Here is a 143,577-nt window from a genome sequence, read left to right on the forward strand (position 1 = left end):
AAATAAGTGAAATACTGATCGTCGAATTCCTTGAGAAAGTCAGACCATGTCAAAGGAGTAGTGGAACGGGACTTCACCGAATTTCATCAGGTACGAGCCCTCTTCTCTAGCAATCTTGTAGCCACCAATAGCTTCATATCATCATCCAACCTCATATTAGAGAGTGTCTCTTAAACTTGATTAACCTAGTCTTTGGCCACGGTGGCATCCAACTCACTCATGAAAGAAACACAACCCAATTGTCTAGCCTCCTTCAACTTCTTAGAAATGGATACATCATGTACTGATGGAACTGAAAGAGTAACTGGAGGCACTATAGGTGGAGCCTGACCAGTCTGAGCTTGACCAGCCATTACGGTAAAGAAAGCTGCCAATGCCTGTGCTGCCTCAGTAGGCATGGCGGGAATACCAGTAGGTGACGGAGGATGTGGAGGATGTAGAGGAGTCTCGATCTGCTCAGCAGCAGGTGCTGCCCGAATGGTAGACGCAGTCGATTCTTCCCCTACTGCATCCAGCTGACGACGTTGACAACGACTTTTTCCCCTCCCAACCGATCTAGTGAGATGTGGGCGTCTGTGTCGATGAGGCATAATAATCTATAAGAGAAAACGAGCAAGTTTAGGGAACCTTAGGCTCTATATGCAAATGTATGCATTCTATTCAACCAACCTAACTTAATCTAGGGTCACTCTGATATTGTAAATTTTTTTTTAAACCACTTTAAAACTAAAAACTCTTATTTTTAAAACCAAAAGCTCTGATACTAATCGAATTGTCATGACCTGGTACCCCCCTCGAGCCCGTGACAACCGCCGAGGTACCCCGATAGACACTTATTTTCGAAAATGCCAATTGGGACCCCGCAAGGCTTAATATCAATATCTCATTTCCCTCGTGAGTAACCGTTGCCGAAAATCATGTTTTAGAAGATTTTAAGCTGTTTCCAACTCAAAACAAATAAAATAATAATTTCCATCTCACAGGAGTATTTTAGTTATTTTTTTCTAAAAATTTCGAAACCGGCTAAAATGTAATATACGAGTACAAAACATATAATTCATAATCAAAAGTGAGTTTTAAAGTCTAAAATCTTCATTTAAAACGAAATTTCGATTATTTGGATCTAATAAGAAAATAAAAGAAATGTTAAGTAAAATATTCTATTTTCTTATAAAATAATATTTTTAGAGTTATACGCAAATAATTTTTGTAGCGTAAAAGTTAAATAAATTCATACATACTGTAATACAGTAAGCCAAAGTATTTAATTTAATTTACAATAATAAATGGGCCCCCGAATAAACAACAGTAAATAGGACTATAAACCTATAGTTTGAAGAATGCAAACCTAACGGTAGTCCTCGATGAGATCAGCTATTTACAGTCTAATCTGAGCCTGAAATGGAGGGAAAGAATGGTGGTGAGATTATAAAATCCCAGTGAGTAAACAAACATCATTCAAAAGATCTAAAGTCCGAGTAAAAGAAGACTATTAAAACATTTCATCCAAATAAGTTTTTCATAACATAAGTATTCATTTCATTTAAATAGTCAACATGGCTTATGAGTATTTTAAAAAAAACTTAGCTTCTGCCAAAATCATTCTCGAGAATACCTTGGCCGAGGCATCTTACCGAGTCCTCTAAGATTGTAAAAATTTCGTATACACGAAAACATACTTTTAGTTTGAAAAACACAGCTGTTCCTTGGCGTTAGCGGAGTTCATCGCACAAGGTGGTTCGGCGTGACGTGGACTCTAACCATACCTCAGGAGATACCCTACGCGCCTCTCCGACCGAGGTACATATTTATATCTGGATTTTGTGCCCCTCTAATAGGCTGGTCCACAGAATCCGCCCACTACAGCAAGCTAAACCCACCATATAATAAAATTTTAACAGTATAACAAAGCTAATATAATACTACCCAGCCTGCAAGGGTAAAATAAAATAATTCATACAATTCATAAAACACAGCCCAACCAGTCATGCCAACACAATAACAATATAACATAAGCCATCAATTTCCAATCATAAATTTACAACATACCGGTGGTCTCCAATTACTCTATTTTCAAAATCGTTATTTCGTTTCAAGACAATTTATAAAGTCTTTTCATTTAAACACATTTTGTATACAAAACATAAAAATTTACCATTTGAACTCATTTTCATAAAATTCACCAAAACTGAATAAAAACATACTTTAAATAATTAAAATGAGGGTAAGGTTACTCACAATGTCTAGAGTGGGGATTTTCGAAATACTCAGACTACTGGTCCTTGGGTACAATTCCCTTGCCTTTATCGGAGGACTCACCACCTTGACACAATACAAAATCGAGAAATTCACCACATTGGTATTAAATTGAAATTAAACTAATTTAGACTACTAATGCATGATATGGAATGTAAAATGTCCGATTAATCGCTTAAATGTAATATTCGACCTAAGTCACACTATACTCGGTCTAATCGGCTAAAATCTCCAATATAATTCCAAATCAATTCTTTTCACTTTTTACACTCCAATTATACCTAAATTACCTCAGTGACTGTGAATGAGATTCAATTTATCAGTCTTAGGTCAATAATCACACATGTCTATACATTGAGAAAAATTCAAATTTTCACACCAAAATTTCCCATTTAATTTCTAGCCTCACCAAACATCAAATATCACCAAAATATCATGAAATATCATCAATTTCAGCCTCAATATTCTCCCTAGAAAATTCGGCCTCTTATGGGTAATGGGAGAAAATGAATTTTTTTCTTGTTGTTTTGTTTCTAAATATGCTAAACTAACTAAAAACACTAACATAACTTAGAATCAAATCAATCCAACTTCATTCTCTCTCCATACCCATTTGGTCAGCCATGAATTCATCATGAAAACATAAAATTTAATCATGAAAAATAAGGAGAAATGCATGGGAAAGGTAGATCACAAGTTAAAATCAAGAAATTTTACCTTTGATTGCTTAATTCCTTGAAATCCCACACTTTTTCTTCAATTTTCCCACCTAGGTTTTGTGTTTTTCCTTTCCTCTCTTTGTTCTTACTATGGCCGGCCACATGAAGAGAAAATGGGATAAATATGGGCTGATTTTTATAGAAAATAATAAAATATCCTTACTTGACACATGTCACATGCTTATTAGTCCATTTTTTTTTTTATACTTTAATAATTATGCTTCCATTCTCCACCACATGATTAGTCAAAGGTCAAAATGAGGATAAGGGAAGACCATGTGCTGGACAAGTGTCCTGGTGGTGAAAAATTACGATTTTGCCCCTATGGTGGTAAAATTACCATTTTACCCCTATGCTCCGAAAAATACCAGGATTATAATTTTTCACTTTCAACCTCAAATTATACTCCAATAAGTCAAATATGATCAAAATCTTTCAAAAAAACTCCCATTTTGTCCTCAAGTGGCAAAATTACCATTTTACCCCTAGATAGCGAAATTTCCAATTTGACTCCAATTCGATCCTCGAACTCCAAATCACCATTTTAAGTCATTCTGAGACTTTAAAATTCTCAATTTCACCTTAAATTCTCTATTTGACCTAGTTCGAAGCTTAGTTCAACTTAGTTATACTATTAAGTACATTATCGGCTTTTAACGATTTTCGGGGCTTTCCTAGCATGCAAACATGCTATCCATCATAGGCATGTCATGACAAGTATTTTATAAGGTCAGGCTTTACAACATATCATTCTATCCATGTGACTCTTATGTGACATGTTGACATGTCATAATGGATAACATGTCATGATTACATCAATGTCATGCTAATGTCATATGGATATAAAATGACAATGGATATTTTGATTAATAACAATTAGTCAACTATTAGTTATAAAGGCTTATTTGACCCAAAATAAAAATATAAAGGTTTAATTGAACATAATAGAAGAATAATGACTTATTTGAATTTTCTTAAATAGTTTAGAAACTTTTTTGAGAATTTTACCAAAAAGTTATTAAATTTTAAGCTAGTATTACAACTGCTAAGTATTTTGTTATTACTTGAATGATACCAAAATTTAGTTATAATCAAATCTAATAATTACATGGAATAATGTTAAATTATTTGTTGATAGACATTCTCATAAGAAATGTAATAATAAATTTTGCTAATCAGAAGTCAATCATTAACACTTGAAACTGTTAATCGTTACAAATGTTTGTTCTGTTTGAGTGGAAACACACTTTCAACTATAAAATCACATGATAAAGTTATTATTTTATTTTCTTTCTACTTCTCAACCGAGTAAGGTTTATTATGCGTTGTCTTTTTCTTTTTTTTTTTATAACACCGTTTTTCATATATAATATATGTAAATTAAATTCATAACTTTGTATTTGATCAAATTCTACCATTTGTTACTATGTTATTAGTTGAATAATACTATAACGACATAATATCTAAAAAAGCCCCTAAACTATTCAGGAAAATTTAAATAAGCCTTCATAAATTTATTACGTTCAATCAAGCCCTTATACTTTTATTTTGAGCCAAATAAGCTTTTATACTTTTATTTTGAATCAAATAAGCTCTTATGACTAATGATTGACTTAGCGAAAATGTCATTTGTCATTTTATATCGCATAGTGCTAATGTGGTATACTAACATATCTAATTGATAATAATATGACATATTGATATATCATAATTGATATTGACATGACATGTTAATTTCGCATGATAACATGACCATATGACATTTTTTACTCTTCACATTAATGCCATGCCCGTGCGATGTGGATACAAAATGACAAGTAGCATTTTAACTAATGACAAGTAGCATTTTAACTAATGACAATTAATAAATCATTAATCATAAGGGCTTATTTGATTCCAAATAGAAGTACAAGGATTTGATTGAATGCAATAAAAGAATAATAGCTTATTTGAATTTTCTTGAATAGTTTATGAATTTATTTAAGCATTATGCATACCAAAATATATTAAGATTCCTTAATAAGATCCTATTGTGTTTTAATTAAATTATTGAAAAAAAAAGGTAAAAGAATGATCACCTGCATTTGTTGACGTTTCAATTTAATTATTTATGAGTGAAATTTGGAACCTGAACACTTTATTAATATATTTAAATGAGAAAAAAATTGTATCTAGTGATTTAATCACAATATGATTTTAAAATCAAGTGATAAAGTTGCTATTTTCTTTCTTTTGTATTTTTTAGCCGAATTAAAGCTCATTACGTGCAATCTTTTCTTTGATTTTTTTTCCAATGCCTACCTCTTTTAATACATAATAAAAATTGATTAAATTTAGAATTAGTATTACAAGTGCTAATCATTTTTTTTGGGTATAGTGCTATTTGTTTTGTTATTATTTGAATGATACCATAATTCGGTTGTTTAATTAGTTGTCGACAACATTGTCACACTAAATTTAGCAATAAATTTCACTATTCAAAACTTAATCATTAATGATTGGAATGTTGGATTCTATTTGAGTGAAAACACACTTTCAACTTTTAACTATAATAACGTACATTTAATACAACAGAAAAACGATAACAATAAAATTATATGATAAAGCTATTATTTACTTTTTCTTCTACTTCTCAATTAAGTAAAGTTCGTTATGTGTCGTTTTTATTTTCTTTTTTGGTAACATCAATTTTAATACATAATACATATAAATTAACTTCATAACTAACTTTGTATTTGATCAATAAAAGAATGATTGTTTTTATTTGTTGACATTTGCGTTTAATATATGAGTGAAATTTAAAATTTGAATATTTTATTAAAATATATAAATGAAGAAAATGATATCGTGTAATTTAATCATAATATGATTTTTAAAGTTACGTGATAAATTTGTTATTTTCTTTTTTTTTATTTACTTTTGAATGGAGTAAAAGCTGATTAAGCGCCGTCTTTTGTTTTCATTTTTTGCAATGTGTACCTCTTTTAATACATAATAAAATTTGTTTAAATTTAGAATTAGTATTACAACAGCTAATAATTAGCTTGGAATAATGTTGAATTAGTTATTGACAGACAATATAGGAAAATTTTAATAATAAATTTTAACATTCAAAACTATAACAGCATTTGAAAAGAAAGTAGTGTTTCCGTAGCACATTTTGTGATATTGCCAGAAAAAACTGATGTCTGTTCACATAGCCAGCAAATTGTGCATTGGATCTTCAAGGCCCCCTTGGAATTTTCCTTTTTCTTTTAACAACTTTCCAGTGTTTTCCTTGAGAGGGAAAAGTGAAAAGATAGACACAACCATTCTTATCTCTTGTCAAAGCTACCATATATAGTTTTCATTTACAGAAGAATCTGCTCTGGTCCTTAATTAGACCTTTAGTTAGGTACACCAACAAAAACTCTCTCCTTATAGTAAGTACATCTCGATTCTGTCATTCATAATTCCGAGATTTTCTGCCTTTTAAGGCTTTTTTTTTTTTGTTTTCATTCCCTTTGCAGAAAATCCGACAGTTTCGTGGGAATTAGAGTACCTTGCACCTCCCTCCCCTCTATATATACATATCCACATTCTACAAGCCCTGCACTGGGTCCCTAATAATTTAACTTTCGAAAATTACTTTCATTTCGTTTTCAAATACTATTGCACAAGCCAAGATGGTGGTCGGCTTTGAGAAGGCAGCTTCCGCTACCAAATCCGTCATGTCATCCGGCAAAAAGACGCCTGCTACTCTCTCCTCGGACTCTGTCATCAACTTTGCTCGGTGAGTGCATCGCCCGCATTTATATCTTTGACAATGGCATGTTTTTTGTTTCCCTTTCCATGGGGTTGTGACTGTTACATTAGTATTCCACTTTATTTAATAATCCTAACACTCCACTCCAATATTGTTTGCATAGTAATCCTATTTTGATGCATTCAAGGAGATATATTTATATACACAGACGTAGATATCGTATATGCTTTAGCTAGCTTTCAGATTATTGCCTGTCAAAGCGATGGAATTTTTTTCATACAGTGGTGATCCTACGATGTACCATTCATACTGGAGCAAGTTGGGAGACAGGTGTACGATGGTGATCCCCGGCAATGATTTGATGAGCTACTTCAGCGACGCGGGGAACTTGTGCTGGTTTTTTATGCCAGAGCTGGATCATGCCGTCAGGAGATTGCACCGTGTGGTTGGGAATGCGGTCGCTGATGATGATCGATTCATCGTGGTGGGAACTGGCTCAACCCAGCTCTTCCAGGCCTTGCTCTATGCTCTCTCTTCTCCTGATGAGCCTGAGCCCATCAGTGTGGTAGCCGCTGCCCCTTTCTACTCGGTAATAAGCCTGTGCTCTGATACAATTGTAACCGTTGATTTTGGTTGACTTCAATATTTGACTCTTTTTTTGCCCTTTTCTTGTCTACTTTTTTTTGCTACTACCCTCAGATTAGTCAAATCAATGTCGACTTCTCTCCTCTTGTATTTGTTAGGCTCTCATCTTTCACTGGGGCTGTTTCAGGGACGGGCCATGGTTTGCGGGTTTTCTAGTTTAATTCTCTGGCAATCGAAACTTTTTCCATTAAAGCAGTTGGTTGCATTTTTAAATGACATTGGGAAACGTTTGCGCATGCAGTTGTCAAGGGAATAGACAAATTACTGGGAAAGAAATGGGACAAAGGGACAAACATGTTTTCTTAAACTCATAGGATTTAGAAACAACTATCGAACATAGGCACGCAGCATTGTTTTGGATCTCAGGGCTAACATGGTAACATGGGCATGTCTAGTTTTAGAAGCATGTAGCGAGTCAACCCCAGATTCTCTACGGCCTGGTTCCATACTTGGTAGACAGAGTCACTTTCGGCATTTTCTGCACCAATTTGATGAGAAAAAATCATTAATGGGCTAGCTTAATCACGAATTAGCAGGCACTAGGATTCATTAGTGACTGTTTGCGGAAGAGTTAGTAACCTAATAAATAATTAGTTGTCCAAGCATAAACAATTCAAACAAAAATTTAAGCAGTTTTTGAGATACAAAGGCAGACATCTAGCATGTTACTCACTTTTTCCAGAGACCATAAAGAACTTTTGCAAATGATCATTAACATGCTCTGCATGCACGTTGTCATGTGTCTGACGTCTCTAATTTCTTCAAAAGATTATCATCCCATCCCACGCAATCATGAAGTTTAACTTAGTGCTGTCAAAACCATATCCTTTTGCTCTTGCTTCGTAACCCCATGTTTACTAAAGTTTACCTTGATTGCAGTCATATCCGGAGGAGACGGAGTTCCTGCGCTCAGGGCTGTACAAATGGGCAGGTGATGCATACTCCTTTGATAAAGATGGACCTTACATAGAGGTGGTCACTTCACCCAACAACCCTGATGGCGCAATTCGAGAAGCTGTGGTGAATCGCGAAGGTGGCAAACTTGTTTATGACCTAGCTTACTACTGGCCTCAATACACGCCCATTACTCATAGGGCTGACTACGATGTTATGCTCTTTACCTTCTCCAAAGCCACGGGACATGCTGGCTCTCGCATTGGGTTAGCATCTCATGCCATGATATGGTCTAGGAAAATAATTCAATCTTTTTCTGCGGAACATATATATATTTTGACTACTTTCTAACCTTTTATTCTGCAGTTGGGCTATTGTTAAGAATAAAGAAGTAGCCACCAAGATGGTTAAGTTCATAGAGCTGAGCAGCATTGGGGTATCCAAAGAATCCCAGCTCCGGGCTGCGAAAATTCTAGGAGTGATCAGCGACGACTGCCAGGATTCTGGGCCTAACAAAGAAGAAACTTTATTTGAATATGGACAGCGCCTCTTGTCTGAAAGATGGGAAAGGCTGCGGGAAGTGGTTGAACGTAATGGAGTTTTCAGTCTGCCCAAGTACCCGCAAGATTATTGCAACTTCAGTGGAAAATACACTGATCCCAGCCCTGGTAATGCACCATAAGATTTAATTGCATCATTTGCATACTAGCTAACTTCATCGATCCTGGGCTCACTATAAAAATTATATTAACATAGTTTGCTTCTTTTTCTCATGCAGCCTTTGCATGGTTGAGGAGCAAGGAAGGCTTGAACTGCGACAATCTCTTGAGAGAGCATAACATAGTCACAAGGGGCGGGACGACTTTTGGTGTTGGATCCAAGTATACTAGGATTAGCATGCTGAGTCCTGATGAGGAGTTTAACCTATTCTTGGAGAGGTTGTCAGCCATCAAAGGGACCGGCAAAGGAAATTGTTATTGATAAAAGGCTGAGGGAGAAATTAAAAAGTCTTTGATGATCGTGGGTGTATATGGTAATGAAACCTTATGGTACATGGAACGCATTTAGACTTTAGTCTTTAGGAATTGAGAATGCTTATTGTGGTAGCTTGAGTGGAAAAAGAGAGAGAGAGAGAGACAGTAATTTATTTGTTTATTTATTTTTTAAAAAGAGTGAGTAATTTATTTACAATCCTCTTATGGTTTCAACGGTTGACGCTATCTATATATGATAGCCAGTTTCAAGTATTTTATGTAGCTTATTTAATGATAAGCAATTCAATATGTTTTTCTTCAGGATACTGTCCTGCAAAATTTATTTGTACTTGATTAGTAGACACATAAGCTTGGAAATTGTCTCGCTTGGGTTAAACATCACGATATAATCGGCAGAAAGTATGTGATGGAAACACTGTGATTTCAAGCATAAAATATTTGAATTGTACCTCAAAGGCAAAGGTGAATCGATCATAACATTCTTCATTCTGCGATTAAAAGTCAACTTATTCTGACGGTTTCCGCAATTTATCCTTTAAGGCAAAGTTAAGGATGCAGTAGCGTAATCTAGGAGAAATCTCACCACTAGACAAATCAAACACAGCTCCAAATTGTTCATGGCAGAGCTGTCTGGAATTTTAAAGGTCATGAGCATGCAATTCAAGCGAGAAAGAGCAAGCCCAGTCAACTATTTTCCCTCCAAGGTCCTGGGAGCAGTCAAAATAAGATTAAATTCAAATTTGTCACTTTATTATGCTATAATATTAAATTTTGTTATCGTATTTCAATTTATTAAATTTTACATTATATTTTTTATTTTGTTGATTTTTTTATTAAAAAAAAAGGAAAATTGAAATATTTCATAGAAGATTCCGCTAATATAATTAACAATTTTCATCAATTTTATTATTTTGTCCGAAACAAAAACGGTGAAATTCAAGTAAGATGAATCTCAATATATATGAACCCAAAGTACAGTGACAAAATTTGACTATATTGTGGAAGCTTTCATGGTGCTTCACCTTGAAATTTTCTTCAGCGGAGGTCATGTTCAATATTTCAACTCCTGACAAATGCAGAAACTGAGATTAGCGTGGAAAAGCTCCAATTTGAATCACAGCCCATCCAATAAGAAATTCTGGAAGCAGTAATGAGAGTTTCCAGCCAGCTTTAGTAACTCACCACCTCAAAATTCTTTTTACCAATGTCGAAGTGCTTCCGTTTTGCGTATAAACGCCTTCTATGAGTTGGATTTAATTTTTAGGGAAAAATGGAAGGGACTAATGTAGGGTTCAGGTAAGTTCAAAAGTATGAGTATTGCCCATTGAGGCAACCCAATTAGGCTATTTTTTAGCCCACTCCAAAGATACTCGTCTTAAACGAACCCAGTGGAAAACACATTCAAACAATAAATCATTGACAAAAAGGAAGAAGAAAGTTCACAGTATTCAATTTGTAATTTAATAAAAAAAAAATAAAGGGTGACGTAAACGTTCTTGGTGATCATAAACTCTTGGACAACTATTAGATAAAACAATTATAATGCACAGACAGTATAACATGAAGCAGAAAAGATTTTTCACCACAAACCACTCTTGCATGCTCTTCACAGGGCTTTGTATATCGACTAGTTTCTGTGTCCTTATGTCCCACTGATTCCAACTCATGAAAACTCAAGGCAATTGCAAATGTGAACATAAAGGAATGGCTATCAAATAAGTCTCAGTTCATACTCGCCAGCCATTGTTATGTACCGTACCCATGGAAGAGCCTGGTAACCACTTTTCTCAATAATCTTCAGATAACGAACCTACAACATCCCAACATCCAAGTTAGGAAAATTACCAAAAGAAAAAAGGTCAAATCAACATGCAAACACTGGAAATTCCAGTAGGTTTAACAGTTCCTATTAGCAGTAAACTCAAACAACAATAATATCATTCTCGGCAATTCCAAAAGCTAAGAGTCATTCATATAGTGCTGCCAAGTGATCATCCTTGACACTTACATTGGATCTCATTGGCAGTTTCCATGGCTACTAGGTAGATGCACTTATATTCATGTAGTTGCATGGTTAGCATGTTTATAATGGATATCTAGCAAGAAGCAAAACCAGCAAGCTGACCAACAGTCTTTTCTCAAAATAATCCTTGAATGAGACAGGAAATGTCTGATCTGCAGTTTATTTATGTTTGATATGCACTGAACATGTTGGTTGCTATCTTCAATCCACTCACCCATCAACAATTCATCACCACCTTGAACACCCCTAAATCTAGACAACTTTAGGGACCACTTTATGGAAAAAGTGCATAACAGATCAACCATAATGATATTTGACAGAGTTTCAGGATAGATAATATGATTGAACAGCCTGTTATATGCTATCTGAAGTATGTTAAATGTTAATATATGACATCTCATTAAAACAGAAGCATCATTGGGTGGCATTCTAAATTCTAATCATAAATATTCATTTCTTGAAAAAATAAACAGTATTAATAATGAGAGTTAAGAAAAGTTTCGTGTTCTCCAAAATTCAGATAGATATTCCAGTTCTTGACTGATGAGAGAGTGAAGAAGAGAGAAGAGAAAGAGTACGAAAAGATTACAGTTTTGTATGCTACTTGACCAAGAGATGAGGAAGAATATAAGATTGACAAAACAGTAAAATTGAGATAAACCAAATAAAGAATCAAGCAATAAATTTTCTGAAGGCACACCTGTATTCCAGAAACAGTAAAATAGGGAATCTCAAACTTCACACGTATAGGAGCTTTTCTCTCTGGAGTCGCCTCTTCATCTGTTATGCTAGGAAGAGTAAACTCTGCCCTCAACATATACTCCTAATATTATGAATTTCAAAATAATAAGTACAATGGCTAGTCAGAGAACTTTTGATAAGTTTGGAGTTAGCAGATGATACCTTGCCACCTGGAAAAGATCTTATTTTCCACATCAAAGCATCACTTTCAGGTGCATATGCTGCAGATCCCATTGATGTCCGCACATTTGGACTGGAAGCATCAGCAGGCACAGGCACCGCAATCTCAACATTTGTTGCAGTACTGTAAAGAACCATTATATCTTCATGAGTGCTTAGTAATCAAACCATAACATAAGCCCACCTAGAGATCTGTGGAATTAAATAACTTAAGAGACTAGTACGTAGGAATAGGGGGAAAAAACCCAGTACCTACGCTCCTTGAACTGACTCCTGGCTTTTACCATAATCTCAACACGGCTTCTTGAATGTTTTTCAACTTGAGCTTCGACCCAGATGAGAGGCTTTACCTGAAAGCAGAAATAATCATCATCACTAATTGTCAGGAAACAAGGAACTGGCAGAAAGTAAGAGGAGGGAGTGAGAATTGAGAAGCAAAAAAGTCAACCTGAGTACTAAGTCTATATGTCATGAGATCAAAGGAGCCATCGGGTGGTATGAAGGATATAGTCCGGTCATTCTCAAATCGGGCAAGACGTACACACCTAGACCAAAGCATTAATGGGAGGGACATTTGCAATGTCAGACTTCAGTAGCTGTTGCACTTAAAGCCAAAAATAAAATAAAATAAAAGTATGAGCAAAACCAGAGTTCAAGCAGAAAAGAGAGATTGGGCTGCATACTGATGAAACTTTATATCCTCCAAATCAATTGCCTTTCCCTTTGTTGCTCGGCCTTGTGCCTCAAGCAATACTCTATCGTTTAGGCCAAGCTTACACTCAGGCATACCACTGAAACAGATAAATTGAATCCAAATATATAAATATAGCTCAGAAAAAGAACTATCCAAAATGAAAGTATACCTTTTATGCCATAAATATCACCACAATACAACTGTTTGGACTATGCACATGAATGTTTGGGCTACCTACTACCCAAATAAAGGATAGACTCGACAAGCATGCATGAACACCGGAATTTTTAGAGCTTTGAGTGTAACATGCATGAATGATATAGCAAACAGAACTTTCAAATAAATGGTGTTGTCAACAAGGAAGCAAAGTAGAGATGGCAAGAAACTGATTCTCACAACCAATTAAGAGTACTTCATTCAGAATTCAGAAAGTTGTATCTTTGAATCCAGGTCTCATATTAATGCTCTACCCCCTTCAATCAGCATCACCTATTTGCATGAATGAAGACCTTTTTTTCTGTTTCATAAAATTCAAATAACACTAACCTTTTATTTACGACTTGGAAATTACAAGGTATTATCACACATTCGCCCTGAAATGCAATATTTGTTGAAATATGGATTTTGCTACATTATACACACTCTTTTATATTGCCAATTTATTAAACATACAATTAATCTATTCACTAAATACTCACCTTCATTCTTAAGTAAAGATAGAGTCCTGAGTTAAACTAAAGCATATTCCCTAAGATGATCACATATTTCCAAACATCAATAGAAAACACACCTCAAATAAGTTCTCATCTTCAACGCCCCAACAACATCTGACCTAATTATTTGTCCATTGCTGTTGACAAGTATGTTCACACTTTCTACCACATCCAAAAACACCTGAGATGAAGAACAAAATCTTCATCAGATAGTTTCTCAAGACATTGATAAATAACTAAAAAGTATTACCATTAAAAAGAAAGCCACCTACTTCATTCTTCTTGTAGTTTATCCCTTCACTCCGCCAAGAGACTGCATTTGTAACAGCCATTGGAGGCCTCTGTGTGACTTCCATCCTATATGCATCGGTCTTGATAAACTCACTAAGTATTTTTGCTTCAGTGTATTGAGGGTAGCCAAAATCCATAATCTCATCAAGTAACTCATACTGGTAAGGACATAAAAAATAGCCAATTATAAACTCTTTTAGCATAAATTACATACCATCAAACAACTGATGCTGGAACCATTAAACCTAAAAGAAAAAGAGTTTGATTTCCACATACCACTACTACGAAGTTATCCCTAAGGGATTCCTCTTCCAACTCCTCAAAATAATGCTTAAAGACCTGCAAGATTAATTCAGATCGAAATAAAGAATCAATATTATATGCCTCATTAATTAAACAGCACATCTAACAAATCAACTCAAATATAAAAAATGATAAAAAGGCATGAAACTACAATTACCAAATCACGCTTACATCAACTACACGGTGCAGGAAGAAGAGAAGACTAGCGGCATTGCAATTCTGCCTCGTCGCGGTCATCAAGTACACGTTGCTGTGCTGTATGAACATGTACGTTACTCCATTATCGTACACCACTGGATCTTGTGACTGCGGATCCCCCTGAGAACCAAATTCAACAATAAGCTAACCACTTTGAGCTCTATCAAATTTAAAGCTAATTCGAAGTATCTATCAATCACCTAATTGAAACTTACTATAATAAAGCAATTAGCAGAAGAATTCAATTAATTCTAAACCGGAAAATAAATATTAAATCGAAACTCTGAGATTATAAAAAGGAACCTCTTTTTCGATGAGTTTGGTGAAGAAGCGTTCAGCTTGAGTGGCGGAGACGTCACCACGGTAGTCGCGCCACACCAGAACGCGGCCCTTTATATCTAGAAGAAATAGGGCCGATGCTGCCCCCGCCATTTCTTCCTTTTTTGTTTTTTCTTTGCTGTTGTCCTACGAATCCCTAATAGTTTTGCAGATCAGATCGGCGTGATTCACGGTTTTCTTAAGATCTGATTGAATCAGAGCCGTGGATTGATGCGAGAGGAAAGATCTAAAGGAAGGAAGTGTAAAGTTGGCCGAGCTTGTTGAAGACGAACCATAATTTGAAAATGTTCATTAACGATCTCCCCAGAGTAATTATTTATCGTTTCTATTGGAGATTTTAAATGGAAGAACGGTGACCCGGTTAGAGAGCTCGATCCTGCAATACCTGCCTTCTTTGCCAAATGCTTAGAATATGTAAAACGGCGCCGCTTTACAGCCTTTACTTCGTTGAAATCTCACGCGCCAATGCTGTTTTTTTTTAATTTATTATTTTTAACTTTTTTACAATTTTCTCCCTTCAATGAGATTTTCCTTTTTTTCTTCAGTTATTTATAATATAGAGGCTATTTTTGTGATTTTGTTCATTTAAAAAATTTGTCAACTGAATTTATAAATATTTTGATGAGATAATTTTAACTGTCCCTTTTACATTTCTTTTATAAATAATAAAAAGTAAAAAAAGATTGAAATTCGAACTTCTTAAAAAAGATTTTCGCAAGCAAAAGGCAAGACACAGGAATCAGAAAACTGGAATGGCCAATTTTCTGGTATGTGGCTCCGGGTATTGGCGCATGGAAATAGACACCACCCCAAAATAATTACATAGTTCTGTCTAAATGTGCTACAATGAAATTTCTTTCCCAGTATCCTTCTTCTAAAAAAAAAAAAAAAAGGCTTTGATGGAACATAGAAATGAACAGCCAGCTATATATTTGTTATTCTATTGTTGGCATGTTTAATGTAAATTGCCCCTTAGTACACACAAGATATTTCTACATTGGACTGCTTTCATCTTCCATTGAATAGCCCACTGAAAACTTGGCTACTCCCTCCGAGTGATGCCTCCCACTCTACCGAGGACATCACGATCTGAGAAAGTGTTACAACAATTTCTCTCATTTCTGGTCTGTTAACTGCCTCATCACTCAAGCACCACTCTGCTAGTTCAGCCATCTGCAGCACAATGAATGAAAATTTTCCAATTTTTAAGTCAGGGAAAACGTTTGGCTGACACAAACAAGACTTTATGATTGTGGAGGAAGTCATACTACCTTGTATACATCCTCCATAGGATAGCTGCCTCTAAGATTTCCATCTATGACTTCTTCTAAAGCTGATTCCGAATCGTCTTCTTCGAAGATCTTATTAACCTGACAACGAGGTTAAAAGTATTTAAGCTTGCTTAGTTACAACCAGAAGTGAATAAACCAAACATGTTACATGTGCGTGTGACACTCAGGCTGGAACAAACCGCACATGATATCATGAATAAAGAGTGCCAACAACGATCTCTGCAATGTACTAACTCCTGGCAGAAAATGTCTCTATTCGAAAATGATTTACGTAGCACAGGAAAAAAATGGATTTATATAAATGTTCAAATGCCATTCATTCTAGCAGAGCAAGCCTAGGTGAACTACTTTTTCAACCTTAATTCCACTGTTATTCCAGCTTAGTTTCTCAAATATGTGGATCAATTTACTTACCACTGTTATTAGTGATTTCATTTTGTTTGGCTCCCTGTTGTCACGAACTAGTGCACGTTGACCTGTTATCAGCTCCGCCAGGACCACCCCAAATGCAAACACATCAGTTTTGGGGGTCACTTGCAGCTCCATCACCGATCTTTTCAGCAAAGTATATCAGAAAAGTCATTCTGGAAACACAATTACTGCGGTGTGCGTGTGGAAAATTTGCAGTGGAGACTTTCTTCCAATAAAATATCCTTGGATTATGATTAAGAAATAAAAACATTACTGGTTAGAGTAACTAGACTTACTCAGGGGGAAGGTAGCCTGGAGTTCCAACCAATCGTGTAGCTATTAGATCTTCTTCATTTGTTCGCTCAACAAGCTTTACTAATCCAAAATCTGCCACCTAATTGAATTGTATTCCAGTTACTGTGGGGAGGATGAAGACTTATATAAACCAGAAAATAGGAATAAGAGTTCAATATTTGATTGAAATTGTATAAACTAATTATTTCAGGAATGCCTCCCTGCCTATGTAACAGATCATCCTGGGGAAGTCAAGAAATATCAAGGGAGGTTAAATTTCATGCCTAGAGAAGATTTACCGAAAAAAGATGATTATTCTTACTGAAGTGATCCATATGAACATCATGCCTATAATAAGAAGTTGGACAAAATGCAAAAGTAAGTAGCAATTATGTGTAACAGAAACTGAATTATTGTTAATACCTTTGCTCGTAGCCCCTCATCGAGTAGAATGTTACTGGTCTTTATATCCCTGTGCACATACCGTGCTTTTGTGTGGTCATGAATGTATTCAATGCCTTTTGCAGCATCAAGTGCAATTTGTGTTCTTGCTGTCCAGGAGAGCGGCTGGTGTCCTTTCAGCAAGGGATCATGGAGATGATCATTGAGCGATCCATTCTGGACATACTCATAAACCAAGTAGAGGTGGTCATCCCCACTAGCAAATCCCAATAGCTCTACCTATAAAACATGGATTTTCCTCGCCGTTAGAAAACAAGATGCTTTTCCCAACCAGAGTTTATTCATGTTTACATGGTTTGTTAACTTACCACATTGATGTGATGGATCCTGCATAAGACCTTGAGTTCAGCAAAGAACTCTTTGGATTTGTTAGATTTCATCTTCTTTATTGCAACCTCCTGACGTGTGAAAAGGCGAGTCGTTTGTTAAAACTTTTTGGCTAAAGCATAGTCAAGGAGAAGAAGGGAAAAATTAGCAAAGAAAAGTCGTACCTGCTCTGCCAGTATTCCAAAATACACACATCCATATCCCCCGGTTCCAATTTTCTTAGTTTCATCAAAATGACTTGTAGCCTCTTCAATCTCCTCCAGACTATATATCACCGGTCTTTCTGATTCAAAAGCTGTTACTTCTGTATATGCAAATGCAATATAGATGAGTTAAAATTTCTTAATTTCTTCCTCTCCTACAATGGATTTATCCAAACAGTATATACTCAGTATTTTTAGCTGTCCGTAGCCATATCTTGCTCCTGACCTTCTATGTTTTCCGTGTAAAGCAACTGATTCTGCAAGGAAAATGCTCTGGCACTCAGGCTTTTGGATGGTTTCGGATCTTCCTCGTTAATTTGTTGTGCTTTTTTCCTCCGTATGAGAATGATCAGCAATGCAATCGTTGAAAGTACCGTAAGTGCTGATAATATGACAATAATAATTGTCCACTTAACTCTTCGCCCTGATAATTAACGGCAAAAACAAGGCAATTATAATTAAATTAGCACAAAACAATGGACATTTTGGATCTGCTCAAAGTTCTAATATTAGAATTGCCTCAAGCTTCACCAAAACAACAGTAGTGGTACACATCGTATAGTCAGAAGAGCTTTTGGCAACATATTATTGGAAAAATATGCTCGGATATACTTATTGAACCAAGTGAAAAATGAATGATCGAGGCAGTTCTCATGAAATTTCATGCAAACTTCTCAGGGTGAAAAATATGGGAAACAGGGATATAAATAAGGTTCTATTGCAGACGCTGAAAGTGCAACTCGTGGTTAAAGTTATCAGTTAGCAAACATCAACATGTCAAACAGAGGTTCCACCAACAATAACCTCTATGCGATTGCTTGGATTTTGCTTTGTGACTATGAAGCTGAAAATGTCAAACAAATGAAATGAAACATGGTGTTGAATTCAGATACTACTTACCTTTCTTGGGAGCTGGAATTCGGTCATTTTCCATAGGCACATATAGCACCGAACCCGCAAATATGACATCCGGGTTTCGAGTAAGATTGCCGTTCAACCTCTGTACATCATTTAGGTTAGCAGACAGCAGAGAAGCAATATCTGCTAATACATCGCCCAGCTGAACTGTATACGTTACTATGGTTTCAGAATGACTTTCTAGGCATCCGCATAACAGATGCATAGATACTTTGTTTCCTGTGATAAAACTCCCTTCTTCTCCTCCAACTTCTAGAGCTTGTCCATTGTAAATACGAGCTGAAACTTCCGCAAACGTGTCGTTTTCTTGCACTGTATAGGATGCGTCGTAGAAGTATCCTGTGGTGCCATTACCGATGTCTTCACAAGAACAAGGGACTGGTATAAGGTAATCCTGGTTGTTACCATGGGAAATGGGGCGGAAGGTAGAGGGGTCAACAGAGTAATAGGAGGCAATTTGCTCTTCCTTCAGACCGGAATTGATGTGATATAACAAGGCATCACATTTCTTGATGTCTTGTGAGCAAGGAAAAGAGTACATAGAGACATTGGCCGCACAAATTCTAGCCAGTAGAATTGCCAATAAAGGGAGGGTAATTAGAAGAGGATGGGAAGCCATGGTTATGAGCATGGAAAAATTTTCCAATGACAGAGAGAAAGATGATGACATGAAAATGGAAGAGCCAGAGACTGATGCTCTTTGTTTCTCTGTCTTTACATGTTTGCTAGCTAATTGGTATAGTTTGACAGTTTCCAGGTGGAATGCCCGCTTTTCTTAACATAAAACAGCTTTAACATTCCTGAAAACGACAAAGCCTCTTTGTAAGCAAAGAATTTTGGATATTGTTAATGGGTTTATCTTTAGTGGATTATCGTCGATGCTTACAACATAATTAGTTCGATAAACACCTCCGGCCATGCATGGTTCATCAAAATTGAAAGGCAGGGAGCAAGCAGAGATCGTAACTCATGCACGTGGCTTAAATTAATATCGCCTACTCAATAGTCAAATACGTAGTGGCATTCGTCCGCTGGGTTGAATCCGAGTTTTAGTTTTAATAAAAAGCCAAAGCACTACATTTGAACCCATAACCTGAGGATTATATTTATATTAGTACTTGCTAAATTATTTATTAGACGTGACCTTTTTTCACTAGAAGCAAAGAGAAACTGAGTTGGAGCACATTGGTTAACTCGCCTTGGTAATAGCATGGTTGGCTGTCAAGGAGCTTTTTTATCCTTAACAACGATTGTCTCCTGGTTTGCAACAGAATATTTTGTTCTGGCGGTGGTGTGTTCCCAGCTGTTCAATCTTTCTATTTATGTGCGTTCATATGAATGAACGATCATCTAACAACTAATCTAGGATGGCTCGAATTTAGGTCATGTACTGTACGGAATTAGCAGAATGTCTTAACTAAAATCCCAGCTGGTGAAGTGAATTTGATGCTCAAACGGGCTTTAAAAAGCTATACTCAAAATTTGGTTGCAGCCTTGTCATGTAACTTGTAAGCTATATCAAGCATAGGAAGAAAAACCCCACCACCAAAATCAAGAGTAATCATTTAACAACTTGGCATAATTAAGCCATGTATATGTAGATTTACATCTTCATTTGCCGGCTAAGACAGAATTTGAAACTCAAAAGAGGCTTTTATTAATCCATACACCATACCATACTCGCAATTACTAGTAGCCTTAACAACTTGTTCTTGGCAACACCACCATGGGTAAAACAAGAGTTACTTAACAACTTGTTCTTGGCATATTCAATTATGTGTTCAGGTTAATTAACTATTCATGCTGCAGGCGAGAAATACCACAATTTGATACTCCAACCATCAAATGCTCTGACAAGTGGCAAGATTTGGACTCTGTTTAAGGTGCTATCTATGTCACAATTTCATTTACTGAAGAATTGCAGTTTCAGTGGAGCTTTCGCTAAGAAATATCCCAGGTAGAATCCATGTGGCATTTCCATTTGACTTTTGGTTTTGGCTTACATTACAACTAATTAGAAGTCAGCAGCCAGGTTGCGCTAACTTACAAAGTTGTTCTAAACTATTCGCTCTTTACAACGGAAAATACAAGGGGTCGAACAAACGGTAGTATCAACAATTCGTCATTTAATAAAAGAAAAAGACAAGCATTTAGGCAAAAAAAAAGATCCTACGACAAGGGCAACTGGAAGAAAACTAATCAGGGAAAGACTGGAAAGCTCATAAAGCCCATGGTTAATGCAAGAGAGGGGATGTTCTAGCTGGAAAAAATCAGGAGGTAATAAACTTCCATAAATCACGAGATGGTCTAGCTTGGACCAACATTTCCATTTTCTGATTTTGTTTGGATCATTTTAAGGAATGCTTTTCAATTGAAAAGTGAAAACTAACAGCCTGCATGTGTAGTACTACATATTATGACAAAGACACCACAAAATATGCAGAGAGATCACAGCATGAAAACAATGTACAAAACCAGATTTTAAAGATAGTGGTATATTTACTTTTGCAGCTGATGTACATTCGCTATACAATCCTATTGTGCAATTACTATTTTATTTTGCAAAAACATACTTGAAAGCTTACAGGGTCGAGACAAATTTACCGTGGGCCATCTCCTGATGTAGTTGATGAACACCACTTCATGACTTGGGGAACCAGAAATAAATGACAAAGTGCTTCAGACACAACCATAAAAGCCACAGGCAACAAGCCAATTACAGCACCATATCAGCTTCAACTTCATTGATGATTTTCTCCACTTTACTCAACATATCTACACAGTTTTAAAAAAGAAAAAAGAATATTCCTTGAAAGTTTAGTAGATGGAATAATAAGATGCATGAAATAATTTTTCCTGGATAAATAGAAATTAAGCATTATGCAAAGATTAGCAACTCTTGTCTCTTTTGATTGCAACAAAATGCTTGTTGTAGTTAAGCAAAGCTTGCTACTGGATAACAAAGGGGTGAATTTGACAACTATAACTCCTTTTAAGAAGTCAACGAGGTTTAATGGTGTAAATTTAAACAAAAAAAAAAGAATATGCAAACTGATTCAAAGAGAGGAATCGAAAATCTTCTTCATTCCAACTCAATTCAGTTAGAAAAATCCAGTTTATATACATAACTGGAAAGTGCAGAAACTAACTCTATAACAGATTATAGGGGCAAAAGTATCTTAAAATTTTGTACACTAACGTGTGACCATTACAGCACAGTAACAACAGTAAAATGACAGTAAATGAATAAGCCTATGGTAAATCAGTAACTAACTTACAAAATAAATTTATCCTTAATACTCCCCTTAATATGAGTGTGGATATTAATTATACTCATCTTGCCTAGTAATGAACTAAATGGCCTTGCTTGTAATGCTTTTGTGAATCTGCTATTTGCAGATTAGTAAGAACATAACGTGGGGCAATGAAACCTTCAAACACTTTCTCCCTAATGAAATGGCAATCCATTTCAATATGCTTGATCCTCTCATGGAAGATGGGATTCTTGCAAAGGTGAAGTGCTGATTGATTGTCACAGTGTAATTCCACTGCACCAGGATGATGAACTTGGAAATCCTAATAGCAACCACATCACTTCAAACCAGGTTGCTTCCATTGCCTGTATTCTGCTTCTATAGAGCTCCTTGCAACCATTTGCTTCTAAGTTTTCCAACTTGCAAGTGAATAACCAATAAAAATCCCATAACTAGTAACTGATATTCTAGTATCAAAACATCCTACCGAATCACTATCACTATAGGATTTCAAAATGAAAACAGCATCATGCCCTGTCCTGGTGCCCCTTTTAGATACTTCAATACTTTAAATGCAACCTGTAAATGAATACTGCCTAACTTGTCCATGTATTGTGATAGCGCATGAACATCATAAGCTATATCTGGTCTTGTAAAAGTCAAATATAGTAATTTTCCAATGAGTTGTCTGTAAACAGTCCCATCCTGCAATAAATCTTCCTAATTTGCCCTTGACAGTTTATGATTGTAGTCAATGGGTGTGGTGACTGATTTAGCACCAAGGAAACCATATTCCTCTAGTAAATCTAGGGTATACTTTCTTTGGCATTTAGTGGACCTAGCAATTTCTAAGCCAAGAAAATATTTGACTTCCCATAGATCTTTCAGCTTACACTTAGACTGCAAATAATTCTTCACATCACTACCGACTTGCACTATGAACTTGCAATTACTATGTCATCAACATAGACTAAAAGAGCAACAAGATCACCATTTTCAATTACCTTTGTGAACAAGGAGTACTCTACCTTTGACTTTGTAAAGCCATAGTCTACTAAGCAGCTTGTGAATTTGGCATTCCATTGCCTAGAGGCCTGTTAAGGCCATTAAAAGACTTATGAAGCCTACATACCAAACGAGTCTCCTGTGGTGAGTACTCCCCCGGAGGCTTGTAACTCTGTGGCAGCTCCATGTAGACTGTTCCATCCAAATCTCCATTTAAAAAAGCATTATTAATGTCTAACTGAGTAAGATGCCAACCATTAATGGCAGCTAAGGCTAGAAACACTCTCATAGTTGTTTGCTAGCCAACTGGACTGAAGGTCTCTTGAAAATCAAAGCCTCCCCTTTGATTGTAACCCTTAGCACTTAACCTTACCTTATACCTTTCCACACTACCATCTGCATGAAGTTTGACTTTGTACACCCATTTGTAGCCAATTGCATGAGAATTAGCAGGTAGGGGCAGCACTGTCCATGTTCCTTTAGCCTCCAATGCATATAGTTCAGATTGCATGGCATCTCTCAACTGAGCATGCTTAACAGCTTGATGATAATGACCAGGTTCGTGAATGTGAGATAGAATGGATGTGAAGGCTTTACGGGAAGGGGATAGCTGTGATGGGGGCAGATATGGTGTGATAGGATTAGTGACATTGCTAGTGTGGGATGGCAAATGATTTTGATAAACATCAAGGTATTTAGGAGGGTTTCTAGGTCTAGTGCTTTTCCTTGGTGAGGGTGACTTGTTGGAATCAACAATATTATCTGAAGTAAGGTTATCTGAAACAGGTACGGACGCAGGGGCAAAATTGGAATCACAATTATCTAATGCAGTTTCAAGTTCTTGAGGGAAAAATTAGAAACAAAAAATGGTAAAATAGGTTCTGAATCATCATTGTTTGTATTTGAGGCACTAGGAGAATTTGAACGACTTCGAGCACGATCAAGTGATGAATTTGAATCAAAATAAAAAGGCAGATTATCATGCATAGCATCACTGTTAACAGCACAGTAGACACTAAGCAATGGTAAACAACTTGAAGGCTCTAGTGTTTGTTTGGAATCCTTAAAAGGAAACAAAAATACATAAAAGATAACATCCCTAGAGATAAAGAAACTATGTGTCTTTAAATCATACAGCTTGTACCCTTTTATGCCTACTCGATAACCAATGAAAATGCATTTTCTTGCTCTTGGATCAAACTTGTTGCCGTTATGTGATAGGGTTGATGCAAAGCATAAGGAACCAAAGACCTTAAAATGAAAGTATGATGGTAACTTGTTAAATAAAGCTCATATGTGGTTTTGTTTTATCAAATTGGTGTGGAATCCTATTAATTATATGTGCAGCAACTAAAACTGAATCTTCCCAAAAATTTAAAGGTAATGCAGAATGAAACAACAATGCCCTGGCCACAATCAGAAAATGCTGATGCTTTCTCCCAACCACCTCATTTTGTCGGGGTGTTCCAACACATGATAATTGATGTATGATTCCCTTTGCAGCAAAGAAATCCAAAAGGTTAAACTCAAGTCCATTATCTGATCTTATATACTTAATGGATGCATTGAACTGAATAAAAACCATGTTATAGAATGTAGGGATGATTTTTATTGCTTCAGACTTATTTTTCATCACAGGTATCAAAGTAAACCTTGTAAAATCATCCACAACAGTTAGAAAATAATGATGACCAGCAGGTATGGGGTAGAACAAGCCCCCAGATGTCAGCATGTAATAATTGAAAAGGGAAAGTTGTATTAGAATGATGCATTGGAAAAGGTAATCTCTTTTGTTTTGCCAAGGGACATGTTTCACAAAGCAAATCACCTGTGCATGAGACATCAAAACATTTTTAATGAAATATGTTATTTTATTGGATGATGTGTGTCCTAACCTAAAATGCCGTAGATCAAAATTCTTAGGCATTGACCTAAACACATTTACAGATGTTTTTAAAGAAAAGAAACAATCTTATTCATGCTCAACTGTCTTAGTTCTTGTTCATCCCCCTTGTTCTGCATGATGTCTAGTCCACTGATGACTTTAGCAGCCCCAATCACTATCCATGAAATGGGTCCTGTATCATGCAATGTGCATCAGTGAATGTCAAATGATGCTTACCAGTCTTAGTAAGTGCACTAGATATCAAATTGTATTTGAAAGATGGGGCACATGACATCTTGCAGTGTGGGTAATACTAGATGAACAGTTCCTATGTGTAAAACAGTGAACTTTGTTTTATTTGTTAATTGAACAAATACATTATGAGAAGATTTATATGAAGAGAAATGATTTAGGGTACAAGCTATATGATCAGTAGCACCAGTATCCAATATCCAGGAATTATAATTGAAATTAAAATCATTTTCATTTTGTGTTTGGCTAACAAGAACATGAATGCAAAGACAATTTTGATTGGAAAAAGTACCTCTGTGATGAATTGATTAGTGGGAGTTTGGTAGGCTGATTGCTTTTTGTGACATGATCATATGCACCAGTTGAAGTATGCTCACTGATAAGAGCTTTAAGCTTCTGAACTTTATCTTTTGAAAGACTAATTTGAGACAAAGAACTTGTAATGTTTTCCAGCAGCTCATTCTGATCAGAATGAGCTGCTGTCATGATGCTGTTGATGAAGAATTCCCTCTTCTTGCAGTAAACTTGCCCTTAGTGAACTTAAAATCTGCCTGGAAGCCAATTAGTCTGTAACATTTTTCCTTCAAATGTCCATTCTTCCCACAGTGTGTGCATACAATATCAGACTTGTTTCTTGGCTTGCCATCACATACAACAGCCATAGCAGATGATTCAATCAAAGGATGAGACTGCAAGTGCAGATTTTTCCAAGACTCTTCTCTAAGAATTAGATTGTAAGCCTCATCCAGTGAAGGAAAATGCTTCATCATGATAATCTGAGACTTCAAGGCAGAGTAGGTTTTGTTCAATCCATTTAAAAACCTAATAACATTATCTTTCTCATACTGATCAGTGAACTTTTGGAAACATTCCTGGTTATATTTCCACATTTGCAATGTGGAAATGGTCTAAATAGTTTAAGTTCTTCCCACAGAGTAATAAGCTCAGTAAAATATTCATCCACTGACCTTGTGCCCTGTGAGATGCTGCAAAGAGAAAACTGAAGGTTACAAATCTTCACATCATCTAGCTGTGAAAACCTCCTCTTTAGTGTGTCCCAAATTTGTGAGGCTGTGTTCTTATAGAACACAGTAGAAGCTATTGGGGGCATGATTGACTCCAATAACCAGGCCACAATTAAATTGTTGCACCTGGTCCAAGCCATGTAAAGGTCATCAGAAACCCAAGGTTCTGGAATTTTACCATCAATGAAGCCTGTTTTATTGCAAATTGAGAGGGCCAAGGTGAAAGATCTGCTCCAAAAAGAATAGTTGCTGGAAGTTAATTTGGGGGTGATAATGACTGAACCATGGTAGTCCGAATGATGTAGGGAAAGATGAGGGTGGATTTTCGATCACTGACAGTGAGGATCGAGATCTTGAAGAGACTGCTGTCAAGATTTTGCTTCGATGGAAAGAAGAGGAAGACTCTGTCGGTTCTGAACTTGATTGCAAAACCTTAAAGCTAGGCTTTGATACCGTGTAAATTTGCAAGAAAAGGAATATGTAAACTTATACAGAGTGAGGAATCGAGAATCTTCCTCATTCCAACTCAATTCAGCAATAAAAATACAGCTTATATACTTAACTCGAAAGTGCAGGAACTAACCAACTCTATAACAGACTCCAGGGGCAAAACTGTCCTAAAAATTTGTACAGTAAACAGCACAGTGACTACAGTAAAATGACAGTAAATAAATAAGCCTATGGTAAATCAGTAACTAACTTAACTTACCAAATAAATTTACCCTTAATAAATGGAGAGTGCAAGTAGATCAATCTCTTCGCCATTTTAAGACCAACCCAAAATGAGAATTGCAACTATGGCAGAGCCCTGCACTCTGTTCTCTAGTGACTACTCTAGTAAAAAGGCTAAAGGCCCTATCAAGGATTCAAACAAAGATTGCAGGCCTTGCAAAATTTAGATGAACTAGAAATAAGTGTTACCTTGGAAGGAAGAATCTTCCATGTACCTCTGCAATGAAACAGAACTATCATTAAATGAACAGTACTGTAGACCATGGTAGAAAAGAATGCAGTTTCAGACATGTTATGGCCAATTCATTCAGTAGTGAGGTACTTTTTGCCTTCTAATTACTGAAAAAATAAGCACAATATTGAGAAATAGTTTGAAAGCAATACCACAATTTGAGATTTGAGATCAATTTCCTCAGATACTGTTGGTTGTTTGGCAGCTACATCATTTGAGTTAAAAAAAATGTGTTATGAATTCAGTTTGCAGATACCTCTATATATATTTAAGGCAACAAATCTACCTTGTTCAGCAGCAGAGCGGCAATCAGTCAATAAGGATGTGAAACTGGGAGGCAAGGCTGGAAAAATCCCTTCACAATTGTGATTAAGCATGGCATCTTGATCAAATGACTGCTGTTCAATTTCATAGCTCAAACTTGGATCCATCTGTGGAGTGTAAGAATTGCCAGCAGTCATATCACTCAACTCCTGACAAACTCTGCAAACATTGGAGTCAAGTCAGTATCTCTTTGTTATCCTTAAAAGATTCTTCCTAATGTTTCCAGTAATTTATCTTCAGATCCTTCCAAAAAATATATTAAGATTTTCTGCAAAAAACAAACAGGTAAGAGAATATCTTTTCAATTGTCATCTTTACCTAGAAGGAAGTCCGTTACTAGATATGAACTCTGTTTGTGTTGAAAAGTCAGATCCAAAATCTCTTTGTAAAGGCTCAATTTCATCCCCAACCCTCAAGGTCTCCTGAAAGAGAAACAAAACAAGCCACTATCATTCCAAGTATAAAAAAATAGATTTCTAGCAGTAGAGTACAGTTATTAGTTTGACAAAGCTACACAATGTTATAAGAAGTAAATAATTCATGTAGTTTTATGTCTACCCTCAGAGTATTCATAAATGATTCTACTTCACGAAGTGTAGAAAATCGCAATGCAAACTTCTGGATCTGCAAAAATAGAAAAGGACCTTAAGTTTGCAGCAATAAAGGAAAATGCTAAACTTGTTTAGGTCTGCCTTTAAAAGGCAAAGGAACAATTTATAATGCCTAGATATCATGAGCATACATAGCAAGAATGTATTGTTAAGCTGATGTATTCATCATCTCGAAGAGACCACGGTTTCCTATTCTAAGCTCTCTTTGGCGGATGTTATCTTCATTAAGTGGCTGTAGAAATAAGAAGGAAGGAAAATTTGCACAACTTTTTCTCATACATCATTATTTAATGAAGTTCGCATACTTTGTAAGCTCACTTTGGTAACACCTTTCCTAATTTTCTCCTATGAAGTCAAGCATGTTAAGGGTAACATGAAAATTTGCAAGCAAACAAGGGATGATGTGATGACTGATGACTGTTTTATGAAAAAAAAAAAAAAATACAGAACAACAGGCAAAAAATATGAATATACCTTGCCGTTTTTGACTTATCTTAGACCATGAAATGCAAAAATATGTCCTTGTAACACATAAAGTCAGTAGTGGCTTACCTCATAGGCAGAGTCTTTGTAGCTTACAAACACAGATCTGCTACCTCTAGCAGGAAATTCAGGGATGCATTGAACCTGAGGCCAGGAGAAATGCAGCTTGGAAATATAGTGCTCTTCCTGCACCATGTAACAGAATCTGATTTCCTTGTAATGGTAGAAGGCAAATCACAGTAAGTAAGAGCATGAGCGTAAGGCCATAAACGCAATCCGCCAACAGATTAACAACTAAAATGCAACTTGAACTAATATATTCAGATCAAGTTAAGTTAAATACAAGCGGAAACTAAACTTTGATAGACTTTCATCTACATACGTTCCTTATAAATTAAAATGAGAAAATTGAAAACGAAAATAAAAAGAATCCAAATATAAAAAATGTATAAGACAAGATTCTTGAAACTCAGCGAAATAAATCCAAGTAAATAAAGTGAAAGACGCTCACGTGGAGACATAAATTCAAATTTTAGAGAGAAAAAACAAATGGATCTAAAGCAACTATTATGCTGGCTATTCCCATGAGAAAAAGATTTGTTCCTTAAGCAATCAACAATCAACGCTTCTCCGAACCTGAATTCATTCGCATGTTCTAAACACTAAATTTGCTACTGAGAAAATGGATTACGTTCAACCAAACAGAACTCATTAACGCTTACAAGATTTGATAATAAATCAAGTTAAAGCTTGCGAGATTCTAAAACAATCGAAATTATGATCTAAAAGAATCAATGATGAACAACTCACAAGGATCTTCTCGCTTAAACAAACGACGAGGATCGTTTCGGAGCCGGAGAGATCACTGATGATCTGTAGAGAAGCGGCTGGGAAAGAAGTGGCGATCCAGTTGCCTTCAGGCGCGCGAAATCGTCGGTTCTTAGGGAGAGGTACGAGAGAGGGACACGTGGAAGGGAGAGATGGATAGTTCATGAAGCGAGCGAAAAGAACTTGCCATTGGTCTTTAATGGTGTTTACTGGCTTATCGTTCTCTTGGCGATTGGTTTCTACGACTACCACAGATCCCGCCATTTTTTTCACATTTTAAATTCTTTGATTTATTGAATAGCGGTTTGAAAATGGGGGTAGAGAAAAATAAGATATTTATAGGCGTTTCCTGCTCAATCCACGTGGAGCGGGTCGGTTATAGACCAGATCCAAAATAGCAAATGTATAAAAAATGTAGAAAATTAATACAGTTTCTGATCGTAGTGTCATTCGTATTCATACCACAAACGTTACAATGTTCTCTTTTGTAAAGTGCACAAACTTCAATCTGAAATTTCAGACGCCTTCCGAAAATAGGATTTTCTCTTAAACTATTCAAAATCAATTTCGTTGAATTTATCATTGTTTCTATACTCAAAATAAAACATTACCATGTTTTTTTTCTTAATGGAGAAACTATAATATTAAGTTGAAATCATCTTAAGAAAACGTATTTCAATCATATCATACAATAATAAGATTTTAACTCCTGCTAACATAAGAAACATCTTAAGAGAATTTCGAATTGACTAAGAAATTAGCAATCATATTGGCTTCATGATATATGTGGGTAACTTTGACCTTTTATTGTCTCTGTAACAAATCCTGAATTGTTGTGAGTAAGTTCATATCAACACAGGAAAGAACAATAAACATTGAAATAGCATTTACAACCATCTTGTTATCCGCTTGAAGCCAAAGTTTACAAATCCTTGACTCCCAAGCCAATCTCAACTCATAAAAAACTCCCTATTGTTCCGTTCTATAAGAAAAACATGAACCCAAATTTACTACAAATCCATTTATTTAGAAACCTTCATGACTTTGAATAACCCCACCAGTAGTGGCTTTACGGATTGAGTGTCGGAAAGCCCATCCGTGTTTAGAGTTACCCATCCAAAAAGGGGAGTTTGCCAACCAACAAGTGTCTTTTTCTTATGTACCAGAGATATAGTTATACTATCCAACTTAGTAAAAGAGATGTGTTGAAATCAACATACTTTGAATCAAATGCAAAGGATTCACCACAAAAACAACTTTAACTTGAAAAATAAAAACATTGCACCACTTCCACATAAGCCAGCAAGCAATGCCAAAGATGATGACCCACGGACAATCAAACATCTTCACATTATTGTCATTTAAATTTGTAAACAACCAATCTGTAAATCGCAATATAAAAAAGTGCCTTATATCTCTAGAAGGAACAAGTTGAGACCACACCACCATTGCCACAGAACAATCCCTTAAAACATAAGGGATTGATTCAATTTCTAACCCACACTGCACACATTTGAGATCCTTTATTAACTGTCAGCTCTGTCTCTCTACATTAATTAATAATTTCCCATGCAAACATTGCAACAAAAATGTCTTAATTTGATCGGTACCTTGCCATTTTCAAACACAACTCCATAACCCACTAACTTGATAAGAACTCATTGAAGGAGCATGACATAAAAAATTATAGGTAGATGATATGGTAAAAATACTAAATGGAGATAACACCCAATATGGCATATCAGGTTTAGGCAATAATGAAGGTGAGAAAGAATTTACCACTTTTGAGACCAATTCCTCAAACAAATACTCTACCAGTCGTGCTTAGTTCCATTCACCATTTTGTAGAACATAATCACGAACAATTTTTGTCTCCAACTATAATTGTTCTACTCTAGACCTTAATGCGATCAACAAAGTGTCTCCCAACTAGATATCCTTCCATAATTTTATTGAAATTCCATCACCTAATGCCCATGTAGTGTTAGAATTAAATGCTTACCACAATCTGCTTATAGAACTCCATAAATTAGAAGCCTTAACTTTATAAAGAGACACTAAATGCCAAGATAAATGACAATTATATTTTCCTATTAGCAATTGTACCTAGAGAGATTCTTTTCTTGTCATCAATTGCCAAAGTATTTAACAAAGAAAAGCATAATTCATCTACTTCAAATGTTTAATGCCCAAACCTCCTTCCTCTTTTTGCTTACACAAGTCATTCTAATTAAATGTACCTTGGATTTACTGCCATTTATACCCCACAAAAAGCATCTACATAGCTTTTCAATTTTTTTACAAACTCCTAATGGAATAAAAATAGTTTGTATAACATAAGTGAGAATAGCAATAAGCCAAACTTCTTGCAAATAAAAGTATTTATGCTTTCCACATAGTAAGTTTGTTCTTCACTCTATCAATTGAACAGGAAAAAGTGTTATTACCTTTTCGACCACTACATAACAAAGCCCCCAAGGTATTTACCTAAATCACTCAAGTAATAGAAGTTCAAACAATTCTGCAAACTGTTTACACAAGCAATGCTCATATTTTTAGAACAATAAAAAAGTGATTTATCCACACTCACTTTTTGTCTAGAACATGCACAAAAGTCTGCTAAAACCCCTTAAATAACCTTTATTTAGTCAATAAAAGCTTTGGCAAATAATAGCAAGTCATTTGCAAAAAAAGTAAGTTAAAGGTGGACATCTGGGGCTTAGTTTAACCAGCTTCCACAAACCCTATGCAATAACTACATTAATCCCTTGTGCAAGTCATTCCATACAAAGTACAAATAAACATGGAGACAACAGATCACCTTGATGTAGCCCTCGTGAAGATGTAAAAGCAAATGAATGAGAACCATTCCATAATAGTTTAGTATTGCTACCTCTCCAACTACGTACCAATAAGTCCACAACTTTATTTGGAATTTTGGCATCTAACAAAGTATCATATAGGAAATCCCAACTTGCACTATCATATGCTTTTTCTAGATCAATTTTAAGCATCATCAAACCTGTTTTACCCTGCTTCTTTTAAAATAAGTACATTATTTCCTGAGCAATAATAATATTGTCAGCGATCTGCCTACTTGGAATGAAACCAGCTTGTGTACTTGCCATTAATGAACCCATCATAGGTTTCGATCTGTTGGTGATAACTTTCATTAACACATTGAAAACGACAGATAATAAATTGATCAGACAGAATTGGGAAATGAATTTTGGAATAGTTATTTTCAAAATTAAAACAATAAGAGAACTACACAAACTTTCACCAAATTCACCCCACTCAAACACATTAGGCACATAATCAATCAAACTCTGACCTACTACAGCCCATTGAGAATGAAGGAAATCTTCATTCTAGCAACCAAGGCACCATTTAAATGCCATGAGGTAAGTTACATCGAAGCTTCTTTCTTTGAGGAACCAGTAAAGGAAGGTGAAACTATCACAGCTAGGCATATAAGTGTTCTACTTCCACGATGGGAAGAATACACCCAAAAAGAGGAATAAAACATATCAAAGAAGAAGAAGTGAGGAAAGAAAAGACATTTCGAAATAAAGAAGGAAAACTCCACTGTAATAAGCTTCTATGCTCGTGAAGACCGGAATATGCCTTACTATTTATGATGGGGCGCGAGGTCTAGGGAAACTTCTTCTCTTAACCCATATCACATGAACCACTTGATATACCACCGTCTTGCCTTCAAGTAGAAAGGGAACTTGAAAAATCGCTTATAGCAGAATAACTTCAATAACAACCAAAGCCACAAGGTAACGAGTTAGAAGAACTTAACCTAGTTAAAGAAAGAGAGACTCCTAAACCATTCTTCATAAGTAAGAGCTTTTCGGAGGAACATCAGTGGCTAAGTTTAGTTCAAAGTGGGAAGACCATACATTGTTCATATGGTGAACAATAGTGGATATTGCATGCTAGTGAATCCAACAGCAGTAATCAATTTTCAATACATCAAGAAGTATCACGTATGACAATATTATCCACTATCTATCTTTTTTTTATGAATGATTTCTTAGAATCAACTTTCGCCAAGTGCCTCGTATTTATTTTACTTTGAATGCATTATTAGCAGCAGCTTTATCGCTTTCATTTTAGCTGTCTTATGATATGTTAAAGTAAATTTATTTTCAGCTACAAGCTTTATCACTCTTATTTTGACTGTGATACTATTGTTTCACTTGGTCAAAAGTTTTATGTTTGAAATTTTTACCATATGATTCATATTTTAGCCACAAGCTTTAATGTTCATAATCTCGCTTTATGTTATTGGTTGCAAGCTTTATTGCTCACTTCTTGGCCATAGTTTACTATTCACAAAAAGGCCGCAGCTTTAAACGCTTATGTAATATGTCATTTTCCTTCCTATTAGGTTGAGGATTATTCTCCCTAATATGAAGTTGAGAATCCATTTTGGCCGCACACAGTAATACTTGTGAAACACTCATATGTTCGCAAAGAATGAAATACGAAACCAAGCAGCTCAATAAAATCACGAAGAAAGCAAAGTAAATGTTCACTTTGGAGAACAAGTTTACAATATCAAAAAAAGAAAAACAAGGAAAAGCTAGTTAAGTATGAAATTCAGAGGGTAGGAGGATTTATCATTCTCAAAATTGGAGAGGCTGTCTAATCTTCTTTGCAACTCCATCTTCCTTGCATCAAGCTTTGTTATCTCAGCCTCTATGTTAGGTTTGTCAACCTTTGTCATAATGTATCCTTTGGCCTTAGCCATGCAAGCATCAAGGCATTTAATGTGACAACAAGAAAGGAGAACATCTTCCATAAGACCCACCATTTTCTGTAATTCTTCGAGAGAAATGTTTACCCATGTGGAGGAAGCAATCTCTAAACTAGTACCCAAGCTATCCATGATGCCTTTATTCAAGAATTTGTGTTTAAAATACCAAAATTCACCCTCTACTTTATAGACATGCTTTAATAGCTGCAAGTGTTGTGGCATGACTGGAATGCCATGAAAGTCTTCCAAATAAGTGTTAGAAACCTCATTTCTACATTCTACCGCTAAAGAAAAAAAAGGATGGCATACAGTAAGCAGTAAAAAGAAAGCATAACAATATTTAAATAAATCATATTTAAATTATTCTAAATACCTCTAAGAGAAGAGGAAGAATTATGAGTAGAATCCGGAACACACCCAGAAGAAAAAGCATTGCAAGTAGTGTTCAGAACACCCTTAGGAGAAGAAGCATCGCGACTAACATTTGAAATACCCTCAAAAAAAGAAATGTTGCAAATAGCACCAAGAGTAGCATCGATTCCAAAGTTGTTCTGAATACTGCAAGTAACTCTAAAGGTTCCCCTAGCAATGATATTTGCATTGTTATGTTGAAATATTCCAAAGCCAAACCCAAGAGCACGCTGATCATTTTGGTTAATGGCATTCACATCATCACCACCAACTCTAATAGCAACATCCATATCGTGATCACTAATTCAGTAGCAGCATCCACATCATCACCACCAACTCTAGTAGCAGCATCCATATCATTATCACTAACTCTTATAATGTCATTCACCTCATCTCCATCAACACTTTGTATAGTAAAAGGTAGAAAATCGATCATATCTATCAGACCTCCTTGTATAACATTACCATCTACTTCTCCTCCTAGACTTAGATGTTCATATTTGGGAAACCTCTTCTCAATTGACTCATCACTGGTCACATGATTCTTTTTCACTTTCAAACTCTAAGATACCTTGTCCTTCCACTTCTACATTTGGAATTGACTCATCCTAAAAAAGAAAGAAGAGTTCAAATATCTACGTGACAATGAAATGAAAAAGGAAATAAAGAAGAGCAAGAAACAAACTTACCTGATAAGGGGTTTTGTTCCTCTTAGAGTGAATCAAACGAAGTGACACGTTATTATTACTAATGGAAGGAACATGCAATTGCACCTTAGGATCATGTATGACAAATAAAGTCCATTCTTGAAAACAATCTCCTTAGTAAGCATACCAACCAACGGTATAGGCACCTATTCTGTTAAAGGTTGGGACAACACAGTTTTTGAATTTATCCATAGTACAATTGAGCATACCAATAAGGAATACGAAAGTGCAAGAGGAGAAGTTTTCAAGAAAAATGGGTCTAAGTGGAGTTGGCTAATCATATCCAAATTGGCATGCCACTCTGTGAAGAGAATATACTTCGATAGACAATGAATCCATATCAGCGCCTGAACTAGTCGTCTCAATCATGGAAGGTAGTTGGAAAGAATGAATCCACACTAAGAAGTTCAATTCGCGTGGGCTCAATTTTCAAGACTCAAATGGTCGTCTATCATAATAAATAATTGGATCACCAAAACCATGGTTTGATATCACATAAGGCCTTGTGGTAAATTGATCTACCTCATCCAACACCTTAAGAATGTTGTCCCTGGAAATCTGTTCATGCCATACCCAAGCTCTATAATTGTCTCTTAAAGTTGTATTTGTAGAAGAAAACACAAAAGGCTGATACACGTTAAAAGTGGGGGCACAACTATGGAATCTCTCCCATAAACACATATGAATAAAAGATACATCCACATAAGTCAAGACTCTTTAGCGACCAACTAATTTAGCAGTCTTAGAATGATATAAGTCTAACCTCCTATATAGGGATCCTAGATATAATTGAGCAAGAGGAAAGCTCAAACCTTTAGCAATTTTGATTGCATAAGGAATAACTGAAGAAAAGATTCAATTATTTAGACAACCTAGAAAGACATACTAAGCCAACCACATGATCAACAAAGCTAGTAACTTATGAATGTGATCTGGATACTTTTGAGGACTACTTTCACCTTTAATGTTGAACTTCTTATAAAAGAATCCAACCCAGTTAGAGAAGCGTGCCACTTTGGAAGCCTTAACTTGGCTCTTAAATAAGTTGATAAAGAACTCCTTGACTTTTTCTTCTTTTTTAGAAAGTATAGTGAAAAAATGGTCAGCTCTACCAACACAAGGAATTTTCAAAAGAATGCGTACATCTTCGATAGTGAAAGTAAACTCTCCCCAAGCAGTAACTATGGTATGTGAAAAGGTACTCCACCACTCAAGATTAGTGTGCTATACTTCAATTATGGATTCCCTACGAATGTGAAGTTTTATGGTGACTCTTACAGTGTCAAGGACTCCAGCATTGTTGAAAGCAATCACATAAGTGGAATTCTTCAAGACTTTCTCCACCCATTCATCCCAACCTTGGACCTATAATGAATTAGATCCAAATTTAGTGACTAAAAGAGGAAATTCACCACGTTCAAATATGAACTTTGGTATTGACACTCTTGGGATGGAACACCTTCTATCTAGAGAGCCTTCGTTACAAAGACGATCTCAATGATAGCCAGCAGATGCACATGGATGCCTATCTACCTGTTTGCATGCACTATTTCCCAAAAACAATCCTCTCATCCCTCTCTAATGACACTATCATCCCAATTTTTCGGCATAAGAGGTACTTCACCAGTTTTTTCTTTTTGCATTCTCTTAAAAAGAGAGGTTGTAGCAGCATTCTTTTTTTTCTTTCCAAGAGTAGCCCTACCAGGCTCACCATAGCGAAATTTAGGGTAAAATTAGTTTTGGATATAAGAAGAAGCAACAAAATTCCTACAAGCACAAATGACACAAAGACAACCAGATAAGTACTCACGCATTACTATTCCTACCTATGCATTAATATCTCATGTTTTTTTTTTTTTATTTGTGCATTCCTTTATGCTAAACAAAACGAATAAAGATATATGTTTATAAATCACTAAACAAAAAACAAATCCTAAAGAGAAACAAGAAACAAATAAATAAATAAATAAATACTCCCTCTATGTTAAAAAAATAAAATAAAATAACAAATTAGTTTTCATTCTAATTTCCAAGTCTTCCCTAACATTAAATGTGTTCATTTTTTAGGCAATTTTTTTTTATATATGTTTATAGTTTATAATCCATATGTATATGCAAACAAAAAATAAATAAATAAAAGGGTGAAAACCATATGAGAACCTCCCTAACATTGGTGAGATGTTTGCTTACTTAAGGCGTAAAAAAGAAGTGTTATGGTAGCTAAAATAAAAGAAGAGTTGAAATGAGAAGAGCCCAAAAGATGGGATATGCATTTTGAACGGAAAATATATCTAAATATTTTTTTTTTAAGAATTTTGCTTTGCGTAATCATACTTTAATTTATCTTTCTCTATCTCCATCAGGGCTTATGTAAAGAGATTTTTTTTAGAATTTTGTTTATTCATTCGTTTTTTCTTATTCCCTATAGATTAAGAAAAACCCCAATAATAAAAAAATAAAAAATAATATTAGTAGAAAGGAGACATTTGTTTCTTATCAATTAGCGTAATCTAGTTTTTAATTTTTTTTTCCTTTTGTTTTCTTCTTTTTTAATAATTGGCAAGATGAAGCATCCAGTGAAGTTTCCTTGAACTCAGATACGAAACCAATTAATTAAGCTTGCATCATGCATGATGTATACATATAATAGCTGAACAACACAATTCAAAGCATGTGATACAATCAAATTAAACCCATTCATATACCCTTAGCCATATATATTAAAAAAATTGATAACTTTTGAAGTCAAGTTTGCATCTTTTCTCAAACATTTAGTACTTCCTCTAAGGCAAATTTTTTTTTATTTTATTTTGTTCCTTTTATATACTTCAGCTTTACTTTTATAACTTGGGAATAGAAATGCGTTTGGCAACATCGATCCTTTATAGAAAGAAACGTTTTCTAGCAAGAATCAGTAACATTGAGAAAGCATTGGAGAAGAGGGAATCCAAATAGTTAAAGGACCTTGAATACGGTCTTCGACTTGAATATTAGACGGTACTTTGTTAGGAAGAGATTTTTTTTTTTTATGCAGAAGCCAAAAGTTGATTGGTTAAAATTTGGTGATAGAAATATGAAGTATTTCCACCTTAGAGTGGCTCGTAAGAAAAATAAAAATAAAACTTTTGAGACTTTGGACACTAGATGGACAGTGGTGTGATGATCAAACTACTCCCAAATTACAAGCAGTAGATTTCTTCAAGAGATTGTATTATAAGGAAAAGAGTTCCTTTCCATCATACCCAATTAGAGGATGGTTCCCTAAACTTAGTCATTTGACATTGGAATCTATACAAAGACCAATAAAAGACAATGAAGCTTATGAGGCTCTTAGTGGGATGAAACCACTCAAAGCCCCAAGGGTTGACGGTTCTCCAGCTTCTTTCTTTTAGTCACATTGGAATAAAGTAAGGTAAGATGTCATCATATATGAAGGAAAGTTTTTGCTAGGGGCAAGTTTGGAACTGAATTTGGTTAGTCCATTATCACGCTCATTCCTAAGCATAATTATCTTAAGTCTTTTTCACAATTCAGGCCAAATAGTCTGTTGCTCGTAATTTTTAAAGTGGCAATAGAGGTGACAACGAATAGATTGGAACCAGTTATAAGTGACTTAATTGAGGAGAATTAGTCTAGTTTCATTCTTGGAAGGCACATCACGGATAATATCATTGTTGCATAAAAGATCATGCATTCTTTTCAAAGAAAACATGATCAAACGAGGTGGATGATGATTAAGATTGAACTTAAAAAAAGCATATGATTATCTTAGTTAGGAATTTATCTATGACACTTTGCTTAATGCAAAAATATTGAACACATAATTGTTCGCAGTTGGAGATGTTGCAGCTCACAAATAATTTGGAATAGAACTTTATCAAACAGTTGTTTTCCATCTCGAGGTGTTTGCCAAGGAGATTTGTTATCACTTTATCTCTTTGTATTATGTATGAAGAGATTGGCACATGGCATAAGATCAACAGTTAATCAAGGATTGTGGAAACCCGTCAAGTTAAATAGAAATGGTCTTCCACTTACTTTTTTTTTTTGCAGATGATTTCATTTTGTTTGCTAAAGCCACTACTGAACAGTTAGACGTTATTAAAGGGTTCTGGATGATTTTTGTAGTTGCTCCGATGAAAAAGTTAGCATACAGAAGTCCTCATTTTTTTGTTATAGCAATGTTAATCGAAGTACTATTGATGCATTAGCTGAATTTTCTGGTTTTTCCTATACCAAAAATATCACAAAATACCTGGTGTCCCTTTGATTTCTGGCAAGAAAATGAAGCGTTTTTATCAATATTTGGAAGACAAAGTACGGAGCAGATTGAGTCCGTGGAAAGCTTTTACATTTTTTTCTACATGCAGGCTTACATTAATTAAATCTATATTGTTCATGATCCCTTACTATATTATGCAGACAGTGGCCATCCCAATAGAAATATGTAACAGAATGGAAACTCTTTGCTAAAATTTCTTATGAGGAGGTGATGGAATTCTCGAAAAGTCCATCTTTTGCGATCGAGAGAGGATTGTAAACCTAAGGATGAGGGAGGTTATGGTATCCGAAACTTGAGATTGATGAATACGGCATTCTTGTTGAAAGCATGCCATGCTGGCAGTTAATGGCAGAACTGCAAGCTCGATGGGTTAAATTAATCTGTGCAAAATACAATTATGGTAGGGATGCTTGTCTTGATGCTCTTCAGAATTTGGGTTCGTCTTCATTCTGGCGTTCCCTGTGCAAGATATCGGATACATTTAAGAAAAATATTTGATGGGGTATAGGTGATGGGCTCACAGTTCGATTCTAGAAGGATACTTGGGTGAGTAACAAACCATTGGCTGAAGTGGCAAAGTCAAGAGGCATTATCTTTAAAGATCATAGTTGTGTAAGAGATTTTGTAACGCCAAATGGGGAATGGGATTTTGAAAGCTTGCGGCATTACGTCCCTGTAAGGGAGATAACGTTACTTTCAAAGACTATTGCCCCTGAGAATTCGTCTATATCAGATAGGCCATATTGGGCTTTGTCTTCATCTGGGAAATTCACAGTTTCCTCAGCTTATGATCATTTATGTGAATTGGAACGATTTTACTTGAGCAATAATTCGAGCGTGTGGCACCTGGCATGGAAATGGCAAGGACCAGAGAGAATCAGAATGTTTTTATTACAATGCTTACCTGGTCGAATATTGACCAATAAGGAGAGATATTGAAGACATTTGTCTAATGATCCGAATTGTCAACAGTGTTGCTTGGAAGAGGAATCAATCCTCATATCCTTCGAGATTGTCTTGTGGCCAGTGTCGTTTGGACTAGAGTTTTACCTCCAAGGATGGTTGATTCATTCTTTAATCAATCTAATTTAGATTGGCTTCTGTTAATTTGAATACATCCAAGACTAAGAATAATGGAGTCCCATGGGCAGTGGTTTTTGGAAAACTTGTTGGTTACTCTGAAAATGTTGAAATGCATTTGCATTTGAGAATACCTCTTATAGTACTGCAAGAAAATTGTTACAGATATGCAGTCTACTGTCAGATATTCACACTGTTGAATTGTCAAACTTTGGTAATGGTCGTATTACTTTGACTACCAAGGAAGAAATTCTTATAGCTTGGAAAGCATCGCCAGTAGATTGGATTTCTTTAAATACTGAGGGTGCCATTCACGTTTCTACTAGTCCGGCAACGGCAAGGGGAGTCCTGAGGGATTGGACTGTACAATGGCGTGGTGGTTGTGCCACGAGACTGTAGAAATGCGCTGCTTATCGTGCAGAACTTTAAGGTGTATATAGAGGACTTCAATTTGCATGGGGGGCAGGTTTTAGAAAGATTGATCTCCAAGTGGATAGTAAACTTCTTGGTCAAGCAATATCTTCCTCATTGCATCATCCATGCGTTAATTATGACTTGATTCAGGCTATTGACATATTGGTGAAGAGACAATGGGTGGTACAAATTCGGCATGTCTACAGGGAGGGCAATATTACCGCTGATCATACGGCCAATAAGGGTTTTTCCATTGAAGAACATCTTGTAAGCTATAATAACCCACCTTCTACATTACGACATGTGTTGGCAAATGATGTAATGGGTATTTCTTTCAACGTCTAATTGGACAATAAAATTGTCCTTTTTTTAACAAAAAAAAAAAAAAAAGAAAAACAAAGTAAGTAAGAGCTTAGAGTGCTTTCATCTTCACACGGGGTTTCAAATCTCTAACCCAACAAAATCAAACTTTTTACTCCAATTCTAATACCCATGCGCTAAACCCATTGACAACCCTTTTCTTTCTTTTCTGTTCTTTCAACGTCTATACCCATGCCCTGTAGAATGCCTATCGAATTCGTCCTCATCAGCATGGGCCTGGTCCTCAACGGACAACTACTTTTCTTTCTTTCTCCTAGAAGTTGTATATTGTTTAATTGTCTTTTGGTTTTTTTTAATTCCCTTCAAAAGGCTTCATTGTAGCGTCCGCAACTGGCAACCAACGCTTTTCGAACCATTGCTTTTACCATTTGCTCACAGAAATCAGCAACGGCCAAGAAGTTAACCAAAAAATCAAAATGCGAGCTCTGCTTACTCCAGAACCTTCTCTTTCTTTCTCGTCAATCAACACCAACTCTCGCAATCCCAATCCATCCCGAACTCGAACCTCGCTTCATTTCTCTGCGAGAGATGGCGGCCACCGTTTGATCGGACGAAAATCGCGTTTGACCGCTACGAGAGCTGCGTTGGACTCGGCAACTATGGAGCAGTTAGGGCTTAAAGAGTCCGATATTAGAAACCCGGCGATTTCTTCCACGTATCGGAACTCGAAGTTGCCGAAGCCAAATCAGACCGTGCTGGAAGCTCAAGCTAGGGTTTGCACTGGGCCCACGCAGACCAGACCGCTCTCCGAGGAACAGGCTTTTAAGGTTTTGGACACCATTTTAAGATCAGGTGAAATGTTCGTTAGTCCATTTCTCTCTTATAACTATAATTTTTGTGAAAGGTATAACTTATAATTTTTATATTATTCTCTCGGAAATTAAAGCTTCTTAAAGTTAATACACATTATCAAGTTTAATTAATGTCGTGAGTAAGGTTGATTTGCCAGAAAGTGATATATTGGAACTTGGAAGTTTTCAAGTAGATAGAGTTTGGTCAAATTTGACGTGCCATGATTTGGAGTCTCTGTTAAAGATCGTAATTACAAAGAAATTATTTTCTATGGCTGAAGTCAGTTCGGTATCTTTGCATATGTTGACAGTGAGGGGAGAACTAAAAGATGAAGAACAAGTCTCAAAAGCACAACTTGGAGCATTCTTTGCTGGAATGACAATCCGTGCAAATGCCTTTCCTGAAGCGACTCAATGGAGTGAAGGGGAAAGCCGTGCAATGAACATATTTTGGCCCCTTCTAGCACGCGCACTACCAGCTGATATGATCTTCATTGCTGATCCTGAAGGGTCCATAATGGGATCAGGAAGTTCAATAGGGCCTCAGTTTGTTGGGAATGGCACAAGTGAAATGAGATTGGTTGGTGCACTTAGAGAAATTTTGGCAGGAGGCCACCTTGGATACGAGGAAGTCCAAGGTGTTCTGAGAGATGTTCTTCCATTGAAATTGGAAGATGGAAAATCCACTGGAGTAAGTGAATCATTGCTTTCAGCATTCTTAATTGGCCAACGTATGAACAGGGAAACAGACCGTGAACTTAAAGCGTACTGCCTTGCATTTGATGATGAACTTGGTATTTGATTTAAAATATTTTTTAACCTTTTTTTAGAATGGTGTAAGTGGTTGAGTAATATCAACCAAATGAAATATACTATCTTCTGGTTAATCTATTAAGCGAACAACAGGTATTCCTCCAGTTGCTGACGTTAGATCATTGACCCATTATGGTGAACCTTATGATGGAAACACACGTTATTTTAGGAGCACATTGTTTGTTGCTGCTGTTAGATCTTGTTACGGTGAATCTTCCTTGCTTCATGGTGTGGAATGGATGCCACCAAAGGTCAGCAGTACTTTTGTGGCATGTGAATCATTTTATTTATTATGATTAATCCTGGAAAATATATAAGTAGGTGTTGATGTTGAAACTACTGTAGGTCATCCTCTAAGGACAAGTTCATTTGAAAGTAAAGCATCCTTTTGCTGCTATACAATTGTTCTGAGTTTCAAAATATTAAAGTGCCAATTCTTGTAACATCAGTTATTATGCACACTCATTGCTCCTAATATTTCATCAATCATAAGGAAGCCATTCTTTTTTCAGGGGGGTGTAACTGAAGAACAAATGCTGAAGTTTATGGGAGCAAACACTAACTTATCCTTGCATCAAGCAAAAGAACTTATTGAGGTTGGCTCACACTTGCTCCTCTCTCTCTATTCTCCCACCCTCCCTCCCTCCTTCCTTTTTCTCTTTCCTTGTTGAACCTTTCAAAAATGTTATTTCAGGATGAAGAGGTTGGTTTTGCCTACGTGAGTCAACGTGAAGCTCGCCCATCTCTGTATGGAATCTGACTGAACATCTAATGCAGTTTTTTTTCTTTTACATTTTTGTGCGGAAAGACATTTTTTGTTCCCCATTTCAATAAAAAAATGAAGAATAAAAAGTTGAAGAGAAAAAGAAAATGGATAAGAGTTTATTATACATACATTTAACATTTGAATCCCATTTCAAGTTCAAACAAAGCGTTTCTCCTGAAAATGGGTCTAAAAACTAGTCTGTAATTCTAACCAAAATTTTTTGAGTCCATGTTTTCAACTGCCAAATGAATCTTGTTTCAGATAGTATCTTCTCCTTTTATGTTTTATGATGTATAGTGTGTTTAGAAACTTGGTACCTTTTATGTTACACTATTGTGGCTTCTTTGAATAAAGTCCTATATATGATCTTACTCTGGTTGAAATCGAGTTCTTGAGCACCTAAGACAATGATCTCATTAAGGTTGATAGTTGGGCCATAATTCCACATTTTTCTTCCTTTGTTCTCCAAATTTTAGATGTAATTATATACTTAATTAAGTACTGTATTAATTAATGGTCTATTTGGTGAAAGTTGGTTTTCATTTGGTAAAACATAACATTATCGAATTGGAAACTCTAATATTTTGGGTTTTCAGTGAGAGGGTTGGTCTTGATTTGATATTCTAGTGTATCATGGGTTCATAGGTGTAGCTGGTTATGTTTTTCCTATAAATAAAATGAAGCAGGTAAGAATCTTTTATGGTTTTCACAGATATTCGTTGATTGGATTGAGGGAACAAATAAAGAAACGCCCACCACTGGCAACAACTGAAAAGGTTCAGCAATTTATTAGGGTAAGCATATAGATGGATTGTAATGTTAGCTGCGTTAGTTTAATGTATTGTACATATTATGTATGATATGGTATGGATGTGTATATATGTTGTTCTCTCAAAGGATGCTTAATCTGGCTAAAAGTTTGCATGGCATCTTGTCCTAAGAAATCGTGTTCTGTGCTACATCTTTTTATGCTGGTTAAAATGTCCTAAAATAGACTGGTGTGCTTATTTTACGAAGGATGTTGTTTCTCTAACAGGCAAAGGGGAGAGAATCAATTGTTACTGGATTTTATCATGAAGGCTATGAGGAGCCCTTGCTAATGCTTATGAAAAGAAGAGGTGTACATTCTGGTTTGGTAGTGAAGGTTAGAACTTTACGTTTATGAAACAACAACAAAACAAACAAAGCCTTTTCCAACTACTTGGCTTTGGCTTTGTTGACAACTTCACCTTTATAATGTAGGTTAAATATGAAAATGTTTCGGTCAAGGAGAAATAAATAACATAGGATTTACCTTCTATGATATTCAAGATTTTTAATTTAATTTAAACTCAGAAAAGTTAAAAGTAATCTGAACAAAACACTTAATTTTGAGACTTTTCTTATTTAAGGGTGAAGAAGGTGCCCTCTCAATGACAACTAGGTTACGATCGGTAAACACATCAGAAAGACTTCCTGTGAACTATTGTTCAGGTTTTCGTTCAGTAGGCATGGAATCAGCTTGTGAAGTGGATGGTTGGTATTAAGCTGTGTCTTCTCTAATCCAATTTAAAAGTTATAAAATCCTCTTTTTGGTGTATTCTAAAGTTCTGTGGATATTTATGGAACTAAGATTATTAGCAGAATTGATGCATCCAATATCATAATATTGCAGGCGTATCACGTCAGAGTTTCAGGCTTGAGGTTAATGCTATGGACTATGGCTTTGAACCAACTGATACTCCAAGAACTGATAGATCGGTAAAATTTTGAAAATCCTTCGCTATTATCTTGATCATTCTCTGCCTTTCTAGTTGTTTTATGTCAACTGAGTGATGCACTTGCAGGATGCTTCAAATTCCTTGCCTATTAGCTTACAGCTTTATTTGTTAATAAGGTTGCAAGTGGAATGTTGAATAACATTGTTTATACTTCCAACTGACACCCTAACAAGTTATAAATCCGGATTTATGGATAACAAAAATCGCCCACCCCCCCCCCCCCCCCCTCCCCCCTCTTCTTCTCCCCTTCCAACCGGCCACCCCCAGTAAGGGGCAGAAGAAACTCCTCTTGCCCTTTGTCTCTTCTGTTTGTGATTTTAGAAAACCCAGGGTCATTTGAATGTCTTTGCTGCAATACCAGGTATCAAAGAATATAGAGTTGGGTCTGGCAGCTCTGCATGGCCAAAAAGGGCCAGCATATGATAGAATTGTTTTAAATGCTGGAATTGTGGACCATTTACTAGGATGTGATGGTGCAGAAGATGTATCCTTAGCTCTTGATAGAGCCAGAGAAGCCATGGACAGTGGTAAGGCTCTTAGGAGGCTCCTACATTACATAAAGATGTCGCACAAGGGAAAATGAATCAGTATGAACAGTGAAGCAGTGCTCGCTTCATTTCAATTCTTGTAGATCAGTGTTGTAAAATTAATAAAAGTTGTTAAAAGAGGAAAGGATAGAAAGGGGAATCTTACAGATTTTCTATTTTGGGTTTTCGTTTTTAATAGCATTAAAGTTTTTTAGTGTGTAAAATTAGCTCAAAAGCCAATGTCATTGATTATTTCTTGTTGTATTAGTCTGTGGATTTTGGTTCTTAAGAAGTAAATGCCTTACTGTTTTTCTTTAATCGGGGGATGTGGATTTGTGAATTTTTGTGGAATATCAGTATAATACAGATTCAAAATCCTGTATTTAGTGGATTATATTTGTAATACTACTACTTTTAGTTCCTAGAAGCCGCAGTTGCATAATTTAAAATGGGTGGATCATAATAATGAGTAACGTGTCATTTTCCAAACACAACCTGCCGCTGCTTTGCTCTCCACTTAAAAAGATTAGATGATCGAGCTACATTTACGTCGTAAGTGCAATGGTTACCTCTCCCAGACTCCTATAATTATTCATAAAAAGTCTAGATGAACACTAGTCATTCCATCAATCAACGCAGAAATTGCTAAAACAACCTAGCTAGATTATTTCTGCTGCCGAAAGAGATTCTCATCCCATTATTTTCCCAAAGACAACTGGCTTGAATTCACTCAATTTATGTAAAGAATGATTTGTTAGTGACTTGAAGTGTTCTCATATCTGAAGAGCAGCTGCAATGGAACCGGCAAGGCTAAGAATTTCAAATGGAGGTTTGCTCATCACCGCTTTCACTGTCTGAGGGCATGAATCAGTGATCCAGAAGTAGGTCAGCCCATTCTCAGGATGCCCTACATAAATTGAAACATCAGGCAGTAGCTGATGAAACTAAACAGGAACTGCAGAAATCTGCAACCGCAGTGAGAGCAAAATTTCTTCGTCTCTCTTGTGACCCACTTGATAATATAAATATTCAGCATCTAAATGCTGTGACTATGTCATGAATAATGTCTGCTAAATGGTAATTCAAGGAGATACTAGGATTTTCACATTAACATAAGTAACAATTAAAGTTTGAGTTATTTTTGTTTATGGAAATTCATTCTCTCTCTTTCTTTTTCTTCTTTTAAGATGAAAATTCATTCTCTAAACTCTATACCTCTGAAGATATTTAGGGTTCAAGTTCTCCTTTAGTTTACAGATCCTGAAAATCATCTCAATGACATCAACTATAATATTCTAAACTCAGTAAAGAGTATCTAGTATGATATTCAGTTAATTATATTTGAAAAAGTAAGTCATCACCACAAAGCAATGCTGTTCTTTTCTCCTTTTATTAAAAAATTTTTTTTGTAGGAATGAGTCTTCCAAAATGCTACTGTATAAGTGCATGCAATACCTCCATTATCACATTCAAAGCGTTGCCATGACCTGTTGGGGAAAATTCCATGCGTCACATAGGCACTTATTTTTGCTGCTCCATTGGCCGCTAATACTCTCTGAAAGACATGGACATGATGAGAAGTTAAATAGGAATTGCAGACTTTACAATCCATTAACAAGAAAGAGATTTCTGTTGCCTATTTCTTTTCCTTTTGCCTCTTGCAGAGATGTGGATTTAACCATGGTTGGATGTGGGTATATGAACTTAAAAAGACTGAGTGAAGAGGAAATCCTAGTTAGGAGTTACACACCTGGCATTCAATCAGAGTGCCACCTGATTGAACCAAATCATCAACAATCACAACATGGCGTCCTGCAGCTTCTCCCTCTTTAATACGTACAATTCGTTGGTCCCCTATCCGAACTTTATTACAAACAATCTGTTATCAGTTTGAAAAGGTTATGCCAACATCCATATGCAATAAACAAGTTTTTGAGCAGTAAGAATGAGAGATGTATGCAGAGTTTTACAAGATAAAGCTGAACAATCATTAGATACAACTCTAGTGCAGAAGAAGGAAGACCTAGGTCACATCTATAAAAAAGAAGAAGAAAACGTTAGGTCACATCTATAAAAAAGAAGAAGAAAACGTATTCTCTGGTAATCCCCCCACAGATGTGATGGCACTTATATAGGATCCTTCTTTTCCCATCAATTGAAAGGTTACTTCCAGATAATGTCCATCCATTTTATTTAAGTCTACAGAAACAAGTAAGAGCATCAGAGAACAAATGGTAATGGAATACTACCTGCAATAGCATGCTGTTTGTATTCCAAGATTAGTTACAAACTAGATGCCACAGAAAACAACACAGCACCGAAAACTGAACCATAACATTCAATCTTACGCACTTATAACCACATCATTAAAATGGCAGACCAGAAACATATAATGCTAGAATCTTGCGTCTCTCAAACAAATTATTTAGACCTTACATTTGCCCCTAGCCTGATACTAAAGCTGAAAACACAGCACTCTTGTGAAAAACTAGATTTGATAAGACACATTCCAAGAAAACATGAACCCAAGAGACAATCTCCTCTTTGACAAGGTCAAATGCTTGCCCTAAGATGCCTGCCTGCATAGGTTTCAATGTATTAAAAAGACTCTTCCAGCTTTTTTCTTCCTCTCCAGCATGATTTTCCTAAATGTGAGTACGTTGTTACTTAATGTGCTGCTGAGGGGGCCAAATCAATTAGTCATTTTCAATCTGGATCACAAACTTTCAGCTTATTCACGATCAATGCTTTATAGGTAAAATGAAGTATAAAAAGTTTTAAAAATGTACAATGATTCAATAGTGTGAACAAACAATAAGATCTGACACTAGTAGGCTAGTGACTTGATGGATGAATAAATGTGTGGTAAACACAACTTCAAATGAGGTACATCATCCTTGTTTGTTATGCAGATCTTATATACCGTTGGAAAATGTTGCAGCTGCTTATGAAATCTTTTCCAAGCACCATCATCAGGAAAAGCAATGGATATCTGAAAAATGAACAAAATTATAGCAGAATATTAGAAATTTAAAACAGTTTTAAGAAAATACTCTTTCCAACATATAGCGTGACCAGTAACATAATCCAAATAAATTTAATGAAGAACAAAATCTCTATGAAAGTTGATTTTGGTTCAACTTAAAAATGAGTGTAAGACTTAATAACTGAAGGGGGAAAAAATAAAAAGACAAACCCTTCTCAACTTGAGAACTTCAAAAGCATAGAAATCGTACACAAGAGAGCCATAACATATACTGTCTCGCCATCCTTGAGAATTCTATATTTAAGGTTTCATCACAACATTATCCAATTAACCTATAACAAATCTCACAAACAGAAGCACAAACAATAACTATCACTTGCCTTGGAAAAAAAAAAAAACATACACCCAACAATACAGGGTATAACCTTACATTGTCAGAGTCAGGGAGCTGTTGAAGCCTATTCTTAAGCAAAGGTATCCCACTCTCAAAGCAAGGCAATATATTATCACCAAAGTAGAATCTCTCCTGAGAAAACACGAAAAACAAGTCAAAACTTTTTTCAAAGAAATGATCAGAAACATAGCTTCTAAACAGACAGAATAAAACATTAGTATATCAAAAACAGAACCTGCAAAGCATGGATATCAAATGTCACTAAGCTAGTAGGCCCTCCTCTAGAAGTCGGTATATTCGACAATATCCTAGCGAGAGTAAAAGCCGTCGCGACATCTCCCTCGTCCTCCATTCTCTCAGAGGTTCCGGTAGGGAAAAACGGGAGAACTAGCGTGAAGGAGGAAATGAACAGTTTTGGCAATGCATAGATAACAGATAACTGCTCGAAAATCACTCCCGGCGAACTAAATGAGGCTAAGAAGGCTACATGTTGCCCCCGAATTCCGTGTGCATTTGGTATAAATAAGTTAGGAAATCCATCTTCAAATGTCCTAAAATAAATATATAATTCAACTTAGCAACCATTTCTCTAAAATGTTAACATTCAGTGGAAATTTAATGATAAGGTTACCGCCAGGTGATGCTGCGGATCTCAATGGCGTCTGACTCAGCAGCAATTCTCTCGGCGAGCGCCTTGGTCTCGGCGCAGAAAAAAAGGCAGACTTTTTTGACGGTTTTAACGGCGGAATCGGAGGCCGAAGCGGCGGCCATTGACATCGAAGAAGAAGGAGAATTTTGGATCAAATGGATCGGTTCGGTTCCGGAGAGGAACTCGACGCTCCAATTCGGAGGTTGATTTTCAAAGCTCTTAATCTGACACCGAAAACGACTGCATTTCTTGTCGCTTGACAAAATCGAAAATGGTTTAGAAGAAGTGAAGTTGGAGAAGATCTTTTTTCGGTTTTGGAAAGAGGAAGGGAGTGGTGGCGACGTGGCCGCCATAGCGGCTATCACACTGTTAGGTGGGTTCTTGAGGAGGGGGACTCTAATTTTCCTCTTTCTTTGTACTGACTCGTAGTAGCATTTGTTTTGAGGTTCTAGCTGCTGGCGTTGGGGTTGGTTTCTGTCGGTTTAAAGAATACGGGGGAGGATGAGTTGACTGTTGATTCGGTTCGGTAGGAGTTTTTTGGATTTCCATAAATACCCCATGCGATTAAAATGGCACGTTTTTCGCGCGTGTTCTACTGTGATTTTAGTAGCCAAACGCTTCACGCCTCGACTAAATTACGTAAGCAGTGGTTTTGCTGAGTTAATTCTCTATGAAAGAAAGTTTGGTACGTGATGAAACAGATTCCAATAATTGTTGTATATTTTAACAGAAATAATTGACGTATGCATCTGTATAAATTCGGTGCTAATAACGTTATAGTTATAGTTTAAATATAAATTATAATAAAAAAAATTTAAATAAATTTTTATTTTTTTATTATGTTCAATTAAGTATTTATATTTATATTTTAAACTAAATATATTTTTATGACTAATAATTAATTAACTGTTATTAGTTAAAACATCACATGCCACTGTATAAAACATGATGATGATATGACATGCTAATCACATGTTATGATGAATAGTGACCTAACATGTTAATGTAATATGATGATATGATTATGTAATATTTTTCATAATCCACCTCAATGTCATGTCAATACCATATAAGTATAAAAATAATAAGTGATGTTTTAATTAATAACAGTTAAGTTAGTTATAAGTACTTATTTGATCCAAAATAAAAATGTAAAAACTTTGATTGAACTCAATAAAAAATAAAAATTTATTTAAACTTTTTTTAATAATTCAATGACTTTTTAAAGCATTATGCGATTATAAAAAAATGCTAAACAGTTTAAATAATTCTAAATAGAGATATAGAAAATTTTGTTCTTAAAATTTAATAGTGTTTATTTTTTGATGTCATTGTTTTTATCTCTTTGTTTTTTCTAAAAAAAAAAAGAAATAAGCAGATTGTTTATCCATTTAAATAGTTTGCCCCAACTATTATTTGTTGTAATAATTAATCTCAAGATGATCCAAGTATTATCCTATCTTTATAAAAATACATGGTATAAATGTTCAAAAGGATTCCTAAACTTTTTAAGAAAATTCAAATAAGTTCTTATTTTTTTATTACATTCAATCAAATCTTGTATTTTAATTTAGATTAAATAAATTTTTGTACTTTTATTTTGAGTCAAATAAGTTTTTATAATTAATAGTTGACTTAGTCAAAATATCACTTATCATTTTTTATTACATTGCATTGATGTGGCGTTCCGATATATTACAATGAGTGATAATGTAACATTCTGGTGTGGTATGATAACATGATTATGTGACATTTTTCAAATCTTATGACAAAATACATTTATTTTTGGAGTAAAATAGGCGACATGTTTTTTCTATACATTGGTAATATTAAAATTCAAGGAATACTCTTATAGGGTAATTGGTATAGATATCGTACTACTTAGAGCTTATAAAACTTTTGGACTTAAAGGTTAATTATCTCACCCTCTACTTTTATATAGATATTTCAAACTCCAATAAACTTAGAATTATTTTTAATTTCATTAAAAATAATTCAAGTTTATTAACCACAAAATCACTCCACCATAGATTCATGATTGTACTCTTGGATTAATTATAATTATAAAAAATAATTCAATACTTGATATTAATTATTAGTTGTCCAATTGCAAACTTTATATTGTAAACCCTCATAACCATTCAATGATAAAAAGTGAAATTACTGTTTTACCTTTTATGTCAATTTTGCCTTCTAGTCTCAAATTTCATCCAATTAGTAATTCAATACTCTAGATATAATATTTTGAGTGTCCAGGTGTGATGAGTAACTAATTCATCAATCCACTAGGCCCAAATTACTCACTAATTTTCTTGAAATTACTAGAAGCAATATTAATACTATAAACTCCGTTATTTGGATATATATTCCCAAATGTACATCTTGATTATAATTCCAAAATACAGAGTCTAGATCAACACTTTATGATGATCATACTCATAGTAAATCAAAGATTATAAGGAGATTAAATATGAATCCTATATCTATCAGGATTTCAATCCTACTGTAAGCAAATGCATAGGTGTAAGATCAAGATTTAAGCAACAGTTAAACTTAAATTTGATTATCACATGATTCTAGTTCATGTAATAGTGTTATTACTCGAAGTTAACTATTTCGATGATTTGAGACTCATTATTCCCTTGAAGTGAATCACATTCATTTTGTTGGAAGTAATCTGAACACTATAGCCTTAACACAATAAAGTGACCAACTTTATTATATGGTTGTGAACAATTTTTAGATTCAATTAAAACACATGTCTCTTATGTATGACTCTTCATACAAATGTATTTTAATATCTCAATAGAATCACGGTATCTTAATAACTAGATAATGAATGCTTATTTAAAATAAACCCTTCTTCTTATTATCAAAATGTACTTTCATTACAAATTTAATGAAATTAAGCATGAAAATATACTTACTTTCAAAGGCACCATATTCTCAAAATTCCTAACAATCTCTCACTTGCCCTTAAGCAAGTATGACATATCTCTCATTCCAAGACCTTCTAAATGATCATCGAAACTCTTTTATGTTAAAGTCTTTGCGAATAGATCGGCGGGGTTCTGCTCTTTTGAAATTTTCTTCACAAGTACTTTTCCACGTTATATGATATCTCGAATGAGATGATAGTTCCTTTCAATATGTTTTGCTGCTTTATGATTCTGCGGTTCTTTTGAGTTATCCATTGCACCACTGTTATCACAATAGAGTGTAATAAGCTTGTCCGCATTTGGAATTCCTTCAAGGTCCATAAGGAACGTACGAAGCCATGTAGCTTCCTTTGCTGCTTCATAAGGCGCAACATACTCTGCCTCCATATGAAAATCTGCAATACAAGACTACTTTACACTCCTCCAAACTATGGCTCTTCTTCAAATGGTGAATACAGATCCTGATGTCAATTTCCTATAATCAACATCAGACTGAAAATCTAAATTAGTGTACCATGTTGCTACAAGGTCACTTCCAGAATATACAAGCATGTAATTTTTCGTTCTACAAAGATATTTAAAAATGCACTTGATTGTAGTCCAATGCTCCATGCCTGTGTTGATTGAAATATGCTAACCAATCCAATTGCATAGCAAATATCTAGCCTAGTGCACAACATAGCATACATGAGATTTCCAACGACAAATGCATATGGAATCTGTCTCATGTTTTCAACTTCCTCTAGAGTTTTAGGTGACATTTTCTTAGAAAGTTTGATTCCATGTCTAGAAGGCATAAAACCCTTCTTGGAATCTTGCATAGCAAACTTGGCCAAAATCTTGTCTATGTAGGATGCTTAAAATAATGTTATTTGCTTGTTCTTACGATCCCTCATAAATTTGATCCCCGAAACATAGCTAGCTTCTCCTAAATCCTTCATATTGAATTGTTGGTTCAGCTAACCTTTAATTGTTGATAACATTCCTGCATTAAGCTCTACCTTTTAATCTGCAAGCGACAAGTCTCACCTTTTTTCCTTTTGGAATCTCTATATATTCAAAAAATCTGTCTATTTCTATAATCCAATCCAAAAAATTTTCAATATTTAAATTCCTATTAAAGCAAGGAATATCCACCTTTAATCTAAAATCTTTGGTATCTCAATCACCATAATCATTCCTTCCATGTCCAACGTATCTCACAAGTTGTGCAAAATAATAATCTTTTTCATCTGAATCTTTCATGTAGACATTTTTACTACGCCCATTTACAGGAACAGGTCTACCGATAGGCTGTCCATGAGCTACATCATCTCTGGTACGTGGCCTTTCGTCATCCCGATTTCTGTTAGCATTTATGCCTAAAGCATCAAATCGATCTACAATTTTTTCAAAGTATTGTTCCAAACGCTAGAATCTGAGATCTATTCGTTGCTCCGAAGCTCTCAATGCCACCCCTTTGATCTTGCACTGTAGATTACAAGGTCTCAGTTCCATGATCTTCGCTATGAGAACCACCGCCCATCATAATTGGGTCATCTGCCATTAGATTAGGCGAGTTTTTCCTACTTTGATACCAACTGACATGCGAGTTAGCATGAAAATAAAAGCTAGTACTCGACAGAGCTTTTAAAATTGATAACCAAGTTTTAAATGCAAAAACTTACACTCAAAATTTAAGAAAAAATATAATATGATTCAAAAAAAATTATCTAATAACTAAGTCTAAAGGTACTATTTATAATAGTGTAATCCTACTTAACCTAAATTTAGATTAAAAGTAAAGTAAATTAAAATAAAAATATGCTACCCTAGATTTTTTTGGAGTACATGAAAAGTAAATTCTTAACTCATATTTACATGTAGTCCAAATAAAATAAAATAAAAAGAAAATCTTAAATACTAAATACTAAATATTAAATATTAAAATTACTTATTTATGTCAGGTTGCTCTTAGGCTTCGAAACAAATTACCTCTCCTCACCGATGCCGTTTCAAATTTGCAGCTGGGAAGTAGCTTTCTGATCAATCTTCCCTCGCAACTGGAAGCCCGTGCTGATATTTTCTTCACAGCTTTGGAACCTGCTGGAAGGAACGACAATCACAAATGGATAATAGTAATTAGAGACGGTTCTAATTAATGTTTCTAAAGTTAGCCTTTTTACTTACCATGAAAATGTGCGGCAGAGCTCAATGGAATGTCAAACAATAACAGGAAGAAAATTACAAGGACATGCATGAAGCTGGGCATTGGCCATAGAGGCATAGTTGATTTTCACGCACAAAATGCCTGAATTTTCTGCTGAACAAGTTGCTGCTGCAAAGAGTTGACATTAATGCCAAGCTCCAAGCTGGAAAATGGCAACAATGAGTTTTTATAGCGGGAAGTTTGCACATCATGGAAGCAGACGCTGACTTGGAGTTGTGTCCCAATCATGCGAGTCAAGGTAATTGTTAATAAACATTGGGCTCGCGCAGATGATCAAATGGGTTTCTGTGGGTTGGTATGGACAGACACAGAACGTTTTACAACCATATTATAGACCGAAACCTACCGGAGAGAGACAGATTGGCTAAAACTAAGGCTGCTATTTATTTTCTTTGATTGAAAGCTTTATTAGAGTTACTTTGTATTTTTATAATTTAATGAAAATTAGAGGAATTAATAAGATGTCGCTGGAATAGTATTTTTCATTGAAAATGGAACCGCGGCATGGATTTGATTGAAGCCAAATCGAGAGCCATTAGGTTTGGACAATTGGACCATTTTTCAGTTAAGTTTTGGGGAGAATTAGGGGGTGGATGGTTACACTTTCAATCTTATCTATTGGGCCAACGACTCAAGGTATAATCAACAGTGGCAACAGCTAAAAAAGTATATTAACAAATTTTCAAATTTTAAAAGAACGATTTGATAGAGTTGACATATATGTGCTTCACACAAGTCAATCGACACGTTTTATAGAAAATTAATATTGACTTTGATTTTACCCATTACAATAATAAATAGTTTTTTTATCCTTGATTTTACATATTTTCGTATATTTATTACTTATAAGATAAAGTCTTAGAATGATTATATTTTATATAAGAATTATAATGTGTTTTAATTATGAAATCTTTAACGCATTTAAACATCACACGTAAACAGTTTTCAATCTGACTCTTTATCAAAATCGAATATTGATATATGTCGAGAGACTAGCATATGTTATTTTTATTATTTGTGAAGTAAATAATCGATTTTATAGATCGGAGTATTAGAATATTTTAAAAAATGTATACATACTTGCTGCAAGAACAAGTTTATTGAATATAACCTACCATGAGAATTTCAATTGGTATCTTACTCAAGTATCTATAGGAAATATTCTCATATGTGAGTTATGTAAATGATTTTTAGACTTGAAGTAATCAAATTATCTAGTATAAGAATTGTTATACTTTGATATTACCTTACGTATCTTAACAAAGGATGTACAATGGGGTATACGTCGGCTATAGCATAAACCACCTTAAGTGGTTTAAGAGAGATATCCTGTCGTTTTTTAACGTGTCTTAACTCAAAAAATACTAATCAAGGTATAGAATGAAGATTTGAAAAATGAGTTTTTCAAATTTTATTAAATGAAGGATGCATCATCCTAAGTGATTTAAGAGAGATATCCGATTGTTTCTTAACATGTAACTCAAGGAAATCCTAGCCAAGGTAGAATGTTGGATGTAGCATTAACCACCTCAAGTGATTTAATATGATATCCCATTGTTTCTTAACATGTAACTCAAGAAATCCCAGCCAAGGTAGAATGAAAATTTGGAAAATGAGTTTTTTGAGTTTTATTAAAGAGTTAAGAGCAAGTTTTAAGAACTAATTAAGATGATAAAAGACAAACATAGAGTAGATATTGTGTCATGAGCTCACATTTTTAATATTTCGATAATCATGATACATGTCAATTTTGACTTATAAATATGAAACTAATCAATAAAAGAGTTGATGATAAGTGCAAATTTTTTAATTCATCTAATTCTAATTGGATTAGGATTATACTTCATATTTACTACCACCATACGAAGAATTTAATAGGTCATACATACCAAAGGATTTCAATGTAAAAATGTAAAATTGAAGATTAAATTGGACTTGATTGAACAAAAATATAAATTTCAAACACTTAATTGAATAAGCTCAATTTTGTCAAAAACAATTTTGTAAGGAGCATAAAGATTATACAATTGCTCTTATGCTGCAACAATAGGTACTTGTGCACTGCTTGAAAGGTCGAAACCTTGAAAGAGTGAAAACAGAATTCAGCAAAAGTTCCCTAATTCTGAGAATTGGTTTCTCTTCTTTTCCTTGGAATTCGGCGATTTGTCTTCCTCCACTCCCTTGTTGGTTGGTTTTGGTTCTCCTGGGAAGTGAGTTGTTAGCGAGTACCTCCCCTAGTTAGCACTACACTTAGCAGCACAAGTGAACCCAAAATTATCATTGGTGTTATTCTATTTGGAGTCGATGCGAATCAACAATTGAGCAATTTAAAATTTGCAACAACCTAAGCTTTGTGAAAAAAAGATTTTAATATCTTGTTGTCTTAACTTCTTGATTTAAACATCAAAAGCTCAAAGGTACAAACATCTTCTACTAACTAGTTAGGATTATCTATATTAAGCAACTCTTATTGATCTTGTTAATAAAAAAAATTATAAATTTTCCACTGCGTATAAATAACTGTTTGCAAAACTTTTTTCTACACAACCTACTAAGTAATCATAAAATAGAATGATTATTCGAAAAAATATTTGGCCCAAAATTATTGTTCAAATTTAATGTGTCGTATGTCACACATTAATTTCCTCAACTCAATAATTCAACCAATGGAATCCCTAGAGCCCATAATACTTGCAAGCCACAATTTTCCTCAGAACATGACCCTTCCATACATATAAAGATGGAATTCCTATAAATTATCTTTGTCCTATGACAACTTAAGATCTATGTTCACTGTCCAGAGTCTTACTAGTTATCAATTCTTCAAATATTTTTAACTAATTCAATATAATGAAGGATTAGTTTATTTTCAAATGCAATTTAATTTTGAATTAAGAAATATGTGACTATGTGAGTATGGTAGTGCCTTTAAATATTGCTCCTAGTTTTTAATACATGTTAAGCTGTTTGAAGATGTTGTGGAGGACAGAACTTAGATCAAGTTCTTTAAATCAAGTTCGTTAGGTTTTTCTTCAAAAAAATCTAATAAAGACTAATTTTAAAAATCTAAATTGATAGAATTCAATAAGAAAATCAATAATATGTAAAACCTTAATTAAAAATACGGTCTATATACAAAATTTGATCACTATTTATTAAATAGTGAAAATTTTATCATAATGTTTAATATAAACTTTTATATTTAAATAAAGTACCAAAATTTATTCAAATTTTTTCAAAATTTATACACTTGATCTATATAATAAAACCTTTCTATATATCCGCTTGAATTTTTTATTTTAATTTCTATTTAACCATTTGTAAAGGAGAACCTACGCATTTAACCTAAAGAACCTTACTTAAATCTTGTCCGCTTGTGAAATATATATGTCCTGACGATATACACTCAATTATACACCTTATATTAAGTAAATGATAAAAAAAAAAAAGCTTTCTCCAACTATTTATAAGTAGGGATAATGTCATATATAGTTCATCTATATACAAGAAATATTTAATATCGTATCTATATTTTCAACTTGTACCAATGTGTTCTAACATCTAGCACCATTAACAAAATATGATAACATAACAACAAGAGTGGAGCTATCCAATTTTTATTGAAGGGGCCAGAGATAGAGATAGAGAAATAAAAATTAAAAATTTTAAAAACTAATATATTAAATTTAACCAATAATAAAAAATTTGATAATAAAATAATTTTATATAACATGTAAATAAAAAAAAGAAAGACTTACAATATATAATCTCTTAGGAAAGTTGTGCTCGATCATATTTTCTGAATTCAAATTCATTAATTAAAAATTATGTACTGAAAAACATCTATTTCTTTAGGATTGAGTGTTGGACATTTTTTATTCACATTACTTTTATTCATGAGTTGAAATATTGAGGCCTGATGGCTTAAGTGTAAGAGAATTATTTGGACAATCTGCATTTTTTTTTTTTAAAGAATTTGTCAATTATTTTCAATCTACTCATACTTTAATCAAACTTGAAAAAATAATTAATGCATTTAATATCCAATATTGTTATTTTATTTTTATTTAAACTTATAATACTAAATATATAATTATAATGTATAAAATATAAATAGTTAAATACGATATACAGGATTAATAATTTCTTCTTATATAATTAGGATTGTTTAAAAACTATAATTCAAAATTATTTCCTTTCAACCAAATATAAAACGTAAAGCATATAAAAAATATATACTCAAGATAATTTTTTCTTACATAATCAAGATTAATTAACAAATGATACATTGATGAAATTTTAAGGAACAACGCAACACTACAACTTATATTTAAAAATTACATAATAATTTATTAATTTTTAAAAATTAAAATTGTGAAAAAAAATCCACATGACAGCAAAAAAGATGAACATAACAAGTAGAAGATGGAACCCATATATAACATAAAAAAAAGAAAAAAATATGATTGATGGTTCATAGAAATTTGAAGAAACAAATCTATAGAATCTTAAAACATATGAACAAATAGTATAAAAAATAAATAAAAATAATAATATAAATTGGAAACCATAAAAAAAACTTTAAAATTGAGTGAGGTCTGTGGGATTTTTTTGTTATTTTTATTTGTATTAATTATTAAATAAAAAATTATTTTAATGGGGTATTAAAAGAATCTATTAAACATTTTAAAAATTTTATATAATGTAAAAAATATTTTAAAAATCCCCCTCCCCAAATTAAATGAGGCTCCACCCATGCGTGTCAAAAGACTAGACTTAGTAATTTTGGACATGACACGATAACACGAGATGGAAAGATACGAAGTTAAATAGGTTTGGATTTAATCTTATCATATTTCGTGTCTTAACCATGTAAACATGATTAACACATTTAATTAATCTTGTTAATCTTATTATCGTGTATAAACATGTATCAGTAACACGTTTAATGTTAATGATGGATTTTATTAATATGATAATAAATTTTAAGTATATTATTTATGTTAAATATTATTATGTTTGATGTAATTGTTTTTATAATTATTGATTTTAAATTTGAATAAAAAAAGTATATTTAATTGTAAATATTTTAAGTTAATTGTGTTAATTGCGTTAGGAAAAAATTATGTTAATTGTTTAATCGTGTTGTGTGTATAAAAAATCTTAACATATTTAATAAACGTGTTAGTCATGTCATATCATGTTATACGGTTATTAAATATATTTATATACATTTTTCAAATGCTGACATGAATAATTATTCGTGTAGTATTCGTATTGACTCATAAAATCATTAATATCTTATATTAACACGATACGATTAAAATATAAAAATACAAATTACTAAATCTATAATAAGTCAATCAAAATATGTTATTTGACCAAATAAATATCATATATTTTCTTTGATTGATAACTATGATACGCACATGACAGACACATGACATAATCTCATTCATTAATAAAAATTAAAAGGTTTCATTTTTCTTTTTTTTTCACAAACTATTAAAATTAGATGTTTGAAAAATTAAAAAACAAAAATTCTTTAAAAAAGAAAAAAGAAAATTTTAAAATATATATTTTATTTGTTTAAATAAAAACTCAAAATTTTAAAAAGAATATATTTTCTTTTTTTGGCCTTTTCTTCTCTATGCTCTCTTTTCTCTTATTTCTCCTAATCCTCAATGATCGAATTCGACCATTTTTCGATTGGATAAGGTCAGACGAGACTGGATCTGGGGTCAAAATTGTCAAAACAACCTTAAATCAAGTTGAAACTTGAGGTCATTTTGGCCATTTCGACATCAAATCCAACATCGTCCAGTCGGATAATGATCAAATTCGACCATCAGGTGAGGTGTCGCGAGAGAAACGAGAAAGGGGAGGAGAGAGAAAAGAAAAAGAAAGGAAATAGGAGAATTTTTTTTAAGAAATAAAATTTATATTTTTAAACTTTTTTTTTGAAAAAAAATTTCTAAACGTAAAGATTAATTTTTTTTTTTTTAGTGAATGAGGTTATGCTATGTACTTGTTTGATCCACAAAGTGAAACGGCAATTGTTTGATAGCATGGTGCATACTGATTGTCTTAATGACCCAATATTTTTATAACGATGATAGATATTGAGTGACATTGCTAGGCAGAATATAAGTTTGGGTGCCAAATTGAATGTTTTATTTTACGAGATTTCACATTAAATATTTTTCTATAATATAAGAGCAAAATATGACCTTATCATCATAAGTATTAATTATTTCCTTGAAAAGGATTCTCCTTTCAACTCTTTGATTCTCATTACAACCTTTTACAAAAGTAACGATCATTGGTCCACAATCCAAATCATTCCGGCATGATTCAATAACATTATCACCAACAATTTTATAAGGATTATAAAAAAACCAACGGCCTCCCAACAGAAGCCACCTACCTCTAAGTTTGTCTCTATGCTAAATTAAATAGTATCCATAATTATAAAATAATAATAATAATAATAATAATACTAAGAGACAAAGGAAAAGTGCAACACTCCAACATTCATTCATGGAGGTTGACCAAATTGCCCCTACCACGACAATTCCGAAGATGGGAATTTCTCAAGAATCAAATGTGAACCACTTACACTGTGTGAGAGCGACCAATGTAAAAATAGTCCAGTCCTTAAGGGGTTTGAGTACCCATAGGCCGAGGGTTCATTATCTGCCAAGAGCTCACAGTTTGAAGCTACACCACACTTCCTCGATCGAATTTTATCCATTTTGTCTTAGATCTTAAATGAAAAGCTAGTCCCCTTCCAGGTAATCCATTTGCTTCAGTGGCTCTGCTGCTGTCATTCACTCCTTTGCACTCTGCCACTGCCACATTTTTTTTGTACATAAAAAAATATATATTGCCTTTCCCCAACACGAAAAGGCTCTGACGAACTTACACATAAAATCTCTGCGTGACCCTTGCTCTGCGGCGCCTTGGAATATCTGTGTCAACTACGCTCAGCCCACGGGTTAGCCTCGTTTAAGGAGTCTTTCCAGTTTCCAGTTGAGTTCACGGGTAAGCTGATTGAATTTTCTGTGATTCATGAGTGATCAAGTTTGGGTTCTGATTTTTACCTGATCCGTTTGCGGATCCCTGCTTTGTTTTTAAGTTAGCTAAATGATTTTTTAGATTGAGATCATTGGTTCATTGACTGTTTTTATTTCCTAAACGTATTTCTCTGCCTGGCTTTTCGCGTCGTGTGGTTTGGCTTCTTACATAGTGACACTTGCATTGATGGCAATTAACTCTCTTTAAATTTGTGATTTCCTTTTAAATTTTTTCGTTAACGCATGGATATGTACGGATGAGCTTTAGAGCCAATTTTACGATTTAGGATTAGAGTGATTTTTTATATGTATCTGATTGTTAAAATATCTAACGGTCAAATTATATTGGTTGACAGTAATTCTCATGTTGAAGCTGGAAAACAAAGTAATTACTTACAAACAAAATCAAAATGTTAAATTCGACTTATTTTTTGCGGTGTTCGTACAGATTGAGTACTGAGCCTATAGGTTGATAAGTTTAAGGAAGGAACTTGTTCCACCATGGGTATTAAGGCATTAGACCATGAGTCACTGAATGAAAATGTGAAGAAAGTTCAATATGCAGTCAGAGGAGAGTTGTATCTTCGAGCTTCCGAGCTGCAGAAGGAAGGGAAGAAGGTATACTTTGCTTTCTTTCTTCTAATTTGTTTGAACATTGAATTTTGGCTTCTTATGCATCTTGTTGAACAACTAGATACCGGGGTTTCTATGAAGTTGCTTTTAGCTATTGCAGTGAACAGAAAATGTAAATTTTGATGTATTGTTTACTGGGTCATTTAAAACCACATCCTTGTTCTTAGATATTTTTGAGAAATTATCATAATCGGTTTCTTGCATTTGTTAGCTAAACTTATAGCACTTATTTACCGCACACAGCTTGTACTTATGATTGTTTTTGAATTGACATGACTACTAGTTTCCTGGTGAAATGCCTGCCTTGATTCTATTTTCATCTTTTGTCTGAACATTCCTCAAGGAAGGATTTCTGCTGTCGAACACAATTAAAAGGTCTGATAAAACCAATATGCGGGATGTGTCTCCCTACTGTTTACTAGAATCCATTATGTACCGGGAGAGTGTGCACTTCCACATGTTTAGTGCTTCCCAAGAAGAATTTGTTTCAGAATTTATTTGTTGTGGTATTCTGGGGAGTATAGTTGAAGCTTTTGTGCCTGAGTAGTGACTAAAAGTCTAGAACTCTGATAACATGTTGCTATCAATATTAATGTAGATGCCATAGTGGTCCCTATTGTGCCAATAGACAAGATGTGAATGTGTATATGCCTTCCAAGTATAAATACTTAATAATGGTTTTATTTTTCCTTTTTCACTTAATAAATTGTTCTCGTGTGTGTATGTTAATATGTTTCACGGCTTATTTCTGCAGATTATTTTCACAAATGTTGGCAACCCTCATGCTCTTGGACAGAAGCCACTGACTTTCCCTCGCCAAGTATAATATTTATTTTATTTCAGTTTCCATCTGTTGGAAATATTTTGTGTTTCAAAAGTATGTATTGAACCAAGAGAATGTGCTCCTGCAGGTGGTTGCTCTCTGCCAAGCTCCGTTTCTGCTAGATGATCCTAATGTAGGACTGCTATTTCCTGCAGATGCAATTGCAAGAGCTAAACATTATCTTTCATTGACTTCTGGTGGTCTAGGTATATCATCATATTATTTATAGGAAAATAACATTCAAACCACCCGAAACATCATCCTGTCATTGAATGACTCAAGTCTTGTTTTCTTCAACCTATATACTTGATAGATAATTGGCTAATTAAGTTTTTATTTCGTTAATTTTGCAGTTAGTCATATGTTTTGCCGAATGTCGTCATACTGAAACTACTTTTAAATTTTAACCCTTTCTTTACAATACCTTACTTTTCAATTTATTTACTACTTTACAATTGTGCTATTATGTAGTTCCTTATATTCACCCATTCACTATAACTGATTTAAAAACAGTTCCAGAGGGTTCTCAGAACTTAATGGCTTTGAATATGATCTGCAATATAAATAACATTTTGTTCCTTTTCCATATATCTAGGTGCATATAGTGACTCCAGAGGTCTTCCTGGCATAAGGAAGGAGGTAGCTGAATTCATCGAAAGGCGTGATGGGTATCCTAGGTGATAATCTAGATTCTATAACTCATAATGTCACCTTGTTTTGAAAAGATTGTCATTTTTGGTTCCCAAGTTGTAAGCTGAATGGTTGTTTGCTTCTTTTACTATTGGCAGTGACCCGGAACTCATATTTCTCACTGATGGTGCCAGCAAGGGTGTGATGCAGATCTTGAATTGTATTATCCGTGGTGAAGGGGATGGGGTAACATATTTTCCTCATCCATTTTGCTAAAACATGATTGCACCGATATCTATTTCATTCATTTCTTCTCATCCTAGTTTAATTTTTTCTGGCTTATAGTTTAGGGATTTACCATTTTCCCAGTGCATGATGAAGATATGTTATACTCTATAAAAAATTTCGCATTGCCAGGTTTTGGTTCCTGTGCCACAGTATCCACTTTACTCAGCTACAATATCTCTCTTTGGGGGTTCTCTTGTTCCATATTACCTGGAAGAGACTGCAAACTGGGGGCTTGATGTTAATGATCTTCGCCAAGCAGTTGCACAGGCTCGCTTTAAAGGAATAACTGTTAGTATACTTTTTCTCTTGCTAATTTATGAAAGAATTTGAGAAATATGGTCTGAAACTATACAAACATCACAATTGGATAAATTGATAAACAAAAAAGAGGCTTGAACAAGACTTATAAGCATATATAATTTGTTTAACTAAATTATCCTATTCTGCATGCTAAGCAGTTTTGGGAGTTCAAAAATTGATTTATTTTGGCTGGCACTAAACAGTTTTACCTCCCAAATTGATTTTATCTATTCAAATCATAAAAGCTGTTTGTTACACTCTTATTTCATTTGGATTTAATACTGTGATACCTACCTTTATTTTGATATGAACTGCTCTTTCCCTGATGCATGCCACCACCAACTGAGTCTCTTTTATGGTTGAATATGACCAGGTAAGAGCAATGGTAATTATTAACCCTGGCAACCCTACTGGTCAGTGTCTCAGTGAAGCTAATTTAAGAGAAATATTGAACTTTTGTTACCAAGAAAATTTAGTTTTACTTGGAGACGAGGTTTATCAACAGAACATATACCAGGATGAGCACCCCTTTATCAGTGCTAGAAAGGTAGATGCCATTTTGCCGTTAGATCAACTACAACTGAATCTTTGCAATGGAGTTTTAACTTTCTTAATTGCATATATTTCCTTGTACCACTGGAAGGTTTTGATGGATATGGGGCCACCCATAAGCAAGGAAGTCCAGCTCGTTTCTTTCCACACTGTGTCTAAAGGATATTGGGGTGAATGTGGGCAGCGGGGTGGATACTTTGAGATGACCAACATTCCTCCACAGGTTTGTGTTCTAATTTGCTTAATAAGTTTCATGTTCCTGAGTGGGAGCCAGGAATTTATCCCAAACATCAATATATGATGAAATGTGAAATAATTATAGCACAATCACTGTTGAATTTTCATGGAAAAATGAAATACAACGAATTCATTATGACACAAAGGTCATGGTCATATAGAAGGAGGTATAACAAATAATCCTCCCAACTTTGATTTTATTATCAAACGGGTAAAATTATTTTAATTCTTGCTATATATAATCACAAATGAACTGTTTTACCATGTTGTTATATATGTAAATGCATATACTTTCTTCTTTTTATTGTTCTTCTGACCTGATGTGGGTTCGAAATCAAACACAATATGGATTCTTGAACTGATTCTCAATTATGTTTTGATTTCATGATTTCATATTGCAGACAGTTGACGAGATCTATAAGATTTCATCAATATCGCTAAGTCCAAATGTTCCTGCTCAGATATTTGTGAGTTGATGTCATCCTATTTTGAAGTTGGGCACTTCAATGTTTCTACTCTAGTTATGTTAACAGTAAGATAAGTAAGCTTCCTGTTCTCTTCACAGATGGGGTTGATGGTCAACCCACTGAAACCTGGAGACATTTCATATGAGCAGTATGTTAGGGAAAGGTATGCCTGCTATGACCCAGTTTCCAACGAGTTTGGTGCACATTTTTCTTTCTGCTTAAATATAAATGAAGGGAAAATATTTTTCAGCTTTGTGATGTTCATGTTGAATAGATCCCAGATGTTAATGCATGTCTAACCATCTAATTTTGGTGTTAGAAACTACCGAAAAAAGATTTTTTCAGTTATTATTGATACTTTATGTAGAAAGGTCCGGAATTTGGTTTGAACCTTGGGATGTTGTTTTCCACTATGAAATGAAAAGAAGCTCTCTCCTTTAGCTTTAATTAACAGTTGATTTCCACCAACTATTTTCGTTTAAAACTTGCAGCAAAGGAATTCTTGATTCATTGAGAAGAAGAGCATGGATAATGACTGATGGATTTAACAGCTGCAAAAATGTGGTTTGTAATTTCACTGAAGGTAAATAGTTGTTGTCAACAGGTAATTTGATATCTTGCTTTATTGATTCCAACTCACTACTTACTCGATGGTAATCGTACAGGTGCCATGTATTCTTTTCCTCAAATACGTTTGCCACCAAAAGCTGTAGAAGCTGCCAAAAAGGCAGGAAAAGTTCCAGATGTTTTCTATTGTCTCAAGTTGTTGGAAGCAACTGGCATCTCCACCGTCCCTGGTTCAGGATTTGGACAGAAAGAAGGGTACTTTTCAATTTATTTTCTTTTCCATTTATTTATTTTGGAATTTTAATAATCATCTTTACTGTTGTCCTACCAGAAAGCTTCTTCGACACTTACCTTTCTCAAGAATTTTTGTTCTTTAAACAAATGTTTGTTTGTTTCTGTTTCCTTTTGTCATGTTAGAAAATTTGCTTAGATCAGTCCTGCTATTTGTTTTGATAATACTTTTGTAAAATAAGTATGCTTAGGTCTAGAACCTGATCTTATAGTTTTTATATGCTTCTAACCAAGTTATATGCTTTTCATTAGAAATAGAGTCAGAAAACGTAGGCCTCCCTATCTGTTTCTAACAACTTCTGTGTAATAATATGCTTTTTCTAAACAGTGTCTTCCACCTAAGGACAACAATTTTACCCGCCGAGGAGGACATGCCTGAAATTATGTCCAGTTTCAAGAAATTCAATGACGAGTTCATGGAGCAATACGAAGATAATTGGAGCCACTCAAGAATGTGAAGGACGCTTTAAATTCCTTGAAACTGTATTATATTAATTGGCCATTGCAAGCCACTCTATACATGCGCAAACTTTAATCATTTTCTCCTTTTACTTGAGCTATAAACTTCATGCCATTGAAGATTATTCCTGCTTCTCTTTTTTTTTTTTTTTTTTTGTCTCTTTCTTCCTAATAACATCCCTTGAATATACAGTACTAATCTTTGAACCTCGGCCTCATTGCGCCTTTAATATTGTCGTAAACTCATAATAGAGTTGAGTACAGTTCTAGCTGATTTATGAACAAATGTTGGAGCAAAATGTAGAAATTAATCTATAAAAGGTACAAATTTCTTAAAGCAAGCTGAACATCAAAAGCCAAAACAAAAACTCAAAAATCATAAATGGATATTTTTATAATTTTAATATTTTTCTTATTTAATTAGGAATTCTACATATAAATTATAAATATAATAAAAAAAAATTATTTAATTTACTTGTATTAGGACTTTAAGATGGTCATGTTCTAATTAGGAATAGAACATTTATTTTATTTGAATCAATTGTTAATTATTCTAGTTATGGTAGACAATCAAAAATATAATTTTATTAGAGTTTGAGCCTATAACATTATAAAAAGTACCTTTAAACTTAATTTTTTAAAATTATGAAATAATATTTTACATTTTTTTTTTCAATTTGAGTTTAAGTTTTTACGTTTGAAATTTGATTATTAGCTTTAAAGGCTTAATCGGGTACTAGTTTTTATTTTTATGATACCTCACTGTGTAACAAATGCTATAATTCCAATGTGAACTCTTACCTGTCTGCCTAACAGGATTTGCCAGAAAGGCATGACCATGCAAATTCACGATTCTGAGTAAAATCTCGTTCCCAACCTGCGCCAAACTAATTGCAGTACTGAGTACTCTTTGCTAATAGAAGTAGGAGGTCCACAGCGCTGCTGTACCCATCAGTATGAATAACGTGCATCTAAATGGAAGAAATGGTACCATAGAGCTCCCAACCAAATGAAGCAGAGCAGTTGTTTTGACATATCCGTCGTAGGAGTTGGAGTATTTGTCTCAGTAGCATCAGACACCACTAATCAGTCCCTTGCTGAACAAAAAGAAAAGAAAGAGTAGATTTCTTTTGAGTTCCCTTTACAGAACCAGCTGTGAAACTCTTTGTTTTCCGGTTGCCGCTGACACTTACAAAAAGAATCTGAATTATGGGTTTTTCTCCCTTAATCAGAAGCACCAGAAATCCAGGATCATCCTTTAGAATGACACATGCTGCGGTAACATATGCGTCATAGAGCTTGGTCCCGAAAGGTACCTGGAGCCATGGACGAGTCTGCAATTGGCAAATTAATGTTTTGTTTTAAAGTGACCGCCCGCCCCTGTCATATGTTTGAATGTTTTGATTGTACATTTGGTGTGCATACGGCTACCTCTGGCATGTGTAAGGCGGTGACTGGTGATCTCTCAGAAGCTAAATTTTGTACATTTTTGTCACTTTCGATTCCTCCCGGCGATCTGCCCGAAGAGTCGCATACGAGTTTATCCAAGCAAATCACCACCAAGCGGATTTGTTTAGCTGACGCTTGGTTGACGTCAAGCCATGTTGCTTTTGACATTTCACCAACAAAAACAAAATTTACTGTGTTGGAGTTTCATGCAAGAGTTGCTTTTGACTGTGAACTAAATACTACTGTTCTTTTATCCAATGTTAGCATTTGTCAGGCTTGTAACTAAATTTTTCTCAATTTGGTTTTATATATACAAGAATGTAAAAAGCTTAATATCAATATGACATCGTTTTAATGGACCAAGGTAAAAAAAAGAAAAAAATTTTAATTAAATGACATTTGTCAGGAGATTCAACTAAAAAAAATTGAAAAATTTTATTTATAGATATATATATATATATATATATCAACGTAAAAGATTTGGCTCCAAATCCAATATTCTTTCTGGACAACTGGTTTTAGTATTCTTTAATTTTTCTTTTAGTAACCAAATCCGGACAATTGATTTGATTCAATATATTAATTAATTACTGATTAGAAACTGCATGTTTCAGCCACCGGGGGATTTCACTGTGGACTAAATAGTAGTATGCATGCACCATCAAGCTCTTACTTTGTCTTCACTGCAGACATGATCTTACCATGATTTTCCTTTTTATCTTCTTTCTCTTAAGGGATAAAATTGGACCTTGAATTTGAGTTTTCCCAGAACTAAATGGAGTACCCTCTTTATATTTCTATTTCCATCAGAAAGGCTTTTTGGCAATTAAAATCAAAAATTAAATCAGTTTTTTTATTCGAAATGCAAGAGAATAATGAGTATAATAATAAATTAATTAAGTGAGGATTAATACTCAAATATATATATATATAGTATAAATATTAACAAAATCCCTAAATTGAAAGAAAGTGTAAAAGATTAGTTAAGCTCAATATAACTTTCATTAGGCTTGATTGATCATACAAAGCGTTCTTGTTTGGAGTTTTGTTTGTCTCAAGCAAAAGGAAAAGAAAAAAAGCCTCCTTTTGAAAAAGCCTCGTTAAAAAAAGGCTTTTGCTCTGGTTTTATTTAACAAGAAAGGAAATATTACAAGCAACGAGGAGAAAACTGGAAAGTAGGCGTTGAAAATTTGAAGAAAGAAAAATGTCAAATAAAAGCAAAAAACTGATGAAAAGAACAATAAGCAGGGAAATTGTTGGTGATCCCAAAATTTTGGCGCCAAAATCCAAGTCAATATCACAATCCCATTTATTATTATTATTCACTTGAAAGCTGCCCGTAGTTTCACGGGCAAGTTCTAGTCGGGGTTAGTCTTTTTCTTTTCTCTCTCTTTGCTTATGTCACGAGTTTCCTCGGGTTCTCTTTTTATCGCTGTCCCTGATTGGTATAAACACAACATTCAACGTTGCCTACTTCCGATTACTTCTTTCTTTCAATTAATGAGCATTATTATTATTATTATTTATTTTATTTAAAGCCCTTTGCATTTTAGCTGCTACATTTCTCTCTCTCTCTCATGTTCCTTCCAGGCCCCCTCTCTCTTTCTTGCTAAACCATAACCTCCTCCTTTCCAACACTTTCCTTCTGCTTTCCCTTTGATTCCCTTTGATTCTCTCTACAAAGGGAAAGGAAAAGTGGAGGGGGAAACCAAACCAACAGAAAAAAAAAAGAAAAGAAAGGAAAAGCCCATCTTTATTCTTTCTTCTTTCTTCTTTATTCCCTTGGTCCTTCCTAGTTAGCTAGCTATAATAATAGTTGAAAGGTTTGGTTTGGTTTTGATCCAAGGATATGGGGGTTTCAGGGAAGCCTCAAGTGGATGGGGGGTTAGAGTCCGAAGGCAAAAAATGGGTTATTGCTGGGATTTCTTTACGAGCTCCGTTGAAGCCTATCTACACAAATCCAGTGGAGAAAGATAAAGAAATTAGTGGCGAAACAGACGAATGTTCGACGACTCCAACAGGGGAAGAAGCTAGAATTCCTACGATATTGACATGTCCACCTGCTCCAAGGAAGCGAAAGCCTTCTTTGAAGTGTAACTATGGAAGTGTTAGAGAGTTCTTTACTCCTCCGGATTTGGAGAGTGTCTTTATACGCCATGTTGAAAGGGCTAATTAATTAACTAATTGATCAACCAAGAGGGGGGGGGGGGGGGGGGGGGGGGAAGCTTAACCCCTTAAGCTTATGCATCCCCTTTTATCATCTCCTTATTATTTCTTTCTTTCTTTCTTTTTTTTTGTACGCTTACTTTCTTTTCTTCTGCTTTAGGTTATTCTGTAGCGAGTAGAAGTTTATGTACAGGGGAATTCATAAATAAATAAGATGGATATTTAACTTCTTCATGTCATGAGCTTCTTTGAGATGCGTTTTTGCGCTTCACCTAACGACCTTCTTAATGTGGTAAAATGCGGTGGTAGCTTTTCTTTTTCCCTTTGTATATCTGTAGTATTTCTTTCTAGCTTCTATGTTAAATCCGTATAGCACCCAGAACTGTAATAAAATTAAAGCATCCATTTGTTAGTTAAGTAATGGTGAGGATCTGGGTTTTCTTTCAGTTTGCACTTTGATCTTTCTTTTCCTTCCTGTTGTTGCTGCTGCTCTCTTTTGTTTGAAACAATAGATCAGTACTATTCATGTTCATGCTTGGGAGTGACACATGCAAGTCAACATCTAGCTAAGGTTGCCAAAAGTTGTCAAACACAAAGTAAAGGTAAATCCTTTCGAATGGGTAAGGAAGATGCTGCACGGATGCTTACACACAGCTGATTGACTGAGACAAATCCCTACAAAACGCTTAGCCCAAAGACCCACTGCCTTTTCTGGCTCTCTGCCACCATCCCGTCTTTAGACTTTAGCTTAGTTTTCCACTGTCCCACATACATGACCCCCCACCCACCTCGGACTCTTATGATAGTGGGAAGGTTCTTTGTAATGCTTTGGTGATAACTCAAGAAAAAAAAAAGGGGACAAAACACATGTGGGGAGACTTGGATTAGAATCCTATGCAGAGTTTGAATGGACCTCATTTAACTCTTTCAACCCCCTCAAGTTCTGCAGACCTATAATTGACAATGTCACTTGCATATCTAAAAACATTTTTGACTTTGGATAATGCGAATGGAATGTTTATTAACAAAAGTTAAAAAAGAAAAGAAAGTTAGAAATCCTTTTGTTTATAACTGAAGAATGTGCACCATCAAGTTAGCCATAGTTAAAAAAGTGACAAGGGGGACTTCACCTAATCTGGAGTTCATTTTGTACACTAAAGAAAGCTCTCTCGGGATCAGAGCTCTGTATTGAAGCAATCATGTTTTAACACGTCTAACAAAGGCTGCGAATCTCATGTGGCCTCTAGTGAAATCATTTTGGATTAGATTAATCACTAAACTCCCCCTATTTAGTGGTATTATTGGAGACCACATGAAGGTTATTAATATATATATATATATGTATGTGTGTGTATTTCGCAATGTTGCCAGCATATGGTGGCTTATTTGTCATCTTGCCTTACATCGATTGCTCAATTTTTTATTTCTTTCCTTCTTCAATCTGTTTTTCACTTGTATCATTGAAGGAGACAAGGGAGCAATGGGGTAAATCATGCAAGAACATGCTGAGAAGATGGAATGGATCAACTTACCACATTATATTATGCTTATTTACCTACTCTAAAGTCTAATGTAAATTTTGCGTCAGTATTGAGAATCTATGGAGTATAAGATTTGAAAAAATGAGTTGCTACAGACCAAAATACAGTATTTCGTGTCAATGCCAGTAGTTGCCTGAATTGAATTTGCTACTAGTATTTTAACTTACTACCTAATCAAATAAAAGAACAATGCTTTCAATGATAATGGACTCTTCGTCTAATCCTTTAGAGATAAGCTTTTAACTTTGCAGATGAAACCTAGCTAGCTATATGTAGGTTATTAAAAATCTCAGTGCTAGACTATTAGAGACAGAGAGAGAGAGAGAGAGGCTTGTGAATTTGGAATCCAAATCTCCTACAGGCATATACATCACGTGATATCCACCAGAACATACTGCAAATCATATCCGAAATCAATTCCCCAATTGTTACGGGATTGAAACCTATAACAGAGATTTACAGGAGCTGTTCCAAGGCCTCTATAAATACTGAAAAGTATCCAAGGCTTAGATCAAAACTGGGGTTCGAGCTACCAAAACCGCTGTCTTAACAAAAATGACAACACTTAGCTAGACGTGGTTTAGTTGCAAGCTTGCCAGGAGGCTCTGAATTTTGATTTAAACTGATTGCCAAGTGTAGGAGCTTGTAAGTTATAACTCGTACGTTTTTCCATGGCGAAGCAATGTGACTTGTTTGGTTTTGTGGGGGCCATGAGCAATTCAAGAACTGGGCGAGAGATACTTGGGAAAGAGTACTTGATCACACAGAACAATAGCTTCCGTCAAAGTCAAGTGTGGGGACGGTTGACCCAACACGATCTTGTGGGATGTTTGCGTAGCAAGGACATCATGTGGGGGACTGCAGCAAACTGCAAAGCCACCACCGGCATTTTTGACCCAGTAAACAACATCTGGGTCAAAGGTTATAGGTTTTGAAGAAATGGACCGCCCCTCTCTCCCTTCCCTTGGGCTCACTTGCCATGGGATCCTCATGGAATATATTAAACATTTCCCTCAGAGAACAGGTCCCATTAAAATACTATTTTTTTATATCTTGGAAGCTATTCAACCCTTTTTCCATATTTTAAGTGATTAGATATATGAGTCAATTAACTATTTCTCGCTTTGCTCCCCATTCAAAACTATATAGCAAAGAATCACTACCAACTAACTAGAGGGGAAAACAAACTAAAACTTAGGGTATGATCAAGTTTATTTTAGATATATGATTTGAACATTAAATCGTAATTACTTAACAAATATTGTAATATCACCTATGAATAATTGTTTTACTATTTGTGTTTATATTTTCATACATGCATACATATATAAATTAAGTTCTCTCAAAATAAATATCAGTCCAATTTTACTATATTAGTCTTTATTCTTTTCTATTATTTCAGAGAAAGTCTTTATTCTTTTATATCAAATACTCAAGATTTCTTTTTGGATAAAATACCTCAATCTCTTAAGTTTTGGTTGAAATTTCAAAATGGTCTATTAGTTTTCGATATGGATATTCTGTCCCAAAAATACAAACACTGTTAATAAAAATTAAGAAAAGACTAAAATATTTTTTTATTAATTTAAAAAATTATTATTAAATTTTAAAAAATTAAAAAAAAAAAAAGCATCAAGGCTTCTTCAGAGAGCATCGGGCTCCCTAAGGGGAGCACCAGATCTAGTGCTCCCTTGCAATCTCGATCGAGCTCCCTAGTGGAGCACCAGTGCTCCCTTAAGGAGTCCAATCGAGGCCCCCCAAGGGAGCTCTTGGTGCTCCCATCTTGGGAGGTTTTTTTTCTTAATTAATAAAAAATAATAAAATTATATAATAGTAATTTTAAAAATTAATAAGAGTAAAATTATCTTTTTTATTTTTACCACGTCAGTAAGTTGATAAAAATATTAACGATTGACTAACGACTGAATCTATGTGTCTAATAAAAAATATTTTTTTGAAATGAAATATTTATTTTAAAAATTAATAAATTTTTATATAATTTCAATCAAACTTAAGAGTAAAGATATTTTACCATTTCTTTTTTATTGGACATAAAAGTGATTGTCTTGTCTCTCCAACAATAGATATTCCTTTCTCATGTTTTAGGCTTGGCCCAGAAGCTCACACATGTACTCCAAATGGATTGGACTTTCGGGGTTTCAAGTTCACTGTTGGCCCTAATTACCAAATTAAGTAGGTGTTCGGCCCATTTGTGAAAGGGATTTTACACTGCAAAAATATAATCAAAAGTATTTGCTTTTAAAATGTAAACTTTTTAAGTTATGCCAAAAGTCCATTGGAAATTTTAAATAAAATTATAAATTTAATTTTTTTCAAAAATTTTTAATATGTAATAAAAAAAATATTTAATGAAACTTCTTTATATTCTCCCTTTATTCTTCAATAATTCATAAAACTATAAAGAGATTTATACTTTTTTCTCACATTTATCTTGTTTATTTGATTTAATTTTTTTTCTCTTGATTTAATTTATTTTATTATTTTTATTACTAAACAGAGGTTAAAATAGTTTACTGAAGGAATAACATCATTGGTTTGACCTAAGCCATCATTTAATGTTCCATGATAGGAGTTTCTTTAAGCAAATAATTTCACACTGCACTCATCAACCAATCCCTTTCAGTCGGTTTTCACTACTTGCTTTTCTTTGGCAAGTGCCGCAAAAATCTCCGCCATCTCTTCCCTAGATTTCTTGAACATCATTCCTAATTTTAACCATATTTCCCATGTCTCATATGCTTCATTGTCTAAATTATGCCCATTGATAAGAGTCATGTGTTTGGTGATTGAACTAGTGACTTCATCTTCCTATTGTTCTGATGGTGAAGAATTGATGATGCTGTTAACAGATGCCATACCCTTTCAGGATTCCCTAAACCTAAAATTAGTAGGGAGTCCTGTGATCCTACAACATTTCTCCTTAATGTGACTATGCTTTCCACAATGGGAACAAATTAACTTAACCTTAGTTTTTTTCTTTCTTTCAACCAGTGCTGCCATAACAAAGGATTCCACAAAGGGTTGTGTTTGCAAATGCAAAGTTCTTTGTGATTCTTCCCTAAGAACTAGGTTATAGGTTTTTCAAGGGTAGGGAAAGGCTTAACATTACAAATGTGTGACCTTAAAGCAGAATAGTTTTCATTCAAACCATTAAGAAACCTATATACATTATCTTTTTAACATTGATATATATCTTTGAAAGTAGGATTGAGTGCATTTTTCACATTCACAATGAGGAAATGGCCTATAGTCCCTTAGTTTTTCCCATAAGTCATTTAATTCAGTCAAATATGCATCCATAGTTCTTGTACCTTGAGTAATACTATATAAGAGAATTGAAGATTGCAGGTTTTGGCATCATTGAGTTAAGAAAATCATTTCTTCAATGTATTCTAGATTTATGAGATTGAGTTCATGTAGAAGACAATGGTTGCAATTAGTGGTGTGATGCCACGATTAGGTTATTGCATCTAGTCCATGGAAAGTAAAGATCATCTGAAGCCCTATGTTCTTGGATTGATCCATTAAGAAATCCAAAAGTGTAATTACTTTAGGTACGTTTTGGATTTACAATTATAAAATCCATGCCTATATGATGAAGAAAGAATGGGGAATATGGATCTTTTAAGGGTGAGATGACTAATTTAGATAATGAATTTGCCATTGGCAAAGAAGAATTGATCAAATTGTGACTTCAATCTTGAATGAAGAATAAAGACTAGAAAAATTAAGGAAATCACAACAAAAATCCTAATCGAACCCTTCGGACACTATATAAGATTGAGAAATGAAATAAACTAAATTGATTGTATTATTTCTTCAAGAATGATTACAAAGTCACCAATATACATTTTACAGAAAGAAGAACCTAGAAACTTGATTACAAGAATAATTGCCAAACTTAACCTAATTAACAAAAATAGAAAATTGTTGACTTTTTGGCTTAACTAACCAACTAACGCTAAAGGACATACTATCATGTGCTTATACATTCTTAATAGTTGAATTTTAAAAGAAAATAAAATTATCTTGTAAGAATAATTAATCTAAATTAGAACTCAAAAATCCTCAAATGTGCCTCCTAACACACACACATAAGAGTTTAAATAGACAAAAATAAATGTTCAAGAGAAAATTGATTGCAATAGAAAGATGGAGGTTTAGATGATGAAGTTATATATATGTATGTATGTATGTATGTATGTATGTATAAGCATTTCAAGTTTTGACCCTTGAGGATGAGGGTGATTCTAAACGAGAATGTACGTTATGTGTAATTATCTTTCAAGATTAAAGGTTAAATAGCTAGTTGGATTTATATTCACTTAATTTGATTATTATCTTAGTATATTTATTTTATATTATCTCTTGTTTAGAATCATTTGTTAACAGATAATAGTTATTTCTATTTGTTAATTGGTATTTGCCTGGCTTATAGAAGATCAATTCATAATAATTATTAAGTTGAATCTAAGAAAAACCACAAAATAAAGTTAAGTCTCTTTTGAATTTTTTTTTTGTTTCAGTTTTATCTTACCTTGAATTTATATTTTACATCTTATTTAAGCCCAATTTATGTTTCTTTTTTTCCTCCAAAATAATTTCATAAAAAAGGAAACGTAAACATAGATGAACTTGATGCAATCATACAAGGTCGTTAACGCTGTCAAGGTTGTGATGGATCCTTGCTAGCTAGTGGCTTTTGGTGTTGTGAATTTTTTTGTAAGTAAACACTGATTTATTTCACATCAGAATTTCTACGTCACTAAAATCTTTTTATCAATTAGGTTAAGGATTTGTGATGACATGGACGGATGGTGAAAGCATAAAATGTGCTTTTAAAAAAAAATATTACTTGATTTGAAATTGATACCCCATTTAAACAATTTTATATTTCCCCATTGACGAATATTTAAAGTGTGACGAGCTCGGCTTGTCTAACCCAGCCCTTGCCACTAACAGAAATATCTTAACGTCGGTTAAGAGGTGGCACGTGTCGGGTTGTTTTGTTCCTAATTAAAGATGGGTCACGTCACACAACAAGCATTTGCTACCAGATTTCCTTCACTTATTTTTTTGGAATGAAGATTTCTTTCATTTTATTTTCTTTATAACTTTTAAAAGAAGGTATGTATCGCTGCAAATGACCCTTTCAGTGTGAGCTGGGGAAAGTGGAGCGGCAAAATGGAGCAAAAAACATGGCCAGATCGATCCGATGGATCTCGATTCACTGCTTTTCCGTTGTCGAAACCTAGCAATGGAGATGGGAAGACCAAATTATCCAGGCGTTCCAAATTCATTTCAAAACCGTCGTCATCCCAAACCGACGGTCCTGATTTCTCGGCTCTCCCTTTCGACATATTAACGAAAATCGCAGCGCCGTTTAATTTCCCGAATCTTCTTACGGCGTCGCTGGTGTGCAAGTCGTGGAGGGACGTGCTTCGGCCGTTGAGGGAAGCGATGGTGCTGCTGCGTTATGGGAAGCGTTTCAAGCACGGTCGAGGCGGTTTTCGACGCAACTTGGAAAAAGCTCTCGACTCATTCTTGAAAGGCGCTGCACGTGGCTCTACTCTGGCTATGGTCGATGCGGGGCTTATTTACTGGGAAAGGGGTCAAAAGGAAGAGGCAATTGCTCTTTATCAGAAAGCCGCTGCCCTTGGCGACCCTGCTGGACAGTGCAATCTCGGAATTTCATACTTGCACGGTATTGTTGTCAAAATCAATAAACTTTTTCTCAAATCTTAGCTGATTATTTAATGTCATACAGTTTAAAATTAATTTTGTGTCGCAGCTCAACCTCAAAAGCATAAGGAGGCTGTAAAATGGTTGCATGAAGCTTCAGTTGGGGGCCATATTCGAGCTCAATACCAGCTGGCACTTTGCCTGCATCAAGGTCTTGTGGTGGATCGAAATCTTCGAGAAGCTGTATGGAGTTCTTTACTTACCCATTTTAATTGTATTCATAGTGAACTTCTCTTTTTGAGAATTGGGATGATGGGATTTGCTTTGTTGCTTATTGATGATACTCAGGCTAGATGGTATCTAAAAGCTGCTGAAGGTGGATATGTGCGTGCAATGTACAATACTTCGCTTTGTTATACATTTGGGGAAGGTTTGTCACATAGTCGTAGACAAGCAAGGAAATGGATGAAGAGGGCTGCTGATCGTGGTCATAGCAAAGCTCAATTTGAACATGGACTTGCTCTATTTTCTGTGTGTCTCGTTCTTATACTTTCGTTTATAAGTATAAACAACCATAGTACCATGTATAAAATGAATACAATATTTCTGATGCACAAGCTTGTTATGTAGTAATAGCAGAAAGTTGTTGGCTTTGATTTGCCTTAGCTCAAGGCATGTGAAGTAAATTGAGGAAATATGAATGAAGGAAAACAAAACTTTGGCTGAGCTTAAGACATATTAAAGTAAAATGGGAAAATATGAATGAAGGAAAACAAAGGGTTTTTTTTTTGCAGGGGGGTGGGGGCTTGTAGTTGTTAAGAGAAAGATATAAAACGCAAGATTGTTTCTTGATGAGTCTGGCTTTTTTTGTCTGTATGATCATTTTCTCTCTTCTCAATGGTATGTTTGTGTGCTGATAATGTTGTATTTTTGCAATCTAAGCTGATGTGGATTTTGATATAATACTTGGGCAGGAAGGGGAAATGATGAAAGCTGTCGTGTACCTTGAACTTGCTACACGTTCTGGTGAAACGGCTGCAACTCATGTCAAAAATGTAATTCTCCAGCAACTCTCAGCAACTTCTCGTGACCGTGCCATGCTTCTTGCTGACAATTGGTGTGCTTTACCTTCATCTCGCTGAGTATGTCAAGGCTGTTTACTGAACTTTCTCATATACTCCTGATATTGCTTCTTTCCTTTTGTTTTTTGTCTTATGCTTGACAAGTGACAAAGTTATAAATATATAGATGTTGTTGCTGTTTTCCTTTTGATTCCAGTGTTTATTAACATTTGTGCCTTTTACCAGCCAAAATGAAAAAACATCACTAAAGAATATCAACCTTTTACGTTTCAATTCTTACATTGCAGGAAAGGGAATTTGGGCTCTAAGCCTACTTATTTAAGGAAGGTTTGGCTAGCTTAGGCGGCTACAATTAGGTTATTGCCTCAATAACCATTTTACTTTATCAGGTCACCTGTTTCAACTGTATCTTCTAAAACAGTAAAAAATATGGCACTCATATCTTGTTAATGACTACAAACTAGTTAGCATCTCTTTTCTTTATTTGAAGATTGATAAGTTATTTTAACTGCTTTTCATCAACCATCTGGAAAATGTTTATAGGAGAAGGGGTGAAGAGAAAAGAGAGTTTTGGCTTATTTTTGTCTTCGTATTCTTTTTCCTTGTTGAGGGTGTGGAGGTAGGAAGTGGCTTTGAGGTTTCAAACACTTGGTATATATGAATATCAGCAATGGGAGAACGTGTTACGAGTTTTAACTTCCTTTCATGCACATGTGATCAGCAATGTTACAGATGATTATGACCATGACATGTTTGATCAGTAACAATTGATGGTAGGACATTTGTGTTTGAGATTGCTACACCAGGATATATTGTTTGTATTGGCTGTGCTACAAGATCTATTAGTGCAAAACAAGTTTGGTGAGTTATGACATTATAGATACCCTTTCTGCATTAGGAAGGGATTTTTTTGGTTTGGAGTTGGAACAGTGGCGATGAATCCATTGGATGATTGTTTCTTCCTCTTGTTCTATTTTCACTTCCAGTTTTTTTTTTAAAAAAAATTGTTTGTTCTGGATTGTATTCAAATGTCGGCGCAGCCCATGGAGTCCCTTCGGGAAGCATTGAAGTTGTTGGGCACTTGGGCTCTCTAGACACTCGTGGTCGACCAGATGGCCACTCCGCACAAAATATGCCTAAACGAATAGACTCTTACCCTTTCCCGGGTTAAGGTGAAATTTGCCAATATATTATGATTCAATATTGATTTTATCATTGTACTTCAATTTTATTAAATTTTATCATTGTGTTTTCAATTTTGTTGATTTTTGAACAAAAAGTAATGAAATTGACATATTTCATGAAGTAATCTGTTAACGCAAATGGTAAACTTTGTTACTATGGTTTCAATTTGATTGCTTTTGGAAAAAAAAAAATGGAATTGAAATATTTCACTGAATATTTTGTTACTACACGTGGTAGTTTTTTTTTATTTATCAATTTTTTCACTTTTATGTTCAAAAATCAATAAAAGGGAAAGTACAATGGTAAAATAGAATGAAATTAAAGTATAATGGTAAAATTTGATATTGATTTATAGTATAGTGGTAAATTTGATTTTGATCATTCCTTACCCTAATGAAGGATGATGAATTGTCCATGGGAATTCATAAGCAGATAGCGTATATAGAACGAGTTAGTCTTCTTCCAAGTTCCAAACATAATGATTCATTTTCCATCACAAAAAGATGATCATTCTTAGCTAATTGTTCAGCACTTATAAGATGAAGGTGGTGGAAACATGAACACATGATGATAGGTGGATAGCTGATAACTATATATATAAAGTCCTGCCTAGCCATGTCATCTAATTTAAAGGGCTGAATATCAGTAGATAAACCGCATCGTAGTTTTTGTTTAATGAGCTTTAAAATGATTGATCAATGCAATTCTCATTGCCAGATGAGCACTTTTATATGTTTACCAAATTTCCAAAAGAATTGTCTCAAAAGTCTGATTTGTGGAAAATGGAGAATTTCAAAATTTCACTCAAGGAAGTACACAAGTTGAGAAAAGAGATCAGTGGTAGAGAAGACAGGAAGGAATCAGTAACTCAATGTTCTTATAAACAAAAAATAAAAATATTCACAAACAATTTGACCACTAAAAAAAGTATTAAAGCATCTAAGGTATTTTGAACAATGTATACTTGCTTAAGCAGAAGCCTGTCTACCTTGATGAAACTATTCTTTTTTCTAACTAATCCAAATCTTGTAAATCTGTGTATGCTATTAGCTTGCCTTCCAATCTACCTGAAAAGCAGAACAATGCCCCTAACAAAAATATAGAGTGCAAATTCAAGGCGCATAGGATTGCCTCTGAGGATGGACTCCAGTGTGATAAAGGTTGAGGTGATATATGGCCTTGGACACCAATTCTTTCAAATCAGGATGTTGTGCAACCACAGTTCGGTCTGCCCCCTCAAGGGCAGTCAAAACCCTAGCTTGTTCTAAAGCCTCGTTATCACCGGAGTGTATAGCAAGGTAGCAGAGCAGGATCACTCCGTGCAGCTGCGTCATTTCACTTCTAAGCAATCTCATCAAAGGTGGAACACCATTGAACCCAATTATCGATTTTGAATGGTCCATACAAAGAAAATTCTCCGGAGATGCAAACTTCTGCAAGGCAATGGCAGCTTCCATTGCCACTTCTTGATCCTTATTAGCTAGCTGTGTCACCAAAGGACCAATCACTCGAGTCTCCCTTGCTGGGAAAGTCCTTGCTAATGAACCAATTGATTTAATAGCAGGAATTTGCAATGTAGGACTATCCAATTCCTTGATCACCCTCAAAAGCTGATCAATAACAGCCTTAGCTGCAAGTGAATTCGTCTTAAAAGCTGCCCGTCTAAGATCAGAATTGGATTCGGCAGCGGCTGTGATCTCCATTATTGTCATCAAACAATTATACTGTAATTCGCCTTGCTCCTTCTCCACCAACTTAGCCAGGCAAAGCAGTCCTTTTGTCTCAGTTATCCTCCTACTATTAGAAACACTCCCTTTAGCAAGCATCCACAAAGCTTCAGTGCCATTAATTTTCAACTGAATTTTCACTTCAGGCTTCTCATTTTCCCTTTCTTTCCTATGATTCCCTCCCCTACTACTCCCTTCCATATGCAAATTAGAATAGGAATTGGTATAGGGTCGATAACTGTAATTCCTCGAATTCGACCCAATCGAAGAATTTTTCTCCATTTCTTTATTAATCTGAACTATAGAATGAATGCTTTGCTTACCCATCTGTGTCCTAGAATCTTCCACAAATGTCTCAAATGACAACAAAGTCACCAACGGCCTAATCACATTCTCTCTGGCGAAATCCTCTTGCGCTACCGGATCATGCTCCGCCATTCTCGCTACCAATTTCGCTACCGGAATTTGAACCTTCATAGGAGAATCTCCCAACACTTGCACCACAATTGGAACCCCCATTTCATCAACAATACTCCTAACTCTTTCGTGCTCATTTGCTAAAACAAAAAGCGCATTAGCCGCCGCGATTTGCGCTTCCGTTGAGGAGCTTTCTTTAAGAAGTTTTAGTAAAGGAGGGACGCCGCCTTCTTCGACGGTTATTTTTTTGTTTCGGTCGTTGTCTTGAGCGAGGGAAGCGAGGTTGTTGGCGGCTTCGATGCGATCGGTTAATTCGCCCATTTGCACAGTTGCGATGTAAGACCAGACCCACGAAATAATCGGGTCGTTGCTGGCGATTGGAGGGAGGGAAAGGAAGATTCCACTCGAAGTCCCGTTGTTTTCGGTGTCGAGGACGCCCATGAGCCATTTCATGTCGCCGATGGAAGCGTCTAGAAGGTTTAACACTTTGCGGAACTCGGTGGCGCTCGTGATTCTCACAACTCGACGCAAGATGCTCTGCCGCTTGCACTTTCGGACTAAAGTGAGGGCTCGCTCTAGGTTTTTGGAAACCTCGGAGATTAACCGGCGAATAGGGCGTTCGTAGAGGGATTGAACCGAGGTGGTGAACCTGACCAGGGTTCGAAGCATTTGGGAAAGCCGATCCACTTGCTTGGCAACCTCCCCGCATTCGGCTTTAAGCGACCCGGCTTCGTCCGCCGCCGAGCGAACTCGCTCCGCTAGCCAAATCGGATAGGACAGCTCGTCCTCGATACGCTTCTCCTCCGCCGATCCCATCATCAACTGAATCAGGTAAAGAAAATTAAAAAGTAGTTGTCTTGGTATTCCTGTTTTTGTAGGTGAGTCACAGAGGCGAGTGAAGAGTGAGTTAGGGGGTATGAGGGAAAATCTAGCGCTGTTTTGGAGATGAGTCAGGAGGGGACTGAGGATGGAGCTTTGATCATTCTTCGCATGTTTGTTGTGTCTAGTCAGCGTAGCTGCAGCTGACGTTTTTTTGTTGTTTTGCAGTCCTAGGCTTCTTGGGAATTGTGCTGTTTTATGACAATTATATTAGTGTTACAATTGCAATTTGGATGAAGCGCGTGAGAGGGGGAACTAGCCAGGAAAAGAGCCTGAAGTTACAAGGAGATGACGAGTCAATTCAACGTCGATTCCGACTCAAGTCTGAAAATTCTTCCTTCCTTGTCATTTATTTTACTAGTGTTACAGACGTGGTTTGGGAAGCACAATTTTGTACAATTAATTAATTTTAGGACCAACGGACAGAGGAGGTTTCGCCATATTTATTTATTTATTTATTTATCATGAAACGACAAAAATCCGAGATTCTTTCCTGGTTGACTGACCAGACCATTGTTGTAAAAGATGACGATGACGATGGCAATCCAAGACCTGTTCATTGGTGACCACGCAAATTTACTACCCCAAGCCCCAAAGGCAAGGGGTTTACTGTCTTGAATCTTTATTCCGGGTTATTTCCATTCCCACGTATGACGCACTCACTTTTCAAATCTCTTGTAATAGATAAGATTTGAATATTTTAAATAGACTCTTCATTTTAGAATTCCCCTGAATGAGATTAGTCTCTGCCCTGCGGAATGGAATGGGGAATACAAGTCGTGTCGTTTTCATTTAGCAATTATAAATCAAGTCATCTTTTCATAACTCACCCTTTGTCAAGCAGCCCAGCACGATCCAATTTGATCACCGCAAAACGCTGCAATCAGCGTTAAAAAAAGGATCTTCATGGAGACAACATAATCAGGCAAGAATTCTATTATTCAGAGGTACAGAGTCGGACATTATGATTCTGTAACAGTATAAAATAGTACATTATTTATGAATCTATTTTTGCAATGACGGACTGGAGGTGGACTCGCTGAATTTGCTGCTGACAGTTGCCAGGCCTCCAATAGTTTACTAGGATACGAGGGCAGTTCAAATATTTAGTGAACCTTAAGCACATACAAATACGAATGCTGAAGCAGTCTGTACGTACTCAGATGCTTTTTTAGTACCTAATAATGTGGGGGTCAATGGCTCAATTATATGACCCTTACCGACATATTGCTGAGGATAATCATACAAAAGATCAATTCAGAGCTTAGCTATTATCCCGTTTTGGATAGGCTTTGTTGCAATGTCATTGTCCTTGAGCTCCAGATCAGTTGCGCTAGGAGGAACATCAACCGCTGGTGAGCAGTTAAAGAAACCGTGTGGCTGCATTACAAATAGCAAACCATAAGAAAGATCGTGCTTCTATCAATCAAGCTGTAAATTGTGTTGGGACTTGTTTTGTTTTTCCTGCATAGCATTTCCAAACACAAATAGCAACTATGCAAGCTCAAATGCATTCTTGCAGTCTATTGCAAGGGTGGGACATGATAATCCATCACTCCCATCCCATACTAAGGCTGTCAAAGAGAAATGTGCATTGGGCTCAAATGCGTCTTCCCGTCTTACACTCTGCTAAGAAGCTTTTGATGGAACTCGAAAAAATCACAAACACTATCATGAGCAGGTTATTCATTTTACACATAATGTTTAAAACGCAAACCTATCACGATAACAAATGATTCTCAAAGGAGACTATGCATTTTCAAACTACATACATGGTAACTCAGAGAGTGAACTCACATGATCCATCTAATATCAGTAACTAATAACTAGTAAAAACATAGGCCATAAAACAAAATCATTAAACTCATATGACATGGTGTAACTCTTAATTAAAATAACATGAGTAAAAATTAAGAATTATCAGGAAAAAAAATGTGAATATATTCTTTTACGAAGATTCAGTCAAGCCTGTCAGAATGTATGCTATTAGGATGAGTGTATACCATGAGCATAAAACCAATGCGTTCCACTGGCATGACAGGCCAGTCTTCCAACCGAGGAACATGTGTCACTCCAAAGACATACCTAGACATAATTTCCAATATAATTAGATATCGTAATAGATTGATTTGTTCTAAACTACCCTGTTCTCTGAATAAACACAAGTTAATATTAGATGATAGACTTGATAAATTAAAATACCAAAGGCAAACATACATGATACACACCAAGATGCCTGTGAATGCATATGAAGTAATTTGAACTGATTTTTTAATTAAATTCAAACATAAATGATCACTTTATTCCTTAGAGAAAGATATGTCAGATACTAACCACAAAACTATATCAGCTTCTTCCAATGACCGATTCTTCTTAACCCATGTAGCTAATCCCTCCCCAACACGTGGATTTTGATTGGGAAACTCTCCTCCAGGATACATTTCTTCACGTGCATAGGGTGTGACCCAAAGGTTATGTTTCAAGAAAGCAGCACGTCTTAGAAATTTTGCCTCAGAGCCAGCCAGTGGCAGACAATTTGAACCAGGTACTAGTTTGAAACCTGTTAGTTGCCCAGTCCTGTTGACATTTCTTGTGTTTCTAACCTATGAAAATAGCAAGTACAGTCGAGGGATCAATTTGTTGAACTGTATAGAAGAGGAGCCATGTTCCAAATAGACAAATAGATTGCCAAAAATCACAAATTGTTACACTACCAAAATAAGATAACACAAAATTACAAGAACTCTTTTAACATATCATTAACAAAAGTGAGGATAGATATGTGCTAGCATCCATGCACCCAGCTGCCTAAGAGAGCTCCTATACATAATTTATGCAAGAACAAAGGCATAAAAACTTAAGACTACAACATAAAACTGGTCAGAGCCATTGACTGATCAGATTTTAGAGACAATAAGGAACAGAAGGAACCTATATGCTAAGCCCCAATCAAAAGGAATACCAATAAGATGGTTACAATCCAATAACTAAAAGCTAGTACCCATTTTAAACTTGATGGCAATGTCAAAGGTCACACAATCTAGATTATTGGAAACTTGTATATAATCCCTACAACCAAATGCTAGCTACTATTTTAAATGCAATGGCAACATGAAAGCTCCGCTCATTCTACATAAGTGGAGAAGTCAGCTCCATTTCTTTCACAAGATCTGGTTAGTTGGAAAAGTTACAAGTTTCTATTGCATAATTGATGGGTGATAAGATTCAGAGTAAAAAATACTCAAACTTACTGGACTCATGGTAAAGCAACTCTCAAACAATTACAACATCTCACCTTCCACACAACATTCTGAAAATCCTAGACACCACTCAAAACGCATATCCTTGCAATTTGGACCAGGAAGTGTAGGAAAAATTACTTACAATCCAGTGACGTGCACTCAATGGATTACAATCACGCATTGCTTGCAGTTCAGATCTGAGAAGTTCCTCTTCAGCATAAAATGCATTATTATGAACATTATCCTTCCCTGGTTCTTCAACTTTAAGATTCACCTCAACAACCTGTAAGAATGTATACATTTCTTAGTATTGCATGAACTTCCATTGAATAAACCCTAACTTTCTTGCTAAAGGAGCAAACAACAATGAAAAAGTCACTGCGATGATCATTGTTAACTTTTTTTGCAAGTTTAAATTTAAGTTACAACTGTCATGAACATGTTATGACAAATATAACACTATCATAGGATGCATTACAGACAGCATTTGTTAGTGTAATAAAGGAGCCAAAGCATAATAAAGGAATAATAACACAACTTACTTGATTAAATGCTTCACCAGGTTTACAATCAACTGCCATGTCCATGCGAGCCACAAAAAAGTGTTGATGAACAGGGGCATATAGTCCAGGAGCAATAGTGGTGCCATATTTTCGTGTTTCACCAGGCTGCAATGCTCCTAAGCTGAGAATCCCAGTGAGTTTAACCTCAGCTTCAATTTTACCATCCTAAAACAAGATGTATCATCAAAATTTTAAGTAACACAACTTTCAAAGTGAGGGGAAATTTACCACTATAAAGCTGAAGAAGATGGCATTGGACCATTAGATAGAACAAAAAAATATACATGACTATTTACAAGCATCCCTCATTCCAAGGACAACCCAATAAAAGAAAGGAGTGAAATATTCCTACCGTTGCTACTCAGGAAGCTTGCCTTATTAACCAGAGGCAGGCCTCACAAATAGATAAGAAGAGATATTAGTTTATCAGAACAAAGACATTTATGATAGCCAATTCATGCAAAGCAAAAAAAAGTCCCAGCAGACACCAACTTGCCTGATAAAAATGCCAGAAAAACCCATACTCATAGTTAGCCACAGTACATACAAAAGACACTGTTAGCCTTCTTGACCGTCGAACTTCTGCTAAACCTGTTCTCCAATCTTGATGCTTCCATAAGATCCCATGATCCTCTTCATGCAAACAAACACAATTCTCAATTGTTTCAACACCTCCAGTGAAATTTGTAAAATGAGCATCAAAGTACTTGATATATCCCAAACAATCACAACCCTACAACAGATAAGTTACGGCAAATCAGGGGAAATTCAACTTAAATTAATGAAATGGAAGATCTATATGAAACTTTAACATGAAAACAAAAACCACAAAAGAAGTGCCAAACCTTTTTAAGAGAATGTGCATTTTTACCCAGCCCATCTTCTCCTGCATCAAATGCATTCTTCCTATAATGCGGATCATTTGGATCTCCATAAGGAACCACCATTTCAACAAAACTTAATCTATGGGCTACAGGCCTCCGACCACGATTACCATCAACATAAGCAACAGAATAGATTACCAGACCCTCCCTAGGAGTGAAACCAATCCGGAAATTCCACTGAAACCAGAAATTAAAATAAAATTGATGTTACTACAACATGTTGAACTGATAAAACTTATAAATATAGTTTCACAAGCAAGCACCTTCTGCCATTCAATAAATTTCCCATTAACACGAAAGCTGGGACCTTCAGGCTGAATGATTTGTAGTGGTTTCACATCACTCCGATCAACACCTCCCCGTGTTTCACCAGCCGTATAATTTCTTAAAGGATCAGCTGGTGGAAGGGGAACAAGTTTACGGTCTTCAAATTCAATTACCACCATATTTTGCATGTCAACAAGAACATGGATTCCCTCAACTGGACGAGCATAACCATTTTCCATGGGGCAGTCACTCTCAGTTCTGCAGAAGATAAGTGGTTTAGCAAGTCTTCGGCTAGGAGCATCAGCATTGCTATGATAACCCACACACCTATAGAAAAAGGCAAGGCACAATATTGTTTTAAGGGTAAGAAACTTGCACATGATTTTATAGAACATCCATGTGAAAGAAATCTAAATATGATCACTGACCAGGGATCAACCATCACAAGATCCATATCCTCAATGCCCCTCTTCTTCATTGCCTCTCGAAATGGAGGGAAGTCCTTAACAACAGCTTCACATTCAGCATATTCCATAGCATCCTATAATTTGAGAAGGACGTTGACAAAGAAACATGCCAGTTATAGATTTATAGACATGTTGGGTGCAAAAACCATAATAGGGGACAAACACAACACAGATTAGCAGGTAATTAAACAAACAATATCCAATCCATATAAATAACTAAACAAACATATATCAAGACTTGGTCACTTATAGAAAGTGTTCTGATAGCATTTTGTGGACAGTGGACCTACTCCAATTTTGCTGAGTGCATCTGTAGTCTGCACCTACTGGCTTTCTGTTGATAGTCATGATCTTGTCAAAAGAACACAATACTGGCATTCTAAAGAAGCGGTTTCATATAGATCTTGATGAGAACCGCTATACAAAATCCAATTGAATCAAAGGAAGTTCTTTCAACACAGAACTTTGAGACACAGTCTAAATTATAGTCACAATTAATCAGCACCTATGACATCACTTTTAGATTCTTAAAAGAGAAAACACATATTTACCATGGGAGGTTGGACATTTGGAACAACTTTAGATGAAATGACTTTGCCCCTGTGGTGGCCTCCTCGAGTTGCAGCATGAACTTCTGACAACTCAACAGTCCATATACTTGTCTCATTGGACCTTTTGTTGTACACAACAAGTCTTGCTTGTCGGGGAGGAAGTTTACTAGGAATGAGAGGTCCACCCTTTGTCCTGGGAAGTAATGAAGGCTGGAAAGGAGGGAAGAAATATGCATCTGCCAATGCAACAACATGTTTATCTGGTTCTACCAAAACCACTTCAATAAAGCGCATGCTATCTCTCACCTAAAGAAAGAAAATACATATTTCATTTCTTCCATAGAAAAAAGAGCTTAAATGAATTTCTCACTAAAATGATAGCACAAAAGATTGAAGCTGCAATTCAGGTCAAACATAGCTTAAAATTTTTTACCTCAGGGGTTGCGCCAGCTGCCCTCACAGTTGCCACTGCCACTGAGATTTCAGCAGCAGACAATGGATCCAAAGGATGGCTGGTTTGAGCCCTTGGCATGATTGAAATTCCTATGCAACAAAATCACCAATTTTAACAAGAAACACATAATCCGAATAATGCCAGCCAATAGGATAGACAGAGAAATGCTAAGTTCAGAACTCAATAGCAGACTAGTAGTAAATTATGGAATTTTGGTATTATATAATAGTTTCCTTCGACGATCAATTTGAAGAAATAAAATGAAACCAAGTCACAAGCGTCTTCAGATGCATGACATCAAAGAAATAATATAAAACCGATTTATATATATATATATATTTATTTAAAAAACAAGCGTATAGGAAGAGGAAGGAAAATCAAAAACATATTCTTTAATAGCAAAGAAAATGTTGTGAAGTTAAAGAAAAAAAATGCAAAATTCTTACTTGGGACCCAAAAAGACAAAGACCTTCCCTTCTTTGACTTCATCTTATCAACTACATAGCTTTCGTAAATAGAGCTTGCCAATTTCTTGCAAACTCGAAACAACCAGGAGGAAAAAGACCAGGCAAATATTTTGCAATATAGCATTCATAACAAAGAAAAAAAAAGTAGAGGATTATCCAACTACACTGAAGAAAAAGATAAGTCAATTATTTTGAACAGTGTTTAAAGTTTAAACCTTTGGTAGTAGCGATCTTAGCAGCGGAAGGATCCGAGATGGGCTCAACAGGGCGGATCAAGGTTGCCATGGAGGCTGTCTTTGGGATGGGATCCTCAGACGGGACTGGCCCAGAGCCGACTGCAAGACTCCAATTCTGCAAAACCTCGGTAGAGGAGGAAGAAGAAGATGAAGAGGTCTTCTTGCTGACGTCGTCGTTGGTTTTGGGAATGCAACAAGGCGTCGCCTTTTCCTGAGTTGAGGCCATTGCAAAGGGTTAGCAACCTCACCGTATCCACCGTAGTATTTGTCACAATAGTATTCTACTGACATACAGCAAATACTATGCGTCTGTTTTCGTGTTTTCTTTTTTTATTCTGAGCTTCTAACCTTCCACTCGAAAAGCTTTGTATTATTCTCTCGCTGCCCGGATCAACCCAAATGGGAAACGATAATGAAAAATGGTTTTGCTTGCAGTTGCAGATCGGTTTAAGACAAAAAGAGGAGCATTAGTTTTCAAGTGAAAGACGAAAACAAAGCAGAAGTGGGCTTAGTTTTGGTACTTTGGTTGGCTGGCTTGCTTGCTTTATAAAGAAAAGTACACCTTAGGACAGAGCATGGACTTTTACTACAAGACAAAGTCAAAAACAAAAGTGGAGTTCCTCCCTGGGAGTATTGTTCATTCCTCTGATCGTTTTCTTCATTATAATCACTATATGAATTCAAAAATTGACTAAACCGTAGAAATTTGAATAAACAAAATACTAGTGAAAAACGTGAGGGATGGGATTGACAATAGTAAGATTCGAATAGGATATGGTACTATGCCTTTTGGCTTATTTTCTTTCTAAATTATGATTTTTTAAGAGATATTTTTAAAAATAATTCTCTTTATAATTTTAACTATTTTTAATCAAATTGAACAAAATTACCCTTAATGAATTTATACGTCATGTACAAAAATATATTATACATCATGATTAGATTATTACAAGTCATATGTAAAAACATGTGACACGCTATGTACAAAAACATGTGATACGTCATATACAAAAATATGTGACACGTCATGGTTAGGTTGTTACACATCATATTAAAAAAATACTGTTGTTATACATCATGTACAAAAACATGTTACACGTCATGGTTAAAAAAGATTGTTACACGTCATGTTGAAAAAAAAATACTGTTGTTACACACCATGTTGAAAAAATATTATTATTACTCGCTATATTTGAAAACATTTTGTTACACTTTAATGTCTAAAATGTTGTTGTTACTTACAAACCAAAACTTCAAATCCTCTAAACTCTTTTCATTTTTTTTGACAATTTGACACCGATTAAAATGTTTCTAACATATTTTCATAAATCAAAACATAAATTTTTTTTATCTAAAACACCTATTTCAACTAAAAATAAAAAAAAATTCTTTGAAAGCCTAGGTTTATATATTTTAATTTTTTGAGTTTATTGGTGTCTAGGTCCCGAATTGATTCAATTAAAAGCTATTTCAAACATCTATGATCATTTCTGCCATTTTAGTTTTACCCAAAATATCTAAAAATCAAAATTTTCAAATAGCCACCTACCCAAGCACATCAAAACCATTGCTTAGTGTCTTGAAAGCACAAGAAAGAGAAATATGAAAATGCGATAGAGAGAAATTGGAAGCATAGTAGACGAATGCCGAAAAGAGAAATCGATAAAATTTGAGAGACTGGGATGGTGAGAGAGAGAAATCAAAAACACAAATTGAGAGAAATTGTGATGAATGGTTTAATTTATTTGAAATAGTTTTAAGAGCATTTTTGTCAAGTCATAGCTAAATATGGCTAAACACAGTTAAATTTATTTTGATAGTTATTTTTAAAATGTCCTTATCAAGAAAGACTATTTCTCATAATTTTCTCATTTTTTAACTTTGGAAATTTTACGTTAAGCACGTGTATAATTGTGTTTACTTTTTATATTCATCCAATAACTTATGAAATTAAGTATGTATGTTTGTGTAATAAAACAGATTGGAAATGGAATAGCTATTTTGTAAAAATAAAATAAAGGATCATCGATATGCACTTTTTGTGATCAGATCTAATCAAAGAATGTCGGATTTGACGTTTTTGCTTCTAAATATGGTCGAGGAGCACTAGATTTGACGCTTCCACAACCAAATGCAATAAGAGGTATCGAATCTGACTTTTTCACAATCTAATTTGGATGGAGAGCGCCAAATCGACGGTTCTGCTACTAAATCTGATAGCGAAAATACCAATATCGTCGTCCGTTATCACTTTTCACCACCTTCTACTGTCTTTCGCAATGGAGGAAATTTAGTGAAAGAAGAAGAAAGGCAAATGGCAGAGAAAAAAAATCAAGAGAAACGAATAAATTCTAAAGAAAATTGTGAGAAATAACATTCCTTATAAGCTCAATTCAAAAATATCATTTTTTATAATTTTAACTATTTTTAATCAATTTTTGGCATGACTTGATAACAATACCCTTTTAAACAATTTCAAACAAGTTAAAATGGTTTCAGTTTTCTCTATCCCATCATCCAGATAAAAATTTTAAAATTAAATCTCAATTTCTCTCTCTGGTCAAATACTGTCAATCTTGCCATTCGGAGATGACATCAAGTTCTTTCTTATTTTATTTTATTTTTTTAGATAATGGATCTTGGGGTTCTCAAGGACGATGAACAACGATTTTACTCTTCTATGGTGATTGCGGTAGTATGATGAATTTGGTAATTGGATGCTTTTTGGTGATGACTTGTTTTGAAACGTGTGTTGCAATCGAGATGCCTGTGTTGATGAGTTGGATCAGATTGGTTAAGATGATGGGCTCAGGGAAAAGAAATAGCTGAAGTATTTTTGATGGGTTTTATAGTGGTTCACGATTTTGTTGTATCTGGGATTGGGATGATTGTTAAGCATGTTTGCTGGAGATTTTGATTTTTTTTATAGGATTTTGAATTGAAATTGTTCAAGGAATATTTTATAAAGGGAGTATATTTTGTTTTTGCATAAGGGGAGTGAGCAAGGCTCTCCCGATAGGGATTTATTTTGTCTTGCTTTGGAAGGTTTTGGAGTTTTGTAACCTATCTTTTATGAAATGCATAATTTCATGGCTTAGCAAAAAAAAAGTACGTGTTTTAGATTCTTGAGTTTATTGGTTTATTTACAGAATCTCAAAATTAAAGAATTGAAGTTGATTAGACTGGTTTTTAAGTATTGCGAAACTAATTTTTAGGTATTATGTGACTTAATCACTGCATGACTGGTTTTTAGGCATTACGTGACTAATTTTTAAGTAATGCCTAAGTCACACAATGCTTTACTAACTAGTCACGCAATGTTTTATTAACAAGTCATGCAATGCCTTACTAACAAGTCACGCAATGCCTATCAACTAGCCACGCAATACCTTATTAGAAACTAGTCACACAATGCTTTATTAGAAACTAGTCACACAATGCTTTATTAGAAACTAGTCACGCAATGCCTTATCAAAAACTAGTCACGCAATCCCTATCAACTAGTCACGCAATGCCTTATCAGAAGCTAGTCATGCAATGTCTTATCAAAAACTAGTCACGCAATGTCTTATCAAAAACTAGTCACGCAATGCCTTATCAGAAACTAGTCACGCAATATCTTATCAAAAACTAGTCACGTAATGCCTTAAGTCAGTCACGCAATGCCTAAAAACTAGTCACATAATTCTAAAAAATCACCAAAACTACTGAATTCCATTTGACAAGATCAACAACTTCAAATGATACACTATATTCCATTTAACAACATAATTAACGAATATGAATACTCAAAATATTCAAAGTTTTTCTTCATATATAAAAAATCACTCTAAAATACTTCAAAATGCTCAAAACGCTTACAGATTTTCTTCTTGTATCAAAACTTACTCCAAAATGCTCAAAATGCTTAAACGTTTTTCTTTTTGATAAGGAATACTCCAGAGATGAATAGTCTGGTGAGGAAAACTAAAAAAATATGAGGCAGTTTGAGGTACAAACCTAAACATACTTAACCAATTAATAGGTTTCGGGTTAAGACCCGAAGCCAAATAAATATGTCGATTTCATTAAGGGTAATTTTGTTCAAATTTTAATTCTCTTGGCTAAAAACAGTTAAAATTATGGAGAGATCTATTGTCAGAAACACGTTATGCATAGGGCCCATTTAAAAAAAGAACTCTAAATTCTAATTTATATTGTATAATAATTTTTGTAATTGATGGAAGATGTTTTTGTCTATTAACATTTTTAACTTATTTCTTGCCTTTAAGAATATTCATCACTAGCCCTTACCAAGGTAGTTAGTAATTGCTATTCCCTCCCTGAATGGATATTCCTTCTAAACAAATAAAACTTTAAAAAAGATTAGGAACAGAAATGAATATCTATATAGGAAAGAATGACTATTCTATTTTCCCAATCAAACGTGTTGTAACTAATTTGAAGTGACTTATAACATTATACTAGTAACTTGTATAATTTTTTAATCATATTATATGTTTTTTCCTGCATAATGTTTGAAAAAAATCCTTGGACTATTTTAAGAAAAATCAAATAAATTTTTATTTTTTTATTACTTCAATTAAGTTTATATATTTTTTTATTAAATAAACTTTTATAATTAATTATTGATTAGTTGTCATTAATTAAAATACTACTTATTATTTTATATTAACGTGAAGGGTGAAAAATGTTATATAACTATGTTATCATGCTTCATCATTTTCTATTATAATATATGAGTATGTCCGGTCAGTACTGCGTGACATATTATAACTAATGACACTTTGACTAACAACAAGTAATTAACCATATGAGGAAATTACGAGGAATAGTCTTTCTTGATAAAAACATTTTAAAAATAACCATCAAAATAAATTTAATTGTTTTTAGCCATATTTAGTTATGACTTGACAAAAATACCCTTAAAACTATTTCAAATAAATTAAACTATTCATCACAATTTCTCCCCATTTGTGTTTCTGATTTCTCTCTCACCATCACAATCTCTCAAATTTTATCGATTTTTCTCTTCGACATTCGTCTGCTATGCTTTCGATTTCTCTCTCCCGTATTTTCATAGTTCTCTTTTTTGCGCTTTCAAGACACCAAGCAATGGTTTTAATGTGCTTGGGTGAGTGGCTATTTGAAAATTTTGATTTTTAGGTATTTTGGGTAAAACTAAAACGGTAGAAATGATTACAGATGTTTGAAATAGTTTTTAATTGAATCAATTCGGGACCTAGACACCAATAAACTCAAAAAATTAAAATTTATAAATCTAGATTTTCAAAGGAAATTTTTTTATTTTTAGTTGAAATAGGTGTTTTAGATAATAAAATTTATATTTTGATTTATGAAAATATGTTAGAAACACTTTAATCGATGCCAAATTGTCAAAAAAAAAAAAAACGAAGAGAGTTGAGAGGATTTGAAGTTTTGGTTCGTAAGTAACAACAACATTTTAGATATTAAAGTGTAGCAAAATATTTTTGAATATGGCATGTAACAATAATATTTTTTCAACATGGTGTGTAACAACAATATTTTTTTTTCAACATAGCGTGTAACAACCTTTTTTAACTATGGTGTGTAACATGTTTTTGTACATGGCGTGTAATAATAGTATTTTTTTAACATGACGTGTAACAATCTAACCGTGGCGTGTCACATGTTTTTATACATGACATGTCACATGTTTTTGTATATGACATGTCATATGTTTCTGTACATGGTGTGTAACGACTTAACCATGGTACGTCACATGTTTTTGCACATGAAGTGTAACAACCTGATCATGACGTGTAATATATTTTTGTACATGATGTGTAACATCATAACGTGTAATTTTATTAAGAGTAATTTTGTCCAACTTGATTAAAAATAATTAAAATTATAAAGAGGGTTATTTTTGAAAACATCTTATCTTTAAGAGTTATTTTTAAAAATACCTCTAATCATATTGTACCTAACGTAATAAAAAAATAAAAATTTATTTAAATTATCTTAAATAATTTATTTTTTTTAAAAAATACTATATTTTTTTAATCAAATTTAATCAAATAACATAATTTGTTCTCAGTTAGACTCTTATTTTACTAAAAAACCAAAGGATTGTTAAAGCATGAAGTCAAGATCTCTACTAGCCCTTAGTTTCGATGAAAATCTATTAAAAAAGTTGATGATATTTCTAAAGCATAAGCCCAAAATGGCCATTTTAATTTTGCACGATCACCAATGTCATTATCATGCATCACTATGCATCGTCAGTTGATTATTGAATTTAAACAAAATAAAATGACACAGTATGTTGCTTGTAGCAACTGCACCTTATATATAAGCCTTCACATTTTCACAGTAATTGAAATGTACGGCGCACAGCTGGAACACACTGTATTGCAAAAAAACAAGTGCAATTTTGAAGGCATGTTGGCCACACGTCAAGCACTGAAGAAGTTGCTTTCCTACCCCAGACGGCCAATACCTAACCCAACCACTAATCACCCTATGACATCCCAACAATGAATCTGCTCTCCTTTCCCTTTTATGAAAGCCCCCACCCCCCACCCAGCTGGTCGTTTCCCTGCATGATTTGCATGCTGTAAATTTGGTCTCGTGATTAAGACTCACGACCAAAGTATTGAATGACGATAATAAATGGTAATGATAATCCAAGCCAAGTGGGTGTCGTTATTATTGTTTTAGACTTTTGCTGGATATAAAGCTCCAAAGTACACAAAAGCTGGAGAAAGTTAAAGCTCAAAGCAACGGATTCAAACCACGTTGATGGTGGCACGATCCATTGATCTTTAATTCTTGCTTCCTAAAAATTGTTAACATAAATAAAATAAAATGGTAATAAGACATAATCATACCAAAAAAAAAAAACAAGAGTTCTAGGTTTAGCCAGGTTGAGGTATGTTTCGGTATAGAGTGAGTTTATGGGCTTTGTCTCAAATGGGCTAGCTGGACTATTTGATGCCTTAATGTTAGTTAAGTTAAGGCCTAGTTCACTAGCTGGCTGACTGCGTCCCTCAGTCCCTCGAAGCGGCCCCATGCGCCAAGGCCCAGTTCCACAATTCACTGAGGGCGGTACTGAAACAACGATCACGCCTTCTGACAAGAGACCATTGTCCCCAGACATGAACAGTTCATCGCTTGACAAAAAAAACAAAAGGAAACCAGAAAATTATGATGAAGAATCGAGAAAAAAAAAAGCAGGGAGTTTACAAATGTCGGGCTAGAAAGAAAATAAGAAAAGGATCTTCCATCAGGTGGACCTGTGCAGGCGATAATGCAACATCATTCTAGGCTTTAATTACCGAGCATACCCCTATCATATTTTCCAGGACAAGGATTTTGTCAATTTTTTTGCGGCCGCTTAAGTTCCAGTGCTGTGGCTGGCTCTCATTAACTTCAGCGGCCTGCCACTACAATTCTTCTGTAGCAGGCTTGTGGTAAGTTAAAACTAGTGCTACAAAGTACTAACAGTCGAGGAGAATTTTTTTTTTGTCCCCCGGCTTTTAAACAAGTTATCCAACTATGCATACGTTCAAAGTTCGAATGAAACAATCCAAAAAAGAATCAACTAATTATAGTACTAGCATTGGTTTTGCAAGAGTAACAATGTATATATTCTATTATTGTAGTCTCAGCAGTGTTCTCTTGTCATTACCAGGTTTGAACGTACGAAGACTGAAATCATTCTGCCTATTTGTCTTTCAATCTCCTTTCTTTTGTGACGCACTTCTGTCTGTTTCCCCTTGTTTCCATGTTTTGAGGCTTTTTGAAGTGAAGTGACCATCACCTCATTCAATAATTTAGCACTGAAGACACCTGATCAGATATGGGGTTTCACTGGTAGTTTTTACGACATCGTGAGTTTCACCTTTAACAAGTTTTGATTGCCTAGAAAACCAAAAGCGAACAAGCTCAAAATGATGTAGTTGCTGATAACATTAATTAATTTACATTTTATATACGAGAAGGAAGACAGAAATGATGCTTTTCCTGAAGCCATGGATCTTATATAGGAGTTCCGTGATTGAATATTACGCAATTTATAACATTTGGAAGCTACAGGTTGTTTTACGAGGGTCCAATGGTTTACAACTGAGTCTGCATACGTATTGCTCATTAAGGTCTAGCCTCATTCTGCATATCCATCGCACATTAAGGTCATTTCATTCACAAAAGTTTTAAAAAGAATAGTTAAAACTTGAGAGCAAAAGCGAGATAGGCTTAGTTAATTATTGAATTTTTTTGGGATGGATTTTGGAGTATCTTGATCATGAAAAAAAATCATTATACTTTGTCAAATCTATAAAGATTTGATGGTGTATCTCCAAAGAGGTAACTTTATTGTTATTGTTTTAATAATTGTGAATCTTGAGTTTTGGATTAAAAATTTGAGATATTAAATTTTGTAATTTACTTATTTCTTAAAATAAATTTAATTCCAATTTTGCCCTTAAGTTTTTTTACCTATGTGAAAGGGGGTTTTGTGATAAAGAGAGAGGAAGTATAGCAAATAAGTAAAAAAATGCACAAGGCGATAGAGCAAGATTGGGTTAGTCCTTGAAGCACTAATGTCATAATAAGTGAAGGAAAATATATAAAGTAGTTAGGGGTGGATGGTCCTATAATTATGGGGCTACAGCTTCTCAAAAATTTTAAAAAATTTTATATATTATATATATTTTAGTGACAGTCTCAAAATAAGTTTTTATTTAATAATTAATATAAATAAAGAATAACAAAATAACCTCACAAGCCTCACTCAATTTTATCCTAATTCTTAAATTTCTCTACACCTTTTTCTTTTTTTCTTTTTCTCTTTCACTTTTCTTTTGTCCTTTCATTTTTACTTTACTCATTCTATGTAACTCACCACCGAAATAGACTTTATTCTTTAAGAAAGATTTACGAGCTTGTCAGCTTGGATAAGGAAAAATGGGACCACTTGCTACCATTGTGTGAAATTAAAAGGAGGTAAATTTTTTTTGACTTTTTTTTCTATTTATATTATTTGTTTATTTTTTCATTTCGATTTTATTTGCTTATATGTTTTGAGTTTCCATAAATTTTCTTCTCCAAATTTATACGAACCATCAATCATGTTCTTTTTCCTTCTTTTTTGTCATGTGGGTTTTATCTTTTATCTACCGTGTTTTTCTTTTTACTGTTAAGTGAATTTTATTTTCTATTATTTTAGTCTTTAAAAATTAAAATTATTATGTAATTCTCAAATATAAGTTGTAGTATTGCATTGGTGGCTGTTACTTAAAATTTTATCAATATATCATTTTTTTTAAAGATTAAGGTGAATTTCATTAAACACCAAAACATCAATACAATATGCATTCAACAAATTGCATGTACTAAGCCCATCATAATACAACTACCCTCCCAACACCTCTTGTGCATGTAGAAAGAGCCTCGTTAAAAACCTTCTTACGGAAAAAAGAGTGCCCTTCCATCCATGTATTTCTATTAAAATAAACATTCTTCTAACCCACCAACTCAACAAATAAAGACTACATATAAGATAAATCTTGTAATATTATGGTTCCTCCTTAACTTGGCAACTCCTTGGTAGTATTCCACAATAAATCATCTTCATTTAACAATTTTGCATACTGTGCTAATGAGTGAACAACCTTATTTGCATCTCTTAGGCAATGGACGATAGAAGTACAAGAAAGCATTTACATGTATATTATGCAATCTTCCACTATGTGTCCGACATTACCATTACAACTTTTATTCTACACCCAATGGACAATTTGTTGGCAATCCATTTCAACTTCATGCACTCTAACTCCTCTTTGGTAGCAGACGTGTAATGCCTAGACCATTGCTTTAGTTCAGCTTCATTCACATTTAAACAATGGGAAAACATTTTTGTTCCAATTATAATAGTCCCCCCCTCTTGATTTCTAACTATAAAGCTTGTCCTAACTTTTGCTTCACCATTCACTTGAAAAACTGCTGCGTTTATGTTCAGTTTAGTTATGTTAGGTATTCTCTAGTTTCTTATTCTATCATTTGTTCCAGCCATATTTAGCATGTCGATGAATTGGCATTACAGAATTGCCTTGCCATCTCATATCCCAATTCACCATAATTGTAGGATTAGTTCAGGGTTTACTTAAAAGTTAGGTTATTTCTAACTTTCCAGATGGACCACATCACACATACTATTTCTTCTACTTTTGTCTTTTCAATTGTATCTAATAACCTTTGCATCCGATCCCTAATCGAAGAAAAGTAGCTTGATATATCTTTAATACCCCAACGAGATACATCCTAAACCACTCTTGCAAAATAACAAGTACATAAGCAGTGAAAAGTTGTCTCCTTTTCAATTTCACATAATGGACATCTTGGATCCACATTTATCTTCCTTTTGACAAGCTTTGCTCTAGTTGGTAATGCACCTTTAACAAGTCTCTATGCAAACAGCAGAATCTTGTGAGGAATAATACAAGTCCACAACGTTTTCCATAATTAATTACTATAGTTCGATGAGCTTGCTCCATCATTGCCCACTAGCCAAGAGCAAAGAAGCTTATAGCCTAACTTCACCGTGTATTCACCATCCTTATTATCAAACCATATTTAGCGATCATTTTACTTTTTGATATTGAAAGGAATCGACAAGATTAGCTTGCTACTCATATGGAGGAAAAGAATTCTAAATTTTATTTTAATCCCTTATCATTAGATTTGTGTCTATGAGATTACACACTCTCGTTGAGTCATTAATTGTTTCATCACACATAAGAACTTGTCTAGGGGTGTCATATGGGATCCAACAATCCTTCCTCACCAAAATTTCCCTTCTATCACCCGTTCTCTAAATAGATCCTTTTCTAATAAGGTCTCGACTTTCCTTTAGGCTATGCCAAAGATAACTTGGATTAAAACCAATGAGACACCTCCACAAAATTTGCCATAGGGAAATATCCCACTTTAAGCACCTTGTAAGCTAAAGTAGGTACTCTTATCTGTAACCTCTAACCTTGCTTAGCTAACATGGCCAAATTAAAACATTTAGTGTCTCTAAATCCCATTCCACCAAAATGCTTAGAAGTAAACATATATCTCTAATTCTTCTAATGAACCTTATGCTCCTTGTCATTACCTCTCCACCAGAAATGAGCAACCGCTGAATCAATTTCCTTGCATGAAGTATCTGGAAGTTTGAAACAACTCATAACATAAATTGAGATTACTTGAGCCACTGACTTTATTAGTATTTCCCTTCATGCCATAGAAAGGAGTTTATTCTTCCAGTTTGATATTCATTTTAAAACTTTTTCCTTCACATAGCTAAATATTTATTTTTAAGATCCACCACAAATAAGAGGCATACCCAAATATATACCACCCCATTGTCCACTATTCACCCTCAAAATCTGGCAAATAGCTTCAGCCTTAACTTCCATAGTGTTTGCATTAATAGAATTGCAAATTTATCATAAGTTGATTTTTTGCCCATATGCATGTTCATACCAATCAAAAAAATTCTTAAAAGCCCATACCTCTTGAGTTCTCTTTTTGCCAAAAATCATACTGTCATTTACAAAGAAAAGGTGAGTGACATTTAGAACTCTTCTGCTAACTTTCAATCCAAATATACTCTTATTACATTTAGCTAATGTCAACATATTAGATAAAACTTCAATTATAATAACAAACAAAAAAAGTGATAGAGGGTTACCTTGGCGAAGCCCTTTTGGTCGTCCAAACATATCCCTTGGAGCTCAATTAATAAGGATCGAGTATGTTACAATAGAGATGCATCACATTATCATATTAATAAATCTCCCAACAAAGCCCATTTTCCTCAAAATTTCTTTTACAAAAACCCATTCCACTCTATATATGCATATCCAATTTAAGGGCAAAATTACCCACATTTCCTTGTGTTTTGTTATGCAAATAGTGAATAATCTCATGAGCAACTATAACACTATTTAAGATTAATCTACTAGGCACAAAAGCACTTTGATTTTTAAAAATGATATGTGGGAGTATAGTCTTCAATCTGTTAGTGATCACCTTAGATGCAATTTTGTAAATCACATTATAGAGACTTATTGGTCGATATTAACTCACTTGATCAGGTTGGGTAGTCTTTGGGAATAGAGCTGTATGGGTATGGTTGATTACTTTAGGTTCAATTCTTTGCTCCAAGAAATCAACAACAAATCTATGAATGTGTTTTTCCATTAATCTCTAATATCTTTGAAAAAACAAAGCAAGCGGATTGTCTGGACTTGGGGCCTTTGTGGGATGCATTTGGAACAAAGCAGAATAGACCTCATCTATTGAGATTTCGCAAGTTAGATCTTTATTCATCCTTTCTTCAATTCTCTGTTGCACCATAGCCAATACTTTTTCCACCATTGGCGGTAGTGAAACGGTAAATAGTGTAGAAAAAAAATTCATTTAACTCTTGAAATAATTCTTCTTGTTTCTCCACCTATTCACCATTGTTCTTTCTTAATGCCCAAATGGTATTCTTTTCTTTTCTTTTTGAAGCCCTTCCATGAAAGAATTTTGTATTTTTATCCCTTTTCCTCTTTGCTATTTGTTTCTGAATTATTTGTTTTCTATCCATTTTGGCTTGTGCTTTTTGCAATATGTAAGTCTGATTCCTTTTAGGCATTGCCTTTTTTGTTTCCTAACTACTGTGTCAACTGCTCAATTATGTTCATTTGACTCACTGGGAATCTATTGTCAACTGAGTGTTGTCATGTGCATTGGTTTTTGCTTTCATCTTGTGTATAGGAAGATCATGGCTTCCTTGTACATAACTATATTTATTAGGTACATTTTTTATCTGATGAGATTCGATTCAAGTACATCTTAAAGTTCTTTTCTTTTTCTCACATTTTTTTCTTTCACCTTTTGTAACAGGCTTTGCTTAATCAAATTCACTTTTTCTTTCATCGTACTTAACTGTTCTATGAATCCATTCAAACTTTGCTTAGATAAGTTCTATTCCTCTGAAATTATTCTTTCACAATTTTCATATTGGACCCATGATGCTTCAAAGTGGAATCTTCTTTTCCATTTTACCCTTCTCTGGTGAAATAAGTAAATCATCACAGTTACATGGTCTAAAGCTCCCACGACTTTATTAAAAACTGCTACCCTCAAAAATTTTTCACACCATGAGTGATTTGTAAATGCCCTGTCAATCTTACATCAAATGAAATAATCTTCTTCCCTATTATTCCACCACATAAATTATGGTCCTTTGTAGCCTAAATTTCACCAATCACATTAACTATAAACCTTCCTAAAAGCCTTTATTTCTGCTTCACTCCTCCTTGAAGCTCCTTTGTTTCCACTAGGATACATAATTTCATTAAAGACTTCTACATAGAGCCATTGACTCTGAGACTATGAATTAAGGAGTCGTACTATACCCCAACTTATTGGCTTATTTGAGACATTCAGATTCCCATAAAGACCAGTCAATCACCAAGTTTCCCCTTTCATCATAATTTCTGAATTTATGTGGTTTATTGAAAATGATTAAACCTTCAATGTTGTACCTTGCTTCCATGCCAAAGCGAAACCTTTAGCTTTTCCAATTGCATCTACTATTAAGCATGAATCCATACCAAAAAGTAATCGTAGCTTTTCCATATCCATACCATTTTTTTAAGCTCCCTTAGAAAGACTACATCGGGGATTTATGCTTCACAAATATTTGAGTAGCATATGAATTGTTTGAGGATTCTCGAGACCTCAACAATTCCAACTCATAATCCTCATTCGTGCAAGCAGTGCAAGCCTTGTAGACCACTATGCATCGCTAATTCCAACAAAAAATTTGCTACCATCTTGAGTTTCTTCTCGACTTTAGCTTAATCTTTGTTCATCTCTGCAAGCTTTATTTTATTTTTGTTCAATCCAATTACTAAATTGTCAATCTCGCCTATTGATTCCATTGAATCTTTATCTGCATAATTGTCTATGTGATTATCAAACACATCACTTGCATCCTTTTTACCACTCGAGTTCTATGCATGAACCCTCTCTGTCAAATCCTCCACCTCATTCTGTTCTAATTTTGCTTTTCGTCACACTAAATTAGTCCCAACAACATTTATCTCCTCTATCTCTCTCGTTTCCATTCCTAATATTTCATTTAAGGTTTTTTGTAGCTAATTGATTACAATTATCTCCTTTATTGATCTGACTTAACTTTTCCATAGTTATAGTCGTATTTTGTTGGCCATTCGCATTATTCTGTTTACTTCCTTCAATGATAAATTTTGCCAATTTCCTCCTTAATGGTGCAATCATAAAGAATCCACATTGATGCTTCACTTCTTTCTCATTTTCATTCGAAAATGAACTAGAGTAGTCCTTCTCATTGTGCCTTAAAATTCCACATCGATAACAAAATCGTGGTAAATGTTCATACTAAATACTTGCCTATTTAATCTGACCATTATCAAGAGAAAGCATAATTCCCCTACGTAACGGTTTTGTCAAGTTTAACATTACATTGATATGCAAAAATTTGTCTATGAGATCTTTTTCATCACCATCTACTTAAATGAACTGCCCTACCAAATTGCCTTTAACAATAGTACTATCTAAAACCATAAGTTTAGTTCAAACACTAGTCACATGAATCTGAAACTCCTCTTTACCAAAATCTATTTTATCTAGCTCCATATATTCCTCATCAAATTCTTTCAAAACCACTAGGTTTTTATCAAAACTCCATGATTTTCCAACTTTCACCCTGTTGTAATCACCCTTTTCTTTGAAAGAGAATAAAAACATATTTTCCCTTATTTTTTTCATAGACAATTTTCCTCTCAATCTCCATATGGACCTAGGGTTTTAAACATAGCTTGTTTGTTCACTTTCTTTATTTGCCATAAAGAACCCAATAGGCAAAAGCCTTGTCGAACCCTAGATAAGCATTCAACTTCCTTACGTTTTTATTCACAATGGACATATTTTATCCTTTAATAATTTAAAACTCTTCCATTTTTCATGTAATTCATCCATCTTCTCCTTCAAATCAATACCTTTGAATCATAAAATCTACACTAACTTAATTACTAAAAGCTAAAATTTGACATTTCAGATTTGGCGGCAGCCTTATTTATCACAAGACGTCAACTCTCATAAACCTTAGTTTAGAGAGACCCCTTTCAAATCTTGAATATTGAATGCTTTTTTTTTCTAATGAAATTGTTACAAAGGGTTTAGCCTAAAGTAGATGAATTTATAGCAATTTGTAAAGTGAAAAAGCCAAAAAAAAAAAGATGGTTACTACTTTGAATTTAATATCAGGGGATTTTATAGCCATTTAGCTTAGAAAATCTTTATTTACTTTTTTTATTAATCCTAATTATATAAGAGGAAATTATTTTGAGTATATTTTTTTATGTGCTTTACATTTTATATTTAGTTGAAAGGAAATTATCTTATGTAAATATAAGAGAAAATTATTTTGAGTATTTAGTCTTTAAACAATCTTGATTATATAGGACAAAATTATTAATTTTGTATATCATATTTAACTATTTATATTTTATACATTATAGTTTTATATTTAATATTTTAAGTTTAAATAAAAATAAAATAAGAATATTGAATGTTGACTGCTTTAATTTTTTTTTAAAGTTTAATTAAAGTATGAGTAAATTGAAAACAATGGATAAATTCTTTAAAAGAAAATAAGCAGATTGTCTAAATAATTCTTCTACACTTGAACCATTAAGCCTCAATGCTTCAACTCATGAATAAGAGCAATGTAAATCAAAGCATCTAAGACTCAATCCTGAAGAAATGGATGTTTTTCATATGGAACCTGATCCTGGATTATAATTAATGATATGAAAATTTCCTATCAATCAAAGGGATAAATTCATCGTAATTATCCCAAAGTGGGCCATGTCAACCCATTTTTAAGAAGTATCCTTTTATCAGATGATGATCACCCTCATCATTTTCAAGCTTCTTGAATTTGAATTATATCTTTCTTGGTTAAAGTATTCTTATGACAAAGATGTTATATTTTGTTTGCCATGCTACCTTTTTTATAAAAAGGCCTCAAATCGTCCAAGTACAAATGCATTTATTGAAAAATGGTTTCAAAAGTTAGAAGAAAGTAAATAGTGGAGAAAATTGTCCACTTTTGAATCATGTTGGGAAAAATCCAAATTCTCCATTTAATGTTGCTATAAAATCTTGTGAGAATTTATTGAAAAAGTCCCAACATATTGATAGGCTTATCAAAAGACAAGTATCAGAAGAGATCATGAATAATCGACTTAAGCTTAAAGCTTTCATAGATTATGTTAGATGGTTAACTTTTCAAGTTTGTGCATTTAGAGGTCATGATGAAAGTACATCTTAAAAAATAAAGGAAATTTCATTGAAATGATGAAATTGTTAGATCTTACAATGATAAAGTTGATAAGTTTGTTTTGGAAAATACTCCACGAGTTGCTAAGTACACATCCAAGGATGTTCAAAAGGAGATTTCTCATATTTGGCTAATATGGTGAGAAATTCAGTTAGAAAGAAGGTGGGAAATGCTAAATTTTGTATCATTATTGATGAAGCTCGAGATTAGTCTAAAAAAAAGCAAATGGCTATTATTTTGAGATTTGTTGATAGTGATGGTTTTTGAAATACCCCATACTTTGATATGGTGATAAATAAAGTTGATCGAATGCAAATTAAAGTCAATTAAAATGTTTAGAAGTGATAACAGACGAAAGGAGTAGTTTAGAATAAAATATTTCGCAAGTGAGAAAATAATAATAAAATAATAATAATTTTATCGGAGGAGAATTTGTGAGATAAAAGGCGATTTGGAAGTCAAGTGAGGTATAATAAGGTATTTTGGGTACCAAGGAGACAAGATAAAATTTTTTTAAAAAAATAATATTTTATTAATAAATTAATATTAAAATATTAATATTTAGCCGGATGTCGAAGTCAATCAAGAAGAAAGATCATATGGTTGATCCAAGTGGGGGAGAAGATGTCAAGCCCGACTCTATAAAAATATTTATCATGATATACATGTGATGGATAGCATGTTTGCATGCTAGGAGAGTCCCGAAAAATTTACAAAAGTCGGTATTGTACCTAAAGGTACAATAAAGTTGATTTAAGCCTCGAACTATATCAAATAGAGAATTTACGATGAAATTAAGAATTTTAAATTCCTAGAATGGTTTAATATGGTGATTCGGAGTTCGAGGATCAATTTGGAGTCAAACCGAAATTTTCGCTATCCAGGGGCAAAATGGTCATTTGCCACCTGGGGACAAAATGAGAATTTTAAAAAAGATTTTTTTGGCCCCATTTGACTTATTGGAGTATAATTTGACTTATTGGAGTAAGATTTGAGGTTTAGAAGTGAAAAATTTTAATTTCGGTATAATTTGGAGTAAAAGGGTAAAATGATAATTTTACCACCCCAGGGGCAAAATTGTAATTTTCCACCACCAGGATATTTTTCCAGCACATGGTCTTCCTTTATCCTCATTTTGACCATTGACTAATTGTGTGGTGGAGATAAAAAGGATTAAAATTTTTAAAATTTTAAAAACGGGCCAATGACATGATGCCATGTGTCATACCTTTATTATTTTATTATTTCTTTATAAAAAGGCATAAAATCAGCCCATCTTCCACCCCATGGCCGGCCAAACCAGCAAGAAGAGAGAGAAAATAAAAACAAAACCCTAGAGAGAGAAAATCAAAGAAAAAGTGTGAATTTTCAAGGAAATTAAGTGAAAAAGGTGAGATTTTTCTATTAAGCTTGAGTTTTCTTATTCCTAAGCATTTCTCTTTATTTTTTATGATTAAATTACATGTTTTCATGATGAATTCAATTCTGAAAAAATGGGTTAGGAGAGAGAAACTTGTTAGATTAATTTGATTTTAAGTTATGTTAGTGTTTTAAGTTAATTTAGCATATTTAGAAACAAAACAACAAGAAAAGAATTTATTTTTCCCACAATCATTAATGGCCGAATTTATCATGTGTTGAGTGAGGATAAATTTGATTTTCATTCTAGGAGAATTGGTTAAGAAATGATGAATTATTAGCTTAGAAAAATAATGGAAATTTTCAGAGCAAAAATACGATTTTTACCCATTAGGGGTATTTTCGTAATTTGCTATCGAAACTGATAAATTGAATCTCATTCACAGTCATGGAGGTAATTTTGGCATAATTGGAGTGTAGAAAGTGAGAAGAATTGATTTGGAGTTAAATTGGAGATAATAGGCTGAATTAGGTCAGCACCGCATTTAAGCGGTAGTTTGATAAGTTGTATATCATATCATGCATATCTACCGAGCCTGAATTGATTTTATAATGGTCAAGCATTGATGTGATGAATTATGTATTGTACATTGTGGATATGTGGTGAGCAAAGTACACTGGTAAAAGTATAGAGATTGTGCTTGAAGACTGGGATTAGGAGTACATCGACTCCTAGAATAGTGAGTGAACTTATTATCGTCTTAATTATCTAGAGTAGTTTTATACAACTACGTGGTTTTATGGAAAATGAGTTTAAATGGTAAATTACTATGTTTTAAGAGAAATTGTAATTTTATAAAATGATTTTATAAATTTTTTGAAAAATCGAATATTGATTTTGAAAATAGAGTAATTGGAGACTGCCTGCTTGTGTTGTAAATTTATGGTTTTAAATTGAATGGCTTATGACAATATATGAGCATGAATGACTAAACTGATTTTGGTGTTAGAATTATTTATACTGTGTATTCAGCCTTGAGATGCTAGGTTGCGATAAATTACCATGTCATGCTAAAATGAATTTTATTGATTGGTGGATTATATATTAATTATTTACTACAGAGGGGGTTCCGTGGACCAGCCTATTAGAGGGGCACGGTAAACTCCATTGTATTATTACCTCGAACGGAGAGGCGCGTAGGATATCTCCTGGGGTAAAGCTTAGGGTTCACTTAACGGCAAACCACCACGTGAAGGGGAACTCAGTCAACGCCAAGGAACGGCTGTATTTTTCTCAAACTAAAATATATTTTAAGTGTATACAAAATTTGAATAGCTTTGGCGGACTCGGTTAGATGCCCTGCGCAAGGTATCACCGAGTATGAGTTTTGGCACGAGCCAAAATTTTAAGAAATTCATAAGCCAAGTTGATTACTTGATTTTTATGGATTGATTTTATTTGGTTAAAATGAGTTGAAAGGTAATGAAATTACAATATGATGATTTATTTTAATTTTCTCCATTTACTCGACTTTAGATAGTTTAGATGGTATTTGTTTACTCATTGGGATTTTATAATCTCACCACCCTCATTTCCTCACATTTCAGGCTCGAGGAATTCCATAGTTAGCTGACTTTGACAAGGACTTTCATTTGGACTCGAATCGGTAAAAGCTGTAGGTTTCCAGCTTCCGATGCATTTTGGTTAGATGTGGGCCCACGTGTCACTGTAAAAGAAATTTTATGCTTTGGTTATTTGCTTTATAGTATATATGAATATAATTATCTTTTACGCTATAAGAATTATGTACCGATAGTTTTATGAAAATTATTTTACAAGAAAATAGTTTATTTTATTGAATATTTTTATTATATTCAAATGGTCAAATTTTCACTTCAAATGAACGTTTTAGATACTTAATTTTTTTTAAATCATTAAATATATATTTTCGGCTTACCTACTACATGTTTAGCAAGTTTCGAGGTTTTCGACAAAAAAAACGAAAGTGTCCATGTGAGCCAAAAAAAATGTTATGTTATGATTTAGAAATGATTTGTAATCTTTCGTATTTTGATTATTTGATAACTATTGCTCACCGGGGAAGTGCGAAAGCTTATACGAGAGCCTTGCGAGGTTTCGATCAACATTCGAGGTGAAGAATGTTTGTCGAGGCTTCGCGGCGGTTGTCACGGGCTTGATGGGGAGTTCCGGGTTGTGACAGTTTTGTTCAAGAATGTTTCTTTGATCTTATACATGTTAGTGATACCAGTGCAATGACCTTGAAGAAAGAATTAGTGTTTGTTCTCTCTCATTATAACCTTCAAGTTGAAAATATTCAAGGTCAAGGATATGATGGTGCTAGTAAATGCATGGTGAATGGAATGGTTTACAAGTTTTGGTACTCAATAATTGTCCATACACATATTATGTGCATTGCTATGCTCACAAATTACAATTTGCATTGGTTGCAGCATCTAGGGAAGTAGTTCATATTCATGAATTTTTTACACAGTTGACCTTTATTGTAAATATTGTTAGTGTTTCTTTCAAAAGGCATGACCAATTATAAGCTGCTCAAGCAATTGACATTTGTGAACATGATTGCTAGTGATGAACTAAAAACAAGTAGAGGAGCAAATCAAGTGAGAACTCTACAAAGAGCTAGAGATATTCGATAGAGCTCATACTTTCATTTTATTTATAGCTTGATGAGAATATTTGATGCAACATGCACTGTTATTGGAAATATTATTGATGAAGGGGCCATGCATTCACAAATAGGTGATGTTTCTATTGCTAATAAAATATTAGCATTATTTGAATTTATTTTTATATTACACTTGATGTTTGAGATTATGAGAATTATTAAAGTTTTTTTTCAAACATTATAATTACGCTATCAAGATATTTTAAATGCAATTCATCTTGTTTTTACACAAAATCACTCTTTCAGTAGTTAAGAGATGATGAACGGTCTGATTTGATTGAGGAAAAAATTTTGTCAAAAACATAAGATAGAAATTCCTGACATGCGTGAGTAATATATCTTAATTAGAGGTTGATCTTGTCAACCAAATGTAACTGTGGAGCATCATTATTGAGTTGATCTATTCTAAGTGGCAATATATTTCAGGTTATAAGAATTGAATTTGAGATTCAATAATCAAATTATGAAACTTTTAACTTTAAACACTACTTTGGATCCTAATAACAATTACAAATCATTTAACATTGATGATATCTACAAGTTAGTAAAGAGTTTTTATTCTCAAGATTTCACGGAGTAAGAAGACTTTTTTGGAGGTTACAATTGAGGCATTACGGGGTTGATATATGTTGTTGATTTTTCACGCAAGTGCACATATCGTTAACAAGAAATATAATAATGAATAGAGTATCATTCCCTCAAATTGTATGGATAGTTTAATGTGTTTATTTTCCTTGTGCAACACTAGGCTCCCTAAGTGTGATAGCTACATTGGTTGCCAATCTTGTAGCTTGGATCTTCCTCATTCCTTAGGATAACCACGAGCTCTTTATGCATGGGGCAATCCATCATCCAGTGAGATCCGTGATTAACCAAACACTTGGCAGGCTTTTTTTCCTTGCCTTTCCATCTGACGATTATGTTGGTCCAATGGCATGACAACTTCTCCTCAGCCTCTTAGTCTAACCCATTGTCCTTGTTTCCCCAATCGTTGTCTTTTTCTTTGGGCCGAGATGAGTGGAACTTGATAAGGCTCCAGATCACCACTATGGCTAGCGTGAGGTCTTGCACGTCTTTATGCCAAAGCTCTAGCTTCACCCATATCTTCAAGCCATAAATAAAAGTAAATAGTGTTTTTTTCTGGCTAAGATCGTTAATTTGTAACAATTTAGAGAATTTTTTAACATATTCCTTTATCTCTCTATGTTGTGTTAGCTTATTAAGCTTTGCTTGAGCCTCGTCCTTGTTATACTCAAGATAAAATTACTTTCGAAACTTTTTCTAGAAGTCCACGTAAGAGTTTATGGTTGCTCCCTTAGCTTTTCATCGCATTTACCCCACCACCACAACTAAGTTGTGCTTACCAAGTACATAAGAACTACATTGATCCATAAAGAATCCTCTGCGATGCCTATGGCTTTGAAGTAATGTTCCAAGCTTCACAAGAAATTATCCACCTCTTTCACCACTCGTATACCTTAGAACTTATTGGGCTGAGGCACTTTTAATTGAGCCTTCATTTGAGTAGTTGGCTTACCACCCCTCGTGGTTGCCTTGAGTGTGACAAGTTAGTCCTCGAGACCCTATATGTCTTGTCGAAATGCCTCCACTAGGTCTTTTAGGGTTGCATCTTGTCGATTTAGTATGTCTGCTGACTCATTGGAGATCAATTGTAACTCTCCACAAAACTTGTCATCTCGGAACCCCAACTATTCCATGCTAGCTTTAACCTCCTTAAATTTGACCTTTATTTCCTTCACGACCACCTCTACCTTGGATACTTGGCCATGAAGAATAGACAACATGTCCCTTGAATGAGACTTAACTTGTTTAGTTGCGTCTTTGGACTCCCTCACCTCTTGGGTGGGTGTAGAATGGTTAGTAGCGGAAGTCAATTCTCACTTCAATTCTTTTGGCATTGATATCAATTATCATGTGCTGAGACTTTAGTTCAACTTTGTATGACTTTAAACTTTAAAAATTGAGTTTAAGTAAGCCTTTAAATCTAAAAAACAACAAAAATAAGAAAGAAAAGATAGTATTAGAGAAATTGAAATTTTTATTCTAAAGCTTGTATGTTTCAAAATGAAAAGAAGGAGTATTTATAAGTCGATAGTCCCTTTATCTAGTTACAATTCGAATACATGTTAAGGCAATTAAATTTGAATGAATATCCTATCTACAACATTCAAATTCAAATGTGAATCCTAATTAAATATATATTTAAATTCGAATATCTAAATCAGTCAATAAAGAGTTCAAATAAAAACAAGACTCTTTTAGGGGTGTGCAGACACTTTTACCCTTGGTATGCAAGTGGAACCTCTTGTTAGACTTACTAGTCTATTTGGGTTGTTTAACTTACCTAGATTGTTGGCCTGTTTAATGGGTCTAAATTGATTTGAGCTCTTAGATCATGACATATTTATTTACCTCATTCACCTTGAGACAATACACCATTCTAAAAACAAAATTCTTGTATTAGTAATCATTCAAGTTAAGTTTGTTGTAAGGTCTAGCCTTTAATTAATTACCATACATATTAAAAAAAGAATAAAGTACTATATTATTCCTAACTTTTAATCATAATTATGCACAGGTCTATTAGTTTGCAAAATGTATATTTTATTTTAAACAACTAAATAGTGTTAAAATTTAAATTGAAATATCTAAAATGTCATTCTTTTTTTTAATTTTTTTGATCGGTTGGTGACCGGATCTAGCTCAAATCTAGCCAAATTTCCCAAGAAGCGATTTGGTGCTCCCAAGATCAGTGCTCCCTAAGGAGCATTGGATTTGTACTCCTTGGGAACATGCGAATGGTGAGCACCGGATCGATGCTCTTTAGGGAGTACCACGTTGGGAGCACTCGATTGGTGCACTTTGGGGAGCACCACGTCCCGACTGGTTCTCCTCAAGGAGCACCCGATCAGTGCTCCCTAAGAGCACCCATCGATGCTCCCTCCAAGGGGAGGGAGATTCGACTCCTGTTGATCTAGCGAGATAGGGATTTTTTTCAAAAAGAAAAAATAAAAAATAAAAAAATATAATTTATATAGTATGATAGTTTTTAAAATTGATGAAGAGTAAAATTATTTTTTCAATATTATTATATAATCAAACAAATAGAAATATTAACAGTGGACTAATGATCGGACTTATGTGTCCAACTAAAAATATTTTTTTAAAATAAATTATTTATTTTAAAAATTAATGAACTCGTATAAAATTATAATTAAAAATTAAAAAAATAAAAATATTTTAGCTAAAAAATAACATTCTTCCTAGGGTTGATGTTGTCGGTATCGGGGTTGTCCACCCCAAAATTGCAGCTTTTATGTAGCATATATTCTGCATCCAAGAGCAAAGGTTTGATAAGAATCGTTCCATCTATGAAAGAAAGAGAAACAAATTAAAGTTAGAAAGTGACAGAAAGTGACCGCAACAAAAAGAAAGAGAAACAAATAAAAGTTAGAAAATGACCACGAAAAAAATAAAAAAAAGTGCTTTAAGAAAATATCTGAGAAAACATAATCTTGATTTACTCCCACTCAAGCCAGATCAATCGAGAGAGTTTGGGTCAGGCCAGCAACCATTCCGAAGCAGGTCAAGCTGGTTGATGTGAACGATTGATAGAACTTGAGCGAATACATAAATTTGAGACTAGTGATGAAATTCTTTGCCAACAGAAAATGATCTTAGATTTGTGCTTAATCCAACGTCATATGTTAGGTAACTAGATTTCTGTTTATTTCGATGGAAAGCATAGTATAATGGAGAATGTTAGTCCCCATATTCGGTTTCACACATTTTTCTCGAAAGGTACAATTAGAATCAGAGATTGATTTAGAAATTTTTTTGAGTGGTGTCATAATTAAAATAATTTTTTTTAATTCAGATCTATCCAGAAAGTACTGAGTTCAAATTAAATATAATTTTGCTTAAAAGATTATTGAGTATCATCATTAATAGAATTATATTATTATTGTTAAGGATTTTAGTCTTGTGAGATAATTTTTTTGTATTTTAAAATATATTTTCATGACTCATTTATATAAAAACCTATTAAACATTATTACTCATTTCTCATTAGCATATTCAACAACTAACAATTTGACAAATTTCTATTTATTGATCAAAACTAAATATAAGCATTTACAAACTACGTAAAATTTAATACAAAAATTAAATAATCAAACAATATATCTACAAAATAAATTAAAAAAAAAGACTCATAATTTTAAGATATTATTTGACATACAATACTATTTTCTATTAAAAAGATTTTGTTTGAGTCCCAAACTATCAACTTAATCAAAAAATATTTACATATGAAAAATTTAAAAACTTGATTTGAGTTGAAAATTATTTATAGTTAAACAATTAAAGTGTAGATGAGTTATTGAAAGAGTGAAAAATGCAACCAAAGATCGAGAAAAAAAGTCTCACTGTAGGTATCAAAAGTAACATTTAAATTTTTGAAGAGAAAGAGTGTAGTTTATGTTTTAACTTTTTTAATAAAATTTTAAATTTTAAAATTTTTATTTTTTAATATTTAAATATTAATATATAAATTATTTTTTAATAAATTTACTTTGATTGGGAATTTTTGACCCCACTCTTTATAAAATTGTAAAAATATTATGAGTTCTTTAGTGTTATTAAATATGTAAAATTTTAGATAAGTAATATACTTAGTATAAATTTTTAATAATTGAATGGTCTCATGTGACACCACTCTTATATAACTGGGTCCGACGTGATTAGAACATACAGAAGGTGGCCATTAAGAAAATGTTCATCAAATTCTGCGAATCCGGTAAGAAAATGTTCTTGATAGTGGCCATTAAGAGACAGGCGGAAGAGGTTTGTGCAGAATTCTGCTAATTTATTCTCCAATGGGCCAGGATAAGATTGAAGAAATAATGACACTGACTTCATACCCACCCGCCAAACTAGTCTCTTAATTTTTCAGCAAATGGATCCAATTGATAATGTTCAATACTTCAATCTATGCATTTTTTATTCTCATTCTTTTTTTTTTTTACTTTTTTATATATAATTAATATTTTAACAAACTGATCATTGAATTTAACAATCCATTCATACTTATCTTACACATAAATTCTTAAGTGAATTCAATATCCTTATTATATTGATAGAAAATATTGTCTTTTTCGATTTATATACATATATTTAATACAAAATTAGGGATGCATGATTTACGTGAATGGAGAATGAAAATCCACGATTGAATTAACAACTATAACTCTTATAAAATTATACGAAAGGTGTAAAATTAAATTGATATAAGTGAATTCCTCCTCGCACACACATATATAAGGGGTGGGAGCCGTTGTCTAACCTCCAAAATTCCTAAAATTTTTAATGAACCCTTATAGGTATAAGTAATTTGTTTTTGTACAGAATAAAAATTATAATCTCATCCCCAAAAGGTAACTTCAAGTTTTTGTTTTGACATTTTTTTTTGTTAGAAAAGTTAAAGTTACATAATTCTTACTGTTTAATATGTGAATGACCAATAATGATTTTTACTTACATTAAACATTATTTTTTATTTTTATTTCAACTTATACATGTAAAATAAATTTGTCTTCTTAATTAATTTTATTTAACCTATTTTTTAAGGTAAACAACAATTTCAATTCTAGAGTAAAAAATTTTCAAGAATATTATTAATAAAGTAATATTTAATCTTGTATCAAAATTTCATTGAAGTTTATCTTAGTATACATTTTACAAGTAATATTCTTAAGAATTCATTTTTTTAATATTAATATTTATTGTATTAATTTTGTATACCTTGCTACTTCAATGTTGTGGTTCTTAACTTTAACTTAAACTTGTGTAAAATTAAATGCAAAGCTTAAAACTTTTAACATGTTACAGTGCTACAAACATGGAAGTCCACTTTATAAATGACTTTTATACAATGAAAAATCGTCATACTTGTGTTTTTTTATTTTTTTTTAATTTGTGTTTATTGTATTAAAGTACTTGATAAGTTGTATATGAGTTCATTATTTAGTATAATACATAAAAATTGTCTTCCAAATTGAAAACTCTGATAACATCTTTTTATAGCACACATACATACATGCATGCACACACATACATGTAATCCACGCTACATTGCGAAAAGATCATAACTCCATATTTTCCTCCTCCCTCCTCCCTTCTTGGTCATTTTTCACTCATCTTTCTTTTTTTTGTCCTCTCATTTTTTTCGATTTTCCCTAATCACTCCTACCAAAAGTCCCTTTTTTTCTTTCACAATGTATATCCTCCCTCTCCCTCTTTCCATTTTCTTTTATTTTATTTTGTTCAACTTTTAGCTCATAATCTAAATAAATTATAAAAAGTTACGTGATTTTAAAAAAACACTTCACTTGTTAAAAAAAAAAATTAAGTCAACCGTTACAAAATAAATCCTCTAAACAAATTATTATTCTTAATATTATTATTACTATAAAAGTAAATATAAAAAATAAAAAAACCACATAACGAGATGAGTAAAAAACTCACCACGTATCAAAAATAAATTTTCGTTTTGTGATTTTTTTATTTCACGTATTGATATATTTTGTATACACGGAAAGTTACAACAAGATCGAGTTCATGCATTGAGTACTTTTATTATAATGGCTAGTTAAATTATTGTCATCTTAATACTTCTTCTGTCCCTTTGCAGCTACTAAATCTTCTAGTAAAGACATGAATAGATTGTAATCACGTGCGAGACGAGACGACCAAGAAAATAAGTCCTTTTTTTCACCTAATCAGCAAGGAAGAAGTCTAGTTTGAAGCCTAAAGGCCAAAAACGTAGTTGCCCCATGCAATGATTTTGGTTTCTTTCCCTTTTGAACACAGCCCCATGCATATGCTTTGGACGTGGGTTATCTCATGAGTGAGACGGTGCAAGGTCATATGCTGCGCATGTTCTTTTGGGAGCTTATACCCCATGGGAAAAAAATGTTGTTCTCTTTTTATAAGGCTCCATATGACACAAAAAGGTTCTTGATCCATTGGCCATTGCGTTTCCCTTTTCTCTCATTACCCCAATTTTAAAAGAAAACGACCTTGTAGTAGGTGCGATGTGCAGAATCATCTAACGATGTCATATATTCTCTCATCTATTTATGGTCCAATAAACTCCAAGGGATCATAAATTACATAAATGCGAAACCTTAGGAAAGAAAGAAAACAAAAGGATGGTATTTATGGATTACATATGTAATAATAACATACCCCTTTTTTTAGGATAACTTAAGGGAGAAGGATTAAAATGTGGCTGCTTAATAAACTAACTTACATATTTATTTTAGTATACATATATACAATTAAAAGTCCAGATAAAAAGGGATTTGAACCATACACAGACCTCGACGATTTAAAAGAGAGTTAAGAACCTACCAAATTTGGATGGTCTTTTTGGAGATTAATTCTAGGTTTTGGAGGGAGAGATTAATTAATTACTGGGATTGAGTAGCGAAGTGTACAGATATTCTACTAGGCTAACCTCACGGCTTTGACTCATCATATAATCCAAGGGCCCATTAGATACAGTATCTAGATGTCAGATGACTTTACAGTGGCAAGTTGACAATATCTAAATATTATGTATACGGAAATCCTCACATCAAGTTTGTCGTGATTGTCATTTCACTTTTTCCCATAATTTTAGCCAATTGTCCCTTTAGTTATATTAAAATTAGATTCATAGGTAAAATTTATTAGCATTATCCTTATGCCAACTACCACCATATGTCATCTTTAGCAAATATTATACCATTCTTATCATAAAGGACCAATAGACCAAAGATCAGTTATCAACATAGTTAATCCATGAATTCAGTTCTATAATCTAGTCAGATTCCTCTACCATGGACCACCTACTACAAAGATATATATAGCTAATTATTAGCTTTTCGATGTTTCGTTTAATTACTAGACACACCTTCTGATAGTCGATTCTGGGAACATTAAGCATTGATGCATAAAGAGAAGGATGATAAGTTTGTCCGTCAAACTTTTGACTAGAGAAATTCATATAATTAATAATTATTGACATCCTTTGTGAATCTTGATATATATGCTAAACCTGGAGCTCTAATGTCACTTGTTGTGAAATAGTTTAACCACTTGCTTTAATCATTTGCCTATATTCATAGAAAAATAAAAAAAATCAAGCATATAAAAAATATAAAAATTTACGTCAAATTTTTTTTATAAGCAAAATGTATGAGTATATTCATCCAAAAAATTTACAAGGACTGGCCATCATACATAATTATCTAAATATAATTAGAAAAAGAGAAATTATCATGACAGAAGAAGAAGAAGAAGAAGAAGAAGAAGAAGAAGAAGAATGTTCTTCCTAATTAGTTCATGCTATAAAGACTTAAATGGTTTGTAGCATTTCCTATGTTGCAGTTTTATCTTTCTTGTATACGTGCTTGGCTTTAAATTATGGGCCATATACATTAAATTTTGTGAGGTTCATGGCAGAATTCATGATTTTGATGGTATAGAAAAGTTCCCTCATTTTTTAAAGCAAAACTGTTGCGTTTCGACTTTCCTGTGTAAATGTGGAAAATGAGCCAACATATAACATTATAAATGGCAAGTTAACCTCGATTTTCAAATATATATAGACCAAGTCAAGTTTAGACCAAACACTCTAGTTTTTACGAGGAAATGAATAACCTTAGCATCCGTCCATAAATTTGGGATGGCCGGCATATTTAGGCAGGGGCACATAACTGTCTAACCTGTAAACCAAATAGCCAAATGAGTCCGTTAAAGAGTTACTATATTGTATGTATTAATAGTAAGTACTGAAGTAAACACTTCTTTGTAATCTTATAGAAATTGGGAACAAAAAGTCTTGAATAAATTGACAGCTTAATTTCTGTTTCTTTTTCCAAAGATTTCTGTTCAATCATATACAACTTATCTTCCATCTAACTTTCGATAGAAAGCTCACTACCCCCACTAACCCTCTTCCCTTTTCAAAAAAAAGGAAATTGAAATTTGTAAGATTTTTGCTTTGTTGATGATAAGGAGAAAATAGATGAGAGAAATAGCTGTGTTAGGCAAGTGCCATGTTTGAGAAATCATAGTCACTAACATATTACCTCTAAAGCTATTCGGGAGATTACACAAAGCCAGACCACATTCGGGTTTGGATTTCTATTTTTATATGTTGGTTTTTGTGAGTTGAATGAAATGATGCCAAGCATAGACAAAAAGGAGTTTACTCTGAACGTATCATATGGAAAATAATGAAGTTGTTGACACAACTTCACACATGAAATTAAATAAGAAAATGGCAATGGAAAGGTGATATTCATATTGCAAAGTTGTGAAACATTCACTTTCCAACTCAACTATCAAAACCACCCAAAATAATCAGATGGTTGAAGCTAGGTTTCGATGAAATCAAGTTGAATATTAATGGGAGCTTTAAAAATGTCCAACAAGCTGCAGGGCAAGGAGTTGTGCAAGATCATACAGGTAAACTCATTTTCGGTTTTTCAAGAATTTTGGACTGAATAATTCTTTGAAAGTTGAGCTTCTTGCTCTTCAAAGAGGTTTATTGTTATGCCAAGAGTACAACTTCTTGAAAATTTGGATTGAAATGGATGCCAAAGTGGTAGTGTAGATGATACAAGAAAACAATTCAAATTCTTATGATATCATATATATTTTAGCTTTTATACGGAATTGTTTGAAAATTTTTTTCTATAAAATCACTTACATACATCGTGAAGGGAATCAAGCTGCAAACTTTTTTTCTAACCAAGGCTATTTGCATGAACAACTTAAGGTATTCCACAGTGTTGAGGGCGAATTAAGAGGCAGTCTTAAGTTAGATAGGATTAATCTCCCTTATATTAAATTTAAATAATTATAAAGAAGTAGAACTCTTTATTTATATTTTGCATTTAGCATTTTGTAAAAGAGTAGTATTACTTATCCAATGCATTCATAACATACAATTAAGCAAAGTAGCACCTTCATTAGGATTTACTTCTTATCTCTCCTAGGTAATTCTGGAAGTAAGGTTTATGTATCCCTCTAGTGTACTTCTATTTCCTACCTTTTAATAAAACCTTAATATGAGCTAACCCTTGAGTTTTTCCAACTTAAAGAAAAAAACATATTACCTCTGAAGAGTTTTACAAAACTTTATATACCATAGCTAATTTTATGAGAAAATTATGAGGAATAACTTTCCTTGATAAGGGCATTTAAAAAATAACCATCAAAATAAATTTAATTATTTTTAGTTATGACTTGACAAAAATACCATTGAAACTATTTTTAATAAATTATATCATTCATCACGATTTCTCTATCACCATCCTAATCTTTCTAATTTTATTGATTTCTATCTTCGGCATTCGTTTGCTATGCTCCCGATTTCTCTCTTCTGTTTTTTCAGATTTCTCTTTCCTACGCTCTTAAGATACCAAACAATGGTTTTGATGTGCTTGGGTGGGTGGTTATTTGATAAATTTAATTTTTAGGTATTTTGGATATAACTAAAACGGTACAAATGGTCACAAATGTTTGAAATAACTTTTAATTGGATCAATTCGAGACCTAGATACCAATAAACTCAAGAATTTAAAATTTATAAACCTAGATTTTCAAAGGAAATTTGTTTTCAATTTTTAGTCAATATAGGTGTTTTAGATAAGAAAATTTGTGTTTTGATTTATGAAAACATGTTAAAAACACTTTAATCGATACTAAATTATCAAAAAAAAAATAAAATAAAGAGAGTCGGAGAGGATTTGAAGTTTTAGTTCGTAAGTGACAACAACATTTTAGATATTAAAGTGTAACAAAATGTTTTTGAATATAACGTGTAACAACAATATTTTTTCAATATGGCGTGTAACATGTTTTTATACATAACGTGTAATAACAGTATTTTGTTCAATATAACGTGTAACAACCTAATCATGGTGTGTAACATGTTTTTGTACATAGAGTGTAACATATTTTTGTAGATGATGTGTAATTTCTTTAAAGGTAATTTTGTTTAACTTGACTAAGAATAGTTAAAATTATAAAGAGGGTATTGTTTTTAAAAATATCCCTAGTTTTATTGTTTCTTAATTTTATTAATTTTGGACCCTAGATCTTATATATAAACTCTCCTTCATGCGCTCTCCACCCAAAGCCTTTCTCCTATTAGGAAATATAGCTGCTTGCCTTACTATTCTATACTAGTTTCGATCCTTGTTCCTTAGTCTTCCATGGAGGACGTTAAGCAACCGCTTCTACATTACCCTCGGGAAGTCGACGAGGACAACCACCTCCAATCGCAGTTACTTTCTAAAGCCTCAAACGCCTCCTTCTCCTCCACCACCTTTACCCCCGGCACCCATGACGTCCCTCCGATCAACAGCGTTCGCGACTTCTTTAGAGAATTCTTGACTGAGTCCAAGAAGCTCTGGTTCCTTGCCGGCCCCGCCATCTTCACCTCCATCTGCCAGTACTCCCTTGGCGCCATCACTCAAGTCTTTTCAGGCCAGGTTGGCACTCTGGCTCTCGCCGCCGTGTCCGTCGAGAATTCTGTCATCGCCGGTTTCTCCTTCGGTGCCATGGTACAGTACATATTGTAGTTAGTTACCATTTTAATTGTTAACTACTAAAAAATATATGTTGGAATAACTTTATAGAGTTTTTATATGATACACCCTCAATAAATCGTAACTTGCTTTTCTCACTACAAAAACTGTGTTATTACATTTTTAACAGTTTCTGGTTAGTTCCTAATACTAACATTAAGATATGATTAAATTTCAAAAAGCTTGGCATGGGGAGCGCACTAGAAACATTATGTGGCCAAGCGTTCGGAGCAGGACAGCATGATATGCTAGGGATTTACATGCAAAGATCATGGGTCATCCTCAATTCAACGGCTTTGATCCTAAGCTTGCTATACATATTCGCGGGCCCAATTTTGAATCTAATAGGGCAGACGGCAAGCATATCCCAGGCCGCCGGAATATTCTCAATATGGATGATACCACAATTGTTTGCTTACGCCGTTAATTTCCCCATGGCAAAGTTCTTACAGGCGCAGAGCAAGATGATGGTGATGGCGGTGATAGCCGGTGTGGCCTTGTTTCTGCACACCGTATTTAGCTGGCTCTTGATGTTAAAGCTTGGGTTGGGTCTAGTAGGCGCAGCCATTGTACTAAACGCATCATGGATATTCATAGATGTGGCCCAGTTCTTGTACATTATCAGCGGAACTTGCGGCCGCGCCTGGACCGGCTTCTCCTGGAAGGCTTTTCAACATTTATGGGGATTCGTGAGATTGTCACTGGCGTCCGCAGTAATGCTCTGGTAAGTACAGCAACATTAATTAAAATTAATTGTCCAGCGCTGTTTAACTTTATCCTTCGCCTTTATTCGTGTCAAAGTTCAGGCAGAATTTGCCTCTTCAAGATTTTGTTTTGAACAAAGACAACAAAATTAAGGTTCTCTTTAATTTTCTACTCCACGAGTAACATGGTGTTCACATGTTGTCGGATTGATGTGTACCTAGTATAATATTCATAAAATTTGAAGGCATGGGTTGATTAACATAATCCGCATGGATTGCACTACCGACACCAATCTTTTTGAGCAACCAATAGTATTGGCATGCTGGTCTTTTATACTCTTTCATTTTTCAGAATATTTTGAATCAAATTCGGAATCTAGGTCCTTAAATTTTATTACTCCTGATTAATTTTATGCAGTTTAGAGATATGGTATTTTATGGCATTGATACTCTTCGCTGGATATTTAAAGAACGCAGAAGTATCAGTAGATGCATTGTCTATCTGGTGAGTTTTAGTTTGTAATTACTAGTATTATTTAGCCATTAATTAATGCTAATTGTTGACTTACAATTTTACTTCAAAATTCTAGAACGGTTTGAAAAGTTCGATTTATATTCTGAACTAATTATAAAAATGTTATGATATAGCGATTTGAATTTAAAGTGGAATTTTCAAATTGATCGAGGCAAGCCATCAGTATTGAATGTAGTACTAAAACCACTTTGGTAGAGTTTTTTTTTTTTCTCCCTAAAGTTCCGTATCTTTCTGAGTAATAAATTCCCAAAGACAAAAAGCCAATAATAAAGGAGGCAAAGATAAGAAGACTAGTAGGAGAGGACAGGCACGCTGACGATACCACATGTTTTGTCATTGAAGCCTGTCACTTTTGCTAGAATTTGTTGGCAAATCAGCTTTGAATTTTGGCACATTGACGCACGCATGGATGTCATATGGACAGCCACATGGTAGTTCTTCTAACTCTATCTATTGATCACCACAAGAAATAGTAACAAGAAAATTGATATATATTTGCTCCAAAAATGAAATTAAATTCATAGATCAAATTCTTTTGTCCACAATATATATATATATATATATATATATATATATGTATGTATTTGTCAAACTAGCTATCTAGAAGGATTTAATGTAATTGCAATGAAGGCACATGATTACAGTGGGGTTTCAACAAGGTATCATATTTCGGCACTATAAAGTAAATTAACTTCTTTACCTTACTTTTCTGCTACTGAATTTTGCAGCATGAACATATTGGGATGGACGGTCATGGTTGCTTTGGGAATGAATGCAGCTATAAGGTACTTAATTCACTGGGACACTATTGAATCTATAAGTTCTTACTTATAAAATAGACAAGGAAGGAAGATGATGCCACACATTTTTATAATCTCATTTTTAATCTTAAAAATGTGCACAGTGTGAGAGTTTCCAATGAATTGGGAGCAGGACATCCAAGAACAGCTAAATTTTCATTGGTGGTCGCTGTCATCTCTTCATTTCTAATTGGTCTCATCATCTCGCTTATACTGATAATCTTTAGGAATAAATATCCATACTTATTTTCAAATGATACACAAGTTCAAGATCTCGTTAAGGAGCTCACTCCACTGTTGGCTCTTTGCATAGTCATCAATAATGTTCAACCTGTCCTTTCAGGTAACCTTTAAACCCTTTTTCTTGAAATATTAATTAAATATTTTCTTTAATTGTATGAAACAAATTGGCTGCGTTAAATTGCTTTTTCTCTAGGGATGGCCATTGGAGCTGGATGGCAAGCAGCTGTTGCCTATGTAAACATTGCATGTTACTATATCTTTGGAGTTCCTTTGGGTCTCACATTAGGTTATGCGCTTGACATGGGCGTCCAGGTATGTATTTCCTTTTCTAGGCAGAAATATACTCGGTAAAACCTCTCTCTATTCTGCCATTCACTCCCATAATATTATCTCACGTTAGACTAGGGCCAGTGCGTTGCACACGGGCCTTTTTTTTGCCTGTTTTTTTCTTTCTCTTCTATCTCTCTCTTTCTTTCTTCAATACCATTTTTGTTTTCTTCTATTGCCTCCACGTGGCTAGAGGAGGAAGCCCTTTGGAGCTTCCTTTTACTTATGTAATAGATGGTCTATGAAGATATGAACGACGGTTTCTTCCCCTTTAAAAATATTTGCCTAGTAGTATTTTACAATTTGAGGCATGCATTAAAACTTGCCTCTTTCGCTCATCAAAATGGATGGTCATGGCAAATGGCACCATCACTAGCTATATATGAACCGTCAGACCAAATAACGTGGCAATCATGTCGTTCAAAAGCCTGCAGAATCATGGCATTCGATAAGATGCCCGTTCAACTAACAGTCCCATGCTTTTTTTTTTTCTTTTTTCCTTAGGGAATTTGGTATGGGATGCTATCAGGGACGGTTGCACAGACTTGTGTCCTATTTGCAATGATTTACAAAACCAACTGGAACAAAGAGGTAAAATTAAAAAAAAAATAATGATAAATAATCATTTCTGCTTGAGCTCTAACGTAACAAAATTAGAAGCATTAATTTACTTCTCCATTTTAAATGCTGTACCTAACTTGGATTATGTATAAAATGCAGGCTTCAATTGCTGAGGAGAGGATAAAGATATGGGGAGGTAATAGTAACTCCGAACAGACCAATGTGGAAAATAATGCATAAACATGATTACGCAAGAATAACTGAGGTGAAATTTTGGCCCAGTGTGATGTGATATATTGTGTGAAGATGAAGTTGAAGTTCATTTCATCCAGCAAATGTACCGTTCTAGCAACAGCTCTTCCGCCCACTTTTTTCTTTTGTTGACCGTCAGCCTTTAGTGAGCCTGGTTTCTATTGGCATTCTTCGCGCCCACGTGTCTTATTCTTTTTACCATTTTGATATTTTTGGAATTTTCTCTAATATTATAATTTTTTAAGCTCATCTTATGTTTCTCTTTTTTGGCCAAACCTCAAGTTATGTTAAACATTCCCCTATCACTTTTTTTAATTAAAAAAAAAAATCCTTAATGCACTTCTCTTATCATCATTTTCTTTTAACAATAGCAATAGACTTTCACATCTATAAATTTTCAAAATAATTAATAAATTTTCATTGAAAAATACTAATTATTATACTACTTTTGAATCAACTATTGAGAAAAAAAAATTGTATCAACTAACCTAAAAGATGATTAATTAATTCAATTTTCACACTTAAACTTGACATTGTTTTTAACTAGCTCTCTTTCCTTTTACAATATTTGGGTTTTCTTAATTTTTTTTTCTATCAAGGCTTATCAATTATCTTTATTCCATATAACTTTTTAATTTACTATAATGAAAAAGGATGATCATTTTCATCAAAAAAATTTTCACCATCAATTCGTGATTTCATATATTTTATAGATATAGAAAATTTTTTGTAACCCTACTCTTCAAACTTTATATAATTGCTTTTTCAAAATAATACATCTTTGACGTGTGTACACACAAATTTTTTCTCAAAATTTATTGACTTGAAAAAAATGAAACAAATATTAAATATTTGAGGTGAGTTATAATTTTTGAAACTCCTTTTATTAATTTCTTCACTTTATCTTCAAAAGTCACGAACTTGAACTTAATCTTGATCACAAACTTTGTTTAATATTTTCGCTTCAAGGGTCTTGACAACTTGATTTTGATCACGAACTATACTTGATATCTTAATCACGAACCTCGCTTGATATCTTGATCACGAACTTCGCTTGAAAACTTGATCATGAACTTTGCTTGATATCTTCACTTTAGAAATCTTTTGTTCTTCTTGATCTCCTAAATACTCTGAATCTTCGAATGCTTCCGATTGATGCAAATGGCTTGGGGGAGCCTTTTATTTATAGTGCTAGATGAGAAACTTTTATGAGAATGTGGTTGACGCAGTAAGTTAGTGTGAAAACAAAGGCTAGCACTCAACAAAGCCTTTAAGGTCGATAATCAAGTTTCAAATGCAAAAACTTAAAGTCAAAACTTGAAAGAAAAAAAAGTAATGCTATACAATAATTCCAAAATAAATTGTCTAATAACTAAGTCTAGGAGTGCAATTTATAATAGTCTAATCCTACTTAACCTAAACTTAGAGTGCAAGTAAAGTAAATTTAAATATGGAAGTATTCTACCCTAATCTTTTTTGGAGTACAAGAAAAATAAATTCCTAAACCTATGTTTACTTGTTGTCCAAGTAAATTAAAATAAAAAAAGAAATTATATTATTCTTATAATTCTTAATAGGCTACTAAATAAATAAGAAAAATACTATAATTACTTGTCATTTGCTAGACGATCTACATCAGTCCCTTTCACTTGGAAAAAAAAACTCAACCTCGAGTTAACTTGTACATTTGAATATATGGGTTCATTTGATGAATCAAAAAGGTAAATATCGGTTACATTAAATGTTTTAGAAATTCCCATTATGTTTGGCAGATCCACAACATATGCATTGTCATTAATCTTCTTCAAAATCAGATATGGTCCATACTTCTTAGGCTATAACTTACTATAAGTCCCCACTGAAAAACTTTCTTGTTGCAAAAACTCCATCACCTAATCTCCTACTTCAAAAATCTGCTTTCTGCGACGTTGGTCTGCAGCTTTCTTGTACTTGGCATTAACTTGCTTTAATTTTATTTCACTTTTTCTTGAACATTTTGCCACTAATTAGCCATATTTTCAATAGCTACACTAAACCCAAGAACTTTAGGCAACTTGATCAAGTCAAGAACATGCTGCGGTGACTTTGTGTACACAATAGAAAATGGAGATTTTCTTATGGCACTATGAATAACACTATTATAAACAAACTCTTCTTATGCTAATGCAAAGTCCCACTACTTCGGTCTATCTCCACAAATATTGCGAATTAGATTGCCAAGGGTTTTGTTCATTGATTTAGTTTGGCTATTAGTTTATGAATAAGTTGTGCTACTATAATTCAAGGATGAATTGAACATCTTCCACGAAGTCCTCCAAAAATGGCCAAGAAACTTGCTGTCCTGATCTGAAGTGATGGTTTTAGCATGCAGATGAACAACCTTCTTGAAAAATAATTTAGCTATTCTTCTTGCATCGGAATTCTTGTTGCAAGGGATAAAGTGTGCCATTTTAGAAAACCTATCATTAACAACAAAAACAGAATCCATGCCTTTTTGTGTTCGAGGTAATCCAAGCACAAAATCCTTAGATAATGCCATCAAATATTTTCTAAAACAGGTAAAAGCATGTACAAACCAGTATTTTGGGATTGTCCCTTTTCGGTTTGGTAAATGTAACATCGCTACATAAATCTTGTTATATCCTTTCTCAAATGTGGCTAATAATATCTTTCTCCAACGACAACAATCGTCTTGTCATGACCTAAATGACCAACAAAACCTCCACCATGCAAGTTTCTAATCAACTTTTCTCTCAATGAAGTTCTAAGAATGCAAAGTTGGTTGCCTCGCATTAGAAAACCATCATGAATGTAAAAATCCTCAATAGGTTGATTTGTGACACATTTCTCCTAAGTATCATGAAAATCTCCATCTGTATGATACAATTCCCTAACTGTATCAAAACTGACAACTTATTGTCTCATTGTCACCAGCAAAGTTGCATGTCTACTCAATGTATCTGCTACTTTATTTTGTACCCCAACCTTAAGCCTAAGCTTTAAAGGAAACTTTTGCAGAAACTGAGACCACTCGGCATGCACGTTTTTATTGATTCGATTCTGGCTACTTAACTACCTTAATGCCAACTAAATAGTGGTTCTAATTCTTCAAAGCATGCAATACAGAATAAAATTCTTTGTCATACGTGGTCTTTTTATGCCTCACATCATTGAGCTTCTCACTGAAATAAGCTACTGGTTTCTTCTTTTGTGAAAGAGCAGCTCTTATCCCAACTCCATTAGTGTCACATTCAACTTCAAATAATGTATTAAAATTTGGTAATGCTAAAACAGGAGCAGTACATAGCTTCTCATTTAGCACAGCAAAACTGGTTGTAACTTTTTCGCTCCACTGGAACTTCCCCTTCTTTGGACACTCTGTAATAGGCGCTGCAATACTACTAAAATTTTTGATAAAATGCTTGAAAAATGTTGCCAACACATAAAAACTTCTGACTTTTGTTACTGTTTTTGTTGTAGGCCATTCTTTAATAGCTCGAATTTTCTCTTTATCCATTTGAATTCCTTTTACACTAACTACAAAGCCTAGGAATAATAGCTTATTTGTCATAAAGTTGTATTTTTTCAAGTTAACATACAATTGATTTTTTTACAAAATCGTTAATACCTCGCGTAAATACAAAAGATGATCCATTTTTGATCGACTATAAATTAGGATATCATCAAAATAAACCATGATAAATTTTCCAAAAAAAGGTTTCAATACCTGATTCATCAATTAGATAAAGGTACTAGGTGCGTTGGTCAACTTGAATGGCATCATAAGCCACCCATACAATCTTTCCTTCATTTTAAAAGCTATTTTTCACTCATCCTCAAGTCTAATTTGAATATGATGGTATCCACTATGAAGATCAATTTTTGTGAACACTTTAGCTTCATGTAACCTATCAAGCATGTCATTTAGCCTAGGAATTGGAAACTTGTACCCAACAATAATCTTGTTGATGGCTTGGCTTTCTACTTACATCTTCTAAATCCCATTTTTTTTTGGGGTTAGTAAGGCAGGAACTACACATGGACTTATGCTCTCCCGAATATGTCCTTTGTGTAGTAATTCCTCTAGTTTCTCTTTGAGAATCTCGTTCTCCTCTGGACTCTTCGTATAATGAGGTAAATTTGGTAAACTAGCACCAAGAATTAGATTAATATGGTGTTGAATATCCCTCATAAGTGGTAAACCACTAGGTAACTCTTTTGGCATCACCTCACTAAATTCTTCTAGTAACGGTTTGATTATTTATGGATGCTTTACTATTTTTTGATCCTTTTCAATTAACAACACTTGTTTCACAATCTGAGCATGCATCTCTTTTAACTCCTTGAAAGTAGCTTCTATCTCATTGCCTAAATGAGTAAGGATAAAGAAAGTTCGCCCTTCTATTTTAGAGGCTTTGGTTTTGACACTTCTTTTCATTGGCATTAAAGTAAAATTTATGCCGTCTTTCTCCAATCTGTAGGTGTTTTCTCTCCCATCATGCTACATTGCAACATCAAATTGCTAAGGTCTACCAAATAACAAGAAATAAGCATACACATCAACAATATCAAAATATACTTTATCCTTATATTTGCCAATGGAAAAAGGTACCTTACACTGTTCTGTTACATGAATCTTCTTTGTTGCCTTAATCCATCCAATAATGTATGGATTGTGGTGTTTTTCAATTTTAAGACACAAACTTTGCACAACGTCTTTATTGATAATATTCTCACAATTTTCACTATCAATAATCACATCAAATAAACAATTAGTTATAGTGCACTTGGTTTGAAATAATTGATTTCTTTGAATGTTATCTTCTTGTTTTTGAGGCAACATCATTCTTCTCATTACATAGTTTTAGCCATCATCATAATCCTCATACTCATCATCATCCCCATCTGGACCACAACAAATCTTGTCATCCTTTTCTTCCCATTCCATCACATGGATTGCTTTTCTAAGAGAACAGTCATTGGATTTGTGACTAGGTTGATTGCATTTAAAACACTTCCCTGGGATTGGTTTAGCAAATAGATTTGCAGCTTTTTACCCCTCATTCACATCTGCCACTTTGTGCTTTCTAGTCACCTTATCTTTCTTGTTCCAGCCATTGCGTGTAGAACTATCATGAACCAATTTATTCTTGTCATTAGATGCCTTATGATTATCCCCGTTGTAACTTCTATGAGAATAATCAAGTTTGTTCTTTTTCTGTAACATTACTTTAGCCTTTAAAGTAGTATTTTGGGCTTTAGATAAATTTTGCAATACCTATTCCTTTATCTTTTCTTTGATAATTGGCTTCAACCGCCTAAGATACTTGGTAACCCATTGCTCTTCGGTCTCCCTCAAGTCATTTTTTTTGTTAGTCTTATAAATTTCGTAGTATACTCATGTACAGTTTTTTGAACTTGATGGCATCTTGGATACTTTCGGAGCAAAATCTGCTCATAATCAAGAAGAAAAAAATCTTTTTGTAATAGCTACTTCATTCTATACTAGCTTCTAACTGGTGCTTTCCCTTCACGATTCCTTTTGGATTGTAACGTTTCCCACCATGCAGAAGCAACACCTTTAACCTACAATCGACAAGTCTCACCTTGTCTCCTTTTGGAATCTCTATATATTTAAAAAACCTATCTATTTCTATAACCTAATCTAGAAATTCTTCAATATTTAAACTCCCATTAAAGCAAGGAATATCCATTTTTAATGTGAAATCTTTGGTATCTCAATCACCAAAATTATTCCTTCCATGTCTAGTGTATCTCACAAGTTTTACCAAATAATCATTTTCTTTCTCTGAATCTTTCATGTAGACCTGTTGTTTATGCTCGCTTGTAGGAACAGATCTGTCAATAGGCTATCGGCTAGCTGCATCATTTTTGATACATGACCTTTTGTCATTCCAGTTTTTATCGGCATCTACACTTAGAGCATTAAATCAATATGCAATTTCTTCAAAGTGTTGTTCCTAACGCTGGAATTAGAGATCCATTCGTTGCTCTAAAGCCCCCAACACCACCCCTTGATCTTGCACTACAAATCGCGAAGTCTCAATTCCATGATCTTGGCCATAAGAACCGCCACCTACCATAACTGGGTTACATACCATTAGATTAAGTGAATTTTTTCTTACTTTGATACCAATTGATTCAACAAGTTAGCGTGAAAACAAAGGCTAGCACTCGACAGAGCCTTTAAGGTTAATAATAAAGTTTCAAATACAAAAACTTAAACTTAAAATTTGAAGAAAAAACATAATATTATTCAATAATTTCAAAATAAATTATCTAATAACTAAGTCTAAGAGTGCTATTTATAATAACTTAATCCTACTTAACTTAAACTTAGAGTGCAAGTAAAGTAAATTTATATAAAGAAGTATCTTACCCTAAACTTCCTTGGAGTATAAGAAAAGTAAATTCCTAAACCTAAACTTACATGTCATCCAAGTAAATTAAAATAAAAATAGAAATTCTATTATTCTTACAATTCCTAATAAGACTCCTAAATAAATAAGAAAAATAGTAAAATTACTTGTCATCTGCTAGATTATCGACATCATTGGTCTCTTTGAATTATCTCTAAATTAATTTTAATTTAATTAAAGATAAAATCATGATGACTTATTGAAAGTATTTTGATTGGTCAGACTTTGAGTTTTTGAATTTTAATTGGTCAAATTTAAGTTTTTTCTCTAAATTTATTTAGAGATAAATTAAATAAACAAATTTGATTTTTTTTCTAAATTATCATAATTATTAGAGATAAATTAGATTTTTTTTTTGAAAGATAGAGATTTATTAAATAAGATAGGGAAAAGAAGATCCTTGTACAAATACAACCAGAAAATGCTTTTTATTAATCAAAAGCCGAGAACTAATCAAAGCAGAGATCCAACAACAATAGAAACCACAGAATCCAAAAACTAAGACAAAAACCACTCAAACAATCCAGCGGAGAAAACTAAAACACAGAAAAATATAGAAGAACAAAAGAAAAAGCAAAAAGAGAACATCAACATGAGGTCTTTGGAAAACAAGACGATCAAGAAACAACCGCCACAGCAACAGATGCATCCTTATCCATCCTTGGGATTACAAACCAATCAAACATCAGAGGAAGAAACCAATTAGCATAGATGCAACGCTGCAGCATGAAAGCCAAAAACGAGCAAAAAGAGCAAAATCTCAAGGAAGAATTATAATAAAATCTAAAACTCTGCCAACACCCTCTTTAGCCAAGAAATTGACAATATAATTACTTGAACTTAGAATATGAACGATATCCCATTTTTCTACTTTGGAGCTTAAATTCTGAATTTGCAACATTATGTTTCGAATTCGCCAAGGCACAATTGATGGATTATGAATGCACTTAACCACATTCATAGAATCACTTTCAATAATAAGTTCATGAGTATGGGCCCATAAAGAAACATCAAAAAAAGGAGTGCTTCTCCGATAGCAAGAAGTTTTGCTTTATTTGCATCACCCTAGTTAGAGGATTTTGAAAATTGCATCAAAATCCTTACTTCGTTGTCTCTAAGAACACTACCAATTTTGGTCTCATCGGGGCATCCTTGATAAGCCTCATCCGCATTAAATTTAAATTTTCTAGAATTTGGTGGTCTCCACATTAGATTTTCTTTTGCAAGTTTCTTTGTTTTTTCAGCTTTTGCAAGCATTGGGTTTCTGAAAATATTAAGGATATTTTCATTTTGATTCGCCCATTTGGACTTAACCCACCCAGTGATTCTGATTTTAATGATATCAAAGAGTTGGATACTATCCCAAGCTGTTATGTTGAAACCATATCATTGCGGCAGAACCAAAGAGACTAAACAATCCCAAAAAAAGTCATTCTCCAAATTTTGTAGCTGCTAGATCTCGGAACAATGTCTTTCCAAGCATAAAAAAATCCCACGCCTTCTCAAGGGCAATCCATGAAATCCCCTATCGGTTGCACCAAGCTTTCCATCATTTCCAACTTTACTTACAATTAAGAAATAGATGATCAATAAATTCAATTTCTGATTGACAAAACACAAGATGGGCTAAATTTTAGAAATAATTCCTCTTCCCATCAATTCAGCTTTTATCGCTAATCTTCCATTAAGAATGAGCCAACACAGAAACTCCACTTTAGGAGGAACCAGGCCTTCCTAAACAAAACTCCAAACCAAACAATTGCTTCGATCTCCGCTGCACACTTCAGAGCAGAAGTCTTTTGCTGTGTATCTAATAAAGGAGCCCTTTCATGTAACTTTATCCATCTCCCCATTGACCAGCGTGATATCACTAATTGTTTGATTAAAACTCTCCCATTGACTTTGTTCCCAACCAAATGGATTTCTTTTAAGTTTTACTTCCCACTGCCATGAATCATTGACCCATCCGCCATATGCTGGGATTCGACCTCATACTCAAATATGAAATTAATCATAAAACTAAAACACATAACGCAACGAAAAAATAAAATATGCCTTTTATCAAAGAAATAGCTGAATCCCACTGGATCAATGTTTGTATTTTTCATGTAATTTTTAAATTAATTATGAACATTTTGATAAGTTTAAGTATTACATACTTGCTCTTAATATCATAATCAAGAACCAATTAAATCTAAAAGGCTTGTGATGAAACAATAAACTTGAAAAGAAAACAAATCACTCTAATATCCTGCAACTGAAATATTTGTTTTTTCACTTTTAGGATTTGTCAAATCTTCAACCACCTAAGTGTTTGGCTTTTAATAGTAATCCACACAATGACTGAATATGACATTTTAAAAAGTAAGATTTTACTTGTGCTAGCAAGTTTTGTTTTTAAAACAACAAGACCAAAAGTTCTTATCGAATCTTATTTTTATCAGATAAAGAAAACTTTTTTTCTTTTCTTCTTTTTTTTATGAAACGGTTAAAAAGTGGCTAAAGGCTTATAGTTTTAGTTGGCTAACATAACATATTATATAAATAAACTAAGTTGTAACCCTAGATACAACATTTGTATTTTTATTCAATTAAGTCCTTGTGAACTTAATTAATTTTCCTATTTGTTTTGGTCTATTTCAACTAAGTCCAACCTAATTGATTATCTTTGTTCAATTTCAATCATGTCACTTAATGTGTGTGACCCATTAAACTTCTAACATGTTGACAATAAACATAAATCATAATTAAATATCAATTTAATATTTGATTTATAAATATAGATCATGAGCAGCATCTAGTAATACATCATGACCACCTAAATGTTAGAGAGTAAATTAAAGAATTTGACAAAGCCTTTCAATGCAATATGGTTTTTCATCAAATATCTTGGATATGTCATAAAGCATGGCTCAGTGTCTACTTATAACTTTCTATATCAGTTCTCATAATTCATGACTAACTTTATGAATTTAGAAAACTAATTTTCTTCAAATTCATCATGCTTTGCCCAAAAACTTTATGCAAGTTAATCAAGAATTGAGAACAAGTGAGATACATCCCCTCATATCACTTAAGGTGATAAATCCTCTCTTGACCACTTATCCACCTTCACATGCTTCATGGCATACCTAAAACAACTTGTTTAGGTATCTAGTAACCTCCAAATCTATAGAGGTAGGGCCGACCTTTGGGTAAAGCCACCCAAGTAAGGGTTTTAGGCCCCCAATTTAGAGAGGCCCCAAATTTGAAAAGGTTTTATAATTTTATAATATAATTAATTATATTAAAAATATATAAAAATAATTAATAATTAATAAAATTATTTATTTTCTCACTTTTCTAATTATGTGGTTAATAAATTTTAATTTTCTATAATTTCTTAATTTCTAGAATGCTATTAATTCTTAATTATTTCTCTTATTTTCAATCAACTAACAGTCATATGTATTTAATCATCTCCAATAGTTTTTTTTTTACTTATTTCTCCTATTTTTAATTAACATATTTAATAAATTTCAACAACTATTGTCAGGACTCGGAACTCCCCATCAGGCCCGTGACAACCGCCACGAAGCCTCGACAGACATTCTTCACCCCGAATGCTGATCGAAACCTCGCAAGGCTCTTGTAGTAGCTTTTGCACTTCCCCGTGAGCAATAGTTATCAAATATCGTAATTCGAAAGATTACGAGTCATTTCCAAATCAGAACATAATATATTGTTTTATGCTCACAGGGGCATTTTCGTCATTTTTCGTCCAAAATCTCAAAACTTGCTAAAAATGTAGTAAGTAAGTAGAAAATATATATTTAGTGATTTAAAAATAAATTAAGTATCTAAAACGTTCATTTGAAGTGAAAATTTGACCATTTGAATATAATAAAAATATTCAATAAAATAAACTATTTTCTTGTAAAATAATTTTTATAAAGCTATCGGTAAATAATTCTTATAGCGTAAAAGTTAATTATATTCATATATACTATAAAGCAAATAACCAAAGCATAAAATTACTTTTACAGCGACACGTGGGCCCACATCTAATCAAAATGCATCGAAAGTTGAAAACCTACAGCTTTTGCCAATTCAATTCTAAATGAAGGTCCTTGTCAAACTCAGCTAGCTATGGAATTCCCCGAGCCTGAAATGTGAGGAAAGGAGGGTGGTGAGATTATAAAATCCCAATGAGTGAACAATTAACATCAAAAGCATCTAAAGCCGAGTAGATGGAGACAATATAAAAACATTATATCTTAATAATGTTCATAACGCAAAATTCGTTTCAATTTATACCAAATAATTTCTTTTCGTCAAAATTTCCCCAGCTTATGAGTTTCTTAAACTTGGTCTCTGCCAGAATCATTCTCGCGGGTACCTTCGTCAAGGTATCCCATTGAGACCACCAAGGCTGTTAAATATCCCATACCCATAAACATGTTTTCGCATCTGACACACAGTCGTTCCTTGGCGTTGGCTGAGTCTCACTCTCACATGGTAGCTTAAACGTGAGGTGCACTCAAATCTTACCTCAAGAGATACTTCATCCAATATCTTCCTCTGGAGGTAAATATATAATTGGGTTACCGTGCCCCTCTCATAGGCAGTCCACGGAAACCCCCACCACTACAGTGACCGTTTAATATACCATAAGACCCATAAAATTTTTAGTAGCATAATATGACGAATAAAATGTAATCTAGTCTACCGAGACCAATCCAAAATTGTTTATATATTTCATGCCAACCCCAAAAATTTAGCCATTATGCTACTATAGTGTCATAAGCCACAATTTCAATAACATATAAAATCATAAATTCAACACAACTTCCATATACTCAATTTTCTCAAAACAATATTTAATTTCAAAACCAGTATAAATCTCATTTTTATTAAAAAATATTTTAATTGAAAAACATAATATTTTATAATTTAAACTCACCATTCAATAAAAGCATTAAACAAGTATAATTACTCTAGATATTTAAGACGATAAATTGTCCACTCATAGTTCTAGGATTTGATGTACTCCTAATCTCAGTCTTCAAGCACAATCTCTGTACTTTTACCAGTGTAATTTGCCCACCACCTATCCACAATGTACAATACATAATTCACCACATTAATGCTTGACCATTATAAAATTAATTCAGGCTCGGTGTATATGCATGATATGATATGCAACTTATCTGACTACCGCTTAAATGTGGTATTGACCTAATTCGGCTTATTACCAGATTAAATGACAATTGTGTCTGATTTGGCTCCAAAGTGCTCCATTTCATTTCTAATATTTCAATTCACTAAATAAAATTCCAATAATCTAAAATTCAACCTAACAACCCTCACAATTCTTCTTGAAAATTTCGGCCATTGTGGTGCACTATCACTAAAAATTTTCCCATTCCATTTTCTCACCATAAATGATCATTTCATCAATTTTTCAACTAATTCACTTGATTACAAAATCAATTCATTATTTCTACACTTCACTTAGGGTTCGACCATTGAAGGTTCATGGGGAAAATGGATTCTTTTCTAGTTATTTTGTTTCTAAACAGACTTAACTAACTTTAAACACCAACTTAACTCAAAATCAAACAATTCCAACATCATTTCTCTCACCAAACCCATTCAGCCAGCCATGATTTTCCCATGAAAACATAAAATCTAACCACGGAAATTAAGGAGAAATGCATGGGTAAGATAAATCACTAGCAAAATCAAAGAAATTTTACCTTTACTTGATCAAATCCTTGAATTCCAACACTTTCTCTTTGATTTTCCCCACCTAAGGTTTGTTCTTCCTTGGTTTCTCTTCTCTTTTGGTTTGGCTGACTACTATGGGAGAAATGGGCTGGTTTTTATACCTTTTTATAAAGAAACAATAAAATAATAAAAGCATGACATATGACATTTCCTTATTGGTTCAAATTTTAAATATTTGACTTTTAATTCTTTAAATTCTCCACCACACATTTCTCATGTTTATCCTTTTCCGTGATGAATAAAATCCTTTGGTCTTGACAAGTGTCGGGGGTGAAAATTTATCGATTTGTCCTCGGGGCGGTAAAATTACTGTTTTTGCCTTTATACTCCAAAAACACCTAGAATTAAATTTTTTTTCACTGCTAAACCTCATATTATACTTCATATGATCAATCTTAGTCAAAAATTTCATCAAATACCGAAATTAAATTTTTAAGTGATAAAATGACCATTTTACCCATAATCGGTCAATTTTCCCGATTGACTCCAAATCAGCCCTCGAACTCCGAATCACCATTTTAGGTCATCCCTGGATTGTGAAATTCCCAATTTCACCTTAAAATCTCTATTTTAATTAGTTCGAGGTATAAATCGACTTACTTGTACTTTTAAGCACAATATCGACTTTTAAATATTCTTTCGGGCTGTTCAAATATACAATCACTCTATCAGTCTCATGTGTAACATGGTAGATAATTTAGAGTTGGGCTTGACAACTATTTTTTTCTTTTACATAAAATCAAATTTTTTTTCAATGTATAACATCTATTTTGGCATTCTTCTTTTCTCATTTGCTATTTCTTCCTTCTTCTTTTTTACTTCAATTTTCCTTCAAAAAAAAAATAAGAAGTATGTTATGTTATTATCTTTATAAAACCGTGAGCCTTATTTATGGTTTGTAATAAGTATTCAACAATTAAGTACTATTATTCTAATATTTATAGATTTTTTATTTTAATTTAGAGTTTATATCATATTATTATATTATCTTTATTTTATGTGATAGTTGATTTATTTGAATTAAAAATTTTGATTGATGATTTATATTAGTCATTTAAAAAATATATGATAGTCGCTTTATGCCTTTAACCTTATTGGGCCGCCCTTGTATAGAGGTAAAATCAAAGTATGTAATTCCCCATATAAGATGACCTGGTGTCTCAAGTCTGAGGACTAGTTGCACGACTATCACATGAGAACATACTCCATATACACTTAAGTGAAATACCAAATGGAGTCCTCATAACGAGTCATGTTCAGTGAACTTGTTCTCTAACAAGCACCCACATATACTTCAATCTATAATATCAATTGCTTACTTCTGCAAGTAAGAGGGCTTAACATATACCAGTCTTTAAGCATTGTCCATGTCCTGTCTTGACAATACAATGACTAGGAACAATTTTAGGAACATAGCTTTGATGCATAGTGATTTCATAATTGTAACAACTTTACAATTCTTATACAAGGCCTTTATGTTCCATGGGCTTCATCCAATTAGTACTTAATAACTCCTTATTATTGCACTAACATGAACGAAAACTTCTATCACATAATGTTATGTGATTAAGTATGCATTAAATGACAATATATTCCTTGATCAATCCAATTGACTCAAAGGCATATACCAACACTGTATTCACAAACAGTGCCAACTTTATTTTCAGTAAGGGCAAAAATCTGAGGAAAGGAAATTTTGAGAGGAATGCCCTCCAACCAGTTGTCATTCCAAAAGGATATATTTCAGCCATTACCAATTGAGAAATCTAAACCTACAAAGATCACATTAAGTTAAAGGTTGGTTAAGGTGAGGGGGAAAATATGTTACGCCACAAAGTGGAAACATTCCTGTTATTTGAGACACTCAGAATGAGCTTAGAGGGATCAGAACCCTTTTTGTTAGCAATGATACACCTCTCCCAACTATCAGTCTCTGCTCCATACTTTCATATCCATTTATTAAGAAGCACTTTATTTTTAACACCCAAATCCATAAAACCCAATCCACCACACTTAAGAAGTTTGTAAACGGTTTCCTAATTAATTGAATGCATTTTCCTCTTACCATCAAATGAACCCCATAAGAATCATCTTTGAATTTTATTGAGTTTCTCCCTAATGGATACAAGCATACAAAAAAAAAAGACATAAAGTTGACCAAAAGGCTAGCGAGCATCGATTTGATTAAGGTTATTCGTTTGCCAGAAGAAAGAAGATTCGACTTCCAACCAACAAGTCTCAACTCAAATTCATCCACCACCCGCTTCCAAATTTTAATTGAGTTTGGCCTAACACCCAACAAAACACCCAATTAAGTTGAAAGAGGATCGCCAATCTTATAATAATGCAATCTGCCTACTGTCTGAAAGTGTCCTCCTTCAAATCAATGCCATAAAGAACACTCTTTTGGAAGTTTATTTTGAGACCCGAAATGATTTGAAAACACCTCAACACCCATTTAATATTAACAATGTAATCAACATTATTTTCACATAAAACAAAGGTTTCGTCGACATACTGCAGATGAGTAATCCTACTTCCATTTCTTCCAATCTCAACACCTTTAATCAGATCAATCTCAGTTGCTTTAGACATAAGCACACCAAAAGCTTCCGCTACTAGATTGAAAAGAAAAGGTGACAAGGGACAGCCCTATCTTAAACCCCTTCCCATCCTAAATTGTCGAGATGAGGAACCGTTAACTAAGACTAAGATCGATGCGAATGATATACATGATCTGACCTATTTTCTCTATCTCTCTTTAAGCCCCACCTTGCTCATCACTAAGTCCTAAAGTCCTTAAATTAGATGACCAATAATTAAATTTTGATTAGTCCAAAAATATGAATATTATCTTTAAATTATCTTGATTTATTTAGTGATAAATTGGATAACCAATAATTAAATTTTGATTGGTCCAATTTAAATATTATCTTCAAATTATCTTAAGGGATAAATATATATGACACATAAGTGAATTGGTTCAACTATGTGTCTTTGAATAATCCAATCAATAAATTAATTATTTTATAATTAATTACATGGTTATGATGTCATCAAGTCCACGTGATAGCACGTAATTGGATGATAATGTTTTTCCTTCTACAAATTGCCCCTTAAGACTTGTTCACATATGATTTTGAATGAGGCAAATGGACAAGTTTTGAAATTAAAAAAAAAAATTTCCTAGGATTTCTTAGAATCATTATATGCTTGGCTATACTTGCAATCCAAGCTAAATTCGAATTATGCTTACCCATAGGTAAGAGAATTAAGATCTTGGAAGATGTAAATTGCAATAAAACTATTTGAAGAAGTATATTGCAACAAAACTATAATCTTAAAAGAAGTATATTTGCAATTGGTATTGCATTCCTTAATCATCTAGAATTTTTTTTTTTTACTCTATAAAAAAAGAGCTCCCTTGTCAATTTTTTACACATCAAAATATTAGAATCAGTAACGTTTTTTATTGCCATTGCTTCTGTTTGTGGATCGTCTTATACCTGTGGACTCAATATCTTAACATCAAGTGAAGAAATACCCAGTTTCTTGGTGGTAAAAGCATCTTTATTTCTTTCTTGTTCATATGGTAAATCGATTTGCAATCTTTGGCTTTTTATTCTCACTATGCTACCATTATCTTGCCATGTTTTTATCCATGCATAAAGAACTAAGATGCCATATCCATGCATATCATAAAGTTCCAAGAATCAAGTTAATCCCTTGTCATGTTACAAGAACTTTGGCAAAGAGTAAAGAAGCCAATAATTGGCTAATATCTTCTTATGAAATCAACTTCCTACCATGTTAAAAGGCTCACTGACTTCTTATTTTTACCACATTGAATCAACTTCTTGCCATGTTAAGAGCTTTAATCGATGGAAAAAAAATCCATCTTTTACAGCATAGGCATCATGTTTCAAGATGTTGGGTGCCACGTTTTGGTTTTAAATATTCAGCTTCTTTGTTGCCATTGCTTCAAATTTTTTGTGAGCTTTTTACTATTACAACTTTTTTGATTTCTTTTATTTTATAAATTACTTTCTTAAACTAATGATTTAGTATCCTTTTAAATGTTAAATTTCAAATCTATTAATCTATAATCAAGATAATTCTAAATTGAAGTGGAAGAAATTGGTGACAATTTAAAGGGTGTTGTTTATAATAGCACTTGTTGATCCTGCTTGGATTCGACCTCATGCTCAAACATAAAAATAATAAAAAAATTAAAAATATAACGCAGCAAAATAATAAACTATCATTTAATTAGAGAAACAGTCAAATCTTACAGGATCAATGTTTGTGTTTTTCATGTTTTTTTTTAATTTGATTATGAACATTCATAAGTTTAACAATTATATACATTTCTCTAGATATCGTAGTCAAGAGCCAATTAAATCAAAATCTTCGCTTCTTCACCTTTAGGATTTGTCAAATCTTCAGCCACCCAAGTGTTTGGCCTCTAATAGTAATCCACAGAGTGATCGAATAAGGCCTTGTCAAAGATAGGATTTTTCTACTTGTGCTAGCAAGTTTTGTTTCTAAAACAAAAAGGCAAAAAATTCTTACCGAATCTTATTTTTGTTAGACAAAGAAAACTACTTTCCTTTTCTTATCTTAAAAACGACTGAGAAGGGTTTGGAGGCTTAGAGTTTTAGTTTGCTAACATAACATATTTATATAACCAAACTAAGTTGTAACCCTATATACAACAGTTGTATTTTAATTTAATTAATTTTTCGTGAACTTAATTAATTTTTCGCTATAATTTGGTCTATTCTAATTAAGTCCAACTTAATTGATTATCTTTATTTAATCTCAATCATGTCACTTAATGTGTGTGACCCATTAAGCTTATAACATATTGGTAACAAATATACATCCTAATGAAATATCAATTTGATAATTGATTTATATTTATAGATCATGAGCAGCATCTAGCAATACATCATGACCACGAAAATATTAGAAAGTCAATTAAAGAATTTGACAAAGCCCTTCAGTGATAAGCTTTTTAGTGCAATATGGTCCTTTCATTAAAT

The 143,577-nt window shown here is 33.9% G+C and overlaps 11 protein-coding genes and 1 pseudogene across 16 annotated transcripts; 6 read left to right on the forward strand and 6 right to left on the reverse strand.

Moving 5' to 3' along the window:
- The first annotated feature begins 6,584 nt into the window (after nt 1-6,584).
- Nucleotides 6,585-9,510, forward strand: LOC18609529 (L-tryptophan--pyruvate aminotransferase 1). Its single transcript, XM_007044681.3, has 5 exons — nt 6,585-6,747; nt 7,003-7,309; nt 8,245-8,525; nt 8,626-8,927; nt 9,038-9,510. Exons 1-5 carry the CDS (start codon nt 6,641-6,643, stop codon nt 9,238-9,240), a joined length of 1,200 nt encoding a protein of 399 aa, XP_007044743.2. The 5' UTR covers nt 6,585-6,640; the 3' UTR covers nt 9,241-9,510.
- Nucleotides 9,511-10,643: 1,133 nt separating this feature from the next.
- Nucleotides 10,644-15,046, reverse strand: LOC18609530 (AP-1 complex subunit mu-2). The gene is made up of 11 exons (XM_007044682.3): nt 14,701-15,046; nt 14,371-14,517; nt 14,173-14,235; nt 13,878-14,054; nt 13,683-13,786; nt 12,882-12,989; nt 12,647-12,743; nt 12,451-12,548; nt 12,181-12,322; nt 11,978-12,100; nt 10,644-11,064 (listed from the first exon to the last, which is right to left on the reverse strand). Exons 1-11 carry the CDS (start codon nt 14,827-14,829, stop codon nt 10,966-10,968), a joined length of 1,287 nt encoding a protein of 428 aa, XP_007044744.1. The 5' UTR covers nt 14,830-15,046; the 3' UTR covers nt 10,644-10,965.
- A 421-nt stretch (nt 15,047-15,467) lies between these two features.
- LOC18609531 (lysM domain receptor-like kinase 3) lies at nt 15,468-19,405 on the reverse strand. The gene is made up of 9 exons (XM_088803844.1): nt 18,626-19,405; nt 17,952-18,149; nt 17,687-17,826; nt 17,504-17,593; nt 17,157-17,414; nt 16,736-16,833; nt 16,443-16,581; nt 16,008-16,106; nt 15,468-15,909 (listed from the first exon to the last, which is right to left on the reverse strand). The coding sequence occupies exons 1-9, from the start codon at nt 19,311-19,313 to the stop codon at nt 15,745-15,747; spliced, it is 1,875 nt and encodes a 624-aa protein (XP_088659970.1). The 5' UTR covers nt 19,314-19,405; the 3' UTR covers nt 15,468-15,744.
- Nucleotides 19,406-21,122: 1,717 nt separating this feature from the next.
- LOC18609532 (poor homologous synapsis 1) lies at nt 21,123-29,563 on the reverse strand. Of its 2 annotated transcripts, none has more exons than XM_007044686.3 (8): nt 29,257-29,563; nt 28,516-28,632; nt 27,911-27,976; nt 27,671-27,774; nt 27,315-27,511; nt 27,181-27,233; nt 26,986-27,013; nt 21,123-21,418 (listed from the first exon to the last, which is right to left on the reverse strand). In XM_007044686.3, the coding sequence occupies exons 1-8, from the start codon at nt 29,536-29,538 to the stop codon at nt 21,360-21,362; spliced, it is 906 nt and encodes a 301-aa protein (XP_007044748.1). In that variant the 5' UTR covers nt 29,539-29,563; the 3' UTR covers nt 21,123-21,359. The 2 variants fall into 2 exon arrangements, with proteins under 2 accessions (XP_007044748.1, XP_007044749.1); XM_007044687.3 differs by having other exon boundaries at nt 28,516-28,659.
- Nucleotides 29,564-41,378: 11,815 nt separating this feature from the next.
- LOC18609534 (anthranilate phosphoribosyltransferase) lies at nt 41,379-46,356 on the forward strand. The gene is made up of 10 exons (XM_007044691.3): nt 41,379-42,109; nt 42,420-42,902; nt 43,015-43,172; nt 43,434-43,517; nt 43,616-43,668; nt 44,400-44,481; nt 44,724-44,831; nt 45,079-45,202; nt 45,342-45,427; nt 45,809-46,356. Exons 1-10 carry the CDS (start codon nt 41,734-41,736, stop codon nt 46,028-46,030), a joined length of 1,776 nt encoding a protein of 591 aa, XP_007044753.1. The 5' UTR covers nt 41,379-41,733; the 3' UTR covers nt 46,031-46,356.
- Nucleotides 46,357-46,527: 171 nt separating this feature from the next.
- On the reverse strand, nt 46,528-50,515 carry PRS3 (phosphoribosyl pyrophosphate (PRPP) synthase 3). The gene is made up of 7 exons (XM_007044692.3): nt 49,986-50,515; nt 49,590-49,905; nt 49,391-49,486; nt 48,898-48,966; nt 47,725-47,853; nt 47,430-47,529; nt 46,528-46,881 (listed from the first exon to the last, which is right to left on the reverse strand). Exons 1-7 carry the CDS (start codon nt 50,354-50,356, stop codon nt 46,748-46,750), a joined length of 1,215 nt encoding a protein of 404 aa, XP_007044754.2. The 5' UTR covers nt 50,357-50,515; the 3' UTR covers nt 46,528-46,747.
- An 11,441-nt stretch (nt 50,516-61,956) lies between these two features.
- On the forward strand, nt 61,957-67,599 carry AOAT2 (alanine-2-oxoglutarate aminotransferase 2). Of its 2 annotated transcripts, none has more exons than XM_018116155.2 (14): nt 61,957-62,195; nt 62,676-62,845; nt 63,615-63,680; nt 63,772-63,889; nt 64,279-64,360; nt 64,472-64,559; nt 64,731-64,889; nt 65,275-65,448; nt 65,545-65,676; nt 66,092-66,157; nt 66,256-66,320; nt 66,649-66,740; nt 66,823-66,979; nt 67,344-67,599. In XM_018116155.2, exons 2-14 carry the CDS (start codon nt 62,729-62,731, stop codon nt 67,471-67,473), a joined length of 1,446 nt encoding a protein of 481 aa, XP_017971644.1. In that variant the 5' UTR covers nt 61,957-62,195; nt 62,676-62,728; the 3' UTR covers nt 67,474-67,599. The 2 variants fall into 2 exon arrangements, with proteins under 2 accessions (XP_017971644.1, XP_088659638.1); XM_088803512.1 differs by having other exon boundaries at nt 62,040-62,182.
- Nucleotides 67,600-70,406: 2,807 nt separating this feature from the next.
- LOC108660705 (cyclin-dependent protein kinase inhibitor SMR6 pseudogene) lies at nt 70,407-71,323 on the forward strand (annotated as a pseudogene).
- Nucleotides 71,324-77,709: 6,386 nt separating this feature from the next.
- LOC18609543 (F-box family protein) lies at nt 77,710-80,388 on the forward strand. 2 transcript variants are annotated; one of them, XM_007044710.3, is made up of 5 exons: nt 77,710-78,355; nt 78,443-78,576; nt 78,682-78,864; nt 79,308-79,475; nt 79,703-80,388. In XM_007044710.3, exons 1-4 carry the CDS (start codon nt 77,836-77,838, stop codon nt 79,473-79,475), a joined length of 1,005 nt encoding a protein of 334 aa, XP_007044772.2. In that variant the 5' UTR covers nt 77,710-77,835; the 3' UTR covers nt 79,703-80,388. The 2 variants fall into 2 exon arrangements, with proteins under 2 accessions (XP_007044772.2, XP_088660164.1); XM_088804038.1 differs by lacking the exon at nt 79,703-80,388 and having other exon boundaries at nt 79,308-79,603.
- Nucleotides 80,389-81,601: 1,213 nt separating this feature from the next.
- ARO4 (armadillo repeat only 4) lies at nt 81,602-83,816 on the reverse strand. The gene has a single exon (XM_007044714.3). It carries the CDS (start codon nt 83,561-83,563, stop codon nt 81,713-81,715), a length of 1,851 nt encoding a protein of 616 aa, XP_007044776.2. The 5' UTR covers nt 83,564-83,816; the 3' UTR covers nt 81,602-81,712.
- A 725-nt stretch (nt 83,817-84,541) lies between these two features.
- Nucleotides 84,542-91,299, reverse strand: LOC18609545 (spermidine copper dependent amine oxidase 1). Of its 2 annotated transcripts, XM_018115543.2 has the most exons (13): nt 91,103-91,294; nt 90,734-90,965; nt 90,031-90,140; nt 89,598-89,903; nt 89,008-89,120; nt 88,576-88,906; nt 88,274-88,489; nt 87,925-88,161; nt 87,408-87,593; nt 87,008-87,148; nt 85,958-86,226; nt 85,627-85,708; nt 84,542-85,003 (listed from the first exon to the last, which is right to left on the reverse strand). In XM_018115543.2, the coding sequence occupies exons 2-13, from the start codon at nt 90,801-90,803 to the stop codon at nt 84,881-84,883; spliced, it is 2,184 nt and encodes a 727-aa protein (XP_017971032.1). In that variant the 5' UTR covers nt 90,804-90,965; nt 91,103-91,294; the 3' UTR covers nt 84,542-84,880. The 2 variants fall into 2 exon arrangements, with proteins under 2 accessions (XP_017971032.1, XP_017971031.1); XM_018115542.2 differs by having other exon boundaries at nt 90,734-91,299.
- A 31,141-nt stretch (nt 91,300-122,440) lies between these two features.
- Nucleotides 122,441-126,572, forward strand: LOC18609547 (protein DETOXIFICATION 29-like). 2 transcript variants are annotated; one of them, XM_018114634.2, is made up of 8 exons: nt 122,442-122,877; nt 123,084-123,625; nt 124,024-124,110; nt 124,869-124,925; nt 125,045-125,283; nt 125,377-125,495; nt 126,015-126,101; nt 126,231-126,572. In XM_018114634.2, exons 1-8 carry the CDS (start codon nt 122,527-122,529, stop codon nt 126,309-126,311), a joined length of 1,563 nt encoding a protein of 520 aa, XP_017970123.2. In that variant the 5' UTR covers nt 122,442-122,526; the 3' UTR covers nt 126,312-126,572. The 2 variants fall into 2 exon arrangements, with proteins under 2 accessions (XP_088660218.1, XP_017970123.2); XM_088804092.1 differs by lacking the exon at nt 124,024-124,110 and having other exon boundaries at nt 122,441-122,877.
- The last annotated feature ends 17,005 nt before the right edge of the window (nt 126,573-143,577 follow it).

This window comes from Theobroma cacao, chromosome 2, assembly GCF_053813885.1.
Source record: "Theobroma cacao isolate CCN51 chromosome 2, ASM5381388v1, whole genome shotgun sequence".
In the NCBI taxonomy this organism is placed as follows: Eukaryota; Viridiplantae; Streptophyta; class Magnoliopsida; order Malvales; family Malvaceae; genus Theobroma; species Theobroma cacao.

Excerpts from the sequence above, each read along its gene's own strand:
- AOAT2 (XM_018116155.2), top strand. The coding sequence starts at position 62,729 with ATGGGTATTAAGGCATTAGACCATGAGTCACTGAATGAAAATGTGAAG. Across the intron at positions 66,741-66,822 it reads GGTTTGTAATTTCACTGAAG|GTGCCATGTATTCTTTTCCT; the intron begins GTAAATAGTTGT and ends GTAATCGTACAG. Across the intron at positions 66,980-67,343 it reads GGATTTGGACAGAAAGAAGG|TGTCTTCCACCTAAGGACAA; the intron begins GTACTTTTCAAT and ends TTTTCTAAACAG.
- LOC18609529 (XM_007044681.3), top strand. The coding sequence starts at position 6,641 with ATGGTGGTCGGCTTTGAGAAGGCAGCTTCCGCTACCAAATCCGTCATG. Across the intron at positions 7,310-8,244 it reads CCGCTGCCCCTTTCTACTCG|TCATATCCGGAGGAGACGGA; the intron begins GTAATAAGCCTG and ends CCTTGATTGCAG. Across the intron at positions 8,526-8,625 it reads CATGCTGGCTCTCGCATTGG|TTGGGCTATTGTTAAGAATA; the intron begins GTTAGCATCTCA and ends TTTATTCTGCAG.
- LOC18609531 (XM_088803844.1), bottom strand. The coding sequence starts at position 19,313 with ATGTCATCATCTTTCTCTCTGTCATTGGAAAATTTTTCCATGCTCATA. Across the intron at positions 17,827-17,951 it reads TTACACGGAAAACATAGAAG|AAGTAACAGCTTTTGAATCA; the intron begins GTCAGGAGCAAG and ends TTGCATATACAG. Across the intron at positions 17,415-17,503 it reads GGATCCATCACATCAATGTG|GTAGAGCTATTGGGATTTGC; the intron begins GTAAGTTAACAA and ends CATGTTTTATAG.
- LOC18609543 (XM_007044710.3), top strand. The coding sequence starts at position 77,836 with ATGGAGCAAAAAACATGGCCAGATCGATCCGATGGATCTCGATTCACT. Across the intron at positions 78,577-78,681 it reads ATCGAAATCTTCGAGAAGCT|GCTAGATGGTATCTAAAAGC; the intron begins GTATGGAGTTCT and ends GATGATACTCAG. Across the intron at positions 78,865-79,307 it reads ATGGACTTGCTCTATTTTCT|GAAGGGGAAATGATGAAAGC; the intron begins GTGTGTCTCGTT and ends ATACTTGGGCAG.
- LOC18609547 (XM_018114634.2), top strand. The coding sequence starts at position 122,527 with ATGGAGGACGTTAAGCAACCGCTTCTACATTACCCTCGGGAAGTCGAC. Across the intron at positions 124,111-124,868 it reads GTAGATGCATTGTCTATCTG|CATGAACATATTGGGATGGA; the intron begins GTGAGTTTTAGT and ends TGAATTTTGCAG. Across the intron at positions 126,102-126,230 it reads AAACCAACTGGAACAAAGAG|GCTTCAATTGCTGAGGAGAG; the intron begins GTAAAATTAAAA and ends TATAAAATGCAG.
- LOC18609545 (XM_018115542.2), bottom strand. The coding sequence starts at position 90,980 with ATGGCCTCAACTCAGGAAAAGGCGACGCCTTGTTGCATTCCCAAAACC. Across the intron at positions 89,904-90,030 it reads CAGCTGGCGCAACCCCTGAG|GTGAGAGATAGCATGCGCTT; the intron begins GTAAAAAATTTT and ends TTCTTTCTTTAG. Across the intron at positions 85,004-85,626 it reads GCATTGGTTTTATGCTCATG|CCACACGGTTTCTTTAACTG; the intron begins GTATACACTCAT and ends TTTGTAATGCAG.
- PRS3 (XM_007044692.3), bottom strand. The coding sequence starts at position 50,356 with ATGGCGGCCACGTCGCCACCACTCCCTTCCTCTTTCCAAAACCGAAAA. Across the intron at positions 48,967-49,390 it reads AGCTCCCTGACTCTGACAAT|ATATCCATTGCTTTTCCTGA; the intron begins GTAAGGTTATAC and ends TTCATTTTTCAG. Across the intron at positions 47,854-48,897 it reads AGCTGCAACATTTTCCAACG|ATTGTTTGTAATAAAGTTCG; the intron begins GTATATAAGATC and ends AACTGATAACAG.
- LOC18609534 (XM_007044691.3), top strand. The coding sequence starts at position 41,734 with ATGCGAGCTCTGCTTACTCCAGAACCTTCTCTTTCTTTCTCGTCAATC. Across the intron at positions 42,110-42,419 it reads GGACACCATTTTAAGATCAG|TGAGGGGAGAACTAAAAGAT; the intron begins GTGAAATGTTCG and ends ATATGTTGACAG. Across the intron at positions 43,669-44,399 it reads CGTGAAGCTCGCCCATCTCT|ATATTCGTTGATTGGATTGA; the intron begins GTATGGAATCTG and ends TGGTTTTCACAG.
- LOC18609530 (XM_007044682.3), bottom strand. The coding sequence starts at position 14,829 with ATGGCGGGGGCAGCATCGGCCCTATTTCTTCTAGATATAAAGGGCCGC. Across the intron at positions 12,323-12,450 it reads AGTCAGTTCAAGGAGCGTAG|TACTGCAACAAATGTTGAGA; the intron begins GTACTGGGTTTT and ends GGTTCTTTACAG. Across the intron at positions 11,065-11,977 it reads TTACTGTTTCTGGAATACAG|GTTCGTTATCTGAAGATTAT; the intron begins GTGTGCCTTCAG and ends GGGATGTTGTAG.
- LOC18609532 (XM_007044687.3), bottom strand. The coding sequence starts at position 29,538 with ATGGCGGGATCTGTGGTAGTCGTAGAAACCAATCGCCAAGAGAACGAT. Across the intron at positions 28,660-29,256 it reads GTTTAAGCGAGAAGATCCTT|GAAATCAGATTCTGTTACAT; the intron begins GTGAGTTGTTCA and ends TACCATTACAAG. Across the intron at positions 27,512-27,670 it reads AGTAACGGACTTCCTTCTAG|AGTTTGTCAGGAGTTGAGTG; the intron begins GTAAAGATGACA and ends CAATGTTTGCAG.
- ARO4 (XM_007044714.3), bottom strand. The coding sequence starts at position 83,563 with ATGATGGGATCGGCGGAGGAGAAGCGTATCGAGGACGAGCTGTCCTAT.